Source organism: Humulus lupulus, chromosome 2 (assembly GCF_963169125.1).
Source record: "Humulus lupulus chromosome 2, drHumLupu1.1, whole genome shotgun sequence".
Lineage (NCBI taxonomy): Eukaryota > Viridiplantae > Streptophyta > Magnoliopsida > Rosales > Cannabaceae > Humulus > Humulus lupulus.
In genome coordinates, this window is record NC_084794.1 from 291,815,742 (window position 1) to 291,959,920 (window position 144,179).

Below are 144,179 nucleotides of genomic sequence, written 5' to 3' on the forward strand. Positions count from 1 at the left end.
ACCACATATTTTAATTTAATAATTATTACGAAGTATCGCTAATAAAAAATATAGTGATTCCTCGTGTAGTGATGGACAACTTAAAATGCAAAATAGTAACACTCGGCTTAAATTGTCTACAACAAATGAATCAATAGTACCCTTGTGAAAAACAAGGTGGAAACCTTGTTCATGGTTATATATATATATATATATATATATATATCCTTGTGAATGGTTTGTGACTAAGGCACCAATAACCGTTAACAATGTTACTGACCAAAAGTAATTTAGAAAGGAATGAGTAAAAAAAATATTTGCGTTTTGAATTTTTGTACGTAAAGAAAGTAAATAATAATATAAACAAATAGTTCATAATTAATAATTTAATTTTTTTGGGCTTGAAAATTGAATTGATTATGTTACTTATTGAATTTAAGTTTTATTATTATTATGTATTTTTCCACTTCTCTGGTTCTCTGACAATTTTTCTTTGTTTAATAAATTGATAGTTTGTGAAAAAGATAATTTGGTTGTAAACTAATATTTTTCTAAATATTTAATTAAACTATTTACAGCTTCACAAATAGTTTATTAATTTGGAAGAAATAAAAAGTCTCATTCTCCTATTAAAAAAATAATAATGACTACATTGTAAATCAATAAATCAATAATATTCAATTATATAAAATTTGTATTTTTTTTAGGGGAAAAAATAATGTCAATTGTGAGAAAATAATTATATAAGTCAGTGAAATTTAGGAATTAAAAAAGTATAATATAGTAAAACAAAAATAAGGAAAAAAAAAACCTACAAAAGGAAAGAGAATAATAATAAATTTTTGTTTGTAATTAATTTAGATAAAGATTTATAAAATGACATTATAAAAATTTAGTTGATAAAAGATGATATTTAAAAAAAAAAATAGAAAATCGTTTTGTAAAATTTAAGATATAGGGGATAAATAAATAAATCAGATTTGTCAAAAACAAAAATAGTGGATAATATAAAAATAAAAAATTATTTGCTCAAAAGGATAAATAATTTTTAATAATATTCAAAACAGTAAAAGCATAGAAAAAAAAGAAAAAAAACAGTGAAAAGTAAAAATTTTAAACAATATAAGATAAGAAAGAAGATAAGATCGAATGAATAAATTAATGTAAACAATAGAAGATATAAAAGGTTGAAGGATAAAAAATTTAAGGAAAAGACAAAATAAAATAAGACAAAAAAAAAAGAATAAGCACTCATCTATTTATATATATATATGATAATTTTTTTATAGGATTTTATTTTAAGCCTTATCAGTAGAGCTTTCACTATTTCTCGACCCTGAACAGTTTTTGGAGCGGTTTTGTTTATGACCATGTATATTGTAGCTATTTAGAGAATCCTGCAAATTTTCAGAAAATTCCGAATAGTTTATAGTACCGAAAACTAGGTTCAAACATGTTGCTTTCCACGCGCATAAAAAAAATTAGTCACGCGTGCAACAATATGTTTGAACCTAGTTTTCGGTACTGTAAACTATTCAGAATTTTATGAAAATTTGCAGGATGCCCTAAATAGCTACAATATACACAGTCATAAAAAAAATCACGCTGAAAACTATTCACAGGTCGAGAACACTGAGAGTCTCACCGGTAGGGCTTAAAGTGAAGCCCCTATAAAAGAATTCCCCTATATATATATATATAAATACTTATTAAGTTGCATGTGTGAGTTGTAATCTCCCTGCCAAATTGTATTATTTATTAAGCACAAGCAACCCGTTGACAATGTTACTTTTTCTCTTACATTTTGCTCCTTGCGAGAAGACTAAAAGTAATTTCGAAATGAATGAGTAAAAAAATATATTGGCGTTTTGAATTTTTGTACGTGAAGAAAGTAAATAATAATATAAACAAATAGTTCATAATTAATAATTTATTTTTCTTGGGCTTGAAAATTGAATTGAATATATTACTTATTGAATTTAAGTTATTATTATTATTATTAGGGATATTTGCGGCATAAGTACTCAATGTTTGGGTTTTGTATGCGGCATAAACCCAATGTTTATTTTTAGTGGCAAAAGTACCCAAAGTCAGTAAAACTGTAATTCCGTCAGCCTCCTCCATTAGGTTCCGTTTCGTGATGACTAGATCAACATGTGTCACTTCGTGATTGGTCCAACTCAATAATATTTTAAAAATAATTATGATTTGGACCAATAAAAACGTGACACGTGTCTGTCTAACGGAGGAGACTGACGGAATTACAGTTTTACTGACTTTGGGTACTTTTGCCACTAAAAATAAATATTGGGTCTATGCCGCACACAAAATCCAAACATTGGGTACTTATGCCGCAATTATCCCTTATTATTATTATATATTTTTCCACCCCTTTAGTTCTCTGACTATTTTTCTTTGTATGATAAATTCATAGTGTGTGAAAAGATAATTTGATTGTAAACTAATATTTTTCTAAATATTTCGTGAAACTATTTACAATTACACAAATAGTTTACTAATTTGGAAGAAATAAAATGCCTCATTCTCCCATTAAAAAAATAATAATGACTACATTGAAATTCAATAAATTATAGATATAATTATTCTTGAAAACTCCAATAAAGTGTAAAGTAAAACTTAAATGAAGAGATTCAATAAAAAAGAAAACTAACACACTTATTACATTAATACAGTCAATTTATTTAAATGATAAAATAGAACACATTTTAATTACTTAATATAAAAAAATACTATTAAAAAATAAACTTCAATATAAAATAAGAGAAGATTTGGAATAAAAATAATAATGAAAAATAAAAATATTCGAATAAATTTTACTAAGTAATTAATTTAAGAAAAAACAAAAGTATACAATAATAGTATAAAAACATTACATGATGGATGATTATTCTCTGGAAGAAAAAAAAAACTTGACAAAATAAGAAAAAGTAACAAAAAAATATAACAAGTAAATAATATTAATAATAAAAGATGACTGTCAAATTTTGATTTATTCAGTAAAAGATAAAATAGTATGATACATAATGTCTACACGTGTGATGATTTTATGATTAAAGAAATATAAAAAAACAAAATAAGTAAAAAACAAAAAAGAAAGATGTGCAATTTATCACAACAGATTTTAGTCCTGAAAATTCTTTTAAACAAGCCCAAACTTGAATTTATACGGGTGTAGCAACTAATTATTTTGGCAGCAAAAGCCTAATTAAAGCTATAACCCAGTATTAAAATTTTATATTTTATATTGATATAGAATGTTAAAGATAGAAAATTTAATAAAGAGACAAAATAGAATAGAAAAAAAGAAAAAAGAAAAGGGGGATGACCAATATATATATAGTAGAGATACATCGTTTTTTTTAAGAGAGTTATACTGTATTTCAAAAAAACTATATATAATATATATAAAACAGGTGGATCATTTGTCAAATAAGGCGGTGGAACAGTAAACATATATAAAAAAGCAAAAACTATAATGGACAAAAAAATGAATCATCACCAGCTTATCCATTTATAAATACAGGAGAGATGTAATAGATATATAGGATAATTTTTATTACAAGGTATTGACTTTAAGCTTTCTTTAAGCTTTATTGGTAGGATTCTTAGTGTTATTTAATCTATGAACAGTTTTTGACACAATTTTTTTTATGACCGTGTATATTGTAGCTATTTAAAGTATTCTGCAAATTTTCAAAATATTTCGAATAGTTTACAGTACCGAAAACTATGTTCAAACATATTGTTTTCTACGCATATAAAAAAAAATAGTAACGCGTGCAACAACATGTTAGAACTTAGTTTTCGGTACTGTAAATTATTCAAAATTTTCTGAAAATTTGCAAGATGTTCTAAATAGTTACAATATACACGGTCATAAAAGAAAATCACGCCGAAAACTGTTTACGGGTCGAGAACACTGAGAGCCCAACCAATAAAACTTAAAGTGAAGCCTTCTAAAAAATTCTCTTTTATATATATATATATAATCTGATTAAGTTGTATGTGTGAGCAGTAATCTCCCGGCCAAATTGTATTATTTTTACAGGTGGAGGCATAACACATTTGAATTTATATGTGCATGCATGGTTATATATAATTTGATATAAATTTTAAAAAAAAACCTATATAATATATATTATTGTATGAAAAATAAACGATAAGAAAATAGTTTGATGTTTCAATTTATTAGTTGAACTTTTTCAATTTGGTATTTAAATAGTTGATATTTATGATTTGCTATACAAATAGTTGATATTTTTTATTTTTATCAATTAATTTCCAGGAAGTGTTGATGTCCTAATTTTCAATTCTAAGCATCACACCAATTAAAATAAAACCATCAAACAATAACTATTTTAAAAGGGTAACATCAATCAAAATTCTTGATTGATTAAAAAACTTTATAACAATATACTTTTTCTTGAGAATTTTCGATACGACATGATGACACGATTCGAAAACGATACGAAATAAATGGGTTTGGGTGACACATTTAATTTTCGTGTCATAATCATGTCGACACGTTTAACACGTTTATTAAACGTGTCATTTTCGGGTCAACCCGTTTAACCCGAAAATGGCACGCTTAAGACACATTTAAGATTATATAAACATTTTAATTTATTTATATTATGTTAATCGTGTCAATTTCGTGTCGTGTCATTACACGTTTAATTGTGTATTAATCGTGTCAGTTTTAGATTTGTGTCAAATGACAAATTTATTAAACGTGTTATCGTGTCGACACGTGTGACCCGCTAAGATAATCATGTCGTGTACGGGTTTGGATTTCTGACACGAATAATAATCGTGTCGTGTACGGGTTTACTCTAATCGTGTCGTGTCATAATCGTGTCGACACGATTATGACACGATAACATGAATTGCCACCCCTAATTATAATGTTCGTTTCATGCACACAGGACAACAAAAAAATAAACAGTTGATGTTTTATCAATTTTCTCCTAAAAATAGTTCATACACATCAATTTTTATTTTTTGTTAAGTAAATAAAGGATGACAGATATCTCACGTCTCCACCCCAATGTCATTTCAGGAATCTACTGAAACCACATAAAGATAATATTTTAACTTAATGGTGGAGATTGTTCTCTAGATAACCCAAATGAGAGCCTTGATAGGTCTCCACTAATTAACCTCACTAACTTTACTAATGCTAACCCTAACCCCCTATTATTGTTTTTCACTTAAATAACCTTACACACATAGTAAAAGACCGAAATACCCTTAAAAATATTAGTACTTTCTCCAAGTAAGATCCATTAAATTCAGAACATGTGTGAACATCAACTTTCTAACATGATTCACACGTCTTTCACACATGACTCATTCATGATTCACACATAGTTCACACGTGTTTCATACATCTCATAGTTCACAAATGGTTCACTCACACATGATTCATACATATTTTTCCCACATGGTTCACTCATAATTCACACACGATTCACTCATGGGTCACACATGATTCACACATATTTTTTTACACATGTTCACACGTATTTCACACATGTTTCACACATAGTTCCCTCATGGTTTACATGTATTTCACACATAGTGCACTCATGGTTCACACATGATTTACACATTATTCACCATAAATTCAAACATGATTCACACATAATTCATACTTTATTCACACATTGTTCACCATAAATTCAGAACATGGTTCACACACTGCTCACACCAATTGCAAATTCATACACTTTTCACATCGAAATCACACATGGTTCACACCAATTTCACTTCAGACGTGGTTCACACTAAATTCACACATTGTTCACACCACAATCACACATAGTTCACACACAATTCACACTAAATTCAATCGTTGTTTATACCAAATTAAAAGCATGGCTAAAATAGTTAGAACAAAGTTGGAAATTAAAGAAAGTCATGCAATTTCTTTCAATAAATTGAAGTATTCTTCACCTTATTCCTCACAAGCTAGATATTTTGTGAATAAACATTCAAGCATCATGAATTTCTTTTCTCTAATCAAATACAACAACAAAAACAAAAACCATACCAATTCATTCTCTGACTAAATACAATAACAAAAACAATACCAATTTCTTTTCTTTAATTCAATACAAAAAATACATATATACACTCAACTAGTCGGTGGCTGCAATGGAAGGCAAAGGGTTTGATGGCTCAGGCGACATGGGTTGCGGGCGCAATCGATGGGGTTGCCGGTTCAGGAGATGGAGGCTACGGGCTCAGTCGACATGAGTTGCGGGCACAGGCGATGGGGGCTGCGGGTTTAGGGGATGGAGGTTACAAGCTTAGGCGAAGGGGGTTGCAGACCTTTGGCTTTAGCGAAGGGGGTTGTGGCTCGGGATCTGGCGATGGGAGCGATGGGGGTTGCGACTTTGGTGCTGCTTCGGTCTCAAGCGGCGGGAGCGGTGCTGCTTCGATCCCAGGTGGCGGGAGTTGCGGTGGGAAGAAGCTTAGAAGATGGTGATGGTGGGTCTGAGCTGAGAGAGAAGGGACTGATGGTGAATGTGAAGGAGAGAAAACGAAAAGAGTTAATTTGTTAAAAGGGTATTTTAGTCTGAAAGAGTTATTTTAGTGAGAAACAAAAATTAGGGTATGTGATTAGTATTAGTGGGATCAATAGGGTTAATAGGTGGAGTTTCCCTTATCATTTGTTAGTGTGCCACTACTACCGATAATAAATTGACACATTAATTATTTTGATAGAACAATTCTTTCTTGATAAACATCAACTTGTTACTAGAAAAGTTAAACATTAACCACATCAACTAACATATATAAAAACATCAATTTTAGAAATTTACTTGAACCACATAGAATAGAAATGAACATGATTCCATGCTTTCCCAGTAGCTATTAAGAGCATCTCTAACCCATAATACCATATATGGTATTGCACCAATACCAAAATAGTAAAATTTTAACACTATATTTTTTTTCTATTCCAATCACAACACCAAAAAATATATTCTTTAATAAAATATAATATCTTCTTATTATTATATTTAATAAATATATTATATATTTAAAAAGTTGTATTAATAATATTATTATATTATAAATTAAGTTTTTCGTTGTCTACAGATGCACACTATATATGGTGTGGCACTATAGACAACCATATATTTGCTGTAATGTTTACCGTTCGGTTGGATTGAATATGGGGGGATATCAAAGCAAATTTGGTGTTTTGCTTGGAGTTGGCCTAAGGGGTCCATCAAGCACATCTAGTCTCTTCAACCTAATGGTAGAAATTAATCTCTAGATAACTTAAATGAGATCCTTGATAGGTTATCTTTTGTCAGTATGCCACCATTATCGATAATAAATTGACACATTAAATGTTTTGATGGAACAATTTTTTCTTGATAAACATCAACTTGTCATCAGAAAAGTTAAACATGACATCAAGTAACATACATAAAAACATCAGCTTAATTCAACTAATAAAAATATGATTCCATGCTTTCCCAGTAGCTATTAAGAGCATCTCTAACCCATAATACCATATATGGTATTGCACCAATACCAAAATAGTAAAATTTTAACACTATATTTTTTTTCTATTCCAATCACAACACCAAAAATTATACCAAAAAATATATTCTTTAATAAAATATAATATCTTCTTATTATTATATTTAATAAATATATTATATATTTAAAAAGTTGTATTAATAATATTATTATATTATAAATTAAGTTTTTCGTTGTCTACAGATGCACACTATATATGGTGTGGCACTATAGACAACCATATATTTGCTGTAATGTTTACCGTTCGGTTGGATTGAATATGGGGGGATATCAAAGCAAATTTGGTGTTTTGCTTGGAGTTGGCCTAAGGGGTCCATCAAGCACATCTAGTCTCTTCAACCTAATGGTAGAAATTAATCTCTAGATAACTTAAATGAGATCCTTGATAGGTTATCTTTTGTCAGTATGCCACCATTACCGATAATAAATTGACACATTAAATGTTTTGATGGAACAATTTTTTCTTGATAAACATCAACTTGTCATCAGAAAAGTTAAACATGACATCAAGTAACATACATAAAAACATCAGCTTAATTCGAGTAACATCAACTTTTCACCGTCGAACTATAATTTCTTTTAAAATAAAATTAAGAATGTCATATTTTTTACAAACAAAGCTATACTTTCGAAAAGAAAAACAGTATGACTGACTAAAAAAACCATATATTTATGAAAAAAAAATTGTTTTGAAATTCAATGACTAATCTTCATTAATTGTCAAACCTTATTATAAATCTTAAAAAAAAAAGTCTAAATACTCGTAAGTTGTTTTCGTACTTTCCTTCATTATTTACTTGGTTCCTTGAAAACTGTACCAAAAACACATCCAACAACCATTGTCAAAAAGAAAAATCCTAAAGTCTATGGATGCAAATATCCAAATACATTGATTTCCGTACATTTCTTTTGTCAAATAGATGTTATGGTTAGTTTACCATAATCAAGCTAAGAATTATGAAATGAAAGTGATATATTTGACTACAAACTCAATGCAAACATATTTTCTTGTCCAAAAAGTCTTTTGATTAGTTAACCAGATTCAAACTAATAATTAGGAATGATATATTGTCCTTGAACCCATATCAATCAACATCAGAAGAATAGTCCCAATAACATTGGACAAATAGTCATATCTGCAGCTAGCTTTCCAACATGGATATCTAAGGTATAATTTATAAATCAAAGTCTTCATCAAATCTAGGTGAGAATAAACGTTTCATCCATTTTCACTTTAATTGGATTGCTGTGCCTGCACGTTTAATCAATCTGAATCTGTTGCATCTTTTAATTAATTCAAATGGTTGCGTTGTGTACATTACATATTATATAGGTAAACGTTTAATATTAAGTGATTTACAATAATGCTCATTTGGTATCCTTTATTTTGAAAACGTATATATTTGGTACTCTGTATTTTGAAATCATACATATCTAGTACCTTAAACTCAAATTTATTTAATAAAATTTTTCCAATTTAATCACCATGTTTTCAATTATGTGAGTTCCAAATTCAAGTTTAATTATTTAATTACATATAACTTATGACAGTTTTGTCATATTGATAAAATGTTATTTATCAAATATAAGTCTAAAGTAATAAATATGTATAATTTTAAAGTATAGAATAGCATACGAGCATTATTGAAAAAAAAAATACAAAAATAATACTTTATAAAAACACATAGTACCAAATGAGTGACAACACTCTTAATGTGTAACAAATTATCAGTAATTTTTCTTCTTAAATTAGTCATGAATTTGCAATACAATTTAGAGGTATTGGCAAGATAAGAAAAGAAAGGTAAGTAAAACGTGCCATGAAAAAATTCATATTACCAAAGAGCTGACATTGAGTAAGAACACCCCAAAAAGAAAACAATAATAATACAAAATAACGGGTAATAGATCAAAATAAATGAAATAGACATAAGAATTTCAAAAGGACATGCTCCAAATATTCCTCAATTACATGCAGAGACCATCTACCTAGAACAGGTAAAAGCACATTGAACTATACAACCAATCCAAAATACAAAAGCTCCCAAATCCTAAAGGCTATCAGTAGGGAATGGTTAATCTAAACAGTAAAGACCCCCGAAAAGTGACGAAAAACGATGCTGTTGAGAGCAGCAGCGTGGAGGCTTCAGATGCAGTATGCCGTAGCAGCAGAAGAAGAGTATCCAGGGATACCTCTAGGCCATTTAACAATGGAAGCCATGACAAACAGACAATATGATAATGAGAATCAAGGCAATGATTATACCCAAAACAATCAATTTTATCTTCATGTTCTGGAGCCACATCCTTCTTCTCATCTTAGTCCCTTGTTGCCTGAAATCTTGAGCCTGCAATACGGCATTGATATCAAAATATAAGACCATGACAATTGACTTGTGTTCAGACACCAACCGCCCGGCATCAAAAACCAAAACTCTGGAACAAAGAACTATGTTTGAGTACAATATGAAGTTCAATAACTAACCTGGGAGCGGAGGTTCTCAGTTTTATCCACCAGCAACTCAATCTTCTCACCACGGTCAAGAACCTGCATGAAACAGAGGATAACAAAAAGCAAACTTGGTGAATTCATTTAGTAAATGAAGTAAAGAGATCTAAGATAAAAGAAAATGTCACACCCTTTATACAAGAGACAAGAGTTTAAAACTTAATAAAGCAAAAAAAAACTATTCAAAACAAGCATGTTAAAAGCAGGCTATTTGCTCATTTTCTTAGGTCAAACTGATTTGCACCCAGTTTTAAGATGGGCAGCTGTATTACTACCTTCTCAATATTTTCCATCATGACACCCTTAACTTCAGACACCTGAGCTTTAACTTTAGAAAGCTTGCTGATCTCTTCAGGATGGTCCACACAATATTGCATGTGTTCCTTTAATTTGGATCTACAAAATTGATTAAATAGTTAGCATGTTGATGAAAACATAATGCTACATTTCCAGGAAGAAAGACGTATATTAATACCCAAACTCCTTGTTGAGGCCATGAGCAACAGCAGTGGCTGCTTTTCCTCCACCATATCTTTTGTTAAAATCCTCCTTAATTCTTTCCAAAAAAGCAATGGGAATTTGTCTACCAGCAGATTCAGCTGCAACTACACAATAGGCTGCAAAAGCCAACATAGTAGAATTAGAATTGTACCTCATATAATAGGCATGAAAAATTGTCAATTAATTGCCAGACACTAGAAATAGTTCTGGAGAAACAAAATCAGTTTATTTAATGGAACACTTCCTCATTTCTTATGGTACAAATACATACGTTCATTGCTAGCACAATCACTAATTTTCCCAGGAACTCCATTATGTACCATAACTAGATTTCTTTCTCATTGCCTCAGTCACCTAATTTGATTGTACCCACAAAATCAAAGAAAAGTTCTAAGAATAAGGTGAAGGTGCCATTTAAGATCTCTGGGCATCTACCACAGCTGAAGCTTATAACACATTCAAATTTTTGTTACAAATCTGGGGACTTATCCTAAAACTTTCTCAGAACTCTGTTTTGAAACAAGTATTGTCTATAGAAAAATAGACAAGGCAAAAGAAACCCCCAACTAGATCCAAACCATTAAACAAAAAACAAACCATTATGTTCGAGATAAATACAAAATTTTCCAGGCGACAAACTTTTTTGGAAAAAAATAATAATAAAAAAAAAATAGATTGTCGAAGCTGCTCTAAAAGACGCCTTCAAGGTCAGCTATTCCTGGGCGTCACGTCCTCTAGATTGAACATAATTAACATATCTAAAATGGTCCCTCAAATCGTTGGTTAGAAGAAAATCAACGTAAGACTCCCAATGTTTTTTTTTCAAGTTATAACAGATCTGTTCCATGCATATAGAATCACACAATGTCATTGGTTCAATTCCATGGACATTAAGGCCTTCTTAAGGAACAAATTTAGAAGGGAAAAAATGAAGAAAAATGTTTTCTACAAATTTGATTGGAGATTTTTTTAATATTTCCTTTTTTTGTAGATATTTATAATTGTTGTAAATTTTAAAAAATTATACTAAATTATAATTTTTCTAGAAAAAGAATTATTAATTTATTGATTCAATAATGAGAAAATGGAATGCTTCTTAAAATCCATCGAGGTACAAACAAGGCCGAAACAGAAGAAAAAGAAGACCAACGAAGGTATGAAATCCAATGAATTTAGTAATTAAAGAAGGTATGAAAAGGGTAGTTAAACATAATAACAAACAATCATGTATAAGCACAAACTATCAGGCATGGATCATAAAGAGAGAAGTCAACCAAATGAACAAATCTGAGCACAATAACGCAAACCCATATTCAGATTTGGCTGAGAAATTCAATTCAGAAACACAGAAATCACATAGCAACCCAGATCATACATATGCATACAGCCATTAATTAACATTGATTATCAGTATTAGGACTCACTGAAGCCATTTTCGACGAGGTAATTGAAGGTGTGGCCATCGCAATTGTAGGTAAACTTGTTGTTGGAAGCCGGAAGCTTCTGTAGGCATTGAGAAGCGATGCTGGTGAAATTTCCGGTGAACTCCGTGTACTCAGCGAGGACCACCGTACCTCGAGCAACGAAGCTGTAGATCAAAGACTGCTGCCCCATCTTCACAAAAAACAAACCCTAACCCTTTAAACAATCAAGATAAAACAAAATCAGGCTGATTCAAAGACCAGAGAAGACGAAGCCGATTTGAGATCGCAGAAAAAAGTTGCTGGATTTGCGTCTGCGGAATACACCGCAATTCAATACGACCAAATATATATTTATATATAATGGAGAGAGAGAGAGAGAAGAAGGGATTACCTTGAGGCTTGAAATAGATGTGAAAATGTCAAGAGAAAATATTACAGAGATGTTATGATATAATGGAATGAAATAACGACGAAATATCTTAATTCCTAGAATAGTTCGCCTCTCTCACGCGGCTCTTTTGAATTTTTGGCCGTAACATCTAGAGAGTATGCCTCGTCTCATTTCAAACCAGCCTCTTTTTTTTTAAATAATATTTTATTTTTTAAATTATTAATTAACAAAGTGCTTTGCTGGCTTTTTTTTTTATTTTTTTTAAATATACATATATTTATAGAGGGAGCCCTCTAGCCATGGGCATTAGTTTTAACCTTGAGTATTGTGTTTTTGTTATAATTTTTTATAAATTATTTATAGTGTTAAAATCATAGTTTAAATAGTGTATTTTCTACGCGTATAAAAAAAATCAGGCACGTGTGTAACTGATTATTTGAACTTTGATTTCGACATCATAAATTATTCGAAATTTTCCGAAAATTGTTGGGATGTTTGTTATATCTATAATGTACGTCATTATGAAAACATAGTTTAGTTATAATTTCTCCAAGTGTCGAAAATATAAAACACTCCTACGGTAAGAGTAAAAGTGATGCATCTACCTAAGAAGCTTCTTGTGTATATCATGTACATCGTCATATAAAAAAAATTGGGTTATAATTTTTTTAAGTACTAAAAACAGAAAACGCTCCTACAGTAGGGACAAAAATAATATAATCAATGGAATATTAATCACTCATAATTGGGATTGAATTGACCTATGGTCAACTTTATGATATGACTATATTAGATAATAACGATACTTTATTTATCTATCTATAATTAATATCGATCTAGTCCGATATAATTAAATACATCTAATCTTATTTACTTAGTCAATATCCTGGATATAACATTACACCAGATTGTGTAAGTAGATCATAACGTAGATTAACAAGTTAGTGTAAATTTTGGGCCCTAACTTAATCTTAGGACTAATGCTTTATAACATATAACCATAATTATAATACATTGTAACCAAATCACTATAATTGTGATTATCCATATGTTCAGGATTTAATAGATTTTATATTAAATAAATAATCATGTAATTAAAGAAGCGAGTAATGCGATTGACAAATCAAAATAGATTTATATTATTTATTGATAATGAAATGAGGTTGCATAGATAATCTATTTTACTCAAGGCATAAACCCCCCACAAATACAACACTAATTCTATTCTATTCTCACATCTAATCAAACAAAATATATTTGATTTCAAAGTGTAAGCAAACAACATGTAACATTATTTGCAATATTATTATTATTCCACTCAATTAGGCAATTGGAAATAATAGAACGAAAATTTGGAATATGAATGGTGATAGTAATATAATAGAATAAGAATAGTGAAGTAATTATGTTGTTAAGTTGGAGTTATGGAATCAATGTCAGAATAATTATTCTTATGTTAGGTTGATGGTAGAATAAAATGATATTGAATAAAATTATTTTTTTTTTTACAAAAATCCCTTTAACTTGAAATGTATTATAACGTCTCAAATTTTCTAATAAGGCTTAGAGCCTTGATTGGGGGTCAGGATGAAAAATTATGGAATTATGTGATATTTATGTGCATCATTATGTGATTATGTGAGTTATATTATAATATGACTTAATATGCATGTTTAGGTGTATTAAATATGCATGTGGGCCCATTTTTGTTTAATTGGACAATTTTTATAATTTGGCCGTTATGATAATATTTTGCATATATGTGATATGTGTGTGGTACTTCATTATTATATGGATATGTTTGGGTTACTCAGCACAAGACGATCCTAGGGAGAAAGCTAGTGGTTAGGTCACAGCGGGACCCATACTTCACTCGGAGCAAGTTAATGGGTATTTAGTACATTACCGGGATATTGGGTAATGGGAATGATAATTTGATGATATATTGGGAGTTAGTGAGATTATGGAGAAATTCAGGGAATTTTGACTATTTTACTCCTGGGGGCCTTTTTGGGACCCCGAGTTTTAGGATTTGCTTCAGGTTATTTAAGCTCGAAGTAACCTGTTAGAAATATAAAAGAACGTTCAGAACGTTTTCTCTTTCTCTCGTTTCCTTTTTGACATCATTCGCATTTTCGAAGGAAACTCGAGTTTTAAGACTCGAATTCAAGCAAGGATTGAGGCATAGCGATTCTAGGGAAGATTAGAAGCTTATTAGCCGAAGGATTTGGCTGGGAAACGACTCAATTAGAGGTAATATGAGTTTTAAGTCTTGAGTTTTCGAGTTTTTAAGCTTGAATTGGATTTTATGTTTTGATGAGTTTTTTATTCGATTGAGACTTGGGTTTTTATGGTTTTGGGCCATTGGGGTGTTTGGGAACTTTGTTTTTGGGATTTGGATATGATTGGATAGGGTTTTGGAAGATTTTTAAATGAAGAAAACGAAGGTTTTAGTTGGGTTCTGTTATCCCCATTTCCTGCGTGGACCTGGGACATTCGTCCAGGCCCATGGTCAAGGGTTGTTCAGTGTAATGCCTCAAATTTCCTAATAAGGTTTAAGACCTTGATTAGGAGGCCGGGAGGGCCATAAATGATTTATTATGATATTTAATTATTATATGCATGTTTACGTGAATTATATTATTATATAATGGTGAATGCATGCATATGGGCTCATATTTATAATGCAAGGGCATTTTGGTAATTTGGCCATTGTGGGCGTACTTGTTTATTTTGGGTGCGTGATTGTGATTAATTAGTATAGCCACATTATAAGGTGGATTGGCTCGAGCTATCGACATGAGACGATCATGAGGTGTAAGCGTTCGGTCTAGTCATAACGGGTTTAAGTTCGGGGCTCGGGGTGAGTCTCGGGGTGAATTTAATGATTAGAGCATTACCGGGAATTAAAGGGTAATGGGATATGATTTATTGGTGTTTGAGGATTTTGAGATTAGCGGGAATTGGGAAGCGTTAATTATAATTAACGAGTTAGGCGAGAAAGGACGGTTTTACCCTCGGAAGACTTTAGAGGGGTTTATTTGGCTTAGGGGTATTTTGGTCTTTTGGCCCTAAGGATATATATGACATAAAGGGCTGTGGAAAACAGAGTAAAAACAGAGCCATCCTCATCCTCTCTTCCTTCCTCTCCCGTACAAGATTTTCCCTTCTCTTTTCTTTGAATTTTGAGAGCCCAAATCAAGAAGTTAAGCTTGGAAATCAAAGGTGGCAGCTAGGAGACATGTTTCAACCATTAAAGGGGATTCAAAACAGGTTTCAAGGTGAGTTTTAGACTTTGGTTTCAGGTGTTGCTCTGTTTTCAAGTTTTGGTTTTCAGTTTTTGATACTTGTGAGAAGTTTGGATTCAAAGGGGTTTTGAAGGATTATAGGATTGGGTTTTGATGAGGGGAGGTTATGGGTGTTGTCTATGGGTTTAATTGTATGTTAGGAAGAGGTTTTATGAAGGTTTGAGGGGCTGGTTCTAAGGGAAAACGCATGGGCAATTCTGAGTTCGCGTGCTGGTTTTAGGCTGAACTGGGCTCGGTGCCGCGGCACGGCTTTTGCGTGCCGCGGCCCACGCGCGTCTGGCAGATGGGGGCTTCTCTGTTTGGGGGGCGTGCCGCGGCACAGCTTTTGGGGGCCGCGTCCCATAAGGCCAAATTTGCTAAAAAGTGGTTTTTAGCTTAGGGATTCTTACCATAGGCCTCGGGGTTGGACCTAGTACCCGGTTGGGTAGTATTTGAGGTCTCGGGGGCTGGGATTTGGTTTGGGAACCCTCAGTTATCATTTTTATTAATGATACCTTATATTTGGTTGTGACTAGGTGACCGCTAAAGGACTAAAAGTTGATCGTTCTCAAGGGTCGTTCTTTTAATCGTTCTAGCTCGGCTTTGAGGTAAGAAAACTGCACCCTGTGTATATGTGACATGCATGGCTATTCTTGATGGGTGTTGGTTGCCTATTAAACGTGACATGCATGGCTGTTATAGGTGCATGATGGATTGTTGGATATATTGCATACGGTGCATGAGAAACATGTGATTAGGACATGCTTTGTATACTGGGTATGAGATTGTTCAGAGCTTGAGCCTCTGTGGTTGTGCATGGTCCTAATTGTACTGGTATCTGTTAGTGAGCATGCTAAATACCTTGTTTATGGATATTGAACATGTGATATATGATTGGTGGCATGTCTTACTCGTGAACGACACTGACTAGTCAGGGACCGACTCTAAAGTCGATGATCACGCATTGAATAGCTCTATAGCATTAATGCAGGACCGACCCTAAGGTCGAAGAACTTATAAGCGCTTGCCTGGTTACGACCAGATGACTATAGCCAAGGTATATGACCCCGGTGACCGTTTGTCACATGGCTAAGGGACGTTGTCCATAGTTTCGACTCTAGAGTCGTGAGGAAGGTTATGTTGGTGACTAATCACCTTGCACCTGTCCTAATCAAGATTAAGTCGAGAATCATGCATTGAATGGCTCTATGGCATTAATGCCAAACCGACCCTAAGGTCGAAGAACTATTAAGTGCTTGCCTGGTCTACGACCAGATATTTATGGCCAAGGTATATGACCTCGGTGACTGTTTGTCACATGGCCAAGGGACGCTGTCCATTGCACGACTCTAGGGTCGGGAGGAAGGTTATGTTGGTGACCATTCACCATGCACCTGTCCTAATCAAACTTATGAAAGGATCACTTGTCAGTTAAGCCCTGGTGACCCTATCGTCACATGGCTAGAAGGAGCGATGCTCAGTATTGTGACTTTTGGCTATTGTCACCTATTTGTTTGGACTGATAGTCTTGAATGGTTACTATGATCGTTGTTGATATTATAGCATACTTTATTGGGTTTTCTTGCTGGGTTTCGGCTCACGGGTGCTACGTGGTGCAGGTAAATGCAAGAGGAAGCTGGACCATCCTTGAGTTTGAGAGCTTAGGTGATGACGTGTACATATGCAGCTGCTCGTCCGCTACAGCCGAGGTTTAAAGTGGAACTAGGGTTGAACCCTGTTTTGCCGCCTAGGACGGCTTATTGTATATATTTTCTGTAATAAACTCTGAAACTTTATTCTCGGGATCCCAATGTATATATATTAAACGTTCTAGTGAAACGTTACAACTTATCCAAAATGTTTAATCCCTAAACCGCTAATCATACTTAGTTCACGATTTCGCCCAAATGACTCGATTAGCGAGTCTAGCACTGTTTACAAGGCACACCGTAACGGTCCCTGGAGTTGGGGCGTTACAACTTGGTATCAGAGCGAGCCAAGGTTTATGGTTCCTGAAAACAAGCTGGGCATGTACACTCATCACTGAAGATAGCTTCACTCAAGGAATGGTAACTATTTCTGTAGCTATGTGTTTAGCTGTTTGAGTAAAATGTGAATGCTTTACCTGCATATTGTATTAGGGAGCATGAGATTCTGATAGAGCCTGGCTCTTGACTATATGATTATATGCTCCGTGAATATATATGTTTGCATGACTGTGATCATATGGTTACCTGCTCTGTGAATATATATAATTGTGTTGTTTGCATGCTGGGATTGGAAGCATGGTTTGAGTATTGGAAGAGCAGGGATTATGAGTATGTATGAATTCCATGGGCATGTTTGCAGCACTGCAAGTGGTTTATGATTGTGGTGTGGTAAGGTTTATCCCATGGGAAAAGCCCTTGATATGCTTATGGTGATTAATGGATCAAGTTATTGACTGCAGATTGAATCAGCAGGTTTATGTTCAAGGCAGATTATGAGGCCTGGTGCTAGTTATACAGGGGCTGGGAGTTACAGCCAGGGTATCAGTTCTTCATCTGCATCTTTGAATGTTCAGCAGACGCTTACAGACTTGCAATCAAGATTGCAGAGGCAGGAGGAAGAGATTAGATATTTGAAGCAACAGCGGAGTCTGTTGGGTGGGACCTCTTCCTTACCTGTGCCAGGGGTGGCATCAGTTTCAGCTCAGCCTAGGGTTGAGAACAGATGGGAATTTCTCTGTGGAAGATTCCTGAAGTTTTGTCCTCCAATCTTTGAGGGAGGCTTAGATCCATTCAGAGCTGAGCAATGGATGGGTATGATCAGCTCCATTCTTGATAGTATGGGACTGGTGGGTCACGATAGGGTGATCTGTGCTACATGTGTATTGCGGGATGATGCCCGGACATGGTGGGAGGTGGTATCCCAGACACGTGACACAGCTGTGATGGACTGGAAAGAATTTAGGCAGCTGTTTAATGAGAGGTATTACTGTGATATAGCTAAGACTGCCAAGATGAATGAGTTTCTGAATCTTGTTCAGGGCAGTACATCAGTGACCGAGTATGTTACTAAGTTTGATGAGTTGGCCAAGTTTGCCTTAGGCATGGTACCCACAGATATAGCTCGGAAGGAAAGGTTTATTCAGGGGTTGAATCCTGGAATAGCTCTGGGCATTAGAGTTGCCCCAGTGTGCGAAGTCTCTACCTATGCTCAGGTGGTAGGGAAGGCTCTTGTTGTAGAGAGCACAGGACATCAGATTGGGCAGCAGAGTGCTGAAGAGCATGGAGCCCAGATAGTGGTACCTCCACTTATTGGAGCAAGCAAGAAGAAAAGTTGGAAATCTTACCCAGAGTGCGCTCGGTGCAAGAGGCATCATTTGGGAGAATGCCAAGCAAAGGCATGTTTCTTTTGTGGGATGGTTGGGCATCTTAAGAAGGATTGTCTGAGTCTAAGAGAGCTTAAGCAAAAGAGGATTGACAGCTCGATTTCAACTCAAGTGTTTGTTCCAGAACAGTTAGAGTCAGAGACAGAGACTAGTTCCTCGGGGATGACAGGTCAGTTTTCTAGTTCTGGGATGTGAATTATGCTATTTGGCTTTGGTGCCATGTTATTCTTTTATTGGTATGTTTATAGAGAAGGGTATATTGATGGTATATGTAGATCACATGGTTATGTTGTGATGGGAAAAGTGATACGATATTGGTGACTTAAGAGATAGGTTGAGTTATGGCAAGGACTCATCATTGGTTTCATGAGTTAGTTATGACTAACCAGGGTTGATCCAGGGTTTGGATTGGTTAAATAATTAAAGAGCAGTCTTGAAAGGCAAGGAAAGTGTAGTAATTCTTGAGCTTGAGAGCGGAAAGTTTTGTGACAATTGGCACAGTGCATGGATTCAATATGTTTATGATACCAGATGTGAGGGCTAGAGTTTGTGCAGGGAGGTGCATGGAACTCTTAGCCAGTGTGGTGGATGCCACTTAGATTGTACCGGTGAGATCAAGACAGACTGGATTAGTCTGTGGGTTCTGAGTGTGGGTTACCAGATGGTCTGCCAGGCCTTCTTTTTATTGAAAGAAGATTAGATTGGTGATTGATTTAGTACCAGAGATGAAATCAGATGTAAACACTGTTTTGAGTGGCTCAGTGGAATTATAAAAATTAAAGGTTTAATGGTTGAGTAAGAATCATTTAAGGTGGATCTTGGATCTGGTTAGGACCAGTTAGAGATCAAAGTGAGGAAATCAAGTAAAGGGTTGTGTTGGTATCAGATTAGAGCACTGCGAGTGCTGAGCATATCTTGAGAATTGTTTGATACTAAGTGTTTGTGAGTCAGATGAATTAAGCATTCAAAGATTTATTTGAATGGGATTTATGATCGTCTTGGACGATGGAATAGTGGTGCTTTCTCTGTGGAGAATTGCCAAGAGTGAGGAGTGCCTCTTAGGATCACAATCAGGCAACATAGTGTAATGATCCCACACGCTCGATGTTTCTTTCCAACCCTTTGCTTCTTTTCTGGTCGTTCAACCTCTTTCTCCTTTTCTTTTTCATTATCCTCTTTCTCGGTCTCTTTGTCTTTTTCCTTATCTTGATTTTGTTGATCATTCCTCTCTTTCGTACGTTCTCTTTTTTCCTTTCCTTCGCTTGTTCTTCTCCATCAGAACTTGACAAATTAGTTTCAGTATACTCCAACCACTCCCCCATCATCCCTTCTAAATTTTCCTCGTTATCCATATTAACGATCTATTTACATATTTATAAACACAATTTCAGCAAAAAATATAAAACATAATATGAATGTGCTCATAAAACATAATAAATATAAAACATAATAACAAGACATGATTATTATGATCATTCAAGGACAAGTCATGTATGTAAATAAAGCAGCTATAAACAGAAATTACATTTAAAAGTTATATAAAAAAATGAACAAATCATGTATAATCAAAAATACATTTTAAGAGTAAAATATTTTTTTATAAATAATGAGAAGGGCCCCATAGCTGGGTCCGTAAATGTACACATCTATATTATACTACTTGCAATTTCAGTATAGTTTAATGTTTTAATATTGTATACTGTTTTAAGATTTATTTTGAAAAAGACTAGAATATTATAGATATTTATATGTGGGAGAGAGATCATGCGAAACACTAAAAATAAGTCAAGTACAAAGTTCACAACGAAAAATAATTGAACATATATATAATAAATTATATATTGACTATTGATCCATAAATATCAGATTAATTTCTATCACATGACCATGGCCATGGCGATGAGCTGAATAGTATTATATGTGATTATAAAGGAAATAGTATAATAATACTACCGGCTATATCTACACTACCCTTATATTGATCTCAATATATTCAACAAAACTAGCTAGCATATACAATGTTGACAACTATAAGATAAGAAAATTAAAAGGCAATTTTTCACCTAAGTAAAATTAAGGAATATTACACAATTTCATTCAAACAAACTCAGCATTTGAGAAAGAACAGAAATAAGCTTCCAAAGAGCTTAGAACAAACACCTGAATCTAATTAATCCATGAAATCTGATTTTACTCTTGGGGCAAACTCTAGCCCAACTTATGCTCATCTATATATATATATATGTCACTCTTTCATTTTTCACTGAGGTTGCTGAAGGGTACACATACAGATACAGACAAATTTTTTACTCTTTCATTTCAACTAAACACGGTCCTGAGCAGTACTATATTTAAGGTTGCTGAAGTGTTTACTTATTTTTTCTTCTTCTTCTTCTCTAAATTATGCTCAGCTAAAGCAGTATATTTAAGTTTAACAACTTCAAGATTATGCTCATCTATATATATATATATATCAATCAATCTGTTTTCACGAATCTATAATGATATATATATAATAATACAATAATGGCATACCTCCGTGAAGTGGTCGCCGGAGTGGGAAGGGAAGACTGTGTCCGCGCCAGAGTGGGCTGGGCAGTGCTGCCGCCGCTGAGACGTGCTCGGTCCGTTCCATTCGCGAAACAGAGAGGAAGAGCAAAGGAGGAAGAGCAGAGGAGGCTGGGCTGGGCTGGGCTGGGCTGTTCCGTTCGTTTGGGCAGTCGCCACCGGAGGGAGGAAGGATGAGTTGAGTGCAGTAGGGGGCTGAGTGAGAGTCCTGTGCGCCTGCGCCGTGCGTAGAGAAGGAAGAGAAGAGACTCTTCTCTGATGCCCTAGTAAAAATAAAAAAAACAGATTTTATTTAATTTTTAATTAATAATTATATAATATTATATTATTATATATAATAGTAGTCGGTCGGTTTCGGTTCCGTTCGGTCGGTCCGGACAATATTTCCAAACCAACCGACCAATGGCGGTTTGCGCCGTTGGCGGTTTTTTCGGTTTCGGTTTTTTCGGTGTTCGGATGGTCGGTTTTTTCGGTTTTTCGGATTTTATGCTCAGCCCTAGAAGACATGCTGAGAGCATGTGTGCTGGATTTCGGTGGGTCTTGGAGTAAGTATCTGCCTTTGATAGAATTCTCCTACAATAACAGTTATCAATCTACCATTGGAGTAGCACCTTATGAGATGTTGTATGGTAGGAAGTACAGATCTCCCATTCATTGGGATGAGACAGGAGAAAGAAGATACTTAGGTCCTGTGGCAGTTCAGAGGACCAGTGAGGCTATTGAGAAGATTATAGCTCGAATGCTTGTTTCTCAAAGTAGACAGAAGAGCTATGCAGATCCCAAGCGTAGGAACGTGGAGTTCCAGGTAGGAGACTATGTTATCCTCAGAGTCTCACCAAGGAAAGGGGTGAGAAGATTTGGGAAGAAAGGCAAGCTGAGTCCTAGATTTGTAGGTCCATTTGAGATCCTGGAGAGGATTAGTCAGGTGGCTTACAGATTGGCTTTGCCTCCGGCGTTGTCTGCCCTGCATAATGTATTCCATGTATCAGCTCTTCGGAGATATGTATCTGATGTGGGCCATATTCTGAGTTATGAAGATCTGGAGCTTGAGCCAGATCTCTCCTTTGAGGAGCAGCCAGTTCAGATACTTGACAGAAAGGACAAGGTCCTCAGGAATAAGACAATACCTTTGGTTAAGATGTTGTGGAGGAACAGCAAGGTCGAGGAGGCGACCTGGGAGCTGGAGTCAGATATGCAGAGTCAGTATCCCGAGCTGTTCAAGTAATTTCGAGGACGAAATTTCAGTAAGGAGGGGATAGTTGTAATGCCCCGAATTCTCCGATGTGTTTAACGGCGTGAATCGTAGGCCGGGAGGGCCATACTTGCTAAATTGTGTTATTAATTGATAAAATGCATGTATATGTTGATTATATTATAATATGATGTGAAATGCATGCATGTGAGTCCATATTTTTAATTACAGGGGTGTGATGGTAACTTTGCCCGTTAAGGGTAAATTGTTTATTTGGATGTATGTTGGTGATATGTTTTAAGGCCACATTATAATGTGGATTTGTTCGAGCTATTCGACATGAGACAATCTTTAAGTGTTAAAGTAGTGGTTTAGTCATAACGGGATTAAGTTCGAGGCTCTGGGTGAGTCTCGGGATGTTTTAATGATTAGAACGTTGCCGGGAGTAAAAAGGGTAACGGGACATGAATTATTGGTGTTTGGGAATTTTGAGAATAGCGGGAATTGGGAAGCGTTAATTATGATTAATGGTATAGGTTCAAAAGTACCAACTTTGCCCTTGGGAAGGCTTTAGAAACTTTTAAAGACCTAGGTGTATTTTAGTCATTTGGGTTTGGATTTATATGGCTTTGGATGGCTGTAGAAACAGAACAGAAAAAAACAGAGCAAGAATTACCCTTCCCGTACATCCATTTCTCTCTTTCTTCCTTTGAAGTTTTTGGTCCCAATTTGAAGATGCAAGCTAGGAAATCAAAGCTTGGAAGTTGTAGTCTCAGTTCATCCATTGAAAAGGACTTTAATTCCATTTGAGGTGAGAATTCATCCATGAAAAACAAGCCATACTCTGTTTTACTTTATAGTTTTCAGCTTATAGTTTTGGTGTGGATAGTTGGAATCAATGGGAGTTTTTGTGTAAGATTGATTGGGTTTTGATGAGGGTATGATGTAGATGAAGTTTAGGGGTTGAATTGGGTGTTTTGGTAAGGTTTTGGATTGGTTTGGTTTCAAGAGAAATTGCAAAGAAGATGAACCAGAAAGTTTCTGGTCTGTAATTGGCGCAGCAGCGCCACTTAGGGCGCAGCAGCGCTAGGCAGGGCTCAGAGCTGGGATCTCTGACTTGGAAATAGGGCTGCAGCGCCACTCAATAGGGCTGCAGCGCCATTTAACAGGGCTGCATCGCTAGTCCATTTTTTAGCAAACTTATTTTAGGGCTCGGAATGATCCTTAAGGCTCGGGCTTTGGTTCCTTTGCCCCGTTTGAGTATATTAAGAATCCCGAGAGTGGGGGATTGATCCCGGGAGTGTGGTTTTAGATTGTGAACCATTTATTAACTTATTTTATTGATGGAATCCCATAATTGGTTATGACCAGGTAACCGCGAAAAGACCAAAAGGTTTATCGTTCTCAGGGGTCGTTCTTCTATTCATTATAGCTCGAACTAGAGTTAAGAAAACTGCACCCCAAGTGTGACATGCATGGATATTCATGTGGCATGTTGGTTGTATAAATATGGACATAGATTGAATATAGAATGCTTAGCATATACTGCTCACTTGTGTACGGTACTGACTCATTAGTCAGATTTGGCGAAGGTGCTAGTATCGACTGTGAAGCTGTGACTTATTAGTCAGGTTCGGCAGTGGTACTGGGCACTGGTCACATTGCGCTGACTCATTAGTCAGGACGGCCTTAGCGTGTATCACGCATGCCAACAGAGATTAAATCTAATCAACTATAAGCATTGAATGGCTCAAAGAGCATTAATGCCAGACCGACCCCGAGGGTCGATGAATGAAATAAGCGCTTGGAGGCTAGTGGCTTACCTAGCAGCCACTCTCCCACTTGAAATGGTGACATGCTTGTCAGTCACTCAGTATGGTTTATCAGAACCTGTTGAAGGCTAGTGGCTTACCTAGCAGCCACTCTTCCATTTGAATTAGTGACTTGCTTGTCAGTCACTCAGTATGGTTTATCAGAACCTGAAGTGATATTCACTCATTTGTTTGAAAGCTTTATGCTCAGTGTGATTATAATGATAATCATTTGATAATGTTTTATGTATAGTGTTATGTTTTCTTGCTGGGCTTTGGCTCATGGGTGCTATGTGGTGCAGGTAAAGGAAAAGAAAAGCTCACCTAGTCTTGAGTGGAGAGCTTAGGTGGTGTTGTCTACATATGCGGCCGCTTGACCACCACGACCAAGGAGTTCTCAGAGGAACTAGGGGGTTTACCCTATTTTTGCCGCTTAGGTTGGCGGGATTGTAAATTTTAAACAATAGTGACCATTTTGTACTGAGAACAACTTGTAAATGTTTTGTTTAGCTCTGCAGAACAGTTTGTAATGAAAATCTCCATTTCCTTTTTACTGGTTTCATACATTAACCTGTTAATTACACTTAGAGCACGTTTTTGACCAAAGGACTCGAGTAACGAGTCAAATTTTTGGTCCACCGTTCACCGTGACTGTTCTGGGGCAACCAGGGCGTTACAAGGTGTGCCCCGGGACATACTGCTTAAAGCGGCTCGATGGCTCGGAAGTCCCGCGAGCCTGGAATGCGGAACATCTCCGTAAACACTATCAGTAGTCAAGAGAGCAGTTCCCAGTTTGATATTTTCATTGTAAACAATGTACACCTCAGGGCGACCCTTTTTCAAATAATGAAAATGGCGTGTGCAAAACGTCATAAAGGAATGTTGTAAAACTATGCTAATCTTTCTCAAGTGACCCCAGACCCATCTCCGCTCACTTGCGGGGGGTATCCCGGGTATAGACAAATACCTGGTGGGGCGCACGCTCAGGCTAGTCCCGGCTCAGACCAACAAGGTTCGGGTGACGCAAACCCCACAGTCCCCACCCCGGACGAGCGGTGGCCGGGGATATAATATAAATAGGACCGAGCCCAAGGCTGGTCCCACCCTGGACGAACGATGTCCAGGGGTATAAATATAAAGAGGATCGAGCCCAAGGCCGGTCCCACCCCGGACGAACGATGTCCGGGGGTATAATATAAATAGGACCGAGCCCAAGGCCGGTCCCACCCCGGACGAACGATGTCCGGGGGTATAAATATAAAGAGGACCGAGCCCAAGGCCGGTCCCACCCCGGACGAACGATGTCCGGGGGTATAATATAAATAGGACCGAGCCTAAGGCCGGTCCCACCCCAGACGAACGATGTCCGGGGGTATAAATATAAAGAGGACCGAGCCCAAGGCCGGTCCCACCCCGGACGAACGATGTCTGGGGGTATAATATAAATAGGACCGAGCCCAAGGCCGGTCCCACCCTGGACAAATGATGTCCGAGGGTATAATATAAATAGGATCGATCCCAAGGCCGGTCCCACCCCGGACGAACGATGTCCGGGGGTATAAATATAAAGAGGACCGAGCCCAAGGCCGGTCCCACCCCGGACGAACGATGTCCGGGGGTATAATATAAATAGGACCGAGCCCAAGGTCGGTCCCACCCCGAACAAACGATGTCCGGGGGTATAATATAAAGAGGACCGAGCCCAAGGCCGGTCCCACCCCGGACGAACGATGTCCGGGGGTATAATATAAATAGGGCCGAGCCCAAGGCCGGCCCCACCCTGAACGAACGATGTTAGGGGGTATAAATATAAAGAGGACCGAGCCCAAGGCCAGTCCCACCCCGGACGAGCGATGGCCGGGGGTATAATATAAATAGGACTGAGCTCAAGGCTGGTCCCACCCCGGACGAACAATGTCCGGGGATATAAAACAAAGAGGACCGAGCCCAAGGCCAGTCCCACCCCGGACGAACGGTGTTCGGGGGTATAAAAATAGAGAGGACCGAGCCCAAGGCCGGTCCCACCCCGGACGAGCGATGGCCGGGGGTATAATATAAATAGGACCGAGCCCAAGGCCGGTCCCACCCCGGACGAATGGTGTCCGGGGGTATAAAAATAAATAGGACCGAGCCCAAGGCCGGTCCCACCCCGGACGAGAGATGGCCGGGGGTATAATATAAATAGGACCGAGCCTAAGGTCGGTCCCACCCCGGACGAACGATGTTCGAGGATATAAAACAAAGAGGACCGAGCCCAAGGCCGATCCCACCCCGGACGAACGGTGTCCGGGGGTATAAAAATAGAGAGGACCGAGCCCAAGGCTCGTCCATTCCGGACAATTGATATCCGGGAGATAGAAGCATCCGGTTTGCCCCAGGGCAAAGCCATGGCCGAAAGCCGACAAAAGGAGAACAAAGCTCCAAGTTAAACTAAGCCCTGATGGCCCTGGCCTTGGTGCTAGGATTAAAAACTAGGTGAGTTGAGTCGTTGGGTCTAGTCCAGGCCGTTGGAACCGGAACTAAACCCTCACAATCAATTAACCGCGGCAACAAAATGAAATTTCTACTCGAAATAACGAAAGGAAGCCTATATAAAAACCAAAGAAGGTAGCAGTGTTTTGAACTTAATTACAAGCCAAAAGTACTAATAAAAAATAAGAGGAAAAGGGGACAAGGCCAGGATTCGGGCCTACAACTCGTCCGCCCGGAGGTCCGCGTCCTCCTTCTCCTTGGCCTCGAACTCAGTCCGCTTCGACTCCGGATCAGGGAAGACAAGGAGTTTCATACTCTTGTCCTTGCACCAGGCCATGTAAATGGCCTCATCAAAGGTGACCTCCAGCAAGCCCTCGGCCTCCTCCTTTTCGCGGCGGGATATTTCGTGCGACGCCTTCTCCTGAAGGAGAGAGTCGCCCAGTTCGCAAACCCGGTCCTTCAAGGCCTGGATCTCCTCCTTATCCAGGACGGACTGAGCTGCAACCGCCTCCAAGAGTGTCACCCGCTCATCGGCCTCCTTTGATTTCCGGGACAACTCCTCTTCCAATCCGGCCTTGGCGCGGTCGAACTCCCCGCGCTCCGTCTGAGCACGGGCCATCTCTCGGCCAAGGGCCTCCCTGGCGGCCTCCCTTTGATTCACGGCCGCCTCCAGCTCCAACTTGGCCGTCTCCATCTTTATGGCCAGCTCGGCCACCAGATCGGCACTCCGATGGGACAACAGGTCAACCTAGAACAAAGAAAAGTTAGAAAATAAAATCCTCATCAACAAGTAAGGGGAGGAATATAAGAAGATAAGTAAAAGTTACCGCGGTGGCCTGGTGGCGGAGAGCCTAGGAGATGAACAGTACGTCCAGGTTGGCTATCGTGGCATACCTCTTGAGCTGAAGGTTGGACATGGTGTTCCCCACCTGGTCTAGCAGGTCAACCGCCAGGGGGGCCATGTCTTGTCCGAGTTTAGGGCGGAAGCCCGCTTCGGCGGCTGGCCGATCCACGATCGGCTGAGGAGCGCTGAACTCGGCAGGACGCTCCGTGAATTCAACCTGACGGCAGATCGTCAGGGCTCTGTAAGTTTCGTCCCTCCAGCCTCGACCGTTCTCCCAGGTCCGGTTGATCAGCCGGGACTGCTCATCCCGTAAAGCGGACTCCCCCTCCTCGAGAAGAGTCGGACGTATGGGGAGAACGGGCAGTGCAGGGACCTCCTTCGCGGCCAGCCGACTCTCACCATGTGACTCTTTAGCAGAGCCAGTTCGCCTCGTCTGGGGCCTCTTCCCGGTGTTGCCCTCTTCGGCGCCAGCGTCCGGGCCCCTCTTCCCAAAGCTTCTGCTAACCGCTGTGCCCGCCTCCAAGTTAATTACGGGGTGCTGGGCGGGGGCAGAGACTGCAGCAGGCTCCACGGCTTGGATGGGGACCGTGGCCAAGGCTCCCCCACCGGGACGAGACTCCGCCCCGGACGCCTCCCTGTTGAGACTGGGCTCCGGGCCCGTCGCCTCCTTATTCCTCCTGGCCGCCTTCTTGGCCGCCCTATCCTTGAGGAGCCGCCTCATTTCGCTGGCAGGGGTTGACATATCAGAATCCCCTGCAAAAGTACAGAAAAGAGAGTTAGGATGGTAAACCAAACAGAAACAAAAACACACATGTCAAAGCTAAAAATGACCCGAGACGAACCCTCATCTATGCCCCGGGCGCGACTCAATTCCTCTAAAGCAAATGAATGGACTCGATCCCCCATGTCGTCCGGGTTCAGGAAATTCCCGTACTGGAGGAACCCGGATAGGAACATAAGGATCTTCGAGCCTACGGGGACGGGGGCTGAAGGTCTCATCTCCCCGTCGGCCCCGAATACGGGGCCCGGGGGCACTGGCCTATCCCTAGCTAAGTCCCCGACTCGGGGAGCATAAATTAAGATTAAAGGGGAGTTACCTCGCCCTGATACGCTAGCCCCGGGAGTCCCAATGTTTGGTAGGGCGTCTTCGAAGAGCTCCTTCAGCTCCCCTGAAGTGGCCGCCTCTGTCGGGGCATGGTCTTTCTTGCGCCGGGCCGCGTCGGCTCGCGCCACTCTCTCCACACTGGCAATGTGGTCCAGGGCCAACTGCTCCCGGATGTCGACGTTCTTCTCGCAGGCGATGCCCCGAAGGTTCAGGATAACAATGGTTTGGGTGGCCGCGAGCATCCCTACCAGTCGGAGATTATCGTCCGTGACGTAGCCACCCACATCTAGATCCTCCGCGCTCAACCCGGAGTAAAACCTCCTCCTTTCCATAATGAACTCGGTTAGGGGAGTTTGAGCGAAAGGCCCTACCACCCGGAAGATACGATAAGAAACGACGAAAAAGGATAAAGAATAAAAAAGGAGAGGACCGGGAAGATACTTACCCACTCGCTGGAAGTCCAGCAACAGTGTGGGGTTCTTCTCCACAAGGAACCCGGACGTCATGAACCAGTAATGCCTGACGTCCGAGGGGTGCCTCCAGGAGCTGGTAGGAGCGGCATGATCGACCCAAAACTGGTATGTTTTAAAAATTTATACTCGCAAGCGCACGAATCGTATATGGAATATAGTGATCGTGTAAGTACGAGATCGAACCCAAAGGAGTTGTCTAAAATCAAAAATAAAACTATTTTAAATCAAAAGTAATAAATTCTAACCTAGCTCCAAAGATTGATGAGTTTTAATGTTATGAACATAAAATAAAAGATTGAAAAATAAAGCTATTTAAGAGAATAAAAATAAACCAATAATGATTTAAAAATAAGTGTTAAAAGAAAAGATTATTAAGATACTAATATCCACAAAATGTAAGTTTAATAATATTTATTAGTATATTGATTCCTAAGTTTTAGTGATAGTTAAAATAAATCAAACTGTCATTTTCAAAATATATTTATAATTTTAAGCACAAATTACTTCTAAAAAGATAGGATTTTTCTTTACTTTTCAAAATTATAATTTCAAAGCATTTAGTGTAAATCAATCTAATGAAATAACAAATAAATCAATGAACATTATTTATAAGGTAAAACATAATATTTTTGTTCTAAGCATGGATGTGTACAATTTAATGACACATCTTACACAAAGAATATTATGTTTTTGCACTAATAAAGAACAAAGTGTAAATATTATCTAACAATCCAAAATATGAGATATTAAAGATGAAAGACATATATGAAGAAGAAAAATCCATAAACTTGTTGCATTACAAGGGAAATCAACATACAACATACAACATAAATATTACCTAGTTACAAGTTGCTTCATCATGATCTTAATAATCTTATAAAAAAGATTAGAAGCACATAACTAGAGTAGAAATTACAAAATAAATGACATACATACTTGCAAAATGCTCTTGAAAAACCCAAAGTGGAAGAGAGAATGGTAGAGAGAAAATGGGAGAAAAAAGATGGTAACAAAAAATTAAGCACCGTCAAATGGTCTTCAAAACCCTTATTTGTAGCCAAAATGAGATTATTAAAATAATCAATTTTAATTAAGTAAATTGATTAAATTAATAATAATATGGTAAATAGGGGTAAATTGTAGGAGTGATGATGATTTTGGGGTAAAAAGTGTGTAAGAAGATGGGTAAAAAATTGGCATTTTGGACATAGGGGACATTGGGGGCTCAAGATAAATGCATGTGGCTAGACAGGCGGCTGGTCTGGTGGAGGTGGCGCTGATGGACTGGCTTGATTGGGCCCGACTGCTGAGAGGAGAAAAGCCCACGGTTTGGGCTGGGAGATTGGCATATGAAGGAGATGCTTGAAGGAAATGGGAGAAGTTGGGTCTTCGGCTGGGAGCATATGATGGCCGAATGTTGAGAGGAAAAAAAAGGACAGGTGGCGGCTGGAGGATTAATTGCTGGAAGGGAAATGGCTGTGCTCGGTTGGAGAAACCTGCTGAGCCGTGGGGCTGTGCCAGACGCAAGGCTGGGAGAGGTAGCTTGGAAGGCACACGGCTGGGTGCTGGGGCACTGGGCTTGGGCCGGAGAGGGAAGGCTGGCTTGGGCCTTTGCTCAAAAACATCAACTTTTCTCTCTTTTATTTCAAAGCTAACATTTTTTCTTCTCTTTTCAAGACCACTAAAAGTGCAACAATTTATCTACAAAATAAGTAAACATTAAATTAGAATCAAATATTTTCAATTGTAAAACAACTCATATTAAGTCTATGAAAATATTAATTAAAATTTAATTTACTTTGGCAATTAAGTTCAATAAAATCACATTTTTTTTAAAACTTATAATCTAACAACACAAAATTTAAATAATTAACTATAACATATTATAATAAAGTATCTATAAAAACATACAAAAATCTAGAGAACTACAATAAGACTAATAAATTAAAAATTACATAAAAACTTAATAAATTAATTAAAACCTCAAGAACTAAGCAACAATTAGCATATAAAATATGGTAAAATAACTCTATTTTGTAGAGTTATCACAGGATAGCCACTCCGCGGCTTCAGTCTATAAAAGTCGTCCAAGGTCTTGTCCTTGACGTTGACCTGCGGCTCCAGCTTGTAGAAGTACAGGATCTCCGCGAGGGTGGGCTCCGCGATCTCCTTCGCGATACAAAGCACCTGCCATCCGGCGAGTAGCCGGTACGCTTGAGGCAGAAGCTGAAACGGTGCGATTCCCACGTACGTCAAGAACCGCACAAAATAGTCGTGAAGCGGGAGCGTAGCTCCCGCGCTGATGTGGCCGGCGCTCCAGGCCCCGAAGCCTTCCATGGACGTATGCGTCCGCTCCTCAATCCTGGCCATGCGGTTGTGAAAGAGTCCAGGGGTTGATTCGATGCCCAGACGATGCTCCAAGAGCAGCATCATCCGATAATTCCGGAATAGGTTGGGCGCCACGTCCATTTCCCACCTGTTGCCCCTGGGCGTCCGGGATCCAGGAATGACGACAGGGGCCCTATTGACCTCTTCTTCAGAATGGAGCGTAATGCCCATTGCCATAGCCGATGATCTGGGAACAAAGAAAGAAAGCCAAGCAGTCAGTACCTAAACCCAAGAAATTCGGTTAAGGTACGGGGGGTCTCCTAAGGACTGCTTGGAGCCCCTTCGGATCAGGATTGGGACACCGAAGAGCCACGGGACCCTGATCGGGAAAGAAGAAACTACTAAGACCCGCCCTCTGTCCGGGAAGCATCTGGATACAGAGCAACCCGAACCAGGCGACCTTCCTAACAACTCCTAAATATAATGCCTAAACGTACGAATTAAAAGAACATCATAAGTTCATATAGTCGTCAAGAGGGTCAAGGGGACTTACTGTGAGTTGTTGGCCGTAGAATATGGTGGTTGTCCGACTGTAAGGACGGCAGAACTTTGTTCTTGAAATGGTGTAGCCGGTTCAGCAGTTCGTCGACAGGACAGGCCCAAGACGCGTCTTCAGGCAGAAGGGCAGAAGTTGGGGTTCTGGGGAACAGGCGGCGGCGCAGAGTCAGCAGAAGGTGGTGTATGCCGTCGGCGATGTCGGACATGCAAGGCTTGAGCAGAGCTTGTCGGTTCTTAAACTGGTTTGAAAGTGTAAAAATGTCAAATTGGCTTTCGTGGGGTATTTATAATGGCCCCAAATCCTGGCCTCCGATCCAACGGACAGGTGTCTCCCCATCGGACGGTCAGGAGTCGCGCAGGGATATTTATGAGCCCCCTCAGATTGGATCCCCGCCATCTCGAATCTAACGACCCAGGAGGGGCGGATGCCAAAGGTCGCCCCATCCTACGGTCCACCGCATCCCAAGGGTATTAATGATGGACCCCCGTGCGGATGGAACGCTTCGTGACTTGTGCTGACACGATAGCCTAGGCCTAGCGACCCTTGAGAGGGCTAGGCGACCTTTCAAGACCTGTGCGCAGCAATCGCCTAGTGACACGTGTGCCATTGCCACGAAGCGGGACAAAGGTAAACGTCCCCGAATATTGGTAAACGGTCCGGGCCAAGCCTACGGCCAGTACCGCAGCCCGCCGTCACGGACCCGCAATCCCAAGCAGGAACTGGGGAGGCAACCGTGCGAGCGTCCTGGGGGCGATGCAAACCTCCTCCTGGCAGGCCTAGGCGAAGGCTTAGGGGGTAAATGTTATCCCCATTTCCTGCGTGGACCCGGGACATTCGTTCAGACCCATGGTCAAGGGATGTTCAGCATGCGGGCCCGGCCCAAGGCCTCTTGGTACGGGAATGTCCAAGAGGGGCACGGGCCTGGGGTGCACTTCTGGGCCCATTAGGGGGGTCCGGTATGGTCATCCGGGTCCCGTCATCCAGGAGACGTGCAGATCGTTCGAACCCCCCACGACATACGCGTCCTGGTCCCGGACCCTGGTACGGTCCAGGCCTGTGGTAAATGAAGAGAGACAAAGGTAAACGAACCCGAATCACATCATCCCCGGTTTGAGGGACCAAGCGTCCTGGACCCTGAAGCCGCCCCACTCCGCGTGGGCGTTGTCCCCACTTTTCACCTGCGGAAAAGGTCACCTCGGGATTGCACGCCGTTGTTTCAGATCAGCGCTGCCAAGTACTATGACTGTTCTTGTCCCCTGAATCTGCCTCGTAACTCGAAGTGTCCAGACCAAAAGCACCATTTTGTCGGGCGAGATATAGCTCTTGGGTCAACTTATTGGGCCTTAACTGGTCTGGAATTCTTGTATGTTTTATCTTTTATATTGGGCTTCCACTAGAAAGGCCAAGAATATCCATATCTCTGATGGGCCCGGGTCATACCCGGCCCAGACCCAGTGTTCCCATAAACCTATAAATACAGGCTATAGAACATTGGAAAAATGATCTCTCTTAAACTAAGATACAGTTACTCTGTCAAAATATAGAGAAAAACTCCATTGTAAAAGGCTTTCTAAGCTCTAATACTACTGACTCGTGGACTAAGGCTCATTAACGCCCCAACCACGTAAAAATCCTGTCTTTCATCTTCTAAATTTCATATCATTAGTCTTACCTAAAATATATTAATATAGTTTCCGAAAATCTCGGTAAACAGGTTCAAAGTCGGGCCGCGACCCTGTCCTTGGGCACCGCAACCCAAGCTTAACGAAGAAAAGAGGAAAGGTTGTTGGGAGTTAGGGTCGCGGCGCGAGGTGTAGGCAGTTTGGGGCTTCTTCTCTGTTTGGAGGCGGGTCGTGACTCAGGGTTTGGGGGCTGCAGCGCTTAAGGGAAATTTTGGTCATGTTGGGTTTTTAGTCGTGGAAACTTAACTCTAAAGGCTCAAGATCGATACTACCCCGTTTGGTAGGATTCGACGTCCCGGAGGCTAGGATTCGGTCTGGAAGTATTTATTTACTCGTTTTTTATGGGATTCTATATTATGATTGTGACTAGGTTGTCGATAGGAGCTTGGAAACAGGATTGTGCTTGAGCGTCATATATTGGTAACCTGTGCTTGGACCAAAGGTAAGAAACTGCACCCATGTTATACCCAGATTTCGAGCCATGTTAAATGCGACCTCGAAAGTTGGATTCGCAACGAATGAACTCGTAAAGTTTGAAGTATGCTCCAGGACTAAATATCGAGCCTACAAGACTGAGGCGACCTCAAGCGTGGTGGCCTCGAAATACTCATGATCTCGAAGGGTAGCTCCGAGACGCATCTATCCTTAGGAAAGACCTCGGATCAAGGGTTCCGAGCCTGACACACGTACGATCTCGAAAGCCATGTGACCTCGGGAGATGTCATTAGCTCGAAAGCTGATGAGAAACCTGGTAGAGTAAGGGCTTGGAGATACATGATAATGACCTTGAATATCTACAAGTGTTGTCTATAAGGGACGTGTTCTGCATTTATTATTGTAAATCCCATAAAATCATGGGATATTATTTGATTAGTTATATGCCTCCTGGTCTTCAGGGGACGTTTCCTTTTATATCGGATTACAGGCATTTAAAGCCATTTAATTTATTTACACAAAAAGAGTAACTACCCAAAATATGTGGGATAGTATTCTGCATCCTTCTCTATAAATAGAGAGGTCATGCACCATTGTAAATGACCGAAATTCTGAACATTGAGAGAAAACTCTGAAGAATTCATGCTTAAGAATTTTCAGAGATAATCTTGAGTTTAATAACAGAGACTCGTGGATTAGGCAGATTTAATTGCTGAACCACGTAAAAAATCGTGTTGTGTATTGTCATATTTTAATTGGCCATTACTAGTTATTGTTTACGTGCTCTTCTTTCACTGTTGATGAAAAGCGGCGTCAATAAGTATATGATGCATGTGATACATGTGGTTATGGCATGGTATGAATGTTGAATATGGAATTGATCAAAGCTTGAGTCTCTGTAATTGTGCATGATTATGATTATGCTGGCGATTATTGATTAAGCATGTTGAATGCCTTATATCTGGATATTTGACATATGATATATATGCGTGCATTACCTCATTGATAAAGCACTCACTTATTAGTTAAGAAACGACAATGGTGTTTAGTACTGGTCGGGAAGCTCTGACTTATTAGTCATGATCGACAATAGTACTGAGCGCTGGTCATATGGAATTGACTTATGAGTCAAGAGTGACATTAGCGTTCTGACCGTAGGCTGAAATGATTAGATCTAATCAACATGAGCATGAAATGCTTGACTGACCTATTGTTCGAAGAAAACTAAGCGCTTGGCTAGCCTAAGGCTAGTTACTCAGAGCCAGGGCTAAAAGGCTCAGGTGACTGGAAAGTCACATGGCTTAGGGCGAAGGACCCTAGAGAGACTCATTAGTCATCTATTCAGGGCGCAGGACCCCAGAAAGACTCATCAGTCATCTATTTAGGGTGCAGGACCCCAGAGAGACTCATCAATCATTTATTCAGGACACAAGTCCCCAGAGAGCTCATTAGTCATCTATTCAAGGCGCAGGTGCTCAAAGAGACTCATTAGTCATCTATTTAGGGCGCATGTCCCCATAGAGACTCATTCGTCATCTATTCAGGGTGCAGGATCCCAGATCGACTTAATAAGTCATCTATTTAGGGCGCATGACCCTAGAGAGACTGGATAGTCATCTATTCAGGGCGGGGGACCCCATATTGACTTGACAATCATCTACTCAGGGCGCAAGACCCCATAATCAATTATTTGTACTTGTATGCATGCATGAATAGAGTTATTACTACTATGCATGTTTATTATGATTTTATGACATATTATTAACTGCTTATGAGTATGTGTTTGAGTTTTCTATGTGGCGCAGGCAAAGGTAAAAGAAAGCTGAACCATTATTGAGTTGGAGAGCTTAGGTGACGATGTGTACATATGCGGCTGCTCGACCACCATAACCGAGGGTTTAAAGAGGAACTATGGTTAAACCTTATTTTGTCGCTTAGGTCGACTAATTGTAACTATTTTATTGCAATTAACATTTAAAATGTATTTTGGGATCCAATGTATACAGTAAACGTTTTAGTGAAACGTTGTATTTTTTACCAAAATTTTTAATCTTAAACCATTAATCACATTTAATTACACGATTATGGTCAAATGACTCATTAAGCAAGTTTATAACTGTTTAAAATACACAGTGTAACGGTTCCTGGGTAGCAGGACATTACATGTATATTTTTTACATTTAAATATATATAATATATTTTTTATAGCAAACATTTTTAAATGAAAAATATACAAAAACATATACATTTGTGATAGGATGAAATTGTTTTTCCACCTAATTTTGAGCGAAATTAGAATTGATCACAATGGGGTAATAGACTTTCCAATGAATATATTTTTGGTATCTCAATTTATCAACTAAATAATGATAATGAAAAGGGTGATTTTTTAATTCTATTGTGTTACTTTCATTTCTATTATCTCAAATTAAACATTACCTTACTATTCCAATTCACATTCTAATTTTTATTCTACATTTATTAAAGTATTGGAATGTTATTATAAAATAACGACTTTTATAAATTTTTAGCTGAATGGTTATTTTTATTTTTAAAAAAAAAAAAGAGGGAATATAATTTCAATACACAATAAAATAAAAATTATTAAATTTTCAGTTTATACATTTTTAGACCCTATATTTTGTAAAATAATTCAAATAGACTCATAAATTTAATTTCGATGAAGAAAAAATTGAATATAACAATACAGTTTTGAAGGATAATGATTTTATTTTTATTCTGAATTGTTAATTTAGTGAATTATTTGTGATTTTAGTTGAGAAAACTTTGACCAAAATCGGGTTTAGGGTTCTAAAAAATATATATACATAATATATATTTTAAATATCTAAATAAAAAAATATAAAAACTTATTAAAGTAAAACTTTAAAATATGGGCAATTCTTCTATCCCTCACCTGTGTTTGATGGACTAAATCCTTCGTAGATTTTTAATCGTTAGATTAAGCTATACGGTTTGTGAGCCATCAGGTCATTTTTTTTTTGTAAAAATTAGTTAAAATACCATTCTACCATTTGAAACATGTAACCAGTTAAAAGGGAAAAAAAAATATTTTTTATTTTATCTCTTTACCTCAGCTCTTTTAAGTTTATTATTATTGCTTTGATTCTAATGTCTTGCAAAACTAAATTGCACATGCAATGGCGCTAGTTCATATGCAATATTGAAATATTTAAAGTGTGAGGGTCAATTAGATTACTATCCAAAATAAACTGTTGTGAATAGTTTGAGCTAGAAAGTCTGTGAATAGTTTCCAACTATTTCTCATAATAAGTTCACCGTATATCAATTAAATCTTATTGATTTCAAATCTTTCTTACTTAATATTAGCGGCTACTTGCAATATCGCATATTTGAGTCATGATTGAACATATTTGAGTCATATATGCTATTTTTTTCTTACCCGTTATTAGCTACTCTTAAGCCAATATTTTGTATTTTTATTTATATTTTTATTATCTGGTATTTAAGAAGTATGTAAAATAGAATATCAATCACAAGTAAACTACAACTAATTAATACTAAACATTTAACCATCTAAATAACTGCATTGTCAAATACATTAACAAAATTACTATTGCTAAACATTTAATCATTTAATTAACCTGATGGTCAAATATATTGGCAAAAATAGTTAATGCTAAATATTCTACTATCTATTTTTTTTAATCTAATTATTCTTATTGTCAAATACATTGACAAAATTAATAAATGTTAAACATTCTACTATTTATAATTTTTTTTTTTTGTTAAATAAACATCTAATCAATCTTATTGTCACATATACAAGCAAAATTAATTAATGTTAAACATTATACCATTTATAAAAGTTTTTTTTTAAATCTAATTAATTTTATTGTAATACATTGGAAAAATTAATTAATGTTAAACATTCTATCATTTATAATTTTTTTTATTGAAAGAACATCTAATTAACCTTATTGTCAAATATGTTAACAAAATTAATTAATGCTAAATATTATTTCATTTATATAGCCCTAAACTACCTAATTAGTGGCAATTCAGTCATCCCAACATTAAAAAAATAAAACAGATTTCAAACATTTCCTAATACAATTCATTTCTTATACACAAAACAATAAAAATATAGTTAAGTTTTTGTTATTTTCGACTCTAATAATATTACAGGACACTTTATTTATAGTTACTTAGTAGCAGAAAAAATGTTATGCTGCCAATATTGTAAATAAATCCAACTTCATACGAATTTTACCATAATGCCCTCAATTATACATTTTTTAGACATTAAATTACAATAATGCCCTTACTTTTCACAGGCACATCATCTCTGTTTTTGGAACCTGTTGATAGCATAAAGTCAAAAGCTAAAAAATAAAAAATACTAAAAATGTTTATAATTTGATACTTAGCAAAATGGATGAGAGCAACACTAAGGACTAAGTATTGCAAAATATTATATATATATTTTTTAAAATTATGAAAAGAAGATAAAATAAAATTATTGAAATTAATAAAAAAAAATAAAGAATATAAAATATATATTGAAAAAAAATGTTAAAAATTATTTTAATTTAAAAAAAAAATAATGGGTGCAAATATATCCCAAGAAATAAATAAAACCGACCTTGCCGCTTTGTTTGCAATAGCTTTCCCGCCAAAACGCCGGTATCATCTTTTTCCGAATGTTTCTCTCACCCGTTTGATTCAGCCGCCATGGATATGGACTTCGACCCTCCCCTTCCGGATGAGCTCGAATTGCTCGAAGAGAGCTATCGCATCAATGAAGAGTACTCAGAATTTGATCCAACGGAACCCTATCCGTACGAAGAGGAAGAAGATGAACAACTACAACAGCAACAACCCACCCAAGCTAAATCACCTTCTCAAATCAACGACCACAAGCGTTCGCGACCATGAGACGGTCCCGATGCGTCTGTTTCCGGAGTCTTCAGACCGTCGGATGAGAAACGGAGTAAAATCGATGAGGACAGAATGCTTGAGGAAGATGAGGTTTTGCTTCGGTTCTCGCCGCCAGAGGTGAGCGAGCCTATTGTGGAAGATCTAGTAGAAGATGCTGTGGAGGAGAAGCTTGTCTGGAGGTATGCGTCGGAGATTGATGGAGATTTTATTCCCGTGACGGCTCCCAGCGGTGGTGATAGGGTCTATGCGAAAATAACTACGGAGGAGATGAATGAACGCCGGGAGAAATTGTATGTGAAATTTCTTACTTTATCATTTTTAGTTCTTTGTTTGGCTTCCGAGAAAATATGGAGAACTTTGGGAATTCTGAGTGAGATTTAAGCATTTGTATATATGAGTGAGATTTGATCTTTCTATTTGTTAGTTATTGCCTGTCACAGTGAATGCATATTGAGTTTTGCTTATTGTTGCAGGTCTTATTGCTGAATCAATCGATGTTCTTTTGCAAAAAGTGGAACAAGAGGATTTTACTAAGGTTCGATGAGTAATATTATCAGTTCATAATCAAGCTTATGGTGTAGTATTTAATACAAAATGTTTTGGAAAGAATATCCTTTGTATTTTGAAAAAAGAAATTATCAAAATAATATTTTGCAAAAATATACATTAGTGACATTTAACACCACTGTCAATTTGTAACAAATTATCAGTAATTTTTATTCTTAAATTAGTCATGAATTTGCAATACAATTTAGAGTTATTGGCAAGAAAAGAAAAGAAAGGTAAGTAAAACGTGCCATGAAAAAAATCACATTACCAAAGAGCTGAAATTGAGTAAGAACACCCCAAAAAGAAAACAATAATAAATACAAAATAACAGGTAATAGATTAAAATAAATGAAATAGACATAAGAATTTCAAAAGGACATGCTCCAAATATTCCTCAATTACATGCAGAGACCATCTACCTAGAAAAGGTAAAAGCACATTGAACTATACAACCAATCCAAAATACAAAAGCTCCCAAATCCTAAAGGCTATCAGTAGGGAATGGCTAATCTAAACAGTAAAGACCCCCGAAAAGTGACGAAAAACGATGCTGTTGAGAGCAGCAGCGTGGTGGAGGCTTCAGATGCAGTATGCCGCAGCAGCAGAAGAAGAGTATCCCAGGGATACCTCTAGGCAATTTAACAATGGAAGCCATGACAAACAGACAATATGATAATGAGAATCAAGGCAATGATTATACCCAAAACAATCAATTTTATCTTCATGTTCTGGAGCCACATCCTTCTTTTCATCTTAGTCCCTTCTTGCCTGAATTCTTGAGCCTGCAAAATATAAGACCATGACAATTGACTTATGTTCAGACACCAACCACCGGCATCAAAAACCAAAACTTTGGAACAGAGAACTATGTTTGAGTACAATATGAAGTTCAATAACTAACCTCGTTGCGGAGGTTCTCAGTTTTAACCACCAGCAACTCAATATTTCCACCACGTTCAAGAACCTGCAAGAAACAGAGGATACCAATTCATTTAGTAAATGAACTAAAGAGATCTAAGATAAAAGAAAATGTCACACCCTTTATACAAGAGACAAGAGTTTAAAACTTAATAAAGGAAAAAAAAAACTACTCAAAACAAGCATGTAAAAAGCAGGCTAGTTGCTCATTTTCTTAGGTCAATTATTCAAACTGATTTGCGCCCAGTTATAGGAAAGATGGGCAGCTGTATTACTACCTTCCCAATATTTTCAATCATAACACCCTTAACTTCAGACACCTGAGCTTTAACTTTAGAAAGCTTGCTGATCTCTTCAGGATGGTCCACACAATATTGCATGTGTTCCTTTAACTTGGATCTACAAAATTGATTAAATAGTTAGCATGTTGATGAAAACATAATGCTACATTCCCAGGAAGAAGGACGTATATTAATACCCAAACTCCTTGTTGAGGCCATGAGCAACAGCAGTGGCTGCTTTTCCTCCACCATATCTTTTGTTAAAATCCTCCTTAATTCTTTCCAAGAAAGCAATGGGAATTTGTCTACCAGCAGATTCAGCTGCAACTACACAATAGGCTGCAAAAGCCAACATAGTAGAATTAGAATTGTACCTCATATAATAGGCATGAAAATTGTCAATTAATTGCCAGACACTAGAAATAGTTCTGGAGAAACAAAATCAGTTTATTTAATGGAACAATCCCACATTTCTTATGATATGTACAAATACATATGTTCATTGCTAGCACAATCACTAATTTTCCCAGGAACTCCATTATGTACCATAACTAGATTTCTTTCTCATTGCCTCAGTCACCTAATTTGATTGTACCCACAAAATCAAATAAAAGTTCTAGGAATAAGGTGAAGATACCATTTAAGATATCTGGGCATCTACCAGAGCTGAAGCTTATAACGCATTCAAATTTTTGTTACAAATCTGGGAACTTCTCCTAAAACTTTCTCAGAACTCTGTTTTGAAACAAGTATAGTCCATAGAAAAATAGACCAGGCAACCCAACTAGATCCAAACCATTAAACAGAAAACAAACCATTATGTTCGAGATAAATACAAAATTTTCCAAGCGACAAACTTTTTTGGAAAAAAAAATATATATATTGTCGAAGCTGCTCTTAAAGACGCCTTCAAGGTCAGCTATTCTTGGGCGTCACGTCCTCAAGATTAAACATAATTAACATATCTAAAATGGTCCCTCAAATCCTTGGTTAGAAGAAAATCAACGTAGACTCCAAATGTTTTTTTTTTCAAGTTATAACAGATCTGTTCCATGCATATAGAACCACACAATGTCATTGGTTCAATTCCATGGACATTAAGGCCTTCTTAAGGAAAAATTTTAGAAGTGAAAAAATGAAGAAAAATGTTTTCTACAAATTTGATTGGAGATTTTTTTTAATATTTCTTTTTTTTGTTTGTAGATATTTATAACTGTTGTAAATTTTTCTAGAAAAAGAATTATTCATTTATTGATTCAATCATGAGAAAATGGAATGCTTCTTAAAATCCATCGAGGTACAAACAAAGCCTAAACAGAAGACCAACGAAGGTATGAAATCCAATGAATTTAGTAGGCTTAAGCCTACACTCAATTTTTAAGAAAATGGTTTCATCTCTATGATTATCTTCTTGGATTTCTTTATTTGTTCCTTTGCATAGTTGCTGTATTTTGAAGACTTCTCTAATTGAGTCAATGTTTATTGTCCTAGATTTCCAGCAAAAGAATCAGACTTGGATATTTGGACAGGTGATGAATTTATATTAATATAATATAAAATAATATAAATTTATGTGTTGTACATATTACAAATATCTCTTCTATATAGAACAGTGTGTATGTAACAATTTTTTTTTGTTTTAACTGTTTGTTTTTGTTAATTTTAACGAAATATTCAAAATATTTAATAGAATATACTTTTACTACAAATTTAAATGTTATAAAATATTATTATGATAATTATATATAATTATAATTTTTTTACTAATTTTATTAATATAAATTCATATAATAATAATATTTAATAAAATACTAAATATTTAATACTTATATTAATATAAATTTAAATATTATAAAAAATCATTATAATAATAACATATAATACGTAATCTTAATTTTTATTCAAAAAATTATTATTTATGTTTGAAAAGATTATTATATTACATATGTATATTTTTATAAAAAATCATAAAAAATATTTTAGTTTAATTTTTCATTTAATATGTTTATGTCATTTTTTATATATAATATTATTTATCTATTTGAAATTTATATAACAATAATATAAATTTAATAAAAATAATTTATAAATTATATAAATAAAACTAAACAAATATGCAATAAACATTGTATGTATCTAGTAATACTAATAACTGATAAGATATTTAACTGGTCTAATTCATTTTTTCGACTCTACAATGAATTTTGTAAATATTTATTTATGATATTTAGGCAAAATAAAACTAGCTAGTACACTTATGTTATCAGTTAAAATATTTGTTTATTATAAATAAAAAATAGAAAATATTCACTTAAAACTCATCAAGCAATGAGTAAAATTCCTGGCTTCGTACAGCCATTAATTAACATTGATTATTAGTATTAGGACTCACTGAAGCCATTTTCGACAAGGTAATTGAAGGTGTGGCCATCGCAATTGTAGATAAACTTGTTGTTGGAAGCCGGAAGCTTCTGTAGGCATTCAGAAGCGATACTGGCGAAATTTCCGGTGAACTCCGTGTACTCAGCGAGGACCACCGTACCTCGAGCAACGAAGCTGTAGATCAAAGTCTGCTGCCCCATCTTCACAAAAAACAAACCCTAACCCTTTAAACAATCAAGATAAATCAAAATCAGGCTGATTCAAAGACCAGAGAAGACGAAGCCGATTTGAGATCGCAGAAAAAAGTTGCTGGATTTGCTTCTGCGGAATACACCGCAATTCAATATGACCAAATATATATATTTATATATAATGGAGAGAGAGAGAAGAAGGGATTGCCTCGAGGCTTGAAATAGATGTGAAAATGTCAAGAAAAAATATTATAGAGATGTTATGATATAATGGAATGAAATAACGATGAAATATCTTAATTCCTAGAATAGTTCGCCTCTCTCACGCGGCTCTTTTGAATTTTTGGTCGTAACGTCTAGAGAGTATGCCTAGTCTCATTTCAAACCAGCCTCTTTTTATTTTAATAATATTTTATTTTTTAAATTATTAATTCACAAAGTGCTTTGCTGGCTTTTTTTTTTTTTTTTTTTAAAATATACATATATTTATAGAGGGAGCCATTTAACCTTGACTATTTATTTGTTACTTCTAACAAATTATAACTCAAATTTTTTTAATAATAGTCTACGTGATAGTTAAAGGAAGTATCTATTAATTTTTTGTAAATTCTTTGCCGTGCCAAACTCAGAGTTCAAATAGTATGTTTTCCACGCGTATAAAAAAAATCAGGTATGCGTGCAACTGGCTATTTGAACTTTGATTTCGACACGATAAATTATTCGAAATTTTCTGAAAATTTGTGGGATGCTTGTTATATCTATAATGTACGTCATTATGAAAATAAAGTTGAGTTATAATTTATCCAAGTGCCAAAAATAGAAAATACTCCTACGGTAAGGGCAAAAGTGATGTCTCTACTTAAGAAGCTCCTTATATATATCATGTACATTGTCATATAAACAAGTTGCGTTATAATTTCTCTAAGTACTGAAAAATAGAAAATGTTCATAGGGACAAAAAAAATATAAATCAGTAGAATATTAATCACTCAAAATTGAGATTGAATTGATCTATGGTCAACTTTATGATATGACTATATTAGATAATAACGATACTTTACTTATCTATCTATAATCAATATTGATCTAGTCAAATGTAACAAAATATATCTAATTTTATCTACTTAGTCAATATCTTCGATATGACATTACACCCGATTGTGTAAGTATTCGATATGACATTACACCCGATTGTGTAAGTAGATCATATCGTAGATTAACAAGTCAGTGTAAATCATGTGCACCAACTTAATCTTAGGACTAATGCTTTATAACATATAATCATAATTATAATACACCGTGACCAAATCACTATAATTGTGATTATCCATACGTTTAGGATTTAATAGATGTTTATATTAAATAAATAATTATGTAATTAAACAAGTGAGCAATACGATTGACAAATCAAAATATATTTATATTATTTATTGATAATGAAATCAAGTTGCATAAATAATCGATTTTACACTGGCATAAAACCCAACAAATACAACACTAATTCTATTCTATTCTTACATCTAATCAAGCAAAATATATTTGATTTCAAAGTGTAGGCAAACAACATGTAACATTATTTGCATTATTATTATTCCATTCAATTAGGCAATTGGAAGTAATAGAAAGAAAAAATAGAATATAAATGATAATAGTAATAAAATAGAATAAGAATAAGAATAAGAATAGTGAAGTAATTACGTTGTTTAGTTGGAGTTATGGAATCAATATAAGCGTAGTTGTTCTTATGTTAGGTTGATGATAGAATAAAATGAAATTGAATAATTTTTTTTTGACAAAAATACCCTTTAACTTGAAATTTATATTTTTGAAATTTAAATATATATAATATATTTTTTATAGCAAATATTTTTTAAATGAAAAATATACATTTATGATTGGATGAAATTGTTTTTCCACTTAATTTTGAGCGGAATTAGAATTGATCAAAATGGGGTAATAGTGAAAATGGTGACTTTTTGTTTCTATTGTGTTACTTTCATTTATATTTTCTCAAATTAAACATTACCTTACTATTCCAATTAACATTCTAAATTTTATTCTACCTTTATTAAAGTATTGGAATGTCATTATACAATAACAACTTTTCTACAATTTTAGCTGAATGGTTATTTCTTAAAAAAAAAAAAAAAAGAGGAAATATAATTTCAATACACAATAAAATAAAAATTATTAAATATTTTGTTTATATATTTTTTGACCTTATATTTTAAAAATTTTATTTTTGGACCCATATTTTATAAAATAGTTCAAATAGATCCTTAAACTCAATTTCGATGAAGAAAAAATTGAATATAACAACACAGTTTTAAGCAGAATGATTTTATTTTTATTATGAATTGTTTGGTGAATTATTTGTGATTTTAGTTGAGAAAATTTTAACCAAAATTTGGTTTAGGGTTCTATTTGAACAATTTTATAAAATATAGAGTTCAAAAAGTAATTTGTCAAAATACATAGTCCAAATAAGTAATGAGACAAAATACAAGGTTAAAAAATGTATAAACTCTTAAATTTTTTACTAACTATTTTTACTTATTTAAAATTTTATTTAATTTAATTTGTTTTCTTTCTATTTTCACTAATATTCACCTATTATCATTACTTATAACTAAACTTACACTTATTACCAAAAAAAAAAAAAAAACTAAACTTACACTTACATCATTAGAGAGAAAAAGAAAGGACAAAAGTATTATATTTTTTTTGAAATTTGGAATAAGATTAAAAAAAAAGATAATTAGGTTATTTTTTCTTTCTTTCTAAAGGTGACAAAATAATAATTATAAAACCGCCATACCACAAAATTGAAGGTTAAAAATAATATTTTTAAAAAGCAGTGAAGTATATGTGAAATTAAAACAAATTGATGGGTGTTTTCAAAAAAAAAAAAAATAACAAATTGATGGGCAAAAATATATAGACCGAAAAGAAATAGGTATGCACCCCAAAATTTAATTAAGACATCTTATTTTTATTAAAAATTAACTTATAATTTATATTTTTTTTCAATTTATGCTCATATTTTTTTAATTTTTATATTTAAAAAAATACATATATATAATATATATTTTAAATATTTAAATAAAAATTAAAACAAAAAAATATAAGAACTTATTAGAGTAAAATTTTAAAATATTATATATTATTTTTTTAAAAAATTATGAAAAGAAGATAAAATAAAATTATTGAAATTAACAAAAAAAATAAAAATAAAGAATATATTGAAAAAAAGTGTTAAAAATTATTTTATTTAAAAAAAAAATAATGGGTGCAAATATATCCCTAGAAATAAATAAAACCGACTTTGCCGCTTTGTTTGCAATAGCTTTCCCGCCAAAACGCCGGTATCATCTTTTTCCGAATGTTTCTCTCACCCGTTTGATTCAGCCGCCATGGATATGGACTTCGACCCTCCCCTTCCGGATGAGCTCGAATTGCTCGAAGAGAGCTATCGCATCAATGAAGAGTACTCCGAATTTGATCCAACGGAACCCTATCCGTACGAAGAGGAAGAAGATGAACAACTGCAACAGCAACAACCCACCCAAGGTAAATCACCTTCTCAAATCAGCGACCACAAGCGTTCGCGACCATCAGACGGTCCCGATGCGTCTGTTTCCGGAGTCCTCAGACCGTCCGATGAGAAACGGAGTAAAATCGATGAAGACAGAATGCTTGAGGAAGATGAGGTTTTGCTTCGGTTCTCGCCGCCAGAGGTGAGCGAGCCTATTTTGGAAGATCGAGCAGAAGATGCTGTGGAGGAGAAGCTTGTCTGGAGGTATGCGTCGGAGATTGATGGAGATTTTATTCCCGTGACGGCTCCCAGCGGTGGTGATAGGGTCTATGCGAAAATAACTACGGAGGAGATGAATGAGCGCCGGGAGAAATTGTATGTGAAAACCCCCTCCGCAGGTTGGTTGCTGATTTTCTTACTTTATCATTTTTAGTTCTTTGTTTGGCTTCCGAGAAAATATGGAGTAACTTTGGGAATTCTGAGTGAGATTTGATCTTTCTATTTATTAGTTATTGCCTGTCACAGTGAATGCATATTGAGTTTTGCTTATTGTTGCAGGTCTTATGGCTGAATCAATCGATGTTCTTTTGCAAAAAGTGGAACAAGAGGCTTTTACTAAGGTTCGATGAGTAATATTATCAGTTCATAATCAAGCTCATGTTGTAGTATTTAATACAAATTGTTTTGGAAAGAATATCCTTTGTATTTTGATGTTCTTCATGTTCCTAACTATCTGAAACCATATAATAACTCTGACACAATCTTACAACCCTGGTCAATAATAGAATTGCCAAGGTCCATTAGGATCTTGAGTATCAAATTGCAAAAGAAATTGGGACAATTGGTAGAGAAATGCACTATTCACTTCACTATTCAGTAACTTTTAACGTTGTCTTACTCGTCTATAGAGTAACTCTTAAGGTGACATCTTTTTAAGACCGAGCATTTAAGTGTACCAAATCCATTATTGAAAATTGATATATTTTGCTAATTTATACTATTTTCAATACTATAAAAGAAATGTGTCTGCCATATTTTGATGTTGTAGGCCCTACAAGCTAGCTCTGGAGGCCAGAGTGAAATGGTCCTTAGTGAAACACCAGTTGTTCATGAACAACTTTGGGTGGATAAATATGCGCCATATTCGTTTACTGAGCTTCTAAGTGACGAACATACAAATCGTGAGGTATTTTTACTGCTTTGCCAACTTTCTAAATCTGTAAGGATCATGTCAAAGATTACTTAACTCTTAAAAATTATTCCACGTCAGGTCCTCCTGTGGTTGAAACAATGGGATTCTTGCGTATATGGTTCTGAAGTTAGGAGTACATCAACTGAGGTTTTATCTGCTTTGAGAAGGCATTCAACTGTTGGTCAACATCAGAAATTTTCTGGCTCTAATTTTTCGAGGAATAACAGAGGATCCAGGTGGAACAAGGAAAATTTTAAACAATCAGATGATTTGGATAACAAAAATGATGATTCAGTAGCTGCACAGGATTTGTGGAACAAGAAGTCAAGATGTACTACTGGACCGCCAGAACAAAAGGTGTGGCTTCTGTTATTCACAGTTTCATATTATTAATGAAGAATGCATCAGGAGAATTCTGTTCTGCCATATATTTCTTGTTAGGCTAGCTTGTTGGCCTTGATTCTTAGAATGCTTGAAATATAGCTTGTAGGGATTCATCCAAGCAGCTTCCTCCTAAAAATTTCTTAGACTGTGTCATAGGATTTATTTCTTATCCACATTTGGTTTTAATTTTCGTTCTAGTATTTATCCTAAATTAAGTTTCTGATTTCATTAGTTGTGTTGAAGAGCCTATCTTTAAATAGGCCTTTTCAGTGTTAAATTTCTTAGACATTGATGCATTATTGAACATTAGATTATTTATTTATTCTACTCTGTCTTTTCCTTGTGCCATTCTGTATCAAAAGCATTCAATGAATTAGGAATTATGCAGTCTAGTGAAATCCCATCAATGCTATTGCTATACTTTCTAGATTGGCTTATGACTAAATATTTGAGGGTATGGTCTATTTTTTTGCCAATCACACTCTTAGCCATTGTTCTACTGTCTATTAAGAATCACTTCATTATTTCTGTTTAAGCCAAACAATGTACCCGTTAGTAACGAAAAACCTTGTGACTCTTGCAGATTCTTTTACTTTGTGGTCCCCCAGGGCTTGGAAAGACTACACTTGCACATGTTGCTGCAAGACATTGTGGGTATCGTGTTGTAGAGGTATGCTTTTTATATATGGTTAGACACATAAGTGGTTGCAACTTTTTTTTGTGTTATCACACTTTTTCTTTGCTCACATGAATTTAATATCATTCCTTAAGATGCTTCTTCAAATATTGTCAAAAATAGGCACGCGAGATTTATTTTCTTTGGGTAATTGAAATTTCACCTGCAGTTGCTTTTTTCTTGTTTGTTTTGGGTTGTGTTCATCTGAATGTTATGATAGTATTATTATATCTTAGCTATTGAAAGGCTTCAATATGCTTAATGAGAATTTTGGTGCTTGTAGATTAATGCTAGTGATGATCGATCTTCTGCAACAATCGAAGCAAAAATTATTGATGTTGTTCAGACGAACTCTGTCACAGTTGACACTAGACCTAAGTGCTTGGTTAGTTTTAAATTCAAACTTGACCTTTTTATTGTAGTTTGTCTGCAGAACAACAACAGAGAAAATTAATTTCATTTTCTATAGGTGATTGATGAAATAGATGGAGCTCTTGGTGATGGTAAGGGTGCTGTGGAAGTTATCCTAAAGATGGTAATTTATTTAATTTTATTTGGAGAATGCAATATTGTTAGGAATTGTGGCTCATGCTAATTATATGATTATCTTAAAAAGTCCTTTTGTTTTCAAATGAAAAGGTTTATATGATAAATTTGTAATATCAATGTTATTATTATATTTCACTGTTTTCACTGGTCTAAAGACAATGATGATATGAAAACTTCCATATCCTTATTGTTCAATGTGAACACACTAATTTCTTTGACTTTGTTTTGCAAAAGGAACTTGATGAAATTCAGAAAATTAACCTTTTATTGCTACAACAGCAATCCTAAACTTTGAACAAGAGTCCTTAATCAAGATGCAAACTGATCCTTTTTTATTAATTTTAGTATTCAAATCAGGACTCAAACAATTAGGATTTAGGCAAACTTGTAATCGCAAGTTCTATGTCCTCTCTTTTCATGTTCTAGCTGTGCAATTCAAGTCTTTATGTTTAAGCTGTGATTTTTTTAGTTTCTTATACTATTAGGTTTAGTAATATAGATCTGTGGCCACGGTACTACTTTTGATCAATGTGGAGGGCTCCTTATTATTGTGGGGATTTTCAAATATTAAGAGCGTGGGTTTTAGTACCATAAAATTGCACTTGGTTAGTTCTTTACCTCTGTGATGATGTAATCATATATATCTTGTTCTGTATAAAAAGGTCTTTCCTATGGAAAAATAAATAAATAAATAAAATAATCTGTTTAAAGTGAAGTCACACCAGTTTTAGTTTCTTAGTCACACCGGCATTCTTTCTCCCCTTTTAATTATTTTTTTGGTTCTAGGTCTCTGCTGATAAGAAGTCGGGGAAAGAGGATGTAGCTAATGTAGAACATGCACAGAAAACATCCTCAAAGAAGGGGCGTAAAAGTGATCCTCTGTCAAGGCCTGTGAGTTTTCAATGGTTATATGTGGCTTAATCTACATTCATTTTTCCAGGAGTTAATAAATTGGCCAACTTTGTAGGTAATTTGCATTTGCAATGACCTATATGCACCTGCCTTAAGACCATTGCGTCAGGTGGCAAAGTAAGTCGCTCACTGTCAGTTAATGTATCATGTACAATCAAAACTTCATTATAAAATTGTAAATGTGCTACATTGAAGCATAATGCTTCTTTCTTCTCATTTGAATTTCAATTTTTGACATCAGACTACCGGTATGTGTTTGTCAGACTTTGAATTGGACATTTTTTCATGCTTTTAACTTATAAGTTCTAACTGTATTAGACTACGGGGTTGATTGAATGCAAGTATAATGTTGTACAGATGTAGTTGTTGAACAGTAAAGAACTCTTCCCCTAATTTTTTTATTTTATTTTTCAATTTTTCTGTAACTTAAAAGACAATAAAGCTGTCATTAATATGTGCTGTTATGGTTTGTGTTTAATGTTTGATGTCATTGGAATCATGACAAGTACTTGCTTTTCTGCAGGGTTCATGTGTTTGTTCAACCAACAGTGAGTCGTGTAGTGAGCAGGTGATCCTTGACTAATAATACTAATATACTATTGTTCTATTGCTATTTCATTTTGGTGTGTTTCCTTTTTTTCCTTATAGGTGTAGTTGAAAAGAATGGCTGGATAGATTTTACTAGTTGCATTCGCATCGCTTATATTTTTATTGCTTTTTCTTGTGTTTCTTATATTCTAATTTTGATCTTACTTTTTGACATGGGTAAATCACAGGCTCAAATATATATGCAACAAAGAGGGAATGAAAACTAGCTCAATCGGACTCACTGCACTTGCTGATTATACAGGTGTATTACATAACTGTGGTGATCAAACCACACAAAACAAGAACACCAAGCACAGTATCTGATCACGAACATAAAATTGAGAAATGATAAAACAGTAGCAAAGTAAACACAACTCACAATATTACGTGGTTCAATCAAGAGATGTTGAATCTCTTGTCTACTCCACAGGGGAACAGCCTATAAGGCTTGCAGTCTTTATTAGCCACTTAGCTTAATTACAGTCTCGGTTACAAACAATGGAGATCAAAAGCTCCTTACAAAACAGAGATTCTTGGTTCTTGGAGAAACATGAATCCAAGGAATCCTATATGGGAAGAATTTTACAGATGAAAGAATGAAGTGAATTGTCTCAACAATGAGAGTAGAAGCAGGGGCTTTATACAAGAGAGCTAACTGTATTGAAAAAAAATGTTTTGAAAAATGTAAAAAAGGTTGCCGAGCTGCTGAAGTGGCATACTAAAATAACTTAACTAACTTCCACAATAACTCCTTGACTATGGCATCATATCACAACTAAATAAAACCGGTCATATTATATTTATTATGTGCATTGTCAGAGCTTTTGGCCAAGAATTTTTAGTCAAACTTTTTGCAGTTTTAGTTTTCACTTTTGCTATGACAGACTGTGACATAGCAGTCTTTCTGTGGCAGAATGTGACATACGCTCATGCTTGAACACTCTTCAGTTCCTACACAAAAAGAAGGAATCCCTCAATGTGGTAAAATTCTGATTTTGCTACTTTAAGAGAAATCCCTTCTATTTATTTTCATCCTTTCATCACAGACAGTTATATTTGATTTTTGAGGATTTCTGAAATTAGTTTACATCTTTTTTCTTTTTTTGTTGAGTTTTGTTGGTTTATTTTTTTAATATTCTTTTCTGGGTTGCAGTTGGAGGTTGGTTCTCAAGTGGTTGGACGAAAAGACATGTCGAAAAGTGTCTTTGATATCTGGAAAGAGGTGAGGTATCAAAGTAAACTCCTTTGACATATTTTTTAATTGTTAATGACATCATTCCTGTGCTTACATGTGGTGATGATATACTGTTTTTAGGTTTTCCAAAAGAGAAAACCGAAAAGAGAAAGGAGATCTAACTTTAGCAGTCAGACCACTTCCAATGAGTTTGACTCTTTGCACTCTCTCATTTCTAGCCGGTAGGTAGCAATTACTGTAAGTGTTGTCTGTTCTTTTTCAAATCACGTATCATGCTTAACTGTCAATTACTTTGCAGTGGTGACTATGATTTAATCATGGATGGCATACATGAAAATATTTTGCAGCTCCATTATCATGATCCAGTGATGCAAAAAACTGTAAGCCTCTTTGATATAATCTCACTGAATACAGCCTGAAATATAAAAACAAAAAATTTTTTTGACTTCATACTATGTTTTTTGAAGGTCAAATGCATAAATAATCTTGGAGCTTCTGACCTTCTGCACCAATATATTATGCGCACTCAACAGATGCCTCTTTATGGTAATTAAATTTAATTCTGCTCTTCCAATGGATTTGATTCAACACAAATCCAATTAATTCAGTTTTGTTTTTTCCTCAGTTGTTTTATCCTTTCTTTTATGCAGCTTACCAGCCAGCTATTGCAATTACCATACATCGTTCGGTAGCCCAAATTCAAAAACCAAATATTGAGTGGCCAAAGTCTAATCAAAGGTATCTTTGAGCCTTGTAAAAGTAAAATGTAGAAAAGTTTTTTTTTTAGCTAACTTGAATCTTGTTGAAAATTTAGATGCCGAACAATGTTTATGGAAAAAAGAGATATTTTAAGTTCTTGGTACCACACAATTCCACCGCATATTTCAAGGCATTTGTCACCTACCTCCTTTGTAGAAGAGTCAGTTTCCTTACTACTACACATTCTGTCACCATCAACTCTAAGACCGGTATGATACTTTTAACTTCATTTGTGTATTGTTTCCCTTCAATGCTTATTCAATTCAGTTCAAACTTCAAATTTCTGTGATATTTGTATCTCCGTCACTTGAGACTGAAGTGGATAGTGCTTTGTCTGAATAAAAATTTGTGCACACTCATGAGGGATAAGTCAAGTGCTCCTATGGGGTTTGAAGTTCAATTACTCGTGGAGATCTGTGTAATCTATCTCTAAAAAATTATATGTTTTAGTAAAAAGACAACTGTGATTTAAAATAATGTTAATAGTAAAAGTTCAGCATTTTTACCTTCTTTTGTGCAAAATTGATCTGATTATAAACGTAGTTTACGGGGACACCTTGTATTGCACTCCTTTAAATTCTCTTTTATTGTGGCGTTGCAACATTTATTGATTTTATGTTACATTCTTATTTTCCTCTAAACATTTACTTTGAATCTTTTACCATTAGAAAATATATTATGTGGTTCAATATCTGCCGAATTGATGTTCTGAGAATCATGAACTGTAAGACATCTTGTACTAAGAGATGCAACGCCTCTGTGTATGTCATAATAGTTTACTTGGTATGTAAAGTGATGTCAAGTTTTGTTAATGTTTCTGACAAAACCTGATATTCTTTGTAGGCTGCATTAAACTCACTATCGGAAAAGGAGAAGGGTGATCTGGATCAGTTAGTTGGCAAGATGGTATCTTATTCGTTAACATATACGAATGTGAAATCAAACCCTCTTCCTAGTGACCTGGGTAATGGAGCAACATCAGATGTCATGGGTCTTGCTTTTGATCCCCCCATTGCCGACTTTATCAATTTCAAGGTTTGTTGCTGGAGTTGTCTTTTCTGTGCTCTATGTTGAAAATATTGTCTGATTTAATTTTCTTACAAGTGAACAGGGGTACAGGTCTGGCCATTACGTACTTGCATTAGCAATGAAGCAGGTGTTGGTACACGAGGTAAGCTCTATTACTTCTTAAGTGAATTAATATATATTTTTCAAAATATCCTTCTGCTTACAAATGATATAATATGTTGCATGCCAGGTGGAAAAGCAAAGGATCTTGCAAGTAAGCACGAGGAGATTTGCAAATTTAACTAATGGAGGCAACGAGGATAACCAAGTACTTTTAGGGGAAGAAATCAGTAGATCACAACCTGATAAAGCAGATAAAAGCATTGAGAAAACTTCAAGGCCTTCAAATCCTAGCATCTCTGCTACTTCTAGTAACTCTTATTCCAGCAGAAATGTTACCACGGCAAGTGTGAATTTGAAGTCGGCCAAACCTCCAAAGAGGTCATCCACAAGTTTTTTTGACAGGTAAACGAGTTCTTTGTATGTAATATCATTTGACTTTTAATGTCGCCTATACCGTTCTATACTTTTTTTAAATTTCTGTTTTTGGTAACCAATTCGTTGTTGTATCTGTTACTTGTAATTATTGAATTTTATAAGGTAAAATAACGTACGCATCTCCTAGTTTGCACCATTCTTCTCTTTCGTGTACTATTTCAAACTCGGTGACTAAGCCATTTTTATTACTGCGTTCTGTGGACTCAGGACAAATGTTGGACATGGGTTTTTGTTGAATTGTCAAATTTATTTCTTTTTTTTCTTTCTCCATCTATTTGACCATGTCCAGTCATTGTATGCTTAGTGTAACATGTCGGCCTTGATGGCATGTTACAAGCTAGGATGGCGCTCGGTCAGATGCGCACGCGAGGGTGCAGGCTGGTGAGCATGCTGATGCCTAGTTTGTACGGCAGTGGCATTTTCGTAAATATCTTCAATATTGCCCGGAAATGGACGAGATTTGGTAGGTTCCATATTGAAGGGTCAATGAACGCAATGGTATGATTAGATTTGGGAGATTCGGAGAATTGGCGAGCTGGAAGCTAAATATGTCTCCCAAGCGAAAATCATATATGTTCCTGGTAGAAGGCTAAAAGCTCAGAAGACTCTTTGTAGGGGGAGCACCAGGTGTCAGCTCTCCACCACCCCCTGGCGCAGGTGCGTCAAGTGAGCTACTACTAGTTGGGAGGACTAGCAGGGCGGGCATATGAGGACCACAAGGGGACTCATACGTCTCCATGAGTAGGAGTACTCATGGACATTACCGGGCCGCCCTGGTAGTGCGTCGAAGTGTGCTGCCAGAGGTTTAAGGGTACGGTTCTCTTGGCTTGCCGAGATGCCGCTTGCATGGAACGTGGCCCAAACCTTCGAGAGATGTCGTGGTGCGCCATGGCCACGAATCTCGACACGAGATGGCATGGGAAGTCATTCGTGGGACTTGTTAGCATGCAAGCATTGGAGGGTGCACTATGCTTGAGTAAGACAGAGGTCCAGTGTATGCTACTAGTCTGGCAGCCAGTCTCGAGGGCCTGCCAACATGGATGATGGTATGGTGCCTTGAGGATTGGACCATGGACGTATGGGAGTCCTTGGTCTGTGATGTGAGCTAATCGGATAGTATCGAATGGGGCATGATGAGAGGTGTTGGCACGTCAGCTTGGTGTTGGCTCTTGGCCACACATGCTACCTTGACTTGCGAATGTCTGGGTGAGCATCGGTGTTGGGATTTGGCTTGCCATAGTGAGAACCTATGGACAGTGTGAGTGTCTTGGCTAGATAGCCTTGATGCATGATTGCACTCATAGATGCTTGAGAGCATGACTCAGCGAGAGTTGTTCAAGAGACGGAAGTGTGCAGAGGCACACGGTCGCGCGAAAAATGTGCCCATTATTATTCGAATGGCTGGAAGGCTGACCTTGGCTCAGAGGAGTCAAGGTGCCGCACGGGTATTTCCGCTGTCAAAATGTCAGCCCGTGACAGTTGGTATCAGAGCCAGGTTCATCTCAAGTTGGGGTGAACCTGGTTGGCCCATCCTAGAAAGGATGTAGGCATGCTGAAGGACCATAAAGGTCTGGATGCTTGGACAGATGTCGTTGAGCCCTTTAGTCACCTAGAAAGGATCAGTAGGCTGAGACGGGATGAGACTTGGTTGCTCTTCTTCGTGGGAATACTGGACATCCTAGAGAGGGGACAAGTTATGGTTGCTTCGAATCAAAGTTCAGTGATGCTAGAAAGACAACAACCACGTGCAATTGTGGAGAGGTGCTACAAAAGAGTTGGAACTCATTGACATGAGACAAAGTTTGATCGAGAGGTCAAAGTTTTATGCTTGGTTCACTAGTTCAAGTTTTCCTGAGTGACAGTGTAAGTCGCGTGGAGCGCTGTTGTTGAAAAGGGAACTTGTACGCAAGAGTGGGTGAGCATAATAGTGGCCGTCAGACTCTTGTCAGTCACGACAGAAGTCGAGAGTGGATAGCTTTGGAAAACTAGATAAAGATGAACATGGAATGCTTCAGTTGCTACTTGTGTGCCAAACGGCATCACATGGAGACCAAGGTGGCAGTGGCCGCGATCGTCAGAGGATAGTCGTACTTGGAAGTGTTGGCATGTTTACTTGTTCTGGTCCGGAAGGGAGGCGCCGAGACAATTGAGTGGGACGTGTTGGCTCACAGAGATATTATCTTGGGTGAGCAACACTAAGGCATTGTAAGATATGCTATGTTGTGGAATATATGCATCAAAGGCCAGCAGGGCCGAGTAGACCGCGCGTAGTGGTCATAATAGTACTAGAGTTTCGAGAGCGCTGGAGGGCTGCGTCAGGGAAACTTAGTACTGCAAGAAGGCTTAAGGAGGCAGATATGGTGCTTGAGTTTAAATGTGGGCTGGAGGGCCTTGCTATTGGGACTTGGTGACCATAGAAGTCGAGAGAAGCTGCCTGGAGGGGCAAGATGCTAGTATAGAGCAGATGGATGGCTATGTGGACAGTGCATGCATAGGGGAATCGACAGTGGTGCTACACGAAGTATTTGACTCGAGAGTCATATCCTACGAGGGGGCACTTCTAGATTTTTTTGGGTGCATGAAAACTTGAGGTGGTCAAACGCTCTTGCGTGTGGGCAAGTTGTCGAGGACGCTAACTGTTGAAGTGGGGGAGAGACCTTCACGGTTCAAACATCCAAATAGCAGACCAATGTTCCATTACGAAAGCATCGAGATGAGTTATCATGGAGATCGTTAGTTGTTCAGAATGTAAAGTCAAGGAGACTCAGAGACAAAGACAGAGCCAGTTACCTAGGGTGAAAGTCGTCAAGAGTCAGGTACTAAGGTAACATCAGTGCAACGTTCGTCTAAGGTGAAAGTCAACAAGACTCAGGTACTAAGGCAACGTAGAGATGTCGAGGGGCGAAGAGTCAGAATGGCTGAGACATTAGTTCAACATCATCTTCAAAAGTGATAAATGGAACGAGGGACCGCATGAGAAAAACGGTTAGCTTGCGAGCTATACCTTGAGAGGTACACCTCGAGAAGAGAAGTTATTCCCAAGTTGAAGTGGGGGAGCCCACTAATTCATATGTTCGAAGGGTCAGGGTACTTGTTCAGTTTTGGTGTGTGAATCTAGAGAGAAACACAACAACAGATGGGTTGTACAGTGCGAAGACATGCATGACTGATGCAAGTAGGTCAGGTGACCAATTGAAACTGCAGATAGACAATATGCATGGGCGTAGGCTGAGACCAAGATTGGGCAGGTGTTGCAGCATGTTATGGGACATGCTTAGTGTTTTATGGGGACACGTGTTTATGGGAACACAAGCCGAATGATTCAGAGAACATATGCCGAAGGGAGATAGCGGAATAGGACAACTTCAGACCTCAAGGGTGAGGTAAAGTGCAGTCAAGTTGGTCAAGATTCAACAGGTCATCTAGAGTTAGGCAAGGTTGATTTGGGGGCAAAACTTGAGGCATGATGCTGAGAGTCAGCATGAGCACGAGCCAGAAGGCACTGTAGTGGTTTTGAATGATGTCAGATCATTGACCACGTTGTAGAAGCTCAAGAGGAACAGTGATGCTTATGGTCAGAAGTGGCCATTTCGCATCAAGCCATGGGTATGCAGTAAGGCCGGAGGGCCAAAAGTCTGAGAGACTACTTCGCGAAGTCTGTGTGCAAGGATCCACTAGATACTGCATAAAGGCTACAGTCGGCATGAGTGCCACGTTGAAGAGAGACATGCCTTCAATGGAAGGATGTTTCGTAGGTGTCGTTGGGAACGGTTGGTTTGCGAACCTCACCCTGAGGGGTGCACCTTAATTTCCTCCTTGTCAATAAGAGAGTAGGCATTGGAAGATTGGCGGGAAAGCAACAATCAAAAGATGTGTTGGCTTTGGGGTCAGTGTTGCAAGGGCTGCTTGGTTGACTGGAGGGACATTGTGATGGACTCAGAGGAGTTCATGTGTGCAAGGAGTATTCGAGTGCAGTGGCACTACTTCATGGGAGAATTCTGAATAGCGACGGTGGCATGGGGTCCCTGGTCGAGTCCAAGGGTGGACGTGGGAGATCATCACCAAGTTAGTGGTTCTACAGTAGTAGAGGGACTAGTGCAGACTCAAGATTCGGAAGAAGCATGGAGTGAGCTTAGGAGTCGAGGCAGGAAGATTGGCCAGCGATCTGTCGATGAGGGCATCAACAATTGAAGTGTGGGAGAGTGTAACATGCCGGCCTTGATGGCATGTTACAAGCTGGGATGGCGCTCGGTCAGATGCGCACGCGAGGGTGCAGGCTGGTGAGCATGCTGATGCCTAGTTTGTACGGCAGTGGCATTTTCGTAAATATCTTCAATATTGCCCGGAAATGGACGAGATTTGGTAGGTTCCATATTGAAGGGTCAATGAACGCAATGGTATGATTAGATTTGGGAGATTCGAAGAATTGGCGAGCTGGAAGCTAAATATGTCTCCCAAGCGAAAATCATATATGTTCCTGGTAGAAGGCTAAAAGCTCAGAAGGCTCTTTGTAGGGAGAGCACCAGGTGTCAGCTCTCCACCACCCCCTGGCGCAGGTGCGTCAAGTGAGCTACTACTAGTTGGGAGGACTAGTAGGGCGGGCATATGAGGACCACAAGGGGACTCATACGTCTCCATGAGTAGGAGTACTCATGGACATTACCGGGCCGCCCTGGTAGTGCGTCGAAGTGTGCTGCCAGAGGTTTAAGGGTACGGTTCCCTTGGCTTGCCGAGATGCCGCTTGCATGGAACGTGGCCCAAACCTTCGAGAGATGTCGTGGTGCGCCATGGCCACGAATCTCGACACGAGATGGCATGGGAAGTCATTCGTGGGACTTGTTAGCATGCAAGCATTGGAGTGTGCACTATGCTTGAGTAAGACAGAGGTCCAGTGTATGCTACTAGTCTGGCAGCCAGTCTCGAGGGCCTGCCAACATGGATGATGGTATGGTGCCTTGAGGATTGGACCATGGACGTATGGGAGTCCTTGGTCTGTGATGTGAGCTAATCGGATAGTATCGAATGGGGCATGATGAGAGGTGTTGGCATGTCAGCTTGGTGTTGGCTCTTGGCCACACATGCTACCTTGACTTGCGAATGTCTGGGTGAGCATCGGTGTTGGGATTTGGCTTGCCATAGTGAGAACCTATGGACAGTGTGAGTGTCTTGGCTAGATAGCCTTGATGCATGATTGCACTCATAGATGCTTGAGAGCATGACTCAGCGAGAGTTGTTCAAAAGACGGAAGTGTGCAGAGGCACACGGTCGCGCGAAAAATGTGCCCATTATTATTCGAATGGCTGGAAGGCTGACCTTGGCTCAGAGGAGTCAAGGTGCCGCACGGGCATTTCCGCTGTCAAAATGTCAGCCCGTGACACTTATCACCATCTCGCCTCTCAGTATGGTACGGAAATGAAGATTCCATACTTCTATGTAACCCAATCACTATTGATGTACTTTTTAAAATGTTAACTCAAATTTTCTGACCAGTTAGTTCAACATCTCTCCTCATGGCTTTATTAGGAAATATGGGTGTTTTGTCTTTGATACATAATTTGGTGGGATACTTAAAAAAAACGTTTATTACTTATTTTGATAACTAATTTACAATCTCTCTCTAATATGATATCTATAAGTTTTTATTATCAATAAGATTATTTAGAATACTATAATGACCAGTAAATGCATTATCTTGCACATTTCTTCAAGTTTATGATCTCATGTCTACTTAAAATACAGGTTTAAAAAGATTGGTACTGGTTCTCAGAATTCTGAAATTGTTGTCCCAAAGGAAGAAACCTCAGAGAGAGACTTACGCCCACTGCTGTTTAAATTTAATGAGGTACACATTCACACCTTTACTATTTCTTTCATCTTATAAATACCAATAACGATCATAATTATTGCTCACATTTGTTAATGCTAACTTCCTGAAATTAGAGTATTTAAGCTGCAGAGTTAGATTTCAGAATAATCGTAATATTAGTATGTGCGTGCAATATCTGTGTCTATGAAACAGAAAAATCTTCTTAAAACGTAAAAACAGAAAAGGACAAGAAGTCGTTACAATAAGTGCTGAACCATTGTACCTCGCACTGCACTTTTAACTGTCTGCTTTTTCCTTTTTTTCTCACCACGTCCTTCTGTTATATATATGGAGAAAGGAAACGCCAATCAAACACATACATGTTTCTAAAATGTTTCACAATTACTCTAGCCTACGCATTTTTCTATGATCACAGTTTACCTTACATGAAAAGCCTTAGCTGTTCAATTCTTCACATGATCTCATTTATTAGAAATATTATAAATGCTTTGATGTATTACATGGCCAAAATGGTCAATTGACTCAGGACAGTTTTAAGCTGACCTGAAGCATCTTGCAAGATGCCTTTGCTGTTAGCAGTTTGGCTAATAATTCCCTTACAACCAAGCAAAGTCTCCAAACCGATTTGGTGCTAAAAGACCATAACTCATTTGTGACTGTTATGAGGGTATAGATTCATTTTCTACTAATCATGTCTGCTACCACCTATAACTTTTATCTTCTTGGTGAATTTAATCAAGGATACTAAGTCTGCCATTTCTGTCTCCTTTAAAGAACAACATCCTCGTTGGCTTTCTGGTTTCTGAAGGTTTTCATACAAGAATTTTGTTTCAAATAACTGTGAATTCACATGTTTGGACTCTTGCATGGAGGATTAGACCTGATTATTTTGGAGCACAATTAACACACTAACAAATTCTTCACTCATTAGTTGTTGACATCTTCTGTCTATTATTTCTCTCCGCTTTTGTCATGCAGGGTTTCACAAATGCAGTAAAGAGGCCAGTTCGCATGCGTGAGTTTCTGCTATGATGAATCTTGGTTTCAGTAAGCAAAGGCGGCAGGAATCTTAGCCACATTTTCTTGCAAATTCAACAGCTACCCTTCTCTAAATCTATACATAATTGTACCCATATGTATGTATTTATACTCAAAACTTTTATGTATCAATAGCCATAAAAAGTCTGAAGCCTTTCTAATATGCAATAACCGCACCAGGTTTCAGTTGCAGCCTGATTTAGTTGGGAAGAACTAATGAGATGGACGGGCAGCAAAGGAGAGTAATTTCTGTAAAATGGTAAAGTTGTTTTGCTTGCCTGCCTGCTAATCAATATCAAAATTTTGTGAGAAGTTCTTAGAAGCACCTAATTTTTTCATTAATACATAATTCAATTTTAAACTTTCTGACATCTGTTTAGTTTTTATTCATTTATCTGATGTTAAGTGCATAAAGTGTGTAGAGGGATTATGCCTAAACTTGTAAAGCACATTATAGTTTCTACGAAACAATACAAATGGGAAAACAAATTAAAGAAAGAGAATTTACACGCTTGAGATAACAAAATTTAGAGAACTCTAACACTAGAAAGGCGCCCCCCATTAGTAGCCACACAACAAACATTTTAATCGGTACATTTATCATGATACGAGTAGACCACCTAAAATCATAGCAAAATAGTAATTTTTTTTTTAAAAAAAAAAAAGAAAAAAAGTTAGTTGTTACTCTAGTTTCATTTTATTTGATCATATCTGAACGTTTCCACCAGAGGTAGTAGTAGTATCATCAGGAGGACTTATAGAAATCAGCAGCAGAGAAATCGTAATCGAGATCAGTCCAGCCCACACAAACACAATCGTAGGAACTCGTCCTCTCCTTCCCATCAACCCTTTAGCAAAAGGGTACATATGAGCCAAAACCCAAAAGCTAAAGAAAGTCCCTCCCAAGAGCTTGTTCCACTGCGGTAGCACACTGTACAAGGTCCTAAAACAACTAATCACCACCGCAACAATGTTGACCACAATAATAGTCAACGGCATTATAAACAAACTGGTCCACTTAACAATGTACAAGTCAGCAAACACATCCTCCTCGTCATCCCCACCTGACTTAGAAGTCAACTTAAACGAGATCTCAATACCTGCTATGATTTTCAATAAGCCTTGTACTACAGCCACAAGGTGGGCACTGGTCCCACCGATGACCCAAAACTGTTCGTTTCGCCACCATTCCTCGAGACCAATCCCAGACCATTTCACTTCTAGGAGGGAGATGAGAGTCAGGCATAGTGTGATGATTAGGAGGTAGGCAAGGAATGCCACGTTAAGGCCTTGTACTATGAACTGTCCCGAAAGGAGGGACAGAGCTGGAAGAAAACAATAAACGACGAGGAAGATTGATGTGAAGGGATAGATTCCCACGTTGAGGTACGCCACGCGCTGGAGGAACTTGAGACGGCGCGTGGCTAGAAGAGCATTGTTCTTGGAGAAGAAAATCTCGACTGAGCCTGTGGCCCACCTGAGCACCTGGTGCAGCCGGTCGGTGAGGTTGATTGGAGCGGTGCCACGGAAGGCGTCTCGTTTTGTGATGCAGTAGACTGACCGCCAACCCCGGTTGTGCATCCGGTAGCCGGTCACCACGTCCTCCGTTACGGACCCGTATATCCACCCTATTCTATCTCCCCATTCTGTCTTGTCCTCGTACCTGTTTGTTTTTTTCAACAACAAAACAAAACACGTTTATTTCGTAAGAACTCTTTTTTGGTTTGTTTGTAGTTTTTTTAAGAGAAAAATGGAAGAATAAATGAAAACACATTATGAAGGCTCTGTCTGTAGTAAGACATATTCACACACCTATTTTACAGCTTTGTGGTTTCATTGCTCGATTTTTTTATTACACAAAAATGACAATGACCCATGTCACCCACGAAAGATAGCAAGAGATTAACTCATCTGCTAACCCATCTGATATCACAATCTCATTTTACTCATATAATCACCAAAACTCTGTTTTCCAAATAACCAAACATATTTCTTGTTGAACACTAAAGGCGTAATTAGTGTATTATTACAAAAGTAATTACACTAAATACTTGAATACAATATTTTCTCAAAACACACTTAAATACTTTGTTTTATTGGAGAACTCACTTAGTAATTTTTCTCACACTTCTTTTTAGACCCATTTATATAATACTTACTTACGGTCACACTTTTGTATACTTACTTTTCTATTCACTTGGATACACATTACATTTATATTTGTAGGCTACAAAAAAAACATCATCCAATTCTTCCTATAATTTTCTAACTTTATAATTTATTTAACTGCTTTCTACTTTTTTTTTTTTTTTTAATAATTCTAAAACTCTCTATATATTTATATATTTTCAATAACATTCTAGTACTCTAGAGTGTAATGACTTTTAACATTTCTCATTTCTTGATTGGGCTGCATTGAAAACTAAATAGAAACTCACAACTAATAATATGTTAGTAATATGTTTTACTCCAAATTGCAAGAAGCTTATTGAAGCTTTAAAGTGAAATGCTTACCAGCAAGAGATGACGGCAACGGCTTCGGCGACAGTTGGGGCGTCAAGAGGAGGACGTGGCAGGAGGAGTGCGCCTGGAGGGCGGCCATTCTTGACAGAGCTGTGATCAGCAAGCCTTATAGGCTGAACATGGAATGCTTCAGTTGCTACTTGTGTGCCAAACGGCATCACATGGAGACCAAGGTGGCAGTGGCCGCGATCGTCAGAGGATAGTCGTACTTGGAAGTGTTGGCATGTTTACTTGTTCTGGTCCGGAAGGGAGGCGCCGAGACAATTGAGTGGGACGTGTTGGCTCACAGAGATATTATCTTGGGTGAGCAACACTAAGGCATTGTAAGATATGCTATGTTGTGGAATATATGCATCAAAGGCCAGCAGGGCCGAGTAGACCGCGCGTAGTGGTCATAATAGTACTAGAGTTTCGAGAGCGCTGGAGGGCTGCGTCAGGGAAACTTAGTACTGCAAGAAGGCTTAAGGAGGCAGATATGGTGCTTGAGTTTAAATGTGGGCTGGAGGGCCTTGCTATTGGGACTTGGTGACCATAGAAGTCGAGAGAAGCTGCCTGGAGGGGCAAGATGCTAGTATAGAGCAGATGGATGGCTATGTGGACAGTGCATGCATAGGGGAATCGACAGTGGTGCTACACGAAGTATTTGACTCGAGAGTCATATCCTACGAGGGGGCACTTCTAGATTTTTTTGGGTGCATGAAAACTTGAGGTGGTCAAACGCTCTTGCGTGTGGGCAAGTTGTCGAGGACGCTAACTGTTGAAGTGGGGGAGAGACCTTCACGGTTCAAACATCCAAATAGCAGACCAATGTTCCATTACGAAAGCATCGAGATGAGTTATCATGGAGATCGTTAGTTGTTCAGAATGTAAAGTCAAGGAGACTCAGAGACAAAGACAGAGCCAGTTACCTAGGGTGAAAGTCGTCAAGAGTCAGGTACTAAGGTAACATCAGTGCAACGTTCGTCTAAGGTGAAAGTCAACAAGACTCAGGTACTAAGGCAACGTAGAGATGTCGAGGGGCGAAGAGTCAGAATGGCTGAGACATTAGTTCAACATCATCTTCAAAAGTGATAAATGGAACGAGGGACCGCATGAGAAAAACGGTTAGCTTGCGAGCTATACCTTGAGAGGTACACCTCGAGAAGAGAAGTTATTCCCAAGTTGAAGTGGGGGAGCCCACTAATTCATATGTTCGAAGGGTCAGGGTACTTGTTCAGTTTTGGTGTGTGAATCTAGAGAGAAACACAACAACAGATGGGTTGTACAGTGCGAAGACATGCATGACTGATGCAAGTAGGTCAGGTGACCAATTGAAACTGCAGATAGACAATATGCATGGGCGTAGGCTGAGACCAAGATTGGGCAGGTGTTGCAGCATGTTATGGGACATGCTTAGTGTTTTATGGGGACACGTGTTTATGGGAACACAAGCCGAATGATTCAGAGAACATATGCCGAAGGGAGATAGCGGAATAGGACAACTTCAGACCTCAAGGGTGAGGTAAAGTGCAGTCAAGTTGGTCAAGATTCAACAGGTCATCTAGAGTTAGGCAAGGTTGATTTGGGGGCAAAACTTGAGGCATGATGCTGAGAGTCAGCATGAGCACGAGCCAGAAGGCACTGTAGTGGTTTTGAATGATGTCAGATCATTGACCACGTTGTAGAAGCTCAAGAGGAACAGTGATGCTTATGGTCAGAAGTGGCCATTTCGCATCAAGCCATGGGTATGCAGTAAGGCCGGAGGGCCAAAAGTCTGAGAGACTACTTCGCGAAGTCTGTGTGCAAGGATCCACTAGATACTGCATAAAGGCTACAGTCGGCATGAGTGCCACGTTGAAGAGAGACATGCCTTCAATGGAAGGATGTTTCGTAGGTGTCGTTGGGAACGGTTGGTTTGCGAACCTCACCCTGAGGGGTGCACCTTAATTTCCTCCTTGTCAATAAGAGAGTAGGCATTGGAAGATTGGCGGGAAAGCAACAATCAAAAGATGTGTTGGCTTTGGGGTCAGTGTTGCAAGGGCTGCTTGGTTGACTGGAGGGACATTGTGATGGACTCAGAGGAGTTCATGTGTGCAAGGAGTATTCGAGTGCAGTGGCACTACTTCATGGGAGAATTCTGAATAGCGACGGTGGCATGGGGTCCCTGGTCGAGTCCAAGGGTGGACGTGGGAGATCATCACCAAGTTAGTGGTTCTACAGTAGTAGAGGGACTAGTGCAGACTCAAGATTCGGAAGAAGCATGGAGTGAGCTTAGGAGTCGAGGCAGGAAGATTGGCCAGCGATCTGTCGATGAGGGCATCAACAATTGAAGTGTGGGAGAGTGTAACATGCCGGCCTTGATGGCATGTTACAAGCTGGGATGGCGCTCGGTCAGATGCGCACGCGAGGGTGCAGGCTGGTGAGCATGCTGATGCCTAGTTTGTACGGCAGTGGCATTTTCGTAAATATCTTCAATATTGCCCGGAAATGGACGAGATTTGGTAGGTTCCATATTGAAGGGTCAATGAACGCAATGGTATGATTAGATTTGGGAGATTCGAAGAATTGGCGAGCTGGAAGCTAAATATGTCTCCCAAGCGAAAATCATATATGTTCCTGGTAGAAGGCTAAAAGCTCAGAAGGCTCTTTGTAGGGAGAGCACCAGGTGTCAGCTCTCCACCACCCCCTGGCGCAGGTGCGTCAAGTGAGCTACTACTAGTTGGGAGGACTAGTAGGGCGGGCATATGAGGACCACAAGGGGACTCATACGTCTCCATGAGTAGGAGTACTCATGGACATTACCGGGCCGCCCTGGTAGTGCGTCGAAGTGTGCTGCCAGAGGTTTAAGGGTACGGTTCCCTTGGCTTGCCGAGATGCCGCTTGCATGGAACGTGGCCCAAACCTTCGAGAGATGTCGTGGTGCGCCATGGCCACGAATCTCGACACGAGATGGCATGGGAAGTCATTCGTGGGACTTGTTAGCATGCAAGCATTGGAGTGTGCACTATGCTTGAGTAAGACAGAGGTCCAGTGTATGCTACTAGTCTGGCAGCCAGTCTCGAGGGCCTGCCAACATGGATGATGGTATGGTGCCTTGAGGATTGGACCATGGACGTATGGGAGTCCTTGGTCTGTGATGTGAGCTAATCGGATAGTATCGAATGGGGCATGATGAGAGGTGTTGGCATGTCAGCTTGGTGTTGGCTCTTGGCCACACATGCTACCTTGACTTGCGAATGTCTGGGTGAGCATCGGTGTTGGGATTTGGCTTGCCATAGTGAGAACCTATGGACAGTGTGAGTGTCTTGGCTAGATAGCCTTGATGCATGATTGCACTCATAGATGCTTGAGAGCATGACTCAGCGAGAGTTGTTCAAAAGACGGAAGTGTGCAGAGGCACACGGTCGCGCGAAAAATGTGCCCATTATTATTCGAATGGCTGGAAGGCTGACCTTGGCTCAGAGGAGTCAAGGTGCCGCACGGGCATTTCCGCTGTCAAAATGTCAGCCCGTGACACTTATCACCATCTCGCCTCTCAGTATGGTACGGAAATGAAGATTCCATACTTCTATGTAACCCAATCACTATTGATGTACTTTTTAAAATGTTAACTCAAATTTTCTGACCAGTTAGTTCAACATCTCTCCTCATGGCTTTATTAGGAAATATGGGTGTTTTGTCTTTGATACATAATTTGGTGGGATACTTAAAAAAAACGTTTATTACTTATTTTGATAACTAATTTACAATCTCTCTCTAATATGATATCTATAAGTTTTTATTATCAATAAGATTATTTAGAATACTATAATGACCAGTAAATGCATTATCTTGCACATTTCTTCAAGTTTATGATCTCATGTCTACTTAAAATACAGGTTTAAAAAGATTGGTACTGGTTCTCAGAATTCTGAAATTGTTGTCCCAAAGGAAGAAACCTCAGAGAGAGACTTACGCCCACTGCTGTTTAAATTTAATGAGGTACACATTCACACCTTTACTATTTCTTTCATCTTATAAATACCAATAACGATCATAATTATTGCTCACATTTGTTAATGCTAACTTCCTGAAATTAGAGTATTTAAGCTGCAGAGTTAGATTTCAGAATAATCGTAATATTAGTATGTGCGTGCAATATCTGTGTCTATGAAACAGAAAAATCTTCTTAAAACGTAAAAACAGAAAAGGACAAGAAGTCGTTACAATAAGTGCTGAACCATTGTACCTCGCACTGCACTTTTAACTGTCTGCTTTTTCCTTTTTTTCTCACCACGTCCTTCTGTTATATATATGGAGAAAGGAAACGCCAATCAAACACATACATGTTTCTAAAATGTTTCACAATTACTCTAGCCTACGCATTTTTCTATGATCACAGTTTACCTTACATGAAAAGCCTTAGCTGTTCAATTCTTCACATGATCTCATTTATTAGAAATATTATAAATGCTTTGATGTATTACATGGCCAAAATGGTCAATTGACTCAGGACAGTTTTAAGCTGACCTGAAGCATCTTGCAAGATGCCTTTGCTGTTAGCAGTTTGGCTAATAATTCCCTTACAACCAAGCAAAGTCTCCAAACCGATTTGGTGCTAAAAGACCATAACTCATTTGTGACTGTTATGAGGGTATAGATTCATTTTCTACTAATCATGTCTGCTACCACCTATAACTTTTATCTTCTTGGTGAATTTAATCAAGGATACTAAGTCTGCCATTTCTGTCTCCTTTAAAGAACAACATCCTCGTTGGCTTTCTGGTTTCTGAAGGTTTTCATACAAGAATTTTGTTTCAAATAACTGTGAATTCACATGTTTGGACTCTTGCATGGAGGATTAGACCTGATTATTTTGGAGCACAATTAACACACTAACAAATTCTTCACTCATTAGTTGTTGACATCTTCTGTCTATTATTTCTCTCCGCTTTTGTCATGCAGGGTTTCACAAATGCAGTAAAGAGGCCAGTTCGCATGCGTGAGTTTCTGCTATGATGAATCTTGGTTTCAGTAAGCAAAGGCGGCAGGAATCTTAGCCACATTTTCTTGCAAATTCAACAGCTACCCTTCTCTAAATCTATACATAATTGTACCCATATGTATGTATTTATACTCAAAACTTTTATGTATCAATAGCCATAAAAAGTCTGAAGCCTTTCTAATATGCAATAACCGCACCAGGTTTCAGTTGCAGCCTGATTTAGTTGGGAAGAACTAATGAGATGGACGGGCAGCAAAGGAGAGTAATTTCTGTAAAATGGTAAAGTTGTTTTGCTTGCCTGCCTGCTAATCAATATCAAAATTTTGTGAGAAGTTCTTAGAAGCACCTAATTTTTTCATTAATACATAATTCAATTTTAAACTTTCTGACATCTGTTTAGTTTTTATTCATTTATCTGATGTTAAGTGCATAAAGTGTGTAGAGGGATTATGCCTAAACTTGTAAAGCACATTATAGTTTCTACGAAACAATACAAATGGGAAAACAAATTAAAGAAAGAGAATTTACACGCTTGAGATAACAAAATTTAGAGAACTCTAACACTAGAAAGGCGCCCCCCATTAGTAGCCACACAACAAACATTTTAATCGGTACATTTATCATGATACGAGTAGACCACCTAAAATCATAGCAAAATAGTAATTTTTTTTTTAAAAAAAAAAAAGAAAAAAAGTTAGTTGTTACTCTAGTTTCATTTTATTTGATCATATCTGAACGTTTCCACCAGAGGTAGTAGTAGTATCATCAGGAGGACTTATAGAAATCAGCAGCAGAGAAATCGTAATCGAGATCAGTCCAGCCCACACAAACACAATCGTAGGAACTCGTCCTCTCCTTCCCATCAACCCTTTAGCAAAAGGGTACATATGAGCCAAAACCCAAAAGCTAAAGAAAGTCCCTCCCAAGAGCTTGTTCCACTGCGGTAGCACACTGTACAAGGTCCTAAAACAACTAATCACCACCGCAACAATGTTGACCACAATAATAGTCAACGGCATTATAAACAAACTGGTCCACTTAACAATGTACAAGTCAGCAAACACATCCTCCTCGTCATCCCCACCTGACTTAGAAGTCAACTTAAACGAGATCTCAATACCTGCTATGATTTTCAATAAGCCTTGTACTACAGCCACAAGGTGGGCACTGGTCCCACCGATGACCCAAAACTGTTCGTTTCGCCACCATTCCTCGAGACCAATCCCAGACCATTTCACTTCTAGGAGGGAGATGAGAGTCAGGCATAGTGTGATGATTAGGAGGTAGGCAAGGAATGCCACGTTAAGGCCTTGTACTATGAACTGTCCCGAAAGGAGGGACAGAGCTGGAAGAAAACAATAAACGACGAGGAAGATTGATGTGAAGGGATAGATTCCCACGTTGAGGTACGCCACGCGCTGGAGGAACTTGAGACGGCGCGTGGCTAGAAGAGCATTGTTCTTGGAGAAGAAAATCTCGACTGAGCCTGTGGCCCACCTGAGCACCTGGTGCAGCCGGTCGGTGAGGTTGATTGGAGCGGTGCCACGGAAGGCGTCTCGTTTTGTGATGCAGTAGACTGACCGCCAACCCCGGTTGTGCATCCGGTAGCCGGTCACCACGTCCTCCGTTACGGACCCGTATATCCACCCTATTCTATCTCCCCATTCTGTCTTGTCCTCGTACCTGTTTGTTTTTTTCAACAACAAAACAAAACACGTTTATTTCGTAAGAACTCTTTTTTGGTTTGTTTGTAGTTTTTTTAAGAGAAAAATGGAAGAATAAATGAAAACACATTATGAAGGCTCTGTCTGTAGTAAGACATATTCACACACCTATTTTACAGCTTTGTGGTTTCATTGCTCGATTTTTTTATTACACAAAAATGACAATGACCCATGTCACCCACGAAAGATAGCAAGAGATTAACTCATCTGCTAACCCATCTGATATCACAATCTCATTTTACTCATATAATCACCAAAACTCTGTTTTCCAAATAACCAAACATATTTCTTGTTGAACACTAAAGGCGTAATTAGTGTATTATTACAAAAGTAATTACACTAAATACTTGAATACAATATTTTCTCAAAACACACTTAAATACTTTGTTTTATTGGAGAACTCACTTAGTAATTTTTCTCACACTTCTTTTTAGACCCATTTATATAATACTTACTTACGGTCACACTTTTGTATACTTACTTTTCTATTCACTTGGATACACATTACATTTATATTTGTAGGCTACAAAAAAAACATCATCCAATTCTTCCTATAATTTTCTAACTTTATAATTTATTTAACTGCTTTCTACTTTTTTTTTTTTTTTTAATAATTCTAAAACTCTCTATATATTTATATATTTTCAATAACATTCTAGTACTCTAGAGTGTAATGACTTTTAACATTTCTCATTTCTTGATTGGGCTGCATTGAAAACTAAATAGAAACTCACAACTAATAATATGTTAGTAATATGTTTTACTCCAAATTGCAAGAAGCTTATTGAAGCTTTAAAGTGAAATGCTTACCAGCAAGAGATGACGGCAACGGCTTCGGCGACAGTTGGGGCGTCAAGAGGAGGACGTGGCAGGAGGAGTGCGCCTGGAGGGCGGCCATTCTTGACAGAGCTGTGATCAGCAAGAGGGCGTCCTTGGTACTCAGCAACGGCAATGGTTTCAGTAAACACGTTTGAGTTTCCAAACTTCTTAGGCAAACCAAGATCAGGATGTGAATTTAATGGCTGTGTATCCGACTCATCTTCCTCCAAGTGTCCTGACTGGTAATTTGGAGCTCTCGTTTTCGTTTGGCCGAACACCCCTATGTACTCGTGCGCCCTCGGCGGGTGAAACCCGTAGAGCGCGTATCGCCTGAACATGCACCCTGTTCCCACGTACACCGGGCCTTGCAGACCGTCAAGAGCTCTCATGTTGCCTATTAAGAGAAAAATTTAGTACTCCCAAGTCATCATCATGCAAGAAAAGTAAGCATAGAAGTGAGAATGAGATTATCTACCATCAAAGAAAACAGTGTTGTGATTTGCATATCGATCAGAGGGGTCGATCCCTTCAAATCTTTGTGGGAACTGGATGTAGCAAATTCTGTCCCCTCCACGGTCCATCATAAAGCACATTCCTTCCTTAATAGCCAAAGAGTTGAAGATGTAATGGTCACAATCGAGGTTGAGGATGAATGGTCCATTGGAGAGTATTGCCGAGGCTCGAACCATGGCGTTCATGGCTCCTGCCTTCTTGTTGTGATCGTACCCTGGCCTCTTCTCTCTCGACACGTAGGCGAACATTGGCAGCCTGATGTCCACTCCGGTGAAGTCTAGCTTTTGCTCGTCTTGGTAACCCATCACTGGCTCATTCTCTGGGACCTTAGTCATTACCTGCAATCATTTTATTATAGAAAGTAAAACGTTAAAAGAGTTTCATGGTTACAGTTGCCTTTTCTTCGTAAAAAAACCAATTTGGTCACCATCTCCACTCCTACTTTTTGTTTTGTGAAATAATTTTCAAATAACACCGTATGTTGATCTTAAATTTAGCCTTCTAAGTTTTCTCATAATTGTTTTTGAGAAAGTAGTTTAAAAAAAACAGTATACATAAAAGATTGTTGCTATCTAACACATTAACGTGTCTAACTATACTTATTAAATTAAAATAAGTGGGACCCAATATTAGATTACGTATGTCATATCTTTTTAGCAATTTTCATTCATAAAAATGAGTTGCTATTTGACATTTTAAGATACTTATATGAGGTGACACCTAATAATTTATTAGCGATGCTCCATAATACTTATAAAATTCATATGTGTGGGACCTCGTGGTATTGGACATTAATAGTGATTAGCTATATTGAATTACAATAATCAAGCAATATGCACACCACTAATACCCCTAATCAATTCTCTATAAAAATACCCTTTTGTAATTTATGGAAAGAGTCTACATAACAACAATTGTCTCGAACTATAATTGGAGTAAAATAGCATTACTTATAGTTATCCTCGTTGCATAGTTACTTATGGTATAGTAAGAACCTGCAAAATACCGGCGTGATCTCCCTTGGCATGGTCAGGTGAGGAGGCGAGCCATGTCCCAGGCCAATGTGTCCCATCTGCCATCCATGTTGCCTTGGTGACTTTGATAGGCTCTGCTGGCAAAAGTCCACCGTTTTGGTCTCTGGCTAGCTTTTTCTCCTTTGCTTCCTCTCTCGAGTTATACATTTCGCTTCTCTTCTTTATTGCCTCCGGCAGACCGTTGATCCTCACCTTAAACTCGTCGTACTCTCTCTTGATCCAACGCCGGTCCTTGACGAAATCAGTAAGCTTCTTGTTCTTAGTTGGGTCGGTTTTGTTGTTGAAGTAACTGTCTGGATTTCTTGGTTCTATGTTGTGCTTTCGACAAAATGGTACCCAAACCTGTCGTGGAATTATTAGACTATTATGACAACATAGCCCATACAATCTTTACACATGTATAAAATGGGATTTTGGGGTACTGAAGAGTGTAATGAAAACCTGAGCAAAGTTAACAGCCTCAGCCATGGCCTCAAAGGTGAGAATGGCACCTCCATCATCAGAAATGTAGCATGAGAGCTTCTCAGTAGGGTAGTCAACTGAAAGAATAGAGAGAATGGTGTTGGCAGTGACCAAAGGAGGTTCCTTTTCAGGGTCAGCAGTGGAGACGAACACATCCACACCAGGAAGGTCCGAGCGGCCGTTGGGGTTGGACGGTGTGCGCTGCTCGAACTTGTCACGAAGGGCGGCGAGATCGGTGGCGCGGTTGATGGGGTTCAGCTTAGGGAGGATATCCAAAAGCCATGAAAATGCAAACCAGACCTCACAAGCAATTGACATGCCCCATAACCACATTGCATCGTTGTTTGGATTTTGGATTCTCCATGCTAGGAAAAATGACAGCACTACCATTCGGATCACCACTAGTAACCTATTTATTATTAACAAAAAATTGACTTGAGTCAGATTATGATCAAACTTCAGTGAAGATACTTCTTCTTAATCAAATCCGTATTCATTAGATTTATCCATTCTATTTGAGCATGGAAGGTTCAAAATCTTACTTTGCTAACTACTGAAATTTTAACATCAATTTAGGTAATATTGGAGGAAGTGTTTATATGTTTTTTGCCCCTGTTATTTGTTTAAATACTGTATTTTTTGATAAATTTCTTTTTAGACCTTATGTTTTGTAAAATTATTAAAATAGAACGTAAACTCAATTTTGATAAAGAAAAAATTAAATATAACAATATTGTTTTTAAGCACAATGATTTTATTTTTCTTATGAATTGTTAGTTCGGTAAATTATTTGTGATTTTAGTTGAGAAATCATTGACCAAAATCGGTTTTAGGAACTATTTTAACCATTTTAAAAAATATAAAGTACAAAAAATAATTTATTAAAATACAGAGTCCAAACAAAAAACGAGACAAAACACAAATTCTTAAACCCCTAAAGGAAATACCTATATATATATATTAGCAAATCAATGATGCCATGTTGATGAAAAAAAAACATGTTATACTCACTGTTCATTCATTTGAAGAAAATAAATATCGTTATATGATGATCATGATATATATAGTATATATAATGTGTGAACCTGTAAGGGCTAAGAACACCACCAGGAACCTTGACCTTCCTAGTGAGAGGCTTCCATGGCTTGTCCATGAAATCAGACATACTAACATCTGATTCATAGGTGTCTTCTTCTTGAGACCAATAAGCATTTCCAATCCCATACTTTCCTTTGGTCTCAAACAACCAACGGTTGTGATCGAAATCTCCCGTCTGCGTTCTCAGCAGCATCGACTTGTTGTTATTCGATTTCATCACCGATATTCTCCGGTCCATCTTCGCTCCTTCTCCACCACCTCCGTCTCCGGCGCCGGCGCCGGAATTTGCGCCGGGAATCGGTTGGTTGTCCGGCGTCGGCGGCATCATGACGGTGTAATTCATGTAGTCATTTTGGGTGGAGAATTCGCTGGATATGCTTTCTAGATCGTCGTCCCGAGACAGGCTCGCGATACGGCCACTCGACGTCCGGCGAGCAAACTTCACCGGCGGTCGTCCCGGCGCCGTTTTCTTTGGCGGGCTTGATGGAGTACTCGCCATGTTTGAGGTACTAATTTGAGTTTTAATTCTTAGTAGTTTCTCTACACAACACTCATTTTTACGTAGAAAAACTTATGAACATTTTTTTTTTATTACGTGATAAAATTATGAGTTTTTTTCATGCAGAAAGAAAAGAAAAGAAAAATGTGTAGTGGAAATGTAAACCAAAAGAAAAGGAAAGAGTGGAGACGGATGATCAATTGGGATGAATGGTTTTGTTTGAATGAATATAATAAACAATGGAAAATTAGGCCAATTTGTTTCTATTTTAAGATACAAATTATATGTTGGGAATTGTCACTTTCCTTATTTCAAGCTTGGCCTCTCTCTCCCTCTTGTATATATGTGCTAACTAAATTCTTTGAAGATTTTCAAAAGAGTCAATTATTTGATTTGAAAGGGGTTTTAGCAGCTGCTTAAATTCTTGTATGTGATATAATATGTGCACACACCAATTATACACACTTATGTTATAACTTTTTTCAACCAATCAAATTTATTTAAGACAAGTCCTGTAAAAATGACTTACCACATAAATATATGGAATGTTTGGTGTAATTTGTGTGTGGGTGTATCATTACATTTTTATTAATTGATAATGGAAAAGAATGCATGACTTTACTAAAATGGCAATATGGAGATCGTGGTTTAATTTTGTTCATAACAACATAGTTTGATAGCTTTTTAGAAAGAGAAATAGAGAAAGAAAAAAAAAGAGACCACGATTGAGATGTTAATAATGAGACAACGCATTTTATATTTTTGCTCATTCATATTGTCATTTTTACAATATCATGCAATCTTTTCCATCAATTTTCTAAACCACGTATAGTTGATTGTGATGCTAAAAACTATTTAAAATATGATTAGTGTTATCCCCAAAAATTGGATATTGATGACGTGGCAATAGAGGTGACAAGTGGTAGTACATGGTCCGTAAAAAACACATTAAATAGTCAATAAATACATTGACTCCTCAGAGTTGTGATAAAGTTACCCGGTAGACTGATGAAGAATTTTGACTGGCTTGAGAAGTGTCATGACCGACCAGGAGTGACTTTGCTGCCTAGCACTGGCATGTCCGAGTCAAGTGCACCCGAGGAGCAGTCCAAGTGTCCGGTCGGACACTCGCTCGAGGAGAGGCATCCGAGGAGAAGAATCGAGAGGGTGCGTGCCTTGTGTCCGCGAAGAGGCGTGGGTTGGTCCGAGCGGACCATGATTGGCATGGTACCAGGTTAAGCGTGTCCGGTCGGACACCTTAGACCCGAGGAGATACATGGCCAGCCGCATGCATCCAAGTAGGCGTGTACTTGGGCCAGGGGTGTGCCTGGTCGGACGCATGTTCGAGGAGAGACGAAGGCCTGGTCCGTATGCATGTCCAGCACTTGCATATGTCCTACCACTTGCATGTCCTACCAGCAAGTGCATGTCCTACCAGCCAAGTCCATGTCCTACCAACTAAGTCCATGTCCTACCAGCTATGTCCATGTCCTACCAGCATGCATATGTCCGACCAGCACTTGCATGTCCTACCAGCAAGTGCATGACTGTCCAAGTAGAGATATGGCATGCTAGACCAGAATGTCATGTTAGACGAGAGACATGTCATGCTAGAGCAGAGTGCCATGTTAGACATGAGACATGACATGCTAGACTAGAGTGCCATGTTAGACCAGATGAGTGCGTGTCCTACCAGCCAAGTGCGTGACTGTCCAGTAGAGGTATGGCCGACCAGAAGGTGATATTCATCAACCAGGTAAAATCGATCTTGGCATATGCGGGAATATCTCATTTTTCCCACAAATTGGGTGTTCTGTTACATTTTGAATATTTTTGTAATTTAAATATAATAAGAATAATAAAATATCCCGATTCTAGGAGATATCAGATTATGATCCTACGCCTATAAATATATGGCTTATGTGATTAGAAGAGGGGCTGCTTCTTTTTAGACTTTTTGGGAAATTTTGGGTCTGAGTTTTCTAGGGAGAGAAAGTGCTTGTATCTGAAAGAATTATTGTATTCTTGTAATCTGTACTGAAGAAACTTAGTTGGCTCAGTTCATCTGATCTTGAGTACAGATCTATAATCACAACTCTAAGTGGATTAGGCTATTACCAACACATTGGGGCTGGACCATTATAAAAATTGCGTGTGTTATTTACTTTATTTATAAAACCGTCTGTATCATTTAATTCCTCTTGAAGGTTTTATTGTTTTTGACGTTCTCACATCGTTGGCCAAAAACGCAGTCAACAATTAGCATTGAACCAAGGAAATCCCAAAATTTGCCATATTTTACACATTAAAACTCTAAATTGTTTTCTAAGATTATTTAACAAGTATTAACGCCTCATTGTGTTTATTTATTTAATCACAATTTAGACACAATTTGATGCTCATAAAAAACCTCACATATATAACCTTTTATTGGGTATATTATTTATATTTAGACAAACCTAACATTTGTTGCCCATCCTAGTAAGAATTTATACTTTAATCAAACTTAGGGTTATGGTTTTTGGATTATAGTTTTTCTAAATTTTTTGATAATTTATTATTTAAAATTTGATTTTTGATAAAAATGATTTTTTTTTCATTTTTGTTTTATTTTTGTTGCAGGTACTTTTTTTTCTTCAATGAATAGGTATTTTTAATGTTTTTAATACATGGATAAGTTGTAACTCCAAAATTTTTATATGGTGATGTATAATATAGTTACTATAATGCCCCGGATTCCCTAATATGGTTTAATGGCTGGTTTAGTAGGCCGGGAGGGCCATAATTGTTTAATTATGCTATTAAATGTGTTTATGCATGTTCATGAGAATTATATTATAATATGATGTTAAATGCATGCATGTGGGTCCACATTTGTTGCAGGGGTGTTTTGGTAATTTAACCCGTTGAGGGTATAATTGTATATTTGTTTGCATGTCAATGGTATATAGTGAGACCACATTATAATGTGGATTGGTTCGAGAATTTTGGCATGAGACGATCTTTAATTATGATTTATCGGTTTGGTCATAACAGGCTTAAGCTCGGGGCTCGGAGTGAGTCTCGGGGTGTTTTAATGATTAGAGTGTTACCGGGCATTAAAGGGGTAACGGGATGTGAATTATTGGAGTTTAAGAGTATAGAGATTAGCGGGAATTGGGAAGCGTTAATTATGATTAACGGGATAGGTGGAAGTACCAATTTTACCCTTAGAATGGTTTGAGAAACTTTTGATGACTCAAGGGTATTTTGGTCATTTAGGTTTGGATATATATGACTAAAGTGGCTGCTGGCTGTAGAAGCTTGTGGAATAAAACAGAACAAAAACAGAGACATCTCTCCTCCTTCCCGTACATTACTTTTCTCCATTCTCTTCTTTGGTGTTCTTGAGCTCAAGGTGGGATATTAAGCTAGGGAACTTAAAAGTTGAGGTTGTGGACTTAGTTCAGCTGTTGAGGAAGGTTCAAAGCTGGTTTTGAGGTGAGTTTTAGTTTTGAATTCAAGTGGTGCTCTGTTTTTCTCTTTAATTTTTCAGTTGTTGATTTCTTGATGGAAGTGTGGATTTAAAGAGGTTTTGATTGATGATAAGTTTGGGTTTTGATGAGGGTGTTGTAAATTTTCTAATGATTAAAATATGCGCAAGTATACACAATCGACAACAAGTAATACAGTGATAAGGTATCAAAGTTCGTATCCACAGGGACTTTTTAACTAAATTAATGTAAAATCAACCAAAAACAACTTATAAAATAGTAACCAAAACAAAGGAAAGAGTGGGTAATTAACTCTGAAAATAATTGTAGACAAACAAAGGAATTAAACCAAAAATTCGAGATTAAAATGACAAAATACTGGGTGGTTTTCAGATATGAGAAAAATGGATTCGGGTGATTAATTCCCCTCGGTTTGTTCCAATTGTTACAACAATGGCTCAGCAATGGGTTAGCAATTATGACAGTGTTAACAAATTTCGTAAAACCCAGCAAGTTTTTCCCAAAACGTGCAATCTAATGTCTATACTCCCATTCTATACATTCCTGCATGAAATCAGATTATAAACATTCATTTAAGCATCAATTCTTAAGTTATGCAAGGTAGCAAAACATTCCTATTCTACTACTCAGAATCACCTAAAACTAGATGAATCTCTTGCATCAATTGAATGAAATCAGCTAGACTTCCCTTTTCCAAGTTAGATCTAGCTTAGTAAATGCTAAAAATGGCCAATAATTAACATTCAATAACAGTAAGGCACATTCAATTGAACAAAGACATAATCACTTAGCCATTGCATTTATATATTGAGTTCATACTTGAGGGTTCATAATCACCCAAACCCTTGGGAAATTAGTTCATAGTTGCAAACTTAAACATGAAAATAATACAGAAGTAATCCATGGAGTTTGCAGAATATTAGATGAAATTAATACAAAGAGAAAGAAAAATGGTGTAGGAAGAATGAGTTGTGAGCTCAAATCCTCCTTATGGCATCAGCCTTCTTCCTTCTCTTTTGGTCGTACTCTTCTAAAATCTTCTCCCTGAAAACCTTCTCTGTACTTAGCCAAAACTTCTCTGAATTTCTAAAAATATCTCCCCCTCCAAAAAATACGGCCCCTCCCTTAATTCTAGGGTACTTTCCTTTACCCTAATTGGACAATCCAGATCATTTGCCTACATGTACTTTGTCCCACATACTCAGCTGACTCAGTACTCAGTACACTTGCCACCTGGCCGCCTCTTTTCTCTTCATTTAATCCAGCTGGAGTATTTCTTTTTTCTTTTTTTCACGAAGTCCTTTTTCTCTAGCTTCTGTTTAATTGCTAAGACTGATTGCTACATCATTATTGAGTTAGCATCCTCCCCTTTTCAGCAACATTTCCCTTTGATTCACAGTTCCTTCAGCTCCTGCTTCCTAACCTGAATAACAAAACATAAACTACATAAATCACTAAAAATATGAAAACACAAACACAACTACTCCTAACATAAATTTACACTAATTCGACACCATTTCAACTAATTACAATTCATTACTCTTTGATTTGGTTTGAAAATTAAGTTTAAAGACATAAAAATAACTCTAAATCTTAGAGTTATCAGAGGGTGAGTTATGGGTGATGTTTGGAGGTTTAAATGAGTGTTTGGAGGAGGTTTTAAGTTAGTTTGAAGGGCTGGTTTGAGAGGAAGAACACACGGGAGAATTCTGGTGCGATTGCTGCCTTTTTGCCTGTTCTGGGCTGGGCGCCGCGGCCCTTGGCGTGTGGCAGGGAAGGCCCTCACTATCTGGAGGGCGCGCCGCGGCGCAGCAGGGGAGGGCTGAGGCTCTTAAGGTTATTTTTGCCAGAAACATGTTTTTAACTTGGGGATTCAAACCTTAGGCCTTGGGGTTGAACCTAGTACCCGGTTGGGTAGTGCTTGATGTCTCAGAGGTAGGGTTTTGGTTTGGGAAACCTCTGTTATCACTTTTATTGATGATTTCTATATTTTGGTTATGACCAGGTGACCGTCAAGGAATTTAAAGGTTGATCGTTCTTAGGGGTCATTCTTTTAATAACTATCACTTGAACCATAGGTAAGAAAACAATGTACGAATACAGTTGCTCCCTGTATAGGTATATCACGTGCATGGTTTGATATTGAGGCATGTTGGTTGATATATGTGGACATGGATTGCATACTAAGTGCTGGTGATCGCTGATTACTAGTTTATGGCACTGACTAGTCAGGGACCGACCCTAAGGTCGATGAACACGCATTGAATGGCTCTATGGCATTAATGTGGGACCAACCCTAAGGTCGATGAACTTATAAGCGCTTGCCTGGTCTAAGCCCAGCCAAGGTGTATGACCCCGGTGACCGTTTGTCACATGGCTAGGGGACGTTGTCCATAGTTACGACTCTAGAGTCGGGAGGAAGGTTATGTTGGTGACTAATCACCATGCACCTGTCCTGATCTAACTTATGAAAGAACTACTTATCGATTAAGCCCTGGTGACCCTATCGTTACATGGCTAGAGGGAGCTGTACCCATTATTGTGACTTTTGGCTATTGTCACCTATCTGCTTGATCTGTTGATCCTGAACGGTTATTGTGACTATTGTTGATATTATATCATGCTTTATTGTGTTTTCTTGCTGGGCCTTGGCTCATGGGTGCTATGTGGTGCAGGTAAAGGGAAAGAGAAGCTCACCCAACCCTGAGTGGAGAGCTTGGGCGATGTTGTGTACATGTTGGGCCGCTTGATCACCACGGTCAAGGAGTTCTCAGAGGAACTAGGGGTTTACCCTATTTTTGCCGCTTAGGCCGGCGGGGACTGTAAATTTGAAACAGTAACAACTCTTTTGTACTTTGAATAGCTTGTGAACATTTTGAAAGGCTCATGAGCAGTTTATTTACTTAATGAAATGTATCCTTTCCTTCTACTGGTTTTCACATTAACCTGATAATAAACTTAGATCACGTTTTTAACCAAAGGACTCGGGTAGTGGGTCAAATTTCCGGTTCACTGTTCACCGTAACTGTTCTGGGGTAGCCAGGGCATTACAGTTACAGAGGACTTTTTACAAATTTTTCAATAAATTTTGAATAATTTAAGATTCTAAAATTAATATTCAAATAATTTATTACACAAATATATAAAAATCGAAATAAGCATGTGTGCAACAAGTTGTTTGTATCTTGATTTTGGCATCCTAAATTATCCAGAATTTTTTGAAAATTTATAGAAATTTTTTTGTAATTACATTATACATCGTCATAACATAAAAAATGAAGTTATAACTTATCTATATCCAAAACACTAAAAATACATATTGGTAGGGAAAAATAAGAGTACCTACTGAGGTGGTACCCAATAAGATTTTTTTTTTAATGTTATGAGTTATAGTATAGCTTAACATATTAGTGGCTATAGGAACTTTGACTGTTTTTTATGTAAAAAAAAATAAAATAAAAGATAATAGATTATTTATTATTGTTGGTTTTAATATACTTAATTATTGATTTTTAATAATTACAAACAAAATTTTTTGTTTTATGGTTCTCATCGCAAATTTGGTTTATCTGAAGTTTTGTTGTCTAAATGTTGTTAGAGGTGAATATAGGGTAAATAGTACTTAGGGTCCTTAATTTGTTCCTAATGTATCACTTAGATCCCAAATTATTTTTGTAGCATTTAGATCCCTAAATTTGTACTTTTGTAACAAGTTAGTTCCCAAAATCCAATTTCAGTTAAGTGACTGTTAAAATAAATGTGAATAGAGACCTATGTTTGTACTTTTGTAACAAGTTAGTTCCCAAAATCCAATTTCAGATAAGTGACTTTTAAAATAGATGTGAATAGGGACCTATGTGATACTTTTGGAGAAATTTGGGGATCTAAACAATATACAGGAGATAATTTCGGGACCTTAGATGTTATTTTTCCTATATTTTCAATAATGCTCATTTCGTACCCTGTAATTTGAAATTGTATATATTTGATACTTTGGACTCAAATATGATTAATAATATTTTATCAATATGATCAAACTGCCCTCAATTATATGAGTTTCAAAATTAAATTTAATTACTTAATTATATATAACTTATAATAATTTGGTCATATTGATCAAATTAAAGTACAAGGTACTAAATACACTCAATTTCAAATTATAGGATACCAAGTTTGTATTTTGATAAAAACACACAATACCAAATTGTTATTTATCCTATTTTTAATATAAATCATGCAAAATAAATGAAAATTCATTTTTTCAAAATTTTAAAAATAAAATGAAATCATTAAAGAAAATAATTAAATAACCAAAATAAAAATAATTATCTTGATCTCTTTTGTATGTTTTTTTTAAGTTCAAAATGGTACATTTTCACTAATTTTGGTCTTTATTATTATTTTTAAACACACTATAAATGCTTTCCATTTAAAACATATTTACAAATTTTTATCAATAAAAAATATTTACAAAATTAGTGAAAGTGTAAAAGTTTGAACTCATGTACAATATAAAAGTATTAAAATGATATCAACAAACAATAAAGTACTAAATTAGCATATTTACCAAGGTTTTACCTAGACTAAAAAATTAATTGAACCAAGATTGGTGAAAGTTTATTGACTAAAATTTTATTATATTAATTGGGATGTGAATATAAACTACTATAATCTAGACGTGAGACATCAGTCATAAGAAATCAATTGAAATATGTTCAGAATTCATTTAAAACAAAATCGACATCTCTTTTATGTTAAAAATAAACATGGTAAGTTGGTTTTATAGAAAATGACTTACCATGTTTGACCAGCTTATTATGGGAATAAGTCGATTTCCCATGATTGTAGAAGACACCGCTAGTCAATTGTGGTGCAAATGAGTTGCTACATAATTTTAATTTAAAAGATATATTAATTTTTGGGATTTTTCTATTAATACATCTATAAAAAAGTTATAATTCATTTATACGGTAATTTAAAAATTAATTCAAATATATATAATGTAAATTTTTTAATGCAAAAATACAGTTTCTTCCTCAAAGACTTATTTAGCGATAAATCAATTATATTAATGTGAATTCGCTTTTGTTGATGAAAACAAATCTATCCACACAAAGAACAAATAAGCAAAGAAAAAATCCAAAACTATTAGATTATATATTTAGCATACAGAGCATATCCATTATTTAATATTACAAGACAAAAATTATCAATATTGTGGCAGTAAATCCACTTTTTGCCTTTGAATAGTCAATGGTAGTAGATAATTCTTAAAACCTATAAAGGCTTCAATACTTCTTGATTTAGATATTGTCACTAACACTCTCCTTTTTTTTCTCCTTCTTCATTGAGTCTCTTTCTTTCATAGAGGTGCTTTAAATGAGATACTTTGATCAAGTGCTAAAAGTATAAAGAGATTTTTCCTATACACTTGTGTTAGAGAGAGAGAGTGTGATTTTTATCTTATTATAAAGAGAGAGTATTATTATTTGTGCTCTCCTTACTTTAGAGAGAGTTCTTATAATCTTTTTGTTATAGTGATTTTTTTTTTTCTTTTGAAATTCTCCTTTTTATTATCTAGGCTTCAGTTGTAATTGAGTGCTTAGTACCATAACATACATAACAAATGGTTTGGATTGTGAAACTTGGTTTGGATTATAATTTATAAAGCAACTCTTGAAACTCCTTAAACAATCCATAAAGCAAGTAATAAGAAACTCATAAGCAACCTATTAAGCAACCATTGAAAGCTGAAACTTCAAAGCAACCCTTAAATCAACATGTTAAGAAAATATTAAAACTCTAAAGCAACCCTATATAACAACATATAAAGCCACCCCTAAAAATCTTTAGCAACTCATAAAAAAACTCTTGAAACTCTAAATCAACCCTATATAGCAACTTGATTCATAAAGTTGATAATGTTGATTGAATTCATAAAGTTAATTAATACAACCACACTATAAAATGATTATGTTGATTTGATGGAGTTAATTTTTTTATGCAGTTGATTAGATTGTTGCAACCAAAAAAAAAAAGAAAAAAGAAATAACAATTAATTGATATCAAAAGGTTGATTCGATAGTATAGGTTGTGTAAAGGTTGCTGCAATAATATTCATAAAATAATTTGGTTGCTTCATAATTTGATATGGTTGCGAAATCTGGTTGCTTAAACTAAGAAAATACGTAACTATAAGCAACTCATAAATTTCATAAGCCCCATAAAACTCCTTAAGCAACCCTATAAAGTTGGTTAGAAATTTCAAGGGTTGTTTATGAGGATCATGGGTTGCTTAACATGTTGTTGTCTAGGTTGTTTATCATGTTCCTTTTGGAATTGCAGATTGCTTAAGAGTTGCTTTAAGGGTTGCTCAAAATTTGGTGATAGTAAGAATTATGGGTTGTTGAAGGATTTATTCATTTGTTGCTTATCAGTTGCTTAAGTAATTGTAAATGTTGCTTAATGGTTGTTGAATAGGTTACTGAAGGGTTGCTTCATTTGTTGTTTAATTAGTTGTAAAGGTTGTTGTATAAGTTATTTATAATAATTATGAGTTGCTGAATAGGTTGCTTAAATTTTATTTATATTGATATATAAGTTACTTAGTTGTAAATGAGGTTTTTTTATGTTGTGATTGTTTCAAGTTACGTTCCTTAAAATTTGTATATGAGTTTTTTTTTATTTCATTTGTATTTGGTTTCATAAACATGATTAATTTATAAAATAAGGTTGTCATAGTTGTGTAATATGCTAAAATTTGCATATGAGTTTTTTTAAGATGCTATCATATGCAACTTTTGTTGTGACATGTACAACCTCTTCAACCTTTGTTGCAACCTCTCCAACATTATGTGAAATATTTGTAACCTCTATTGCAACATCTGCAACTTTAATTTGCAAATGAGACTTTTTAAGTTGCACTAGTTGCATAGCGCGTATACCTTGTTTTTTTTAAATTGCATTGAGTTGCATATGACTTACATTTGACACATACATTGGGTTGCAAAGGTTGCATTTAAGGTTTCATGAGTTTATATAACCGATTGACATGGATTGAGTTGCATTTGAAGTTGAATTGGACTTGCATTTGACACATGAAACATTAAGTTGATTTTTGAGATTCTTTTATCATGTATAAATTAGTTTGTCTATTGTTTGGGGCTGCATGGGCTTACATTTTAGGTTAAATTAGGGTTGCATTTGAGGTTGCATGAGTTGCATAAAGATGAAATTAGTATATGACATTTTAAGTTGCCATGGGTTGCATGGACTTGCATTTGAGATTACAGTGAGTTGCTTTAGGTTGCATAGATGAAATTTGTAAATGAATTTTCAAAAGTTGAATGTTGTATTGGGTGTGTTTCATTCAGTTGCATAAATTTGCATTTGAGTTTGTAGTGGGCTCCATTGGGTTACATTTGCGGTTGCAGTGGATTGCATGAGAATGATGAAATTTGCTAATGAGTTTTGAAAGTTGTTTTATGTTGCGTTGGGTTGTTTTAGGTTTCATTGATATTACAATTGAATTTGTAGTTAGTTACATAAGGAAGAAATTTACAAGTGCGTTTTTTTATTTTTGAATTTGTTTTAGGTTGTATGAGCTTGCATTTGAGGTTGCAATAGGTTTCACGAGAATAAAATAATCATATGATTTTTTATGTTGTCATGGGTTACATGGGATTACATTTGGTTTCCTTGAGTTGCATGGAGTTCCTTTGGGAGATAGGAAATGTCGTGAAAGGGAAAGAAAGAGACGAGAGGAAGAAGAAAAGGTTTGCAAAGCTTTGATGACTTTTTTCTTTTCATTTTCTTATATATGAACTATGGAATCATGCATTATCATTTGTTTTTTGTGTGTAAAAAATAAGGTCATTTTCTATGTCCATTCATCACTTGTAATTATTTAATTATTTTTTCAATAAAAGGCTATAGTGCTTGTTTCCAAAACTGTTTTTTTTTTATTATATAAAATCAAGCATTGGTTTATTCTATAAATTAAATATTTATCATCGTGCATTGCTTGATACCATTGGGTTATGCGTACATTTTTGTGAGATGCGATTTTTTTTTTGTAGTGGAAAACTTTAGGAACTTAAAACAACATTATTATCAACCTCACATGCAACTAAACCAACTTATAGATCTAAAGATGCAATTAACCAATTTCACATGTAACTTACACCAATTAAATCAACCTCGAATGCAACTTAGTAACTGAAGCAACAACATATGTAACTTACATCAACTAAAGCATGCCAAATGCATATATTTTATCTTTTTTTATTATTATTAGTTACAAATTTTTGAACCCTTGCTCAGTTCTTGCCAACATGTAGAACCTACGAAAAAAAGGCTAGTGTAAAGGCTTTAATTTTCTATGCTACCCAAAAGGAAAACAATGAACAAAATATTATATATATTTATACCAAGGTCTTAGATAATATAGTCTTGTTTTGTATCTACCAGAGTCTTATAGTACATGAAAAATATAGCTTATTTATTTATTAAAATTTGGTTTAATGGGAGATATCACAACTATATGCCCATCGTTGCAGGTTTTATTTCCCCTAAGATCACTTATGAGATTCTATCAATTATTATTGTATTCTTAAACATAAAAATCTAAAGTGATATGCGTGGAGAGAAAAAACTGGGGGCTAGGATAGATATATATGCATAAGTCGTATTAATGACATAATTTTTTTTAATTAACGTAAAACTTGAAAGGCATTATATATAAAAATGAAACATATTAAGAAAACACGTAAAAGTGGAAAATATATGTGAAATTACCGTATATAGGGTAATTTTCCTTAATTTTTTTATAATAATTTTATATTTTTTCTAAGTTAATTTAAATAATAAATATATATTATTTGTTTGTGTATAATTAGTTGTAAAAAATTTAAACTTATTAACATTACTTTATGATTATATTAAAAATTTACAAATTATATATCTTTTCAAAATTGTAAAATAAATTAAATATTTATAAATGTTGAATTAAATTTAAATAAGCTTTATATTATAATTTTAAAATAAAATATATAGATTTTTTTCAAATTAGTTGTTTTCTTTAAAGATTTCATTTGAATTTTTAAAATTTAAAAATATAATTTTAAAAATTTACCATATACGATTTTGAATTTAAAAAAATAAAAAATATTAAGATAAGTATTTTAAATAACTTCAAAAAAAAAAATAGACCATAAACTACTTTGCAAAGGTACCCTATTAATAATAAGAGAGTAGTATTCTATTGAATACTACAAAACAAACTACAAAGCTATTTCCCAAAACCAAAGCAAACCAGTTTGCTCTTACCTCCCGTCGTCCGTCGCCGGTGCCCTGTTCATCCGCGGCCCCCAGAAGCAGCGCCGCCCTCACCAATCACTTCCCGTTATGAAAGTGGGTCTTATTACTCAGTCGCCGATTCCGGGTGTTCGAACTCCGAAGACGACCAAGCCCTTGATTTCTTCCTCATCAGGTCAATCGAAATTAACTGTTCTGTTTTTGTTCTTCGCAATTCTGAAGTTTTCTTTCTGTGGGTTTTGAAATTCAAGATAATTGCCGTTTTTTCTTTTTCTTATTTTGTTGGGTGATTCGAAGTAAATTTGATTCTTTCAAGCTTATCGATGAACACACTATGTTTGATGAATTAGGTTTTTTCTTTATTAGTATTTTTTTTTTCAAAGAAGACTTAGTATGTGTTTGGATGAGAGTGTTTTGGGTCTGTCATCATGAGTGTTTATTCATTTTACTGCATTAACACTCGACGACATTGTGAATTTTTTCTTTCTTTTAATCTAGAGGGTCAGTTTAGCTGTATGTTAGTTTGTAGTTTGAGTAATTAGGAGTTTTTAGCAACAATACTAAGGGTAAAATAACTAATCTGAAAAATTCTATGTATTGTTCTGAATTATTGGTTTAACATTGGCAAGAGATTATTAAATCGTGTTTTCTCCACGTTTCTATTCAGGCATTTGGTAAGGGGCCACGAACTTAGTGCTCTGCTGCATACTGAGGTTGGAATTTTGAAATTTTGAGGCTTATGAATTGTATATATTTGATTGATTGGTAAAATTATCATGCTCAATATGTTCCTGTGACATGAAATATGGAATGATTCAGGTGGTTATTTTGTATTTTGAGTGACTTGCACTTGTGCTTTATTTGTGGCCTATATGCTTTATTTTTATTATAAAAAAATTATATAACTCATTTCAAGGAATATTTTTAAAATATGCATTTCCCTATTATGTTATTAAATTAAGCCTCCAAAAAGAAGGGGCGGGGTCTTTATGGTTTAAGCCTCAAGATCCTCCTTCAATTCCCTTGCGTTGAGCTGCATGCCTTGCATGCTTATGAAAACCATGTAATTCTAAGTCCTAAGACACTGGCTTCTAGATATGTTACTGTGTAGCCCTCTTACAACTATATCTGACCTTTTTCATCTATTTGTGGACAGGAAGCTACTATTTATTGGTGGTTGAATTTCATGCTTGTTTAGAACAAAGCTCGTGTATCATAGACTGATAGTATTAATTTACAGTTAGCGAAAGGAGATACAAATGGCTGGTTATTTGGCTGGTAATGTTGCCAATCATGGAACATATGAAAGTGGTTATAATAAACATTCTCAAGACATGCCAGAGGATGGAGGTCGTTGGTACTTTTCCCGGAGAGAAATTGAAGAAAACTCCCCATCTAGGCACGATGGAGTTGATTTAAAAAAAGAGACTTATCTACGTAAATCATACTGTACATTTCTCCAAGATTTAGGGATGAGACTCAAAGTGTAAGTTTTGTTACTTCTCATTTATCTTATATGTCTTGTTGAGCCTTTCACTTTTCATCTTCAATTGAGTGCCTGATGTAACACTGATGTTTAGATGAGATCAAACATTGTCTTAGTCTCCTTCCACTATATGGTGCTTAGCTTCTATCTTTTAAAAGGTTTTCGTTGATAATAAAAAGTCGGTTTAGGGAAACCATACTTTCTTCAGTGGATATAAATGAGATTTAGTTCTTTTATAGCATGCTGATGTTGGAAGAAACCTTTTCTGATTTCTTTTTTCATCTCAACTTTGTCTTTGAGGTGTTATGATCATTGTTTCTAGATAATGATGATTGTAAGTATTGTATAATGCAGACCCCAAGTAACAATTGCAACAGCCATAATTTTCTGCCATCGATTCTTCCTTCGCCAATCCCATGCAAAGAACGATAGGAGGGTAAGCCTATATCATTCAATCTTGGACTGCCCTCTCCCCTTAATCTTTCTGTCATTGTAATGCTGCTGTAGGTGGTTATACAAAATTATCATTCCATGCTGATTGGCAACTGCTGAAATGTGTACGAGGGTCAATTGATGAAACGATTGAGCTGGAATCTGATATTGACAATTTGACACTGGGAATTCATCTATTTTAGTGCCTAATTTGTGTTGGAAATCTTTTGCAGACCATTGCAACAGTGTGTATGTTCCTTGCTGGGAAGGTAGAAGAGACACCTCGCCTTCTAAAAGAAGTTATACTTATTTCGTATGAAATCATTAATAAAAAGGATCCTGCAGCAGCACAGAGGATTAAGCAAAAGGTATATTTTATTGCCTTAGTCCTTGCATGCATATGATTCCTTTATTTATCAATGTATGATATTTCTCATAGGAAGAAGAAATACATAGTTTGTTTCAAATTTCTTTAGTTATAGGCTTATAGCCTATAGGTAATTGTAGTTTTTTACAGAAGTTTTTTTTTGATGTTTTCCATCCAGTTCTCTTCTCCTGTGACCTCAAATTTTATTTTTGCCAATATAATTTAACCAGCTTGCGTCAATGTCTGGAAATGCTAATTTATCCCCTTTCTGGAGGTCTGATTATGTCATGTTGCATTGTTAGCAATTACGTGCATAGATGTTGTGGGCTGAAATTCAGGGAAGTTTTGAAATTGGTTCTGGATTATAACTTTGTAGGGTAGCTGCTGTTCTAAATTTCATGTTTGGCATCATTATATAGGTATATGTATAAGAGTAATGCTAGATGCACTCCCAATTTACACACTATGATGTGTAAGTAATCTCAACCATATAAATAAATATTATGTGGACCCCACTTAAAAATATCCATAGTTGAGATTACTTACACATCATAGTGTATAATTTGAATGTGTAAATTGAGAGTGCATGTATCATTATTCATATGGAGATATGTATGTATAAAAAAACAAGATGAGAAAATCATGGTTATTAGGTTTTGGTGGTGTAGAAGAAAGTTTATTGATTTTAGGCTAAACATGAGACAAAGAGGACCAAATAATTATGCCTTGATCAAGGTTTATATAAGCTTATTTGGGATTCAAGGCATTTTCCCTTAGCCACGCAAGGTGTAAGCCTCAACAACAAGAACAAAAAACTTCACAAAATATCATAAAAATCATACAAACAATACATAATTCAATTACAAAGTCATAAAATTCATGAAATTACTATTTACAAGTTATAACATCATAAACTAATTTCATCGAAGGTTCAAAAGAAAAATCCTAATTAATAGAGGAATAGTAGAATTAAAGTGTTCAAAAGAAAATTCTAATTAGTAGAGGAATAGTAGAATTAAAGTATACAAATGAGGACACATTCCAACTCAAGGTTTAATCATTTTCATGATCATCATCACTTTTGAGACTTTCTAAAATGTCTTCGTATTGTATAGCTCGATCATCGTCTCCATCATCACAATGAGCACCTTCAAATTTTCTCATCAAAATCAATTTCGATATTTTTTCCATTTCCTACATCATAACATATAAATATGAATAATTTATAACATTCTTCTATATAACAAGTCCATAGTTATAAATATATAATTGCAACGAGTTCTAAAAGTAACCTTTCTTTGGTGCTTGATTTCTTTTCTTCTTCCTTGGTGCTCTTGAACTCCCACCCTCATCCTCAATCTTGATTTTCCCATTGACTTCAATTGCTCTACTATAAGCATCTTCTTCATCATTTGGGTTGGCTACCCACTCATCACCAGAAGACACATTTTCAATAATCAAAGGATCATCTTCATCACTTTGTGATTGTTTCTTCAAAAATTTGTGTTTCAACTTTTTATTGTACATAATGTACACCAAAGTATTCATCCTAGTTGTGGTTAGACGATTTCTCCTCTTTGTGTGCACTTGATTGAGTGTATTCCAATTATGTTCACATGTTGATACTGAACAAGTAAGACCTAGGACTCTCATTGCAAATGCTTTTAGTTCTGGAACTTCATCTCCAAATTGATCCCACCATTCGACTATATAATGATCAGAAAAATAAATAAAGTAATTAATAATTTATATAATTTATTTTATATAAATTATTATGTTTAAAGAAAGAGAGACAAAAGTATAAGTATTCACCAGGTGAACATGTTAAGTATGATCTCAAAGATGTTTTGGTGCCAAACAATCCTCTCTTGTATTTATATTCATCAAGTTGTAAATCGACCTTCATATATGTTGCTTGATCCTTAATGAGTCTATCCATGCAATTATACAAACCGTATTTAATCTTTGGATGCTCAGAACAATTGGGACTCCATCTGAATCGAGGATTTAGATAATATGCAGTAGCATGTAAGTCGCGGTGCAATTGTAACTCCCACATTTGGTCGATAATATCCCAAATCTCCTTATAGGAAGACACTTCTCCATCTAAGTTCTTTGCTATGTTCTCTCTTGCATCACCCATAGCACCATAAATAAATCCCATTGCAGGTGTCTTCTCACCATCAACTATTCTCAAAACATGCAGAAGAGGCTTTGTGGTTTTAATAGAATAAAACACACTAGGCCAAAATGTATCATCATTCATTATGATTTTCTTCACAACTTTCCCGTTAGCTTTTTTTGCCCATGCACAACTTGACCATTCGTGAGAAGCAAACATCATTTGTAATGGTTGCTTCAATTGATACAAGTTGTCTAAAGTCAAAAAAGCAGTGGCAAATCGTGTGGCAGCTGGTCGAAGAAGATTTTTCTTTGCAAATTTTCCTACTAAACTCAGCACCCATTGATGCTTGTGGATAAAATTGCTAACTTTCTTTGCTTTAATCAAAACATTTTTATGTTGTGGCAATTCTCCAATCTTCTCAAGCATCAAATTGATACAATGAGCAACACACGGAGTCCAATACAAACTTTTCCTTTTTTCCATTAACAAAATTCCAACCGCCTTGTATGTACTTGCATTATCAGTTACAACCTGAATGACAATATCTTCTCCAATTTCTTCAATAACACCATCAAGCAATTCAAACAATTTTTGTGCATCTTTTCTACAATCTGTTGCATCAACAGTTTTCAAAAAAACAGTGCCATAAGGATTGTTAACAAGAAAATTGATTAAACTCCTATTACTCATATTTGACCAACCATATGACAATAATGAAACCCCCGTCTGTTTCCATGTTGCTTTTATCTCATCAACAATTTGTTCAGTTGTCTTTTCTTCTTCTTTTAGTATCCAAGTTTGCATCTCATGCATTGTAGGAGCTTTCAATCCTTGACCATAGTTTCCAACAGAATGCAACATGTTGAAATATGATGGGCTTCTTGCACAATTAAATGAGATTCCGTTCTCAAAAAAAAATCTTCCAATATCTAAACAAACTTGATTGCGATGTTCTTTAGCACTCGTTGGAGTCATATCTTGGGCAGCAGTCGTTTTACCACCATCATCATCTTCTAAATTCATCACCAAAGAATTCATAGGTCCCCTAAATCCTCTAGAAGAATGACCACTACCACTAGGGCAAGAACTTATGCCCTCCTCCAATGGAGTGCCACTACCACTACCAAAGTAAGATGCACAATCTACCATCTCATCAAATTTTCGTTGAGCAATATGTTTCATATTATTAAAGTCGTTCAAATATTCAATTGTCTTCCTTACCTTAATTTCTTTAGGTACTTTAAGACATGGTGCCACATTTTGGTGTGTCCATCCAAGATGATTTTCCAATCTCTTACCCCCTTAGCACAATAATTACTTACACTTGAGGCATTTTTTTGCATCCCCTCCTGGCACTTCAATTTGAACAATGTATTTCCAAGCGGGATCCTTTCATAGGCTCTAATTTTTTCACTTCCAACCAGTCTATATATCCAACTTGAACTTGAATTCAGCAACTAAAAAAAAAACATTCAGCAACTTAAAAAACACAAGCATGAATGGAAAACACCTTAAATCAGCCAAGAAGATGATTTACCTCCAAAAAAAAAAAGTAGAACTAGCCAAGAGAGGGACTGCCTTGAGAGATGGGAGAGGCTGAGAGAGAGTGCATGAGAAGAGGAGAGAGAGTGCGTCAGTGTCTCCTGTAGTGCTGTGAGCTACCGTGAGTAAAGAGAAGAGGAAGAGATGTCGTGAATAGGTAGAGGGAGAAAAAGATAGTGATTTAGGGTTTTTATTATGGTTCAGTTTTGGGCTCATTAATGTGTTGGTATACGTTTAAAAAAGCCCAGAGAAAAAGCCCAGAAAAAACAAAAGAAAAGGGCCACTTTTCTTAGATACAGCCAAGGCCTTAGCCTCAGACGCCTCATTGCCATGAGGCTTAGCCTCAGAGGCCATTTTTTAGCACCGCTTCGAGGCGTGCGCGCCAACCGCTTTTAAAACCATGGCTTGGACAGGTGTCCTTGATGCACTCCTTAAGAAGAGGCTAAATTTAGCATGCACTGAAAAGGCTAAAATTAGTTAATATGTGATTTTAGCTTTTATAGAAGAGTTTTCAATGATGTTTCTTTATCGAGTATATTCTTAACCACAATTTCTTGACTAACAATATAATTTTGGCTGCTGGTTTTACCATTCTGGCTATGCAATTTGATCCCTGTTTTTTTTTTTTTTTTTTTTTTGAAAAACCTATTCTGAGGCTTAAGTATACCTCGGTATGAAAGAAATCCCAAGCCCATTTTTTTTACTTTTAGAACTAAACCCAAAATGAATGAAGAAAAATGGTACTAAGTGTAAGTAATGGTCTGAAATGCCTGAATTAGTAGGTATGAAAATACAAGTACAAAAATTCTGTTGGTGAACTGTTTCGCTCTATTTTTGTTGATTGTATCTTTAACATAGTTCACAACTTACCAATGGTTTAAGGAATTACATTTGTAATTTTAAGGCAGGCCATATACTAGAAAACTTTTAATTTAGATGCATTGTTTGGCATGTTATAGTAAATGTTAATGATTTACGAAACAGATTAATTTCTTTTCATGCAACAGCCTTGGTCATGCATTTCTCATTGTTAAACTTTGATTTCTTGTGTTGCTGAATGATTGTATTTCTCACTATTGTTTTTTCTTTTTCCATTTAACTTATTCATGTATTTGCTTCTGTCATACAGGAAGTATATGAACAACAGAAAGAATTAATTTTACTTGGAGAGAGAGTTGTTCTTGCAACTTTAGGTTTTGATTTCAATGTTCTGCATCCATATAAGCCCCTTGTTGAGGCGATAAAGAAATTCAAAGTAGCTCAAAATGCCCTTGCTCAAGTTGCATGGAATTTTGTCAATGATGGGTATGCCTAACTTAGCTTATTTTAACAGCCTACTGCTGGTTATGGTCCTGAAATTGAATGTGGTATGCAGACTTCGGACATCTCTATGCTTGCAATTTAAACCACACCACATTGCTGCTGGTGCCATCTTTCTTGCTGCCAAGTTCCTCAAAGTAAAGCTCCCATCAGATGGTGAGAAAGTTTGGTGGCAGGAGTTCGATGTCACCCCGCGCCAATTGGAAGGCAAGTGTCCTTCCAAATTCCATAATAAAGTAAATATTATACTGGGATCAATTTACATGAGCCACTTTTTGTGTTTGTAAAGGTGAATGATATGTCTAAGAAAAATGATAATTAATTATGAGAATTAGTCAGGACATGAAACTGGAGCATTTGAGAATGTTCTTTGTTACCAATTCGAAAATGGTTTTTTATTTTCTTGTTGGTATGAGTAAACAGAAGCTACAATATGTGGGCATGTATCTTTTGTCTGAATATTCATCAGTTGGGTTTCAACTTTGAATATTTTGCTGTAATCTCTTGCAGAAGTTAGCAATCAAATGTTGGAACTGTATGAACAAAATCGTGCGGCACCTTCCAGTGATGTTGAAGGAAGTTCTGCAAGTGGTGTTACTCATGGGACCCCTGTCAAAGCTACAACTAGCAATGAAGAGTATTTAACTAACAACGATCATTCTCAGGCTGGAAGTACAAGACCTGGAGCCTCTAAGCCTGTGTTATCTAGGCCAGCATCCGAGTTGTCTCACGCTGACAATCATGGCAGACACCTTAGAACGGCTGAGAGTCGAAGCAACGACTATAGAAACACTGAAATGAATAATGGGTTGGATCACAAAGTGGATGGTGAATTTAGAGAGAATCATTATTCTGAACCTAGGCATTTGCCACACCGCGAGACTGGTGAAGAAAACCAACAGAATGATGTTGCGAGAAGTGAAACAGGAGAAGCTAGAGAATTGAAGAGCAAACACCAAGGTCGAAATCCAGAAAATAGACATGGCCGGCGGTCACCACAAGAAGTTATAAAGATTGACAAGGACAAGGTGAAGGCAGCGCTGGAGAAACGTAGGAATTTGGGTGGTGATGCAACTCGGAAAACAGATGTGATGGATGACGATGATCTCATTGAGAGGGAATTGGAAGATGGCATTGAGTTTGCTGCTGGAAATGAGAAAAATAAGCAAGACCATAGTAGACGAAATTGGTCTAAGCCCTCGCACAGACTAGAACACGAGGACTCGCATCAAGGGAGAGATGAGCAATATCATCAGAAAAAGGGACAGACAGCAGCAGCAGATTTGGACAATGTGGAAGAAGGCGAGCTATGATCATTTTATTACTGGACGAATATCACCAAATGTAATGGAGCAAGCAGCGGCATATGATTCGGCGCAGGGGTTAACCATCACGGGGTTTGCTTAAAGTACTAAAATGGGTATTATGTTTTTTTCTCCTTCATTTGTTGAAACATATGAATTTTGAGAGCAGACAGTAATTCAACCATTGTACAATTCCAATCACTTTACTTTTTTTGGGTGTCGTTTGCTTATTTTAATTGTTATTAGGATAAATTAAATAGCATTATATCGGGGTCTCAAATTTTTTTCTAGTCAAATAAAGCGAATTTACTCATTTTGATACTCTAGATTTAGATTTGATAGATAAAATTTTGATCATAACTATCATCAGTTATATGTAATTAAGTAATTAAATTTAAATTTAGAATTTACATAATTGGCAACAGTTTGATTAAATTGGTAAAATTTTATTAATTAAATTTGAGTTTAGGGTACTAAATATGTACGATTTTAAAATACAGGATACCATATGAACATTATTGAAAACAAAAGGTACCAAAATGATACTTTTAAAAAAAACACAGGTACTAAATAGTTACCTACCCTCAAATAAATAATGTTATTTTTCATTATTATGTTAGTATTAGTATCTAAGTAAAATAGAACAAATTTATCTCAAACTTTATTTTAAATAAGTAAAATACTATTGAATTAAAAAAGAAGTATAATTTTGAAATAATTACTAATAAAATAACAAATAATAAAAATAAAATCAAGTGTGACTGTTGTTTCTTTTTCTTTCATATATTTTTAATTAAAATAATTACTTAAATGATAAGTAGTGTTTATATATAGATAAGTAACAGTATAACACTTGAGGTTTCGAATCCTTTTCATATGTATCGTTTAGCTTCTTAACTTTAATCAAGTATATCATCTTGGTCATTTTTCATGTGCACGGCACATCAAGGAAAAATTAGAGAAAAGAGTGCTAGTAATACTCTTATTTTCATTATTTTCTATAAACAATTATGTGAATATATTAAAGTATAAAAAATGACAAAAAGAAAATGTTAATTTAGCATTTGTATTATTATTATAGCAAGATTTAATTTGAACCAGACGGTATGCCCTTGCTTTGATTAAAATTTCCTGTAAAATTATTGATAATAAAAATATTAAATACGTTCTATTTTATATCTTCTTTTATTTAATTATTTTACATGTAAAATTTTAATGTAATAAATTTTACATTTAATCAAGAGCTTATATTTTTTTTATCATATATTATATCTCATTACTTATTTTAATCTTATGTTTTAACAAATTATTTTTTGGACTTTATGTTTTGTAAAATGGTTTGAATAGACCTTAAACCTGATTTTAATAAAATAAAATGAATTGAAATTACAAATAATTCACTAAACTAACAATTCGAAATAAAAATACAATAATTCTACCTAACAACTGTGTTGTTATATAATTTTTTTTTTATCAAAATCGAGCTTAAGGAAATACTTGGACCATTTTACAGAACACATGATTCAAAAAGTAATTTGTCAAAACACAAAGTCTAAACATGTAATGGGACAAAACACAGAATCCGAAAATATATAATTTCTTTAATTAAATAATATATTAAAATTACTAATATACCAAAATATATATAGAATTATGGAAAGTTATAATTTATTTAGTCATTTTTCATTGTTATATTATTTATAAAAATTATCAATTGATAAAATTAATTAAGTTATATAATTTGTTGATCTATTGTATTTTTTAAAATCAATGTTGTGTAGTTATTATTGGTAATTAAAATTAATATTACATCGAAGATTATACAAATAAGAAACACAATGAAACAATAAAATAAAAAGTAGGGAGAAAATATAACAAAATAAAAATTCTAAATTTAAACTTTCATCATTTATTTGTAAGAGCATATGTTTGGATTCAGTAAAAAACAAATACTAATTAAGTAGTATAGATATAATAAAATAGTTTATTTTCAATATCATCATTACTTGAGAAGTAAAAAAAAATGAAAAAGTAATTGCATTAGTCCATAAATTGTAATTTTGACAATTATTTTCTTATTAGATTTTACTTTTATTCATAATTCTCATACGTAGAATAATTTACAATTTCAATATTACAACAATTAATTATCGAGGGTAAAATCCAACAACCACCGTTCTAACATAACTATCAACAAATTGGCAATTATTTGAGAAAATTAGAGTTTTCTTTGTTCTTTTTCTGTTTTTCATTTGTGATGTATTTGAAATTGTGGTTGCAGGCAACAAACATAGCTACCTAAATCCCCTTGTTACTATGAGATCAAGTCTTTTGAAGTTTTAGATAAGAGTAGATTTTACTTGGTTACTAAGAAAGTTTGAGACTTTTACTTAATTGCCAAGAAAGCTCAGACATCAAAAAATATTATTCAACAATGAATAAAACATAAATAAATTGACAACAAATTTCATAGAAATATAATAAAAACTTTAATTTATAATATTAAAATAGTTTAATCTAGGGTCGGCCCTCAGCTAAAGTGGGCTAGGCTCATGTCTAGTGCCCCTTAGCACAAAGTCTATCTTTTCATTTTTTCTTTTGAAAAATACCATAAAAGTTTATAAACTTCACGCAAAAAATAATTCTTAATCTTTAGTATTTCTTAGGCCGAATCTTATTCAAGGTCAGACCATGGTTTAATCAATATTCTAAAAAAAAAGTTTATTTCATAATGACCAAAATAAAAAAAAATTACTTTCCCAATGAGCAATTATTGCGTAGCCTCCTCTGTTCTCTTCTTGATTGGAATCTCCTTATATTTAGTTATCCAAAAATCATTTAATCTCCTCCCAAAATATTTATACTTAAGAATGAGAAAAGATAAAAAAGAATACGATTATTTATAGATAAAAAAGAATACAATTATTTATAGGTCTAAGATGTTTTCAAGGTCGAAATAAGCTCTTTTAAAATCCAAATGATCTACGTCTTCAACTTCTCATAATATGCTCTCCAAATTATTAGATTTCAACAATTTAAATCACTAGGAAACAAAACAAAACCACGAAACACAAAAATACAAATTAATAATCATTAAGTTAAAGTGTATTGTTAAGAGATACTAATAGTGCCAAATCACCTTACCTAGCATACTATTATTGTCTAGTTTTAATATCAAATCACACATATTTTAATTTTAAAATGTAGAAATTGATACCAAATTGCACCATTCCATATAAATTGGTGTTAAGTACCATGAATACCATAAACCAATGCTCTTAAGCTAAAAGAACATCAAATATAATATAAATAATTAATTTATTGATTTAGTTAAGATTGGATTCTAATAGTTTAATCTGTCAACTAAACTAATCTAATTAATATTGAAGTTTTCAAATCTAATCCAATTAAGTTATAATTAGTTATAAAAGTATTAATAATTACATTATAAACTCGATAAATTAATAAACTTTATTGAATTATACTTTTATCTGGTCTTCACTTGAAACCAGTATGGTAAATTAATAATTCGCTAAATTTGTAGGATAATATTTTTTTTCTTCAGAAAAACACATGTGTCCCACTGAATATATATATATATATATATATTAATAATCTCTCAATTCATACAAATATAAGTAGTAATGATATGTGCACCTAAAATATGTACATATGTCACACTACTTTTTAAAATAATAGTAGTTTAGAAAATTTCCAACCACACTAGCTAAATCCTCTTTTTTAGCTAAAAAATAATTTATTTTGTATTTTTAATCACCTCAAAGGGCTAGCTATATTTTAGCCATTTTAACTTTAATCTTTTTTACTCTCCAAATATAAAGAACCTCCATAGTTAGCTAAACTTTATTTTATCATCATTATCACTATTTGATTATTATTTTAATGAAATATATATTTATAGAAACAATGTGTGCTCCATAAAAAATATTAAATCATTCAATAGCTAACTATATTAGAGAGTGTGATTAGATGTGTTAAGTTAAAAGTGGCTCCTAAAATGACCGCTTAGTCATTTTAACTAAAAAATAGAGAGCATAGTTAAAGTTACTCTTAGCCTAGTTAATCATATTTATCAAAATTAGAATTCATTATTTTAAAAAATAGTATGACGTTACTGTATGTAATATTTGAATACATATTTTAGGTGCACGTATCATTACTCAAATATAAATTTTCGAATTTTCGAATATCACAATGTAACTCAATATTATTGTGATATCTCCAATTTTCGAATTTGGAGTAAAAATATATGCCAGTTGGTTGCGAAATTGGAGTTTGAATCTGTTATTTTTGTATTCCTTAAGAAATTGATTTTTCCAGCGTAACTAATCGTATTTTGGCCATATCTCCCTCAATATAACTCTCTCCAAATTGGACAATTAAACATATGTTGGAAAGCTAAGAAAAATATCTACAATTTCTATTTCTTGAAGAATTTCCAAAATATAGCTGAAACGATGTATTTTCAGCTTATGAATTTTCAGTTCTAACTCTAACTCGGAATGATGCTCCAATTCTTTTATTTTCTTTATAAAAATATTACACTAACTTACAAAACCAAATAAATCAAATCAAAAATAAATATTTCTAAATAAAAGATATATTAAATTAAAGTCATTGAAATATTAATTCAAACTCAATTTATTTTTATATTAATAAATGTGTATTTAATTTTAGGGCCCAAAAATCACAAAATACCAAAAACAAAATTAGAATTATTAAAATAACTAAAAGCTACCCATTTCTAAACCTAAAAAAAATTAATAATACATAATAAAAATTCAACTTGAATGATGTTAAAAATAGTGAAAGTATTAATATATGAGATGGTAGAAGAACATGCGTAAACTTTATTTGATGGTCAAAAAAATTATAAATTTTGAAAATCCCCACATTATAAATTTATGGAGTTTTCACTGTAGACAGCGGCTAATCACACACACTTGCCTATATTATAGAATATAGAATAGAAATATCTCTCGGAAAATGTGATATGAACATGCACCAGCCAAAAGAACATTCCAAGCAAATTAAGGGATATCTGTCCCAGGCAGAAACCATATACATCATTATCTACATATTTCATATTTTAATTAAATTATAATCCACTCATCCGACCTTACCCAAAAATAAAATAATATCAACAAAAACTTATAGAATAATAATATATGTGGAGAAAGGCAAAGAAGAAGAATAATATATGTTCTTTTCGAAAGAATTGTATATATTTATATATATGTGATCATCCTTAAGATTTGACCACATCACATATGGATGGGGGTGGGGTCTTGGCACTTTTAGCACGTGTTCAAATTTTCAAAATTTATATATAGTATGTATATGTATAGGAGTTTCTAGGTCAGAATATTAATTTTGACTTTAGAAGTGCATGGTATTTTATATTTTTGGCATGTGTTGTGTAATATAAATTTTTTTAAATTATAACAGCACTCTTAGTCGGTGCTCTATATAGTTTAAAATACCAACCAAAACACATTATTTTTTTTATTTTACCATAAACTTTTATATTACAATATACATCAATTTTTATATTTTTTAATATATTTTATTTATTTTAAAAAATAAAATATAATAATATCACATATATATATACAAAAATTTATAAAAAATTAATTAAATACTTATAGCTCAATAAATAGTGTTGTTCTCTACCTGTAGAGAAATACTATTCATTAATGTAAAAAAATATATATAAATTAGCTCAAATTTACTTCACCTATTGAAATGCTACTTTCACTATTTTTTTCTCAATATTTTAGAAAATAAAATATTTTACCTCATCTATTGAGAGTATTATAAACAATAAAGTATTTTAGTAAAAATAATATTCCTACTAAATAAGTTTACTATATTTATATAAATGTGTGTATATTTGTAGGTGGTTTCATTTGATTCTCCTAAAGTTTGTGGTCTTTTTGTTTTTCTAGTCTTTTTGTTGGGCTTGTTTGGTTTTGGCTTTGGACTTCTCAAAAGTTTTTTCTTAAGAAGCCACAAAGTTTAGCTTCGCTTTTTAGAGTTAAAAGTTCAAATATATTAGAAATCTAACCAAACACATACACTATGTTTGGTTGGGAGAAGAGATGGGTGGGTGGAGAGCGGTGGAGGGAAAGTATTGGAATGAGAAGTTGAATCTTTTTGTTTGGCAAGAGGGAAATGAGAGATGGAGGGAGAAGGTCTCACTACAAAGCTTAAAAATTGGAATTCAAGAAAAAGACAAAATATATATATATAAATGTCACATATATATATCTCATTTTAAAAAATAATAAATATATTAAAAAGATAAAATAGTAATTCTAATCATTAATTTCATTTTCATCATTTCAACTTCACCCCTAATACAAAACAATATTCATCATTCCAACTTCACCTATAATACCAAACAACACAAAGTAGAAGGATATTCGTCGCATAAGTACCCAATGTTTGAGAAAAATGTCCGGCATAGACCCAATCTTTTTTTTTAGTGGGTAAAGTACCAAAACATCTTAAAAATGTAATTCTGTCTGTCCCCGTCAGTTGAGTTCCGTTACATGGTGATAGACCAACACATGTCACTCCGTGATTGGTCCAGCTCATAAATATTTTAAAAAAATTATTTTAATTAATTTTAAAAATAATTAAAATAATATAAAATTAAAAATAATTAAATAACCACAAAAACCTCATCTCCTTCATCCCCATCCACGTGCCTCACGTGGACGACCTCCCTCTCGCTGCCAAAACCGCCGCCGACGTTCCATTCCCTCTCTTCACCTTCCTCATGACCGCCATGGAAGATGTAAGTTGTTCTGGAAGTTGGGGCAAGGCAGTCGTATAGTCCTACTTCTCTGGTGTGTAAAACCCCGACTAGTTTGATATCCAAGATTTTCCCCTTCTTATTCTTAAATATAAATTATTTGTCGGCAGTGGTTTCAGCACCGAGAGGGAGGCCGTCCACGTGAGGCACGTGGATGGGATGAAGGAGATGAGGTCTGGGCGGTTATTTAATTATTTTTAATTTTATATTATTTTAATTATTTTTAAAATTAATTAAAATATTTATGAGCTGGACTAATCACGGAGTGACACGTGTTGGTCTAGTCACTATGTAACGAAGCTCAACGGGACAGACAAAATTACATTTTTAAGATGTTTGGATACTTCACCCACTAAAAAAAGATTGAGTTCATACCAAATATTTTTCCTAAACATTAAGTACTTATGCCGCAAATATCTCAAAAAAAAAAAAAAAAGAACAACTATCATCCACATCTATATCCACATCAATTCTAGGCTCACTACTTCCTACCAAACATAACCTTAAAGTGTTTAAAAGCCTAGCCAACTAAGTTCATAGGTGTACCAAATATTGTAACATGAATTTAAAACTAATTTAAAAAGACCTTAAGATTTGACGAGTGTCAGCGGTGGGTTTGACTTTGACCTGCTTCCTCAATGTAAGCACATCCCATCACAGCTTCAGCTTCCTCTCCAATAAATAGTAACTACAGAAAAGAGAGAGAAAAAAGAAAAACTTCGGCTATGGATACGGAACCACAAAAACGACAACAAGCAAGTGGAGTTACAAAACGACAATCGATGGAAGTATTAGACCGTCGTTTGACGACGAACCTTGATACCTTACCGGAGAGTTGCGTCAGTCTCATACTATCCCTCACTACACCCAAAGACGCCAGCCGATCCTCCGCCGTCTCCACCTGGCTCCACTCCGCCGCCCAATCCGACGTCGTTTGGGAACACTTCCTTCCCTCCGATTACGCCGACATCATTTTGAGGTCAACTTCGGCCTTGATCTTCTCCTCCAAGAAGGACCTCTTCCTCCGCCTAAGTCTCTCCCCTGTTCTCCTCGACGACGGCAATAACGTAGTTTCATCTCTCTTTTCCTTTCAAATTATATATATATATATGTGTGTATGTATGCATCGATCTTATGTATGTATATGTTTGAACAGAGTATTGTACTGAATAGACTCACCGGGAACAAGAGTTGCATGATTGGACCTAGAAAATTGGCCATAGCTTGGGCTGGAAGTCGGCGTTACTGGAATTGGATTCCTCTTTCTCACTCCAGGTTTGTACAAATAAAATCATATGAATCTGAAATTGATGTAGATGCGATCGTCTTTTCATTCTGAAACTGAGTTTTCTGCAGATTCGGTGAAGTGATTCATCTCCGGAACGTGTGCTGGCTTGACATAAGCGGGAAAATCGAGAAGAAAATGCTATCCCCAAACACGAACTACGCGGCTTACTTGGTGTACAACATAGCGTTTGGCTTCCAGGGACTGGAATTCGTGCGAGTTTCGATGAGATTCCTTGGGCCGGAAGGAGTCCTGGTCGACGAGAATCCGGAATTCGATGTGAATTTGGGATCAATGAATGAAGATGAAGGTGACCGAGGAAGGCTGAAGCAAGGAGAGGATGGGTGGTTGGAGCTGAAGGTGGGAGAGTTCTTCAATGGCGAAGAAGACGATAATGGAGGTTCTGTGGAGACGTGTCTGAAGGAGACGAGAGTACTCAACTGGAAATCTGGTCTTGTGGTTCTAGGCATTGATTTTCGCCCCAATCCAGATTAATTTTTTTTTTTTTTTTTAAATGTTTTGTATAAAATGCAAAACTTATAGTGTGTATTTATATATGGAGTGGATTTTTTTATTATTTTATATATTGTATACATTTGAAGTAATTTTGTACTGGTCATTATTATATGAGAAGTTTTATGTGTATTAAATTCCTTCTCTTTATTTGTATATTAACAAAAGTGTAATGATAGAACAATAGTACTTTTAGCTTAACTTAGATTTTAGTATGGAAAATTTCACACTCTAGGAAAGTGCAGAGTAATTAAAAAAAAAAAATGGCTGCATTACTCTTTTTTTTATACTTTGTAAAATTTAAGATCTGAAAGTTGATTTTGTATCAGTTAAGTCTCTAATTTTTTCAGATTATATCATTTAAGTCTCTATATACTATTTTTATTTCTTTTTTTCTTTCAAAATACATAAATAAAATATAAAATATGGTGAATCAATCTTAAAAAAAATTGGACAACTTAATTTACGACAATTCCAAATATGACATTTTAAAAAAATGTTTAATAGTTTTATAAATTAAATTAATTTGTCATTAAAAGAAATTCTTACCTTTAAATTTTTAATAATCATAACTGAACTATCATGAGATTATCAATATTTATCATGTACATATTTATTTTTTATTTTGTAAATTTTTTCTATAATGCAACTTGTTTATCGAGTTTTTCGGAAGCTACAAATATATCGAGAAGTAAGAGCTAGAAAGAAAGGAAAAGAAATGAACAAGATCACAATTTTTACGTAGTTGGGGCGTTAATGAGTCTTAGTCCACGAGTCAATAGTATTGAACTTTAGAGAGTTTAGCAATGGAGGTTTTTTGTAAGTTCAGCAGTGTTTATGCGTACATGAAAAATTGGGATTCCCGCTACAGTACACAAATAACCCTATTAATAGGTGGTCATGTAGCTTGAGCCGGACTAATCCGGGCCCAATAAGGATATAAGTATAAGTGCTCTCTAATGGAGCTATAATACAAGTGTGTAACATGATTACAGGTTGTTTAGTCTAGGCCCACTGGGTTGGCTTAAGCGTGGTATAGCCTTACAGTTGTCATTTGTACGTTGATACGGACTGATGCGCGTGGGCTACCAGGGGGATTCTGGGGACAAGATATGTCATAGTAGTGGCAGTACCGATCCCTAGGAACATTGTACGTTTCGTGTGTATCCCTTTTGCAGGTTAGTTGAGGAGACCAACTGCCAAACTTCTCGAGGACACGTTAGTTGTATGATGGACTAGTCTTGTTCTACCAGGACGTCTGGTCCGGGTTCATTTACCGAGGTTCAGGTTCATTTACTCTGGCCCGGGCTGATTTACCAAGGCTCGGGTTCATTTACCAAGACGGACATCAGTTAGCGATGACAGATCGAAGAACGAATCTTGGTAGCGAGTTGGATTGTGAGGATGGACCCAGAAACTTCATCCGGATCTCACATGGTGGGATCTGTCCCCTAGAATGGACCGTCCACCGCAATGATCTAATTCTAGGAGGATGGAGATTGGGTGCGTCCATGAAGAAGATTCGGGCCTACGTCTCAGGTCCGAGCTCTTTACTATGTCTACGATTATTCGCCAGTCATTGGACTTAGGACGGGTTTGGGACTTCGGACCCCTGGCTCCTCAGTATTCGCTGGGCCCTGATAACTGAGTTTTAGACTCATTTATCTATGGGTTTTTTTAGGAAAAATATTAGGTGTTTGTTTTGTTTTGTTCTATTTTACGTTTGTTTTTGTATGTTTTTCAAGTGTCGAAGGACTTAGGTGTGGAAACATAGACAAAATGACAAAAAGTGGTGGAAAATGTGTTTCGGAGTACTTCCTGCGACCGTAGGAAGTGTGTCTTGCGACCGCAACTTCAGAGGAGTTTTGCATTTCTAGAGCATTCCTGCAACCACAGGAATGGCATCCTGCGACCGCAGGATATGTCTAAAAAAGAGAAAAACGCAGATTTTTAATTAAGGGCATTTTAGTCATTTTATGTTTAACAAAACACTAATTAGGTTTAAATGACGATAAATGAGAGGGAATGAGGCACTTTTTGATATCTGGACTGAGAGAGGAGGCTAAGGAGGCTTTGGATTGATCATCTAGAGTTCTTTTCTTTTCTTTTTAATTTTAGTTTATGTTAATTTCATGTTTATGGATTTCTTAATGATAAACATGAACTAAATTTCTGTTTAGGATTTCTAATTGACTCTCTTGAAATTCTATTATGATTTAATGCATTTATCTATTTCTTCTTCATCTGAAATCTATTCAGTTTGTGTTTATTGTTTATGTAATTGATTGATCACCTTTTACATATGATTTATGAATTTGAATCAAAATCTGAAAAGTGAGATTTGAATATGCTAAAATTGAATAGACATAGATTTTAATTTAGAACGAGAGTATCAAATTGGTTTATGTGATGTATGGCTGTATTCATTGCTTCCTATTGTTGGAATTGACCATAGAAATATAGGGAATTCACATTAGGTCGATTTTTCTATTTCTTCATTCGAATAGTTAACACTTTTGTATGCCTATCGTTTCAGTGAGAAGAATTTCAGTAACAATTAAATTAAAGAATAATAGAGTGGATAGTAGAGAAGATTAGGATTCCTAATTATTTTACAGTGAATTTAATCTTGTGTTTTTGTTATTATTTGATTTCTACAGTTTTTATTTATTTATATTTTCTTGTTTTAAAAATTCACAAATCTAGGTTCATTAGTCAAATAGAAACTAAAAATTAATTATTTGGTAATTGATAATTCAATCTCCGTGGGAACGATATCGGTCTTACCGGAATAAACTACAAAAGCGATTACGTATACTTGCGTAGCTTAATTTTCGCAACAAGTTTTTGGCGCTGTTTCCGGGGACTGAAAAATTATCAATATTAAAATAGTTAATTTTATTTCTAATTTAGCTGTTTTCTTTTACATAATTTCTAATTTGTTTGGTTGTGGTTGTTCTTTATCTCATGTATTTTCCTCATATGCGCAGTAGAAGGGGAGTTGACAGTCCAATTCCAATTAATCTTGAGATTGAGAAAGAGTGCAAGCGAAACAGAAAAAACAAGAGGGCTGAAAGTTCCACTGTTGTTACAGCAGATATTAATAACAACAGTGTGGAAAACATGAGCGGGTGAGCACAACAAAATCATAATCCTGCCCGTCCAAGAGCTCTACGGGACTATGTACTCCCTACTGTCACAGGGGTACACTCATGCATCCGTCCTCCAGCAGTAGAGGCAAATAATTTTGAGATCAAACCTGCTATATTGCAGATGGTCCAAACTGCGGTTCAATTTAGTGGCCTCCCCACTTAAGACCCCAATATGCACATAGCCAATTTCCTGGAGTTGTGTGCTACTTTCAAGATGAATGGGGTGAGTGATGATGCCATTAGATTGTGTTTGTTCCCATTCTCACTATGGGAGCGAGTGAAAAGTTGGCTTAATTCACTTGAGCCCAATACTATCACCACTTGGGATGCTCTATGTAACGCCCTGGATAGCCAAGACCGTTACACTGTGTGTTTGTAAAGTTCCAGACTTGCTAACCAAGTCATTTAAATAAAATCGTGTTATTGAAGCTGTTGACGCGGTTCTTCGCCAACAGGTAATTAAGAGAAGAAGAGGAAGGGATTAGTGCTGAAAGTAGAACCGTCACAGATATGAAATCTTAGAGAATGAACTATGTGACTCAAGACACGTTTTTTTAAGTGGTTCAAAGGTTAAAATCCTTCTACTCCACTAGTCAATATTATTGATGTATTCTGGGTATTTGGTTTACAAAGTATATGGCTCTTCAGAGACTATTTTTTCCAACCCCTATCAACTCCCAGGGTCCCCATATTTATAGGAGAAGGCACCTGGAAGTTGGTAGAGAGGTCATCACGTGACCTTACCATTGGTCATATCAACTCTGTAACATTTATGATTAATTCCTAAACCTGACACATAAGTGTGGTCTAATCAGTATGTAAGGAGATAATGGGCTGCATGGTCCAATCCAGCCGTGGGTGTCTGAATGCGCACGTTCCTGATGCGTGCCCGGAAAGTCAGGGAGATATCAGACACGTGATGTCAGATATAGGCACGTTTATCTTGCGTGTGTTGACTTCACAAAGGATCAGGAATCCACGAGCATCAGCTCGCACAACGAGCTTCTTTACCGACCCAACCTTCGGCCTGAAGGACTCCTCCCCCCAGTGTTAGGCAGCATTGGCGAGTTCTTGAGGATACCTCGAGCTAAGTGGGTACGACCTGGAAAACCAGGTCTCTGACCTAGGGAGGCTTACGGACTAACCTTGATTAGTCCGAGGCTCGACCTGCTAATCAGCCCGTGGGAAAACCAGGGCGTACAGAAACTATTAAGGAACTAGGGTTAAAAGCGTTTTGGTCTCAAAAGTTACGTTATCATTAAGAGACATTGTTTATTTACACGGGATCCCAAAAAATATCAGTTTAACGACCATTTACCAAAAGTTACAAGGTTAAAATACATTAACCAGCCATACTAAGGCAAAACGAGCAGTTAGGTAATCCCTGTCCTGTCACACTCCTCGACCATGGTGATCGAACAGCTGGCTATGTACATTTCACCTCGGAGCTCTCCACCTCAGGCTTGGTCCAGCTTGCCCTTGCCTTTACCTGCACCACGTAGCACCCGTTAGCCAAGGCCCAGCAAGAAAACACAACAACAACAGAGCATGAACAATTAACAGACAAGTCAATAACTCATATTGCATCACACAGACTCAGATATATCATCAATCAGTATAATCAAGTATTCCACATACTAGGCATTTTAGTTCATAACACAATTCACAAACGATAACCAGGGCTAGCGCCCTCAGGCTGCTCCCTCTGTTATCCCGTTGTTCTTGGCTCCCAGTGGCCAACCCGCGCCCTGTGCGCTGATATCAAGTACGGCACTTGATAACTCTACAAAATAGAGTTATTTTACCATGTTTTACATGCTAATTGTTGCTTAGTTCATAAGTTTTTAATTAACTTATTAAGTTTTTATGTAATTTTTAATTTATTAGTCTTATTGTAGTTTTCTAGATTTTTATATGTTTTTATAGATATGTTATTATAATATGTTGTAGTTTAATTATTTAAAATTAGTATTGTTAGTTTGAATGCTAAAAATATGATTTTATTGAAATTAAATGTTATGTAAATTAAATTTTAATTAATGTTTTCATGGGAGTTATATGATATATTTTATTAATGAAAATATTTAATTTTAATTTAGTTTATAATTTATTGTGTAGGAAAATTATTGCCCTTGAAAAGCAAGAAAATCAAAGGAAAGATGATAATTTTGAAAGAAAGTAACAAGAAAAATGGTGTTTCTCCAAAAGCCCAACCACGTGAGGCCCACTCTAGGCCCAACCCGTGGCCCCCCCTCCAACACCCAACCACCACATTGCTGCCATTTCCCTTATTGAGCCCAACAAAAATGCATTTTGTCCCTTTGTCCCCTATGACAAAAATGCCAACTTTTTACCCTTTTTCCTACACATTTTCACCACAACATCATCATTACACCCTATAATTTACCTCTACATACCATATTTATTTTATTTAATTAATCTAATCAATTTAATTAATTTAAATTGATTATTTTAATAAACTCACTTTGGCTATAAATATGGACTTTCAAGACCATTTTTGGGGTGCTTAATTTTTTGGTTACCATCTTTTTCTCTCATTTTCTCTCTACCATTCTCTCTTCCATTTGGGTTTTTCAAGAGCATTTTGCAAGTATGTATGTCATTTATTTTGTAATTTCTATTCTAGTTATGTGCTTCTAATCTTTTTCATAAGATTATTAAGATCATGATGAAGCAACTTGTAACTAGGTAATATTTATGTTGTATGTTGATTTCCCTTGTAATGCAACAAAGTCTATGGATTTTTCTTCTTCATATATTTCTTTCATCTTAAATATCTTGTATTTTAGATTGTTAGAACATTTTTACACTTTGTTCTTCATTAGTGCATAAACATAATATTCTTTGTGTAAGATGTGTCATTAAATTGTACACATCCATGCTTAGAACAAAAATATTATGTTTTGCCTTATAAATAATGTTCATTGATTTATTTGTTATTTCATTAGATTGATTTACACTAAATGCTTTGAAATTATAATTTTGAAAAGTGAAGAAAAATCCTATCTTTTTATAAGAAAATTGTGCTTAAAATTATAAATATTTTTGGAAAATGATAGTTTAAATTATTTTAACTATCACTAAAACTTGGGAATCAATATACTAATAAATATTATTAAACTTACATTTTGTGGATTCTAGTATCTTAATAATCTTTTCTTTTAATACTTATTTTCAACTCATTATTGGTTTATTTTCATTATCTTAAAAAGCTTTATTTTTCAATATTTCATTTTATGTTCATACTATTAAAACTTATCAATCTTTGGAACTAGGTTAGAATTTATTACTTTTGATTTAAAATAGTTTCATTTTCGATTTTAGACAACTCCTTTGGGTTCGACATCCTTGCTTACGATCACTATTCTATATGGACGATTCGTGCGCTTGCGATATATAAATTTTTAAACATACCCGTTTAGGGTCCATCAGCACTCTTAGGCCGCTTTTACATGTCCCTTGGCGTGATACCAACATTGACACGACACAATTCTTGGGAGCACTTGGTCCCATCACCAACATTTACCCGGGTGCAGTTTTCTTACCTTTCAATTCACTGGTTTCCAATGCCACGAAGCCGCGAGCACGGTCCTCTACCCCGAGCCTCTCCAAAGTCCTAATCACAACACAAATGAAACATCCTTTGTCACTAATCAATCCAAAGCTACCTCCCCGAAACCAATCCCACACTCTCAGAACCCCCAAATCCCTAAAACAATGCACCGAAGACATCCCCCGAACCCCCGGAGCAAAGGCTCAAAATTGCAAATTCTAACATCCTGAAAATTGGCCTAGCGCCGCGGCGCTGCCCTATAGGGCCGCGGCGCCCAGCAAGTCAGAGAGCACACACACCGCCCAGAAACAGCCTTGCGCCGCGGCGCTCCTTCGCGAGCCCAGAAAATCTGGGTTTTCCCTGCGTTTTTCCCGAACCCAAATCACTCCAAACCATCCCAATTTCATACCTAAGCCCCAAAACCAATTTAAAACCCCACATAGACCAACCAATAACCTATAAACATTATAATCTAGCTCAATTACACAACCACCCACAGAATTCACACTTAAATTCAGATTCAAACCCTTGAACCAAAGCTTGAGAAAAGTGTAAACCAGTCCCTTTAGATTCTTAAACCATAACAGCTACGAAAATTTAAACATGATACACTCTTACCTCAGTCAAGAACCCAGCTTGAACTCTCCTCAACTCTAGCTTCAAATCACCTTCTCTTTTGATTATTCCAACTCTGAATTCATGCAAAACCAGCCACCAACTTGCTTCAATTCATACTCATCATCTAAAAACCAGACTTGAAACTTAAACATATTATAGCTAAATCCTTACCTCTGAGTATTCTTGGCCTAAGCTTGCTTGATAACTTCAAACACCCCTTGATTCTCCTTCCAAGAGCTAAAGTTCAGCTTCCCTTTTCTATCTTTCTTTTGTTCTACTTCTAGGTCTCCAAAATTCAGCATAAAACCAACTTCCCAAAATGCTATACGTAAGTGTATTTTCCTTCAGCTCAAACTCACCTATTTACTGCCAAAAGACCAATTTATCCCTCTATTAGTATCCCTTTCTAACTAGACCTCAAGGGATTACTTGTCCTTTTACTAGCTTTACAATTCTACCACCTCTCCAACAAAACTTGTTACCCTCTATGGTTACTAACAGTTACACAGGTTACCAAAACACCAGTTACCACTATCTAGCTTTCTAGGACCGTCTCGGCACGTGCATCACATTGAAATCACCGCACCCACGTGGTACAAATCACATAACATAATACACATAGTCATATAACATGCTTAAAATCATAACCATGCATCTAAATCATTAAAATCACACATAATTCCCATTATGCCCTCCAGGCACACTAATCAAGGCCCTTAAGCCTAATTAGTGAATTTGGGTCGTTACACTCTAGCTCAGAAGTTTTTAGCGAAGTTCTTTCCACCTGCTAAGGCTGCTAAATTGAGAGGGGAGTTCAATACCTTCTCTCAATTTGAGGGAGAATCCTTGTATGATGCTTGGGAGAGGTTCAAGGACTTAATCAGAAAATGTCCCCACCACGGTATTGAGAAGTGGATGTTTGTAACGACCCAAAATCGCTAATAAGCCTTAAGGGCCTTGATTAGTGTGCCAGAGGGCATTAGTGGAATAATTGTGATTAAATGAGTAATTATATGTTTATTAAAGTTTATATGATAATTGATGGTATTATGTGGTAATGTGATATGAAATAAATATGTGATGTATGTGAGAACCACATTATTATGTGGACAGGTTTGCTGAGCACGACTCAAGACGATTCTAGGGTTAGATAGCGGGAAAAGTCACAACGGGGCTTAAGATATGACTTTGGATAAGTCGGGGTTCTTTTAGATAGCGGGTAGCGATTTGGATTATCGGGTCATGGAAATAAATATATGGAGATATATTTGAGGTTAGGAAGTCTAGGCGGGAATATTAGGGGATTTTACCATTTTGGCCTCGGGGATGGTTCCGGCACCCCGAGCCTCAGGATTAACTTAACATGTAAGTTAGACATAAGGAAGCTTTTAGAAGAAAAATACAAAATGACTAAACACTCTTGTCTCAGCTCTCTCTCACGCTCAAGGGAAAATGTAGAGTCCAAGAACTTTACTTAGCTAGTTATTTAGTAGTATTATAGTATGTTTAGTATTATCTATGTAACTGTGGATTTTTGGTTCAGACCAGGAATTAATTGGACACTCATAGTAACACTTGTAGATTTTCTAAGTTTAACCTATAGTTTAAGAATATTAATTTTAACCTAAGGTTTGATTAATATGACTGATATTGATGGTGATATTTATTATATTATAAGGTTTAGATAGACCCAATAAGATAGTAACACTTATCATATGTACAATTATTAAGAAATTATTATTTTAATGATAAAATAAGATAAATATAAGACTTAGTCTTCACCAAAATCTGATAGGAGCATGACATTTATCACAATTTTATTTATTTGTGAATTAGGTTGTAAATAGATTTTTCGTACCTTTAGGGTACTGTAACTTCCGACCTGTTTTTGACCCAGTTATATTAGGAATTTCGAAAAATAGTATTTCTTAAAAGTTGTAGATAATTTAATGAGCTTTCTAACGGTATAAAGAGAGTCCAAATCGGAGTTCTACAGAGTCAAATATGTTGATTTTACTGAATGGGAGTTTAGAGTTACGAGATTTAGGGAGTTAGAAGTTAGGATTCTATTTGTTTTTATTATTTGAAAAATCAAGGTTTGAATCCTTAAATCTCTCTGAAAAATTTGAAAAATTCTTAAGCCTTTAGCTGAAGGATATTCAAATATTTTCAATTAAATTTATTATTTTTATTCAAAGCTAAAAAGAAGATTTTTATTCCTAGAACTCTATAAATAGGACCTAGTACCCAGCCATTATTCACCTTTTACTCTAAGTTCAGAGGCTGCAAGATTGCTAGGAGAGTGTGAGAGTTAAACACCTGGGTTGGGGAATCATAAGCTTGATCATCATAAGCTTATCAAACACTTTGGGAAGTAAGGTTTTATGGTATTTCGGTTTGAGGTGTAGATAGGTCTTACAAGTCTTTGAGGTAAACCCGAAACTCTTTTTCATTTGTTTCATGTTATTTTCTTTCTCAAAGCCATCTACTCAGTCCCCTAACCTCATTCTTATTTTGGTTAGGGAATCCAAGTTCTTAAGCACATAAGTTGTGGTAAGCATATTTCTCAATGGTTTAGTCTTCCTATTCATTTTCATTTCCTCTTCTTAAGACTCACTCTTTCTCATATGGTTTAGGAGTGTTCCAAAAGTCCCAACTCAGTCCATCATATCCCGGTAACTTTGGTAAGGAAAATAGGCTAGAATCTATATGTTTATGTTTATGTTATCTTATGTGTTATGTTATGATATGTTATGAATATGTTATAAATGTGTTTGTTTGTAGGCTTGGGCTTATGCCCTATTTGACTAACAAGACCCCAAAAAGATTGTGGGTATATGCCTATTTAGCTGGTAGGACCCCACTAATCTCATGGGCATAAGCTTGTTTAGTCTATGGGACCCCAAGTAATAATGACCATTATAATAAGTGTATTATGTGTTATGATATGTCTTTACGTTATTATGAAATTGATTTGTATGACTATGTGTTAGATTTTTCCTTGCTGGACATTAGACTCATTCCTTTATGTTTATGTGCAGGAAATAAGCTTTAGAGGCAGAAAGATTCGTGACACTTAGAGGATGTGTATCGATGGTGAATGGAGTCAAGGGGCCGAGCGTTATTTGATTCGAGGATGTAGTCTCATTTTAATTTTTATGGTTTTATATGTATTTTCCGCATTTTCTTATGTAATTCTTTTCATTTAAATCATGTTTTGTTTTTAAAGACAATGGGATCCCATATCCTTCTTAGTATTCTATTTTGTAAGTAACTCTTATTTTGTCAAGTTACTCAATAAAATTATGGTATTTCCGCAAAATTGTAAGTTTTATGTATAGTTTCGTTAATGGTCCAAATAGTCTAGATTAGTGGGTCATTACAGAAAACAAAAGGAAAGGAAACACAGAAAACAGGGGAAACAAGCTTGAATTTCTGAGATTGGTGGTGAGGATTTGGAGGTTTAGCTCAGGAGTAAATCAAGAACTAAAACAGGGATTAAGGTAAGCATCTGATCTTCTTTTATGTGGTTGAATTCTGAGTTCTAGCTGGGTTTTGGTTAAGTGTTGAAACAAATATGGTTTTGATGTTCTAAGGTAGAATTAAGGAGGAAATTTGGGAACTTAGCTTGGTTATGGCTTGGTGAAGTGATTCAACAACAAAGGTAAGCTTCAAGTCATGGTTTAGAGGTCTTAAATTGGGTTTGAATGGCTGGTTTGAGTAGTTTTAACTCTTGAGTTTCAGAAATTGAAAAGAGAAGATTAGTGTGTGCTAGGCTGTATTTTCTGTGGAATTATGTTGTTTAGATCATGCTAAAGGAGTTGGGATTAATTGGTTAGGAGTTGGGGAACTTTGGGATGGTTTTAGGTGAGGTTTCAGACTTAGAAATGGTGTAAATTCTGGGTTCGAAGGGGAGGGTCGCGGCTCTTTTCTAGAGCGCTGCGGCCCTAGCATGCAAAAGAGCCAAGAAGGCTCAGCCAAGGGAGAGCGCCGTGGCGCCCAAGGCGAGGGCCGCGGCGCGTGTATGGTTCAGCGTGGGTGTTGGCTCTGTTTTGGGGAAGGGCTGCGGCTAGGCTTCAAGGGCCGCAGCCCTTGGTTGCACACATGAGTTTTTGAGGGTTTTAGGCACGGGAAGGTGGTCTAGTGTGCTCGGGTTTGGTTTCACCACCGTGCTTGGTGGAATTTGGAATCCCGAGAGTTAGTTTTGTAATTGGAAACCTATATTGGAGTATTAATGGAACCCTATACTTTGGTTGTGACTAGGTGATAAGGACTTAAGCTCGGGAACGGATCGTGCTTGAGAGGCGTTGCTCGTAATTCAATAACTGCACAAACTAAAGGTAAGAAAACTGCACCTGGTTGAATATATGTGACGGGACTAAGGGCTCCCTATTGTAAATGCTTGAAAAGATGGTATTATGCCATGCAAGCCATTTGGTGAACCAACGACCTAAGGGTGCCAAGGGTTACACTAGCGCACAGGGCGCGGCTCGGCCACTAATAGCCGAGGACAGCTTATTATGCACTGAGCTCGGTTTAAGCGGGCCGAAGTCAATGGGTTAAACAGAGGGTGCGGCCTAAGTCGTCGGCCCTGAATATTATGTGATATGAGTATTATATGTGGTAGAATGTATCTTGAATTGGATTGCATATGCTGAATACCTATTGAGGATTATTTGATGGGAATACATGCATATTGAACTATTTGTCTGTTATTATTGTTTGAGTTGTTTGTGATGTTTTCTTGCTGGGTCTTGGCTCACGGGTGTTACGTGGTGCAGGTAAAGGCAAGGGCAAATTAGATCAACCCTGATTGGAGAGCTCAGCGAGCTGAATGTACATAGCCAGGTGCTCGACCGCCACAGTTGAGATCTAAGCAAGGACATGGAACCTAAAGACTGTCTGTTTTGCCTTAGTATGGCTAGTGGATATTCATGTATTTTTTGGAGTCTGTAAACTTGTTCTAACTTTGTTTTCATATGGTTTCCCATGTTTACTACAATTTAAATATATGAAATGAGTCTTTTGAGACCAAAACCTTTTTAACCTTAGCTTTTACATGTTTAGTGACACGTTCTCAAATTAATGACTTGATTAGCAAGTCCTGCACCTTTATAAGTACATAGTGTAACGGTCTTGGCTATCCAGGGTGTTACAATGTTAGTCCACAACTTTTACAATGGTTTGTGCGGTACCACTCGCACAATCATTGATGCAGCAGTGGGAGGAGCGTTTATGAGCAAAAGTGCTAATGAAGCTTATGAACTCTTAGAGGAAATGGCCACTAATAATTACCAATGGCCAAGTGAACGAGCGGGCAATAATAAAAAGGTTGCAGGGGTTCACGAATTAGATGCAATCACAGCCTTAACTGCTCAAGTTGCGTCTTTAACTAAGCAATTGCAATAAAATACCATGTCTGCCCAGGTTGTGCAAGCCCAAGTAATGTGTGAATTGTGTGGGGGGTCTCATTCTTTTGACCAGTGCCAAGCTGTTTTAGATCCTAACAATGTTCCATTAGATCAAGCTCAAGTTCAGGCAGTGGGTAGTTTTCAGAGGCCCTACAACAATCCTTACTCTAACTCATATAATCCGGGGTGGAGAAACCATCCTAACTTTTCCTGGAGAAATAATCAAGGCCAACAACAACAATTGTTTCAACCACCGTATCAGCGGCCTATGACTCAGGCTCCACCACAAGCATCAACCTCTCAACAACCTAGGCCGCTGTTGTGAATTTTCTAACGATTAAAATATGCGCAAGTATACACAATCGACAACAAGTAATACAGTGATAATGTATCAAAGTTTGTCTCCACAGGGACTTTCCAACTAAATTAATGTAAAATCAACCAAAAACAGTTTATAATACAGCAACCAAATCAAGAGAAATTTTGAATGATTAATTCTGAAAATAAATGTAAATGAGCAATTTAATTCAACTAAAAATCAGAGATCAAAATGGAAGAATTCTGGGTGGATTTCAGATATGAGAAAAATAGATTTAGGTGGTTAATTCCCCTCGGTTCGTTCCAGTTGCTACAGCAATGGTTCAGCAATGGGTCAGCAATTTATGTCACAATTAACAGATTTCGTAAAACCCAGTGAGTTTTTCCCAAAACTTACTATCTATTGTTTATAACCTCCCTCAATACATTCATGTATTAAAACAGACTATAAACAATCCATCAAGCACCAAATCTTTGGGTTATACAAGGCAGCAAAATAGTCCTATTCCACTACTAAAAATCACCTAAAAATAGATGAATCTCTAGCATCAATTGAATGGGTTCAGCTAGACTTCCCTTTTCCAAGTTAGATCTAACTTAATAAATGCTAAATATGGCCAGTAATTAACATTCAATTAACATTACAGCACATTCAATTGAACTATGACATAAACAACTTCACCATGCATTTAGAAATTTAGTTCATACATAAGGGTTCATAACCACCCAAATCTTTAGAGTGTTAGTTCATAGCTGAAATTATAAACATAAAACCAGTACAGAATATTTCCATGGAGTTTGAGCAGAAATTGAGATGAGAAAATAATACAAAATTAAAGAGAAATAGAGATTAGAGAGAATTGAGTGTTGAGCTCTAGTCCCCCTTAGGCGTCTGTCTTCTTTTTCTCTCCTATTTCGTACTCCCTTCTTCTTCTTTCTTTCTGCTTCTCTCTGTACTTTTCTTAGTGAAAAATATTCAGAATCCTCCAAAAATGATCCGTCTCTTTCAATATTTCGGCTGGGCTCTCTTTAAGGGTACTTGGTTTACCCTAATTAGCAAGTCAAAGTCAATCTTCCCCCCTGTCCTTTGCCACACCATCCAGCTGACTTAATTGTACAATATTCTCGCCACCTCAGCGCCACTTATGTCTCATTAAGTCCAACTGGCATTTGTCACATTTCCTCCCTGGGCTCTGCCAATTGCTACGGTAGGTTTGCTACAACATTAAGAGTACAGCAACATGCTCTTTCCAGAATTGTTCCTCTTCGTGATCCAAAGCTCCCAATCACCTGTTTTAGCCTCCTTTCCTGATTAACATACACACGAAACTACATAAATCACTAAGAAAAGTATGATAATACAGATACACAGTCCCTTGATACAAATATACACTAAATGGACACAATTACACTACTTACAACTCATTACTCTTTTGTTTTGGTTTGAAAATTAAGTTTAAAGATGCAAAAAATAACTCTAAATCCTAGAGTTATCAGCCGCCAGCTCCTATAGAACAGCCTAGTGAATTACAGGTTACCCTATTGACTCTCACCAATACTCAAACTCAGTTTATGACTGAGACTAGATCTTCCATCAGAAATTTGGAGATGCAAGTGGGGCAGTTGGCCAATATGTTGAATACTAGGCCTCAAGGGAATTTGCCTAGCAATACTGTGGTAAATCCTAAGGAGCAATGCCAAGCTATCACTCTGAGGAGTGGGAAAGAAATTGAGGGTCCTTCTTTAAAAGGGACTCAAGAAAAAAAGGTTGTAGAAGAGGAGAGTGATGAAAAAGTTGAGCCCCAAGTGGAGGAAAAGGTTACTGAAGGCCTTGCAACCAAGGAGAAGTTTCAACTGGTAGTTGTTGATTCTAATGTCAAAATCCCATATCCACAACGACTCCGGAAGAATTTCCTTGATAAACAATTCTCAAAGTTTCTTGAGGTGTTTAAAAAGCTTCACATTAACATCCCATTTGCTGAGGCTTTGGAGCAAATGCCGAGTTATGTAAAATTCATGAAAGATATTTTATCGAAGAAGCGAAGGTTGGAAGACTTTGAGACAATGGCACTTACTGAGGAGTGCAGTGCAATTCTACAAAGGAAGCTCCCACAAAAGCTTCAAGATCCGGGGAGTTTTACTATCCCTTGTACTATAGGGAAATTTGAATGCAAACATGCTCTTTGTGATCTAGGAGCAAGTATCAATCTCATGCCTCTATCTGTTTTTTGGAAGCTTGGTCTTGGTGAGGCAAAGCCTACTACTATTACTCTACAACTCGCGGATCGATCGATCAAGCACCCAAGGGGAGTTATTGAAGATGTGTTAGTCAAGGTTGAAAAGTTTATTTTTCCAGCGGATTTCATTGTTCTAGATATGGAGGAGGATACAACGGTTCCCATTATTCTTGGGAGACCATTCTCTACTACTGGGCAAGCCCTTATTGATGTGCAAAAGGGTGAGTTGAGGTTGAGAGTTCAAGGGGAAGAAGTGGTCTTTAATGTATTTAAGGCAATGTCTTATCCAAGAGCAAGTGATAGTTGCTTTAATGTTGATGTGATTGATGAGGTGGTTTCGAAAAAGAGGATTACTAATGATCCTCTTGAATTGGCTTTGGCGTTGGGTGTTGATAATGAAGAGGAGGATTTGGAGACTCATGAGTATGTGAAATGGATCAATTCTTATGGTCCATATTACAAGAAAATTTTTGAAGAATTGGGGCAGGTGCCTGAGCGCCCCATACCATCTATTGAGAAGCCTCCAGTCCTTGAGTTGAAGTCTTTACCGGAGCATCTTTGTTATGTGTACTTGGGGGAGAAAGAAACGCTGCCGGTTATTATATCTTCATTGCTTTCAAAAGGTGAAGTAGAAAAACTTTTGAGGGTGTTGAGGGCTCATAAACGTGCTATTGGGTGGACTTTGGCTGATATTCGAGGAATTAGTCCTTCAACAGTTATGCACAAAATTCTTATGGAAGAAGATAGTAAACCTTCCATTGTAGCTCAAAGAAGGCTGAATTCCTCTACGAAGGATGTTGTTCGGAAACAAATACTTAACTGGTTGGATGCAGGGGTAGTATATCCTATTTCTTACAGTGCTTGGGTGAGCCCTATTCAAGTGGTGCCTAAAAAATGAGGAATAACTATGGTAAAAAATGAGAATAATGAACTCATCCCTACGCGTACTGTGACGGGATGGAGGATTTGTATTGACTACCACAAGTTGAATAAGGCGACGAGGAAGGGCCATTTCCCGCTGCCATTTGTGGATCAGATGCTTGATAGGCTTGCAGGCCACAGTTATTATTGTTTCCTAGATGGGTATTCAGGTTACCACCAAATTGCCATCGCTCTGGAGGATCAAGAGAAGACAACATTCACCTGCCCATATGGTACCTTTGCTTTCCGAAGGATGCCTTTCGGTCTCTGTAATGCACCAGCCACTTTTCAAAGGTGCATGATGGCTATTTTCTCCGACAAGGTTGAAAAAAGTATCGAAATTTTTATGGATGACTTCTCGGTGTTCGGGTCTGATTTTGATGAATGCTTGGATCACCTAGAAGCGGTTCATAAACGTTGTGAAGAATCAAATTTGGTACTTAATTGGGAGAAGTGTCACTTTATGGTGAGAGAAGGGATTGTCTTGGGACATAAAATTTCTAGTAAAGGCATTGCAGTGGATCGGGCTAAGATTTCTACTATAGAGAATTTACCACCTCCAATTTCAGTTAAAGGAGTGAGGAGTTTCTTGGGCCATGCAGGGTTTTATCGGAGATTCATCAAAGATTTTTCCAAGGTCTCGAAGCCGTTGTCCACCTTGTTAATGGATGGGGTCCCTTTTGATTTTAATGAAGAATGTTTGACTGCCTTCAAGACTCTAAAGGAGAAGCTCATTTCAGCGCCTATAGTGTGTGCGCCTAATTGGGACCTTCCATTTGAGCTTATGTGCAACGCTAGTGATTATGCAGTTAGAGCGGTTCTTGGGCAGCGAGTGGACAAGGTATTTCGAACCATATACTATGCTAGTCGAACTTTAAACGATGCTCAACTCAATTATGCAACAACAGAAAAAGAACTTCTAGCTATAGTTTATGCTTTCGATAAGTTCCGTCTGTATTTAATTGGCAATAAGGTGATTGTGTACACAGACCACTCCGCTATTAAATATCTAATGACAAAGAAAGATGCTAAGCCCCGTCTCATTCGGTGGGTTTTATTACTCCAAGAATTCGATATGGAAATTCGAGATAAAAGGGGTACCGAGAATCTTGTGGCGGATCATTTGTCTAGGCTGGAAGTTGAGGAAGATCAAATTACCAAGAAAGTGCAAATTAATGATTATTTTCCAAATGAGAAATTGTTTGGGGTGAGTGACAACACCAAAGCACCATGGTATGCCGATTATGTAAATTTCCTAGTGGCAAAGGTTGTGCCTCCGGAGATGTCTAGAGCCCAGTTGAAAAAATTCTATTCTGAAATTAAACATTATTATTGGGAGGAGCCCATCCTCTATAAACATTGTGCTAACCAAATAATTCGACGTTGTGTACTGGAAGACGAAATGATCTCTATTCTCACCCACTGCCACACTCTTCATTGCGGGGGTCATTTTGGTGCTACCAGGACAGCAGCAAAGGTATTGCAATGTGGTTTCTTTTGGCCTGCTTTATTAAAAGATGCAAATACTTTTGTTAAGTCTTGTGATAGATGTCAACGCACCGGTAACATATCACGAAGAGATGAGATGCCACTGAATGCTATTCTTGAAGTTGAGTTGTTCGATGTGTGGGGGATAGATTTCATGGGTCCATTTCCATCCTCCTACAATAACAAGTATATACTACTCGCTGTGGACTATGTGTCTAAATGGGTGGAAGCAGCGGTGACTCCTACGAATGATGGTAAAGTAGTTCTCAATTTTCTGCACAAGAATATTTTTACTCGGTTTGGAACTCCTCGAGCTATCTTAAGCGATGAAGGGAGTCATTTTTGTAATAAATGGTTTGATGCTTTGCTTGCTTGGTATGGAGTACGACATAGAACTGCTTTGCCTTATCATCCACAGTCTAATGGGCAAGCAGAAATTTGTAATAGGGAGGCCAAGAGCATTCTTGAAAAAACAGTTAATAGCTCACGGAAGGATTGGTCTAAAAAGCTTGATGATGCTTTATGGGCTTATAGAACGGCATTTAAGACTCCCATTGGCATGTCTCCTTATCGGTTGGTTTTTGGTAAGGCTTGTCATTTACCGGTGGAATTAGAACATCGAGCATACTGGGCAATGCGAAGGTTGAATATGAATTGGAATGCAGCTGGGAAAAATAGGCTAATGCAATTGAATGAACTTGAAGAGTTTAGGAATGAAGCCTATGAGAATGCTAAGATTTACAAGGAACGCACCAAGAGATGGCATGATAAGAACTTGTCCCGAAAATAATTTCAACCCGGTCAGCAGGTATTATTGTTCAATTCACGGTTGAAACTTTTTCCAGGAAAATTGAAATCGAGATGGTCGGGTACGTACACAGTAGTAACAATGTTTCCTTATGGATCGTTGGAGTTAAAAAATCGAAATAATAAAACATTCAAGGCGAACGGTCAACGAGTGAAGCCATATTTGGGTGGTCCTATTGATCAAGCCAAGTCAATTATTTTGTTGAAGCCTCTCTGAAGAGGAGGTCAGCGTCCGGCCAAATGACGTTAACGACAGCGCCATTGGGAGGCATCCCAAGTTCATGTAAGTTTTTTTTAGTTTTTAAGAAATTTTAGTTTAGACAATTTTTATTTTATTTATTAGTTTTTGGTTTATTTTATTTTATTGTAAATATTATGGTTTTGTCATCGTGAAATACGTGAAAAAAAAAGAGAAAAAAATAATAAAGATTGATGAGTGTGGTTTATAGAGTAATCCTGCGACCGCAGGAATTTCCTTCTGCGGTCGCAGGACCAGAGAGCTGGGCGAAAATACAGCAATCCTGCAACCGCAGGATGACCATGTTGCGGCCGCAGGTCCAGAGCTGCACGCAAAATGGGGACATTCCTGCGACCGCAGGAATGGTGTCCTGCGGCCGCAGGATCCCGTATTCATCATTTAAAAAAAAAAAAATAATAAAAATATATATATACTTGCATCAGATTTTTCCTCTTATTTTCATTTGCATTTTCTCCTTTTCATCTTCTTTTCCTCCCCAAATTCTCTCATTCATGCAATTTCTTTCTTTCATTTCTTTCAATTTTTTTTCAAAAGGCCATCCAACTCCAAGGTTTTGTAAGGATCACTCTCTTCTATTAATTTTCATCTCTCTCACCATTAACATCTATCATTGTAAGTCTCCTTCCTCTTTCTCATTTTAATTTCTACATTGTGTTAAGAAAATTGTTCATGTTAATCTCTTGAATCCGAAATTCTGTATAGTGTTTGATAAATATATGTTATTTCTGGATTTTTAAGATATTATTGAAATAATTTTGCATGTGGGTGGATTTGCATGTGTATTGAGATTCTTTGATTTTGCAATTGGGAAATTTTGACCTAATTTTGGGTCCGAATTTTTCTTTGTGATTTTGTGAAATTGAATTGACATTGGTGAAATTGAGAACTATAGTTGCTTATTTTTATGTTCAATTTCATTGGGTCTTCAATTTATTTGGAGAATTTTATCATTTTCTTATTATAAGGTGTAAATTTGGGGCTTTTGAAATTTGAAGGAATTGATCATTGTTTGTGCTTGTTTTGAGTGGAGAATTTTATAAATTGAACACTGATATCACTTTTGCAATTGGTGCCCTTGAATAAATTGTTGGTGGAGTGTGCATTCTTTTGAGTAGTCCTGGTTCTTGAGTCATAATGTCCACCAGCAGAAAACGCACTAACACAGGAAAAGCTAAGAAACGTCAACCACCTCCCCCACCCATAGAGAATGAGGACGACCTAACTTTTGAGGATGTGCCTAGGTTTGTCAACCCAACAGCCAATTCTAAGTACGTTCAAGATAAGGAGCGTAGCCTCATTCGAGAGAGAGGGTTTGCAACCAATTGGAAAGATGAGTTTATTGTCCCTGAAGAGTATACATCAGTGATTAGAGCCCATAAGTGGGAGGTTTTCTGTGCTCCTCCAATTGCGGCTATTATTCCTGTAGTTAGAGAATTTTATGCTAAGGTTTTTCATCATGACTATACCTGGGAAGCAACTGTTAGGGGCAAAACTGTGAAATTTCACAGAAGTGATATCAATAAAATTTTCAAATTGCCTACCTTAGAAAATGATGAATATAGGGACTTACATGACCAACTTTGTGAGGAGAGTACTTGGGACACTATCTTGCAAGCCTTAACCCCGCCAGGTACTGAATGGACCTTCAATGGCACTCATCGAGTGGGGTTTCCTTTCAATTTATTGACTAGGGAGAAAAGAGTGTGGTTGTATTTTATTTGTTCAAATCTGACACCCACCGAAGCCTTTACCATTGTCACACCTAGTAAAGCCATATTGTTGTATGCTGTTTTACACAAGAAATCTATAGATGTTGGCAGTATTATTGGTGCTAATTTAAATGAGTGTTGTGTCACTGGTTATGTGTGGCTTTATTTTCCTAGCCTCATCACTAGTTTGTGTTTGCAAGCAGGGGTCCCCATTAATGACTTAGAGGAGAAATTGCCCCCTCTAGTTTATGATTTAGTTCAGATTAACAAGGTCAAAACTTTTTCAGCTGATCCTAGTGCAGGTACTTCAAGTCAGTCTGCTCGTCCACCACCAAGACCTCAGAATGTCAACCAAAGGTTAGACACTTTTGTGTCACAGTTCCAGCAGCACCACTTGTGGAGTGTCAGTGTGGCGTAGAACCAATATGCCTACAACCAATCTTTCGCCACTCATTTTGGCATTGACACATGTGGATTTCCACCATTTTCACAACCCCCTAATTTTCCGTATCCTCCACCTGAGGGGGATGACGAGGCCGGTCCTTCATCCTGAGTCGAGTCAGGTAAGTTTCCTTTCCTTAGCTTTTATTTAAACATTGGGGACAATGTTTTTGATAAGTTTGGGGAAGGAGGATTTTCTTATTTGTGTTAATAGTTAGTTGAGTCAAGTAACTGTTTCGTTTGGTGTTTTGTGTTTTGTTAAATTTTTAATTGTGTTGTGTGTTAGGGTGTCTAGAGAGTCTGTCAAATCAAGATAACAATGATTAGCCGATGAGAATAAGTGAATGACTTGTAATATAATTCGAGAAAAATATGCTTGATGGTAAAAAAAATCCGTGTGCTTGGTTTGACCACTTCTTTGGATTACTTTAATTCATTGTAGCACTGAATATTTGATCATGATTGGTAAATTCTTGCATTTAAATAAATTTACACTTGCTGAATTTTGAATGTGGAAAGAATGTATGAACAAATTCTAGAACTTGCTTGCTTACTATTTGAGGCGAAATCATAGACAATGCTTGTTTAGGAAGATGATTTAGGCGATTTTTTTTGGAACGTTTGAGCCTTTCAAGCCATCCTTGATTAATTTATCCTTAGTTACCCTTTTTTGAGACTAAAAGTATAACTTCTTATTGTTAACCACTTATGTTGAGCCTAATTGAACACTTCATTATAAATTTTTCATTCCCTTGATCTATACCATGAGCATATAAACATATAAATGGGGATTGAATTGTAATGGGTGTTATTGTTTGATTTGGTTGTGACAATAGAAAAATAAAAGATTGAGAGGAAAATTCAAAAAAAAAAAAAAAGATACAATTAGTGTGAATTCTTCTCAATCTTGGAAAATAAAGGGAAATTCAGGGGTGTTTGGATTACAATGTAGATATCAGGTTTGGGTTGTTTGGATTATGTGCTTATGGTATAGATGAGCCTAAATGACTATCTTATCAACCTTTACCTAAGCCTCTCAATACAAGCTTTAAAAGACCTTTTGATTCTTGAACATGCATTGATTTATATTAGTGGAGAATAATAAGTTAGCAAGCATATGGAAATTTGGGATTTGATGGATTGATGGTGAGAGTTCAGCATGTGTAAATTATTTTAAATATGATTTATTTACAGTTCATGATTGAGTAGAAAAAAATGATCAATGGGTTAAGGTAAGTTGAAGAAGTGGTTGGATTGAAAATCTGGATTACTTGTCAGTTATTGTTCGAAAAATATATATGCTTGTCATTCATTAATTTTGAGGCTTTTAAAAAAAATTGTGGTTATCTTGATTCATTTGTTTAGTGTTTGTGTTTGTTTGTTTAGTTTTTCTTAAGTTTTGTTTTCTTTGCTCGAGGGCGAGCAACGGTTAAGTTTGGGGAAGTTTGATAACTGAGTTTTAGACTCATTTATCTATGGGTTTTTTTAGGAAAAATATTAGGTGTTTGTTTTGTTTTGTTCTGTTTTACGTTTGTTTTTGTATGTTTTTCAGGTGTCGAAGGACTTAGGTGACTTAGGTGTAGAAACATGGTGGAAACATAGACAAAATGACAAAAAGTGGTGGAAAATGTGTTTCGGAGTACTTCCTGCGACCGTAGGAAGAGTGTCTTGTGGCCGCAACTTCAGAGGAGTTTTGCATTTCTAGAGCAATCCTGCAACCGCAGGAATGGCATCCTGCGACCGCAAGATATGTCTGAAAAAGAGAAAAACGCAGATTTTTAATTAAGGGCGTTTTAGTTATTTCATGTTTAACAAAACACTAATTATGTTTAAATGACGATAAATGAGAGGGAAGGAGGCACTTTTTGATATCTAGACTGAGAGAGGAGGCTAAGGAGGCTTTGGATTGATCATCTAGAGTTCTTTTCTTTTCTTTTTAATTTTAGTTTATGTTAATTTCATGTATATGGATTTCTTAATGATAAACATGAACTAAATTTCTGTTTAGGATTTCTAATTGACTCTCTTGAAATTCTATTATGATTTAATGCATTTATCTATTTATTCTTCATCTGAAATCTATTCAGTTTGTGTTTATTGTTTATGTAATTGATTAATCACCTTTTACATATGATTTATGAATTTGAATCAAAATCTGAAAAGTGAGATTTGAATATGCTAAAATTGAATAGACATAGATTTCAAATTAGAACGAGAGTATCAAATTGGTTTATGTGATGTATGGCTGTATTCATTGCTTCCTATTGTTGGAATTGACCATAGAAATATAGGGAATTCACATTAGGTTGAGTTTTCTATTTCTTCATTCGAATAGTTAACACTTTTGTATTCCTATCGTTTCAGTGAGAAGAATTATAGTAACAATTAAATTAAATAATAATAGAGTGGATAGTAGAGAAGATTAGGATTCCTAATTATTTTACAGTGAATTTAATCTTGTGTTTTTGTTATTATTTGATTTCTACCGTTTTTATTTATTTATATTTTCTTGTTTTAAAAATTCAAAAATCTAGGTTCATTAGTCAAATAGAAACTAAAAATTAATTATTTGGTAATTGATAATTCAGTCTTCGTGGGAACGATATCGGTCTTACCGGAATAAACTACAAAAGCGATTGCGTATACTTGCGTAGCTTAATTTTCGCAACAGGCCCTGACCTTTCTTGAGAGCTTCTGAGACCCACTTGACAATGCACATAAATAACTTTATATACATTATTGAGTTTTTTTTTTAAAAATGCATGTAACAAAAAAGCATAAACATAATAAAAATTGATAATATCAAGATAATTGAGATAATGTAGTTATTAATATTAATTATAAAACAACAATGTATGTAAAAATATTTTTTTTAATAAAACATTAATTTAATTTATAAAAATATTAAATATTTTTAAAAATGCTATAAAAATATTTTTTTCTCATGTCATATTTGTTATTATCATATATTAAATGGCCAAATATTTTAATAATGATTCACCATTTATTTTGTATTTTTTATGTGTTTTAAAAGAAAACAAAAAACAAAAATAACATTTATGGACCTAAATGATACGATTTGAACATGTTGGGGACCTAACTAATACAAAATCAACTTTTGAGACCTAAGTATTATAAAGTATAAAGAATGAGGAACACATCTGAAGAAAAAAAAAACCCTAAAATATATGTCAACACTAGTAAGCATCCCAAAAGTATTAATAGTCCCAATCTCTCTCTCTCTCTCTCTCTCTCTCTTTTTATTTACATATATATATATATGACGAGGCACTCTTAATGGTTACTACTCATGAATAGAGTCATTGGATTAAGATCAATGGTCCATATTTATAATTGTTAATTAATATTTCTAAAAATAAATTTTAACTTTTTCAAACTTTTGGAAGAGATACCTAATGACATGGCAGTTAGGGCTGTGCAGAAATTTTTACAACCCGCCCAACCCGAATAATCCGCCCAAACCAACCCGAAAAAACCGCCAAAAAACGCAACCCGAATAAACCGACCAAAATTTAAACCGCCCAATTGTTTCATTGGGCGGGTTGAAAATATAACCCAACCCGCCCAATATAACCCAACCCGCCCAATTAAGCATTATATATATATAAATTAATTAAGTTTTGTTTTATTTTTTTACTATAAATTTAAAATATTGTTTTAAGTTAAAAAAGATAAACTTCACACTATTAGTATTAGTATTTAAAAAAAAAATTACAAAATTTAAAAAAAATTAAAAAAAAATAATAATAATTTGTTTGGGCGGGTTGACCCGCCCAACCCGACCAACCCGCCCAACCCGACCCTCGCCCAACCCGCCCCAAAAAATCCCATTTCGGTTTGGGCGGGTTAACCCGACCAACCCGCCCAAATTATTGGACGGTTTAAAAAAAAAAATTTCTTAATTTGGCAAGTTACGGGTCATTTTTGCTAACCCGATTATGACATTGGACGGGTAAAAATGCCTTGTAACCCGACCAACCCGCCCAATGCTCACCCCTAATGGCAGTCACAGATTTATTAACTAAAGAATAAAAAAAATCTTATTTAATATTCATTCTTCATTCCTTCTTTATTCTTGATCAATTCCTTTAATCTATTCCATGAGAAAAAAATCATTTTGGAATTAATGGGAATAATTAATGTGACTATTATTTTTCCAACTAATGTTTATTACCTAATTAATCTAAAAAATTCGAAATTATTTATTTTATTTATTTATTTTTATCATCATTATAATCATTTCTCATCAAAACTTGTTTAATGATTTATGTTAACCATTCATGAGTGATAAACATTGAAAAGTCTTCCATATATGACGATATCATCACCACCATCTCCTCATGTATGAAATAATAATTAAATTCTTAAAAATTAAAAAAAAAAAGTTAAGAAAATAAACAATACCAAAAGTTTCAAATTAATTAAATAAATTTTCAAATATTCAAAAATTAAAACTCTAATTTATAACAAATAATTTTTTTTACTTTTTCTTTATATTTACAATATAAAATAAATATATCTTAAAATAAAAATTAAAAATAAATCATAAAACAAAGTTTTTCCCCTTCGCCCTCCTACTTTTAAATTAAAAGTTTTTTATTTGTTTAATTCTTTCGTTTTTCGTCCTCCTCTTTATTTAAAAGTTTTTTCTTTATTTTAGTTTTTCATTCTAAAATATATTTATTTTATATTGTAAACGAAAAGAAAATAAAAAGTAACAAAAAAAGAGTTATTTGTTATTAATTAGATTTTTAATTTTTTTAAGGATTTAATTAATATTTTAAGAAAAAATATATATTTTTTAATAAAAATGACACAATTTGGTAGCGGTCAAAATTCTGAGGGCAAATTTGTTAATTATTCTACACATGATACTGTCACATCAACAGATAAAATATCACATCATAATTCTAATTAATTATGATTAAAGTCAATATTGATATTAATTGACAAATATTCTCAATATGGCCAGTATTAATTCAGTTACTCAATTCCATATATTGAGTTACCTAATATTTCATATCACATTGATTTTCAAATATTATGACATCAATTGTGGAAGAGACATTGATGAAATGTCTCACCTATATAAATATAGGGTTCTGGTCCCCAAGCTCAACGCTCATTCTGATACTCCATCTAAATAGCTAGTGAGAGTTTGAAAATCTTTTACCCTAACTAATACTCTTTTCTTTTCTTTTTGCATATTTAAAGTTATTAGATCGAGATCATCAAAATCAATAGCTGGAGGTATACTCTAACGATCCTCCTTAATTTTGTGACAAACCTATATAGTCTATTCCGCATACTATAAGATTGTTATGCAACTAGATAAATTTTCTTACATTTGGCATCTGAGCCTTGTTTACCTCTGTTTTGATATATATTTTGTCATGAATTTTTACACATATATTATTGGCATACGAATATATATATATATTATATACATTCATCTCATTAATTGCTGAATATATGAAGTTTTTTGTTTTGACTTCAAAAATCATTTTGGACAAGTTTAGGCATTGCTTAAACTTGATCCAACTTGGAAAGAAATTAAGAGGGTACTCAGCTAGGATGTCCACTCATCAATATTCAAATTCAAATTGTAAGAATGAAGGTTGATTTGTGGAGTAATTCTCACAAATTTTCATATGTTTATAACATATTATTAATAACCTACAATTGCAACCTCCACTCCAACAAACTTGACAGCTATTATTCAGTTGTAACAATAATAAGTTGTCTAGGTGTCAAGTGGCTATATAACCTAGTCATTTATTTCATTTGAAAGGTTGATTCATTTTTTAGAGTTGTGAGAGACCTGTATCCGTGAGGAGAGAGTATTTTCTGAATGTTTGAGTTCTTAAAGTGTATAGTTCAAGAGAAGCCTTGGCTAGGATTTTGTACTCAAGAAATAGTTGCTCAAAGAAGAGTTCAGATCTCTGTGATTATTCTTGTAATTTGATCCTTATAATGGACTAACTCTGCTGGATGTAAGCAACAAATTGTTGCTGAACCAGAATAATTTCGATGTGTTCTTTCCATTATTTAATTTTCTATTTCATTTTGCACTCTAACTTTTTGAATTAAGTTATATTTGAATTGATTTATGGTTTGCATTTACGTTTTCCAGATTTGTTGCATCTGTGAATTTTAGTGTTGAATCTACATTCAACAAAATTCTGGTTTATATTTGAGTTTTCCAGATTTGTTGCATCTGCGAGTCTCAGTGTTGAATCTACGTTCAACATACCATAAAACATTTTTTCCCACTGTCTCTCTACTAAAAAGCTCGGCCTCAAAGAGAAAAAAATTATAAAAAAAATGATTAACAAGAAACAAGAATTATATAAAAACATGATCCTTTTCATTAGAAGAGAGAAAGAAAAAAAAAGGAAAAAAAGATTAGTATTCTCATCAAAAACAAAATTATAGAAAGATCAAGACTGTTAATAACAAAACTCCTCTCATGATTAAGTTTGAAGAGGAAATGAGAGTATCAGATTAATTACCATTTTGCCATCACCGAAGAGTAGGATTGTGAGAGAGATGAAAGTATAGGCGCTTCTTGGTGAATGTCGTTTGAGGAAAAACGACAGCTTGAAAGATGACGTTTTGGTAGTTAGGAGGAAGAAATCTTTCCCAAACGACATCCAAATCAACAATTGATCTAAACAAAAGAGACACCAACGATGATCTGCAGACATCTCTTGGGGATGTAAGAGATATTATCAAAGAGATGCACTCTTATGGTAACTGGCTAATCTTCATTTTCTCCTGTTTTTGAGGGGGGAAATGTCCCTAGGACTAAGAATGGGGTTCTATTTTAAAATCAATTGGTGTTAAGTGGAGTAACACTTTCTTTTATAAGAATATTGTTATTCTTATATATTTTCCATGTGAGACTTTTTTCACATTTAATACGCCCTCTCACGTTTGAGCCTGAAAGTGTGAACATTATGAACGACCTTAGATATAATAGGACATCACAAGGGTGGTCGAAAAATTTATGGGTATACACGTCATCTAAAACAGGTCATAGAATCCAACACAAACCGAGGTCGAGTGGAGTGCAGTGGAAGTCGAACCTGCGCTTGATACCATATTACAATTTGAGGGGCACTAGGACTAGAATTGAGGCTTCTTCTTAAAACTAATTAATGTTAAGTTGAGTAATCATTCTCTTTGTAAAGATATTATTATTCCTATATATTTTACAATGACAACTTTTTTCACCGTAAATATCTTGAAATATAAAAAATGTTGGGTTAGACTTGAAAAAGCCTATAAAAATTGGAGTCAAAGTCAAAGTCAATTAATATATAAAATCAATACAATGAAACGCTTGTCAATCTGCTCTGCATATCTTTCTCTTCATTTTTTTTCTCAATAATTTCATTATAATTATCAAGAAATTTAATTTTGGAGTCAACTGTTGACCAATACGTTTGGAAACCGATTAGTGATTATTCTTTCATTTTGCAGTTGGCGACATGTATTGTTTCCACTTAAAATTATGAACTTTTTTTTTATGGTAATGACTAGTCTACAGAATTTATCATACAAAAATTTAATAATTTACAGATGATTGTTCTTCAAGGTGACATGTTAAAGAAATTGCAGTGAGGTGAAATTTTGCTCTTATAAATGGACACTAACAAACAATTACATAGCGCTTTCTATTTCTTTTTCCAAAATAAAGAGTTGGCATTCAAGGGTACAAGAAAAACAATGAATAGACAACCAAATTTTATACACAAATAGCATCAAAACAAGAGAAAACTTATTAAGAGATGCATGTATAAGTATAGATATAAATATCTCTATGCTGCAGCTCTTGGCCTAAGCTCAATTCCTTGCACAACGAGGCCAGACCAAGACATAGAACAACTCACCTCCTTGAGAGTACATAACACTAAACCATCTTCTCCATCTTCATTGAAGAAGTGACCCATCTCAATCTCCTTCCACCCATCCCCTCTATCTCGAGGAATTAGGGACATGTTGATGTTGTTTCTAGACGAAGGATCTAGGAACGCATTAAAACCCTCCATTTCTTCTCTTCTTTCTAATTGAACACGAAGCTCAACAGGTCTTCTATCGAAATTGTATTGATTTTCTTCAAGTTTGAACACAAGGTAGGCCGCGTAAGTTGTTTTTGGGGAGAGAATTTCAGTTTCCAATTTTGCAGTCACATGAAGCCACCATACGTGTTCGAGTATAGCCACTTCGAGAAACCTGTAAACCATAATGTTGCACTTAATCAGTCAATTAATATCGATCGAAACCTTGTTTAAAATAGGAAAAAATAAACAGATTTTAATTTTGTTGGAAGAATAAGTATGTAACTCTACTTTATGAAGACATCATTAGTTATGATTGAAACGGTATCGATTCTCCATCAAACGAGTAATCACTTTTCCTCCCAAGTCTCTCAAGCCATAACTTATTATACGCTCATTAGACCACTTTGTTTTTTTTTTCACCACTATAGTGTAAAATTTAAAATCCAACTTAAACTAGAAATAGAATATAGGACTTTTAATAGGATGATTTAAACAAATAATTAATCTATAAATTAAGATTATGATTATGAGATAATGGTGTTTGGTACATCAAAAGATCTAGTTAATGTTCAAGAACCACACTAATGTCAAGGTCTATTTGTTTTAGCATTATGCTTTACAATTCAAACCACAATTACGATATCAAAAAAGTTATCTCTATTAGATGTGAAAAAAGTTTAGACAAGGAAAATATATGCAGACAACAATATCTGGGTTATTCTACCGAATATCAATTGGTTTTAAGATAGAACTTCAATCCCCTCAAATTGTAATATGGTATCAAGAACACTTCCACTGCACCTGTTTTGAACCGCGTGTATACCCACAAATTTCATGACCAGCCTAGTAATGTCCTATATTCCTTAGTCAATCTTGTGGCATTTTATCAAACATTCACTAAAATCATTCATAATGTCCACACTTTCAGACTCTAATGTGCACGGGCGGGACTTATTAGATGTGAAAAAAGTGAAATATAGAAAATATATGGTAAGAACAATATCCTTATAGAGAAAAATATTACTTCACTTAAAACCTGATTTTAAGATGAATCTACAATACTAGTCCTAGTCACCTTTCCCCTCAAATCATAATAGATTATCACCAACACCAACAAGAAAAAAAAATTATGTTTTGAGGTTTTTTTACTCATGGAAATTACCTGTAATTAGTCGATGATTAGGAGAGAATTAAGGGTGAGGAAGAAGATTACCTAGAGTCAGGTAGAGAAGCCCATTTCCAGTATTGAGGCGTATCACCCCATGCGATATCAAGCTTTCTCGCTCCTACCATATAACATTTCTTCCCACTTTCTCTCTCTACTGAAAAGCTCTGCCCCAAACAAAATAAAAATTATACAAAAATCAAGACTGTTAATAATAAGACCTTGAATCAATCATTCATATACAGATACTTTACTAAAATAATAAAACCCTTGTTATGAGAAAGACTAACAAATCGGAAGAGGAGGTGATGTTAATTACCATATTGCCATCGCCGATGAGAATCGGATAGTGAGAGAGATGAAAGTAGAGGCTTTTCTTGGTGAATGTCGTTTGAGGAAAAACGACAGCTTGGGAGATGACTTTTTGGTAGTCAGGTGGGAGAAATCTTTCCCAAACGACATCCGAATCAGAAACTGATCTGAACAGAGGAGACACCAACGCTGATCTACAGGCATCTCTTGGGGATGTAAGAGATATTATCAAAGAGATGCACTCTTCTGGTAACTGGCTGATCTCCATTTTCTCTCTCTCTCTCTCTCTTTTTTCTTGGAATATCAAAAATGTTGGGAAAGACCGATTGAGTATTAGAATAATTTTTCTTTTAAAAAAGACTCTAAGAATTGATGGAGTCAAAGTCAAGTGACGAGTACGAGGATAATGTAGTAATCAATATAATGAAACACTTGTTGATCTGATCTTGTCATAATCTTTCCCTTTCATTTTTCTTAATAATTTCATTTTAATTAGGGTTTATATATTGTTTGGACTTGAATTTTGTCTCACTTGTTGTTTGGATACTGTTTTTTTTTTCTGATTATAATTGTGTTGTCATATTTAATTTTTTATTCATTAAAATTAGGTTTATGAGTCTATTTAAACCATTTTACAAAACACAAAGTCCAAAAAATAATTTATCAAAACACAAGTGTAGCATAGATAGTATTATCTTATGTTGTAGTATTTTAGTTTTTATGGATATTGGTCCAAGCTGAGAATTAGTAGGAAACTCGTAGAACTAGTTATGAATTTTATAAGTTTAGCCTGTTATCCAAAAAATTTGCATTTGTGACGTGGCAAGTGATCCCTGGACACGTGGCCGACACCTGGAAACGTTCTGCTAGAGTATCGACCAGAAGACACATTAGAAGCAGTACGAACTTGTCTTACCTGCGACCAGTCTGATCGATAGTTCCGCATACAAGGCAACATTAATGGGAAGATCTTTGTGAATCCCGAATTTATCTCACACAATCTCCTGAGTATCCGATTATTCATGAAAGAATATCTGTAACAATCTTTTGTAATCCCCCTTGAGCCTATAAATAGCAAGAGATAGCTCAAGGGAGGGGACTTTTTGGCTTTTGAATCATTTGAGACTATAGTAATTCTCCTAGCAATATTGTATTGTTCTTCAGAGATTAGTGAAACTCATTGAACCCTAGTTCTTTGATTACTCTTCTGATTTTTATATCAATATCAGTCTAAGTGGACGTAGGTCATTACCAGATCCTGGGGCCGAACCACTATAAAATACTATGTCTTATTTACTTTCGTCATTACGTTCTTCTCATACATTCATTCATATCAAGCATATTCTGACTCCGTGTCAGTTGGCCAAATCTTGGGTCAACATTCTGGTGCTTTCATTGAGAGCTTGATTTATCGTTGTTGAGAAAACTAATGGCGAAGGCTGGAAAGAAAACTGGACAAGCGGCCGACGCTGCACCGTCAAACCCGCCACCTCCTCCTCCTCCTGCAAGCATGGCAGAGGATGAACCACAACTGGACTTTGAGGAGGAAGAAATGGATGATGCAACGTTGAAGAGTACCCTGGGCGCGTTGCAGGAAGAACTGGCTAGTCTGAGAGCCAGTCAGGAGACTGCCGCTGAAGTTATGGCGCGGCAGCAGCAGAAGATTGAACGGCAGCGCGCAGAATTGAGCGAAAGGCAGGCGGAGGTGGACCGCCGCCAGAACGAAGCCATGGCAGCCCTCGAAGCAGCCTTGCTATTGGCTAGAAATCAGGCTGCACCTGCCTCGCAGCCTGACCAACCTGTGAATGGGACGCCCCAGAGGGGTCCTGATCCAAGTCCACCGATCCAGCCTTCGAGTCCGCAAAGGCCCGAACAGCCTCAGATGCACCATGATGATGTACCACTGGATCCTGAGGCACAGCCACCATCCCAAGCTGCTCGGGGTAATCCCCCGCAACAGAGGCAGAATAGGGCCGAGCATCAGCCTCGCATCCCTAGACGCCGTAGGGATGATGGGCCGAACCTACCGAACAGAGGTCATTACCCTCCTGGCCACAGGAGGGACTCAGAGCTAGGCTCTGCGGTCCGGGGTCCCCCACGGCACGATGATGCACGAGGACACCACGACCAGCGCAGGCCACCTTCTAACGCTCGGGACGGTTCAGCCAGGATTGGACATCGAGGGAACAGTCAATCTCACCATAGCCAGTCAAGGTTCAGAGATGGCCACGGATATAATGAGGCCGACTCATGCAAAGGAAATGCTGGAGGGAGGAATGAAGAAAGAGGTAAAGGCAGGAGCCAGGTACCTCAAGATGACCAACCAAACAGATAGGATGTTGGGGGGCAGCCCAGGCAAAATAATGTCTTCGACCGGCTCGGGGGTAGCGAGCAGCGGAGAAGAGAAGAGGACCTGAGAGATGTACTCAATGATCGCCGTGAGAGGCATGGCGAGAACGTCCCCCCAGCAACAGAGGCCACAGCGATTCCTGTCGCTGTACAGGCCCAGATAGACGCCCTCAACCAGGCAGTACAACAGCTGGTCGGGGGAAGGACTTCTTACATCGACCACGATAGGAGGAAAGGCACTCCATTCGTACAAAGGATAGCCAACGCCAAAACTCCTAGCAAATTCAAGATGCCTACGCTTCCAAACTTTGACGGATATGGAGACCCAGTCTCGCATGTCAATAAGTTTGAAATTCAAATGGACATTCAGAAAGTGTTCGAAGACGCTCGGTGCAGAATCTTCCCTGCAACTTTTTCTGAATTTGCGCAGGAGTGGTTCTTCAAATTCCCTCCCACAAGCATTGTTTCCTGGGAAATGTTCGTACGGGAATTCTACGGACAGTTTTATGCTGGTCGTGTACACCCGACCGAAACAAACCAGCTAGTCGAAATTCGCCAGCAGGATGGGGAGTTAGTGAAAGACTACATCCAACGTTTTATGCGAGCCGCAGCTGGAGCGAAGACGGTCGGGGACGAAGGGAAGATGATGGCCATAACCGCAGGAGTAAAACGTCGCTCTCCCCTCTGGAAAAGTCTCCGAAAGGAAGGAGTGAGAACTACCCAAGAATTTTTAGACCGAGCTGACCGCTACATCAAGCTCGAAGAAGCCATTACTGATGATGGAAAGCCCTCGAACAAGGGTAAGAAGGCTGCCGAACCCGCCAAAGCCGCCAATGGTTCCAAACCTAACGGCAAAGGTAACGGGAACGGCAACGGTAATGGCAAGAATGGTGGAAAACGGCCGTATAACGAGCCTTCCACCTCCGACAACAAACAAGCCAAGAGTAATCGTTATGAGCCTCGGTTCACCAACTACACTGCCCTCGTTGAGTCTCGGGGAGAGGTTTACCAGGCCACAAGTTCCAGTGTGCCTTACAAAAAACCTGGGCCCATTCGAAAGGACATTTCGAAAAGAGACACCACCAAGTTCTGTCGTTACCATAATGACTACGGACATGACACTAATGAATGCAACCAGTTAAAAGACGAAACCGAGTTCCTTATTAGATAAGGACACTTGAGAAGATACGTACGGGCCTTGGGAAATTCCCAACGAGAAGCTCCGGTTGGCAACGAGCAGGCGTCCACGCGCCAGCGCTCGCCGCCCTTACAGCCTGCCCCGTGACTGGAACACTCTTAACCATCTGTGGAGGCCCGCACCTCGCGGGAAATAGCGGAATGGCCAGAGAACGATATGCTCGGACTCTGCGCCACGACCAGAACATCGAGATGATGACTGTGGAGGACCGTGCGCCAAAAAAGGCTCGGTCAGAAGAAGGAGGGATAACCTTCTCTGATAGCGACGCCCAACATGTTAGGTTCCCACATTCCGATCCGCTGGTCGTGGACATCCAGATGGCCAATATGATGGTGAAGAGGGTACTGGTCGATACAGGAAGTTCAGTGAACATCCTGTATAAATCAACACTGGAATGCATGAAATTGTCTGTGAGGGACTTGGAGCCCTGCAATCAAACGATATACGGCTTCTCTGGAGAAGGACTCGCCCCAGCCAGATTGATCAAACTCCTAGTAACGACGGGTACAGCGCCTGCAACAAGGACATTACTCGCCACTTTTGTAGTGGTCGATTGTCCTTCGGCATACAACGTCGTTATTGGAAGGCCCATACTGGTTGATCTGCGGGCCTTCATCTCTATGTGGCACCTAGCCATGAAGTTCCCAACAGACGCGGGGGTAGGACGCGTTTTGGGAAACCAAAGGGAAGCCAGGGAGTACTACAACGCCTCGATTACAAAGGCGAAAGGTGGAACGCCGAGGAGCACTACCTTAGATAGGTTGCATATGGCAGTTGATACACAAGCCCAATCCGGTGATGAAGTCACCAAATAGGGTGTTGCCCAAAGTGAGGATGGAGATTTGGATCCTCGCTTTGGGGATTTTGAAGAAAATGTTGGACCTGTCGAGGACCTGGAGGAGGTCCAACTCGACAAAGAAGACCCAACCAGAATTATAAAGGTTGGGAAAAGCTTAGAGCCTACCACGAAGCACGCACTGGTGGAATTCTTGCAAAAAAACCAGGAGGTTTTCACCTGGTCGCATAAAGACACGGTTGGAATAGATCCTGCAGTAATCAGCCATGTCCTGAATATAGACAAGACCTTTCCACCCGTGCAACAAAAGAGAAGGCTGCTCGATAAAGATAGATCACGAGCCCTAAAAGAAGAAGTCGAAAGGCTAAAGGAGAATGAGTTCATACGGGTGGCATTTTATCCATCGTGGGTCGCCAATCCAGTGCTGGTTCCCAAGCCTAACTGCAAATGGCGAACCTGCGTGGATTTTACAGACCTCAATAAAGCCTGCCCAAAAGACTGCTTCCCACTCCCAAGGATCGACTAGCTGGTCGACGCTACTGCAGGATATGAGATCCTCTCATTCATGGATGCATATTCAGGCTACAACCAGATTAGCATGCATCCCCCTGATGAGGATCACACCAGCTTTCGGACTGATACGAGCTTGTATTCTTACAAAGTATTGCCCTTCGGACTGAAAAACGCAGGTGCGACTTACCAACGGCTAGTCAACCATATGTTCAAGGAGCAAATCGATGTAAACATGTAGGTATATGTGGATGACATGCTAGTAAAGTCTAAGAAGGCAGAAGGGCATGTGAGGGATTTACAAGAGTGCTTTGATGTGTTAAACAAGTACCAAATGAAGCTGAATCCCCTCAAGTGTTCCTTTGGAGTCGGATCAGGGAAGTTTTTAGGGTTTATCGTAAATTCAAGAGGAATCGAGGCCAACCCCGACAAGATAAAAGCCCTAATCGACATGAAGTCGCCAGAAAGGATCAAAGATGTACAAAGTTTAACCGGGAGGATCGCAGCCCTAAGTAGATTCATTTCGAAATCAACAGACAAGTGCGTCCCATTCTTCAATCTACTTAGGGGGAATAAAAAATTTGAGTGGACAGAAGACTGCGAGCAAGCATTCCAGGCGTTGAAAGCTCATATGGCACAACCTCCCATTTTGTCAAAGTCGATCGAAGGAGAGACTTTGTTTATTTATCTGGCGACTACCGAAATTGCTGCTAGCGCGGTACTTTTACGGGAGGAAGAAGGCGTACAAAAAGCAGTCTACTATGTCAGCAAGAGGCTGATCGGTGCAGAATTACGATATCCGCTAATCGAAAGGTTAGCATATTGCCTAATTCTAGCCTCTAGGAAGTTACGTCCTTACTTCCAAGCCCATCCTATCACAGTTCTAACTGACCAGCCCCTTCGGCAAGTCCTCCAAAAACCGGAAGCGGCTGGACGATTATTAAAGTGGGCAGTTGAATTGGGACAGTTCGATATAACTTATTCACCGCGAGCAGCAGTCAAGGGACAAGCCTTGGCCGACCTTATTGCAGAATTCACCGAACTCCCAGACAGCGAACAGTGTGAACAGCCTGAAGCGCCCGAACCTCAAGATAAAACTCCTTCGTGGAAGCTATTCACGGATGGCTCATCCAACGAATCCCGCGCTGGAGCGGGAGTGATATTGATAACGCCGGAAGGGCATCGATTTCACTGCGCCATCAGGTTCGACTTTACTGCATCAAATAATGAAGCAGAATACGAAGCACTCCTCGCTGGATTGAGAATGGCAAAGGATATGAGCATAAAGACGCTCGATATCTACAGTGATTCACAGCTGGTGGTGCATCAGGTCCTAGGAGAATATCAAGCACGAGGTTTGAAAATGATGGCCTACCTGAATAAAACAAAAGACTTGCTAGCCCAGTTCACGAAATACACCCTTCAGCAAATCCCGCGGGACCAGAATTCAAACGCAGACGCCTTAGCCAAACTCGCAAGCGCGAAGGATGCTGACACTTTGAACATTGTGCCAGTAGAAAGACTGAGTAAGCCGAGCATACAAGCAGCTGAGTCCAGCATGGAGATTCGAATGGAGGATACATGGATGGCACCTTACTTGGAGTATCTGACAGATGGTACGTTGCCAACAGATAGGAACAAAGCCAGAACTCTACAAAGACGAGCTGCTAGGTACATATTGGTCGATGGCGTTATGTACCGAAGAGGATATTCAATGCCATTACTCAGATGCGTTACACCAGAAAAAGCTAAGGAACTCATGAGAGAGGTGCATGAAGGCTTCTGTGGGGATCACGCTGGGGGCAGAGTCTGGCAAAAAAGATTCTAAGGCAGGGCTACTTCTGGCCAACGATGAACGAGGATTCGATGGAGTTTGTACGAAGATGTGATAAATGTCAAAGGTACTCCAAGATTCCACGAGCAGCTCCAAACGAATTGAAACAAATGCAGAGTCCGTGGCCTTTTGCAGTATGGGGGATAGATTTGATTGGATCCCTACCTACAGGGAAAGGCGGAGTAAAATACGCAGTTGTGGCAGTTGATTACTTCACCAAATGAGCCAAAGTTGAACCACTCGCAACCATCACGACCAAGAAAGTTCTCGACTTTGTCATAAAGAACATTGTCTGTCGCTATGGTTTGCCCAGAAAGATAGTTTCAGAAAATGGGACCCAGTTTGACAGCGATTTATTCACTGATTTCTGCGAAAGGCATGGAGTTATTAAAAGTTTTTCTTCAGTCGCACACCCCCAGGCGAATGGGCAAGTCGAAGCCGTAAACAAAACTCTTAAAGACACCCTGAAGAAAAGACTTGAGGAAGCTAAAGGAGCATGGCCAGAGCAGTTGCCTGAAGTCTTATGGTCGTATAGAACGTCTCACCGAACAGCGACAGGACACACTTCATTTTCCTTAGCCTATGGGTATGAGGCTATGTTGCCTGTTGAGTTAGATCCCCCCTCACATCGGCGTTTGACTTACGACCAGGATCAGAACAGCCAGCTAATGATGGAGTCCCTAGACTCAATCGATGAGATACGAGAGAAATCTCAACTCCGAGTTGCTGCATACCAGCAAAAAGTCGCCCGGTACTTTAACTCCAAAGTTAAAGAAAGAAAATTCAACGTCGGTGACTTGGTGCTACGCCGAGTTTTCTTAAATACCCGCGTCCCTACTGCTGGAGTGCTCGGACCCAATTGGGAAGGACCTTACCAAGTTGAAGAAGTCATTCATCCAGGCACCTACAAACTTGCATGCTTAAATGGAGATCTCGTTCCACACTATTGGAATGGAGAACACCTGCGCAAGTATTATCAGTAAACAGTCCTTTTTAAAGGACTGGCTTGTATTAAATTTCAATTTTTACAAGTTTTGCAAAGAGGGTTAGCCACGTTGTATGGCTAACTGCTCGTATATGTAAGGTTCTATTATAGAATCACTCGTAAAGACATGTTTAGTCCATTTTTAATATGAGATTATAAGGGACTGTGCGCAGCCAGTCATTCTTGCCAACCATTGTGAATTTACGTTCACAAGTATTTGTTCATTACGTGTGTTGTTTTGCTGTATTACAAGTATCAATTTTCATACGAACAGGAATGTTCGAACAGGCCATGGTCAGGGCAAGTGACCAAGGACCTAAAGCTCCTCGATCACTTGGGGGGCATATAAGGCACATCGATAGCAAAGCAT

At 36.6% G+C, this 144,179-nt stretch overlaps 9 protein-coding genes, 2 long non-coding RNA genes and 1 other non-coding gene across 20 annotated transcripts; 5 read left to right on the plus strand and 7 right to left on the minus strand.

Annotated features, from left to right (window-relative positions):
• Positions 1–9,365: 9,365 nt before the first annotated feature.
• LOC133819775 (putative vesicle-associated membrane protein 726) lies at positions 9,366–12,539 on the minus strand. Of its 3 annotated transcripts, none has more exons than XM_062253111.1 (6): positions 12,386–12,539; positions 11,995–12,208; positions 10,545–10,686; positions 10,345–10,465; positions 10,046–10,108; positions 9,366–9,908 (listed from the first exon to the last, which is right to left on the minus strand). In XM_062253111.1, the coding sequence occupies exons 2-6, from the start codon at positions 12,182–12,184 to the stop codon at positions 9,765–9,767; spliced, it is 660 nt and encodes a 219-aa protein (XP_062109095.1). In that variant the 5' UTR covers positions 12,185–12,208; positions 12,386–12,539; the 3' UTR covers positions 9,366–9,764. The 3 variants fall into 3 exon arrangements, with proteins under 3 accessions (XP_062109095.1, XP_062109094.1, XP_062109093.1); XM_062253110.1 differs by having other exon boundaries at positions 11,995–12,184; positions 12,386–12,534; XM_062253109.1 differs by lacking the exon at positions 12,386–12,539 and having other exon boundaries at positions 11,995–12,326.
• A 27,761-nt stretch (positions 12,540–40,300) lies between these two features.
• On the minus strand, positions 40,301–44,089 carry LOC133819776 (putative vesicle-associated membrane protein 726). Its single transcript, XM_062253112.1, has 5 exons — positions 43,578–44,089; positions 41,383–41,524; positions 41,183–41,303; positions 40,888–40,950; positions 40,301–40,768 (listed from the first exon to the last, which is right to left on the minus strand). Exons 1-5 carry the CDS (start codon positions 43,765–43,767, stop codon positions 40,625–40,627), a joined length of 660 nt encoding a protein of 219 aa, XP_062109096.1. The 5' UTR covers positions 43,768–44,089; the 3' UTR covers positions 40,301–40,624.
• Positions 44,090–47,082: 2,993 nt separating this feature from the next.
• On the plus strand, positions 47,083–62,350 carry LOC133819774 (uncharacterized). 2 transcript variants are annotated; one of them, XR_009886451.1, is made up of 24 exons: positions 47,083–47,691; positions 47,852–47,913; positions 48,342–48,479; positions 48,564–48,842; positions 49,453–49,539; positions 49,829–49,930; positions 50,015–50,080; positions 50,881–50,985; positions 51,062–51,123; positions 51,530–51,574; positions 51,783–51,856; positions 52,508–52,575; positions 52,748–52,816; positions 52,910–53,010; positions 53,088–53,169; positions 53,257–53,335; positions 53,440–53,527; positions 53,604–53,757; positions 54,392–54,583; positions 54,660–54,719; positions 54,807–55,081; positions 60,854–60,956; positions 61,920–62,077; positions 62,160–62,350. XR_009886451.1 is itself a non-coding variant. In XM_062253108.1 (23 exons), the coding sequence occupies exons 1-23, from the start codon at positions 47,172–47,174 to the stop codon at positions 61,971–61,973; spliced, it is 2,865 nt and encodes a 954-aa protein (XP_062109092.1). In that variant the 5' UTR covers positions 47,083–47,171; the 3' UTR covers positions 61,974–62,350. The 2 variants fall into 2 exon arrangements, 1 of the variants encoding a protein (XP_062109092.1); XM_062253108.1 differs by having other exon boundaries at positions 61,920–62,350.
• An 81-nt stretch (positions 62,351–62,431) lies between these two features.
• LOC133815690 (cellulose synthase-like protein D1) lies at positions 62,432–64,660 on the minus strand. The gene is made up of 2 exons (XM_062248500.1): positions 64,494–64,660; positions 62,432–63,672 (listed from the first exon to the last, which is right to left on the minus strand). The coding sequence occupies exons 1-2, from the start codon at positions 64,658–64,660 to the stop codon at positions 62,685–62,687; spliced, it is 1,155 nt and encodes a 384-aa protein (XP_062104484.1). The 3' UTR covers positions 62,432–62,684.
• A 3,561-nt stretch (positions 64,661–68,221) lies between these two features.
• LOC133819778 (uncharacterized) lies at positions 68,222–69,856 on the plus strand. The gene is made up of 2 exons (XR_009886452.1): positions 68,222–68,462; positions 69,426–69,856. It is a non-coding gene; the product is annotated as an uncharacterized LOC133819778 (long non-coding RNA).
• A 73-nt stretch (positions 69,857–69,929) lies between these two features.
• LOC133819777 (cellulose synthase-like protein D1) lies at positions 69,930–75,614 on the minus strand. The gene is made up of 6 exons (XM_062253113.1): positions 75,103–75,614; positions 73,997–74,426; positions 73,517–73,897; positions 72,484–72,859; positions 72,000–72,402; positions 69,930–71,148 (listed from the first exon to the last, which is right to left on the minus strand). The coding sequence occupies exons 1-6, from the start codon at positions 75,612–75,614 to the stop codon at positions 70,191–70,193; spliced, it is 3,060 nt and encodes a 1,019-aa protein (XP_062109097.1). The 3' UTR covers positions 69,930–70,190.
• Positions 75,615–88,375: 12,761 nt separating this feature from the next.
• Positions 88,376–97,209, plus strand: LOC133819779 (cyclin-T1-3-like). Of its 4 annotated transcripts, none has more exons than XM_062253114.1 (8): positions 88,376–88,598; positions 89,091–89,136; positions 89,580–89,909; positions 90,264–90,345; positions 90,575–90,709; positions 95,505–95,680; positions 95,751–95,902; positions 96,206–97,209. In XM_062253114.1, exons 3-8 carry the CDS (start codon positions 89,683–89,685, stop codon positions 97,006–97,008), a joined length of 1,575 nt encoding a protein of 524 aa, XP_062109098.1. In that variant the 5' UTR covers positions 88,376–88,598; positions 89,091–89,136; positions 89,580–89,682; the 3' UTR covers positions 97,009–97,209. The 4 variants fall into 4 exon arrangements, with proteins under 4 accessions (XP_062109098.1, XP_062109099.1, XP_062109100.1 ...); XM_062253115.1 differs by having other exon boundaries at positions 89,664–89,909; XM_062253116.1 differs by lacking the exon at positions 89,091–89,136.
• A 6,123-nt stretch (positions 97,210–103,332) lies between these two features.
• LOC133819781 (uncharacterized) lies at positions 103,333–105,158 on the minus strand. Of its 3 annotated transcripts, none has more exons than XR_009886453.1 (3): positions 105,020–105,158; positions 104,669–104,881; positions 103,333–104,528 (listed from the first exon to the last, which is right to left on the minus strand). It is a non-coding gene; the product is annotated as an uncharacterized LOC133819781 (long non-coding RNA). The 3 variants fall into 3 exon arrangements; XR_009886454.1 differs by having other exon boundaries at positions 104,664–104,881; XR_009886455.1 differs by having other exon boundaries at positions 104,656–104,881.
• On the plus strand, positions 104,535–105,997 carry LOC133819780 (putative F-box protein PP2-B12). Its single transcript, XM_062253118.1, has 3 exons — positions 104,535–104,907; positions 104,997–105,115; positions 105,197–105,997. The coding sequence occupies exons 1-3, from the start codon at positions 104,566–104,568 to the stop codon at positions 105,618–105,620; spliced, it is 885 nt and encodes a 294-aa protein (XP_062109102.1). The 5' UTR covers positions 104,535–104,565; the 3' UTR covers positions 105,621–105,997.
• A 7,783-nt stretch (positions 105,998–113,780) lies between these two features.
• LOC133820700 (small nucleolar RNA R71) lies at positions 113,781–113,887 on the minus strand. The gene has a single exon (XR_009887102.1). It is a non-coding gene; the product is annotated as a small nucleolar RNA R71 (small nucleolar RNA).
• Positions 113,888–120,283: 6,396 nt separating this feature from the next.
• LOC133815692 (uncharacterized) lies at positions 120,284–121,846 on the plus strand. The gene has a single exon (XM_062248501.1). The coding sequence runs from the start codon at positions 120,284–120,286 to the stop codon at positions 121,844–121,846; it is 1,563 nt and encodes a 520-aa protein (XP_062104485.1).
• Positions 121,847–134,217: 12,371 nt separating this feature from the next.
• On the minus strand, positions 134,218–136,528 carry LOC133819782 (F-box protein At2g02240-like). The gene is made up of 3 exons (XM_062253119.1): positions 136,145–136,528; positions 135,874–135,992; positions 134,218–134,832 (listed from the first exon to the last, which is right to left on the minus strand). Exons 1-3 carry the CDS (start codon positions 136,403–136,405, stop codon positions 134,418–134,420), a joined length of 795 nt encoding a protein of 264 aa, XP_062109103.1. The 5' UTR covers positions 136,406–136,528; the 3' UTR covers positions 134,218–134,417.
• Positions 136,529–144,179: the final 7,651 nt, after the last annotated feature.

Bases quoted from the DNA above. Each gene is read 5' to 3' on its own strand.
- LOC133819775 (XM_062253111.1), bottom strand. From the start codon at position 12,184: ATGGGGCAGCAGTCTTTGATCTACAGCTTCGTTGCTCGAGGTACGGTG. The intron at 10,687-11,994 runs GTGAGTCCTAAT...TGGCTTTTGCAG, and splicing joins CCTCGTCGAAAATGGCTTCA to CCTATTGTGTAGTTGCAGCT. The intron at 10,466-10,544 runs GTATTAATATAC...TCAATTTTGTAG, and splicing joins GGCCTCAACAAGGAGTTTGG to ATCCAAATTAAAGGAACACA.
- LOC133819776 (XM_062253112.1), bottom strand. From the start codon at position 43,767: ATGGGGCAGCAGACTTTGATCTACAGCTTCGTTGCTCGAGGTACGGTG. The intron at 41,525-43,577 runs GTGAGTCCTAAT...TGGCTTTTGCAG, and splicing joins CCTTGTCGAAAATGGCTTCA to CCTATTGTGTAGTTGCAGCT. The intron at 40,769-40,887 runs GTTAGTTATTGA...TATATTTTGCAG, and splicing joins CTGAGAACCTCCGCAACGAG to GCTCAAGAATTCAGGCAAGA.
- LOC133819774 (XM_062253108.1), top strand. From the start codon at position 47,172: ATGGATATGGACTTCGACCCTCCCCTTCCGGATGAGCTCGAATTGCTC. The intron at 47,692-47,851 runs GTTGGTTGCTGA...TTATTGTTGCAG, and splicing joins TGTGAAAACCCCCTCCGCAG to GTCTTATGGCTGAATCAATC. The intron at 54,584-54,659 runs GTTTGTTGCTGG...ACAAGTGAACAG, and splicing joins CCGACTTTATCAATTTCAAG to GGGTACAGGTCTGGCCATTA.
- LOC133815690 (XM_062248500.1), bottom strand. From the start codon at position 64,660: ATGCCGTTTGGCACACAAGTAGCAACTGAAGCATTCCATGTTCAGCCT. The intron at 63,673-64,493 runs GTAAGCATTTCA...GAAATAAACGTG, and splicing joins GTTGCCGTCATCTCTTGCTG to TTTTGTTTTGTTGTTGAAAA.
- LOC133819777 (XM_062253113.1), bottom strand. From the start codon at position 75,614: ATGGCGAGTACTCCATCAAGCCCGCCAAAGAAAACGGCGCCGGGACGA. The intron at 74,427-75,102 runs GTTCACACATTA...AATAATAAATAG, and splicing joins GGTGTTCTTAGCCCTTACAG to GTTACTAGTGGTGATCCGAA. The intron at 72,860-73,516 runs GTTCTTACTATA...AAATGATTGCAG, and splicing joins ATCACGCCGGTATTTTGCAG to GTAATGACTAAGGTCCCAGA.
- LOC133819779 (XM_062253114.1), top strand. From the start codon at position 89,683: ATGGCTGGTTATTTGGCTGGTAATGTTGCCAATCATGGAACATATGAA. The intron at 89,910-90,263 runs GTAAGTTTTGTT...TGTATAATGCAG, and splicing joins TTAGGGATGAGACTCAAAGT to ACCCCAAGTAACAATTGCAA. The intron at 95,903-96,205 runs GCAAGTGTCCTT...AATCTCTTGCAG, and splicing joins CACCCCGCGCCAATTGGAAG to AAGTTAGCAATCAAATGTTG.
- LOC133819780 (XM_062253118.1), top strand. From the start codon at position 104,566: ATGGATACGGAACCACAAAAACGACAACAAGCAAGTGGAGTTACAAAA. The intron at 104,908-104,996 runs GTAGTTTCATCT...ATGTTTGAACAG, and splicing joins TCCTCGACGACGGCAATAAC to AGTATTGTACTGAATAGACT. The intron at 105,116-105,196 runs GTTTGTACAAAT...AGTTTTCTGCAG, and splicing joins ATTCCTCTTTCTCACTCCAG to ATTCGGTGAAGTGATTCATC.
- LOC133815692 (XM_062248501.1), top strand. From the start codon at position 120,284: ATGACTGAGACTAGATCTTCCATCAGAAATTTGGAGATGCAAGTGGGG.
- LOC133819782 (XM_062253119.1), bottom strand. From the start codon at position 136,405: ATGGAGATCAGCCAGTTACCAGAAGAGTGCATCTCTTTGATAATATCT. The intron at 135,993-136,144 runs GTAATTAACATC...TGTTTGGGGCAG, and splicing joins TCATCGGCGATGGCAATATG to AGCTTTTCAGTAGAGAGAGA. The intron at 134,833-135,873 runs GTAATCTTCTTC...TATGGTTTACAG, and splicing joins GCTTCTCTACCTGACTCTAG to GTTTCTCGAAGTGGCTATAC.